The sequence below is a fragment of the Crassostrea angulata genome, chromosome 6 (genome assembly GCF_025612915.1).
Source record: "Crassostrea angulata isolate pt1a10 chromosome 6, ASM2561291v2, whole genome shotgun sequence".
NCBI classification, from domain to species: Eukaryota; Metazoa; Mollusca; class Bivalvia; order Ostreida; family Ostreidae; genus Magallana; species Magallana angulata.
The window spans coordinates 33,858,430-33,982,171 of record NC_069116.1 but is presented as its reverse complement, the minus strand read 5'-3'; the positions used below and the strand labels follow the sequence as shown (position 1 = coordinate 33,982,171).

The 123,742-nt window shown below is 32.7% G+C and overlaps 10 protein-coding genes across 20 annotated transcripts; 3 read left to right on the top strand and 7 right to left on the bottom strand.

Moving 5' to 3' along the window:
• Positions 1–1,146: 1,146 nt before the first annotated feature.
• LOC128187470 (uncharacterized) lies at positions 1,147–2,922 on the bottom strand. The gene is made up of 4 exons (XM_052857903.1): positions 2,835–2,922; positions 2,575–2,736; positions 1,349–1,387; positions 1,147–1,235 (listed from the first exon to the last, which is right to left on the bottom strand). The coding sequence occupies exons 1-4, from the start codon at positions 2,911–2,913 to the stop codon at positions 1,147–1,149; spliced, it is 369 nt and encodes a 122-aa protein (XP_052713863.1). The 5' UTR covers positions 2,914–2,922.
• An 11,172-nt stretch (positions 2,923–14,094) lies between these two features.
• LOC128187267 (uncharacterized) lies at positions 14,095–32,679 on the bottom strand. Its single transcript, XM_052857580.1, has 10 exons — positions 32,588–32,679; positions 32,320–32,490; positions 23,632–23,670; positions 22,394–22,438; positions 22,218–22,247; positions 19,317–19,433; positions 19,040–19,159; positions 18,228–18,344; positions 17,951–18,043; positions 14,095–16,402 (listed from the first exon to the last, which is right to left on the bottom strand). The coding sequence occupies exons 1-10, from the start codon at positions 32,661–32,663 to the stop codon at positions 16,074–16,076; spliced, it is 1,137 nt and encodes a 378-aa protein (XP_052713540.1). The 5' UTR covers positions 32,664–32,679; the 3' UTR covers positions 14,095–16,073.
• Positions 32,680–41,978: 9,299 nt separating this feature from the next.
• LOC128187266 (protein FAN-like) lies at positions 41,979–61,214 on the bottom strand. The gene is made up of 32 exons (XM_052857579.1): positions 61,067–61,214; positions 60,839–60,937; positions 58,784–58,862; positions 58,385–58,440; positions 58,177–58,267; positions 57,390–57,503; positions 56,810–56,862; positions 55,174–55,306; positions 54,729–54,800; positions 53,916–54,024; positions 53,533–53,626; positions 53,343–53,425; positions 52,894–52,973; positions 52,677–52,767; positions 52,471–52,534; positions 52,063–52,165; positions 51,578–51,647; positions 50,984–51,115; positions 50,747–50,789; positions 50,333–50,496; positions 49,952–50,081; positions 49,517–49,575; positions 49,276–49,343; positions 47,684–47,751; positions 47,339–47,400; positions 46,720–46,781; positions 46,539–46,595; positions 45,602–45,737; positions 45,296–45,334; positions 44,736–44,838; positions 43,096–43,211; positions 41,979–42,752 (listed from the first exon to the last, which is right to left on the bottom strand). The coding sequence occupies exons 1-32, from the start codon at positions 61,102–61,104 to the stop codon at positions 42,655–42,657; spliced, it is 2,766 nt and encodes a 921-aa protein (XP_052713539.1). The 5' UTR covers positions 61,105–61,214; the 3' UTR covers positions 41,979–42,654.
• A 151-nt stretch (positions 61,215–61,365) lies between these two features.
• Positions 61,366–65,780, top strand: LOC128187269 (dolichol-phosphate mannosyltransferase subunit 1-like). The gene is made up of 9 exons (XM_052857582.1): positions 61,366–61,505; positions 62,631–62,730; positions 63,406–63,439; positions 63,610–63,686; positions 64,150–64,175; positions 64,296–64,391; positions 64,635–64,703; positions 64,888–65,002; positions 65,616–65,780. The coding sequence occupies exons 1-9, from the start codon at positions 61,405–61,407 to the stop codon at positions 65,718–65,720; spliced, it is 723 nt and encodes a 240-aa protein (XP_052713542.1). The 5' UTR covers positions 61,366–61,404; the 3' UTR covers positions 65,721–65,780.
• Positions 65,781–71,631: 5,851 nt separating this feature from the next.
• Positions 71,632–75,485, bottom strand: LOC128187469 (uncharacterized). The gene is made up of 3 exons (XM_052857902.1): positions 74,996–75,485; positions 72,018–72,167; positions 71,632–71,846 (listed from the first exon to the last, which is right to left on the bottom strand). Exons 1-3 carry the CDS (start codon positions 75,264–75,266, stop codon positions 71,632–71,634), a joined length of 636 nt encoding a protein of 211 aa, XP_052713862.1. The 5' UTR covers positions 75,267–75,485.
• A 4,073-nt stretch (positions 75,486–79,558) lies between these two features.
• LOC128187268 (uncharacterized) lies at positions 79,559–81,909 on the bottom strand. The gene is made up of 4 exons (XM_052857581.1): positions 81,639–81,909; positions 80,734–80,883; positions 80,412–80,573; positions 79,559–80,060 (listed from the first exon to the last, which is right to left on the bottom strand). Exons 1-4 carry the CDS (start codon positions 81,907–81,909, stop codon positions 79,624–79,626), a joined length of 1,020 nt encoding a protein of 339 aa, XP_052713541.1. The 3' UTR covers positions 79,559–79,623.
• Positions 81,910–84,749: 2,840 nt separating this feature from the next.
• Positions 84,750–88,526, bottom strand: LOC128189026 (uncharacterized). 8 transcript variants are annotated; one of them, XM_052860413.1, is made up of 6 exons: positions 88,400–88,526; positions 87,997–88,053; positions 87,473–87,764; positions 87,094–87,243; positions 86,771–86,932; positions 84,750–86,361 (listed from the first exon to the last, which is right to left on the bottom strand). In XM_052860413.1, the coding sequence occupies exons 3-6, from the start codon at positions 87,741–87,743 to the stop codon at positions 85,943–85,945; spliced, it is 1,002 nt and encodes a 333-aa protein (XP_052716373.1). In that variant the 5' UTR covers positions 87,744–87,764; positions 87,997–88,053; positions 88,400–88,526; the 3' UTR covers positions 84,750–85,942. The 8 variants fall into 8 exon arrangements, with proteins under 8 accessions (XP_052716373.1, XP_052716375.1, XP_052716372.1 ...); XM_052860415.1 differs by having other exon boundaries at positions 87,473–87,831; positions 88,229–88,501; XM_052860412.1 differs by having other exon boundaries at positions 88,229–88,501.
• A 2,955-nt stretch (positions 88,527–91,481) lies between these two features.
• On the bottom strand, positions 91,482–95,171 carry LOC128189175 (uncharacterized). Of its 3 annotated transcripts, none has more exons than XM_052860671.1 (5): positions 95,060–95,171; positions 94,407–94,771; positions 93,992–94,141; positions 93,741–93,902; positions 91,482–93,357 (listed from the first exon to the last, which is right to left on the bottom strand). In XM_052860671.1, exons 2-5 carry the CDS (start codon positions 94,675–94,677, stop codon positions 92,915–92,917), a joined length of 1,026 nt encoding a protein of 341 aa, XP_052716631.1. In that variant the 5' UTR covers positions 94,678–94,771; positions 95,060–95,171; the 3' UTR covers positions 91,482–92,914. The 3 variants fall into 3 exon arrangements, with proteins under 3 accessions (XP_052716631.1, XP_052716630.1, XP_052716632.1); XM_052860670.1 differs by having other exon boundaries at positions 95,030–95,168; XM_052860672.1 differs by lacking the exon at positions 95,060–95,171 and adding an exon at positions 94,891–95,000.
• A 98-nt stretch (positions 95,172–95,269) lies between these two features.
• On the top strand, positions 95,270–99,291 carry LOC128189176 (uncharacterized). The gene is made up of 3 exons (XM_052860674.1): positions 95,270–95,553; positions 95,677–95,817; positions 97,866–99,291. Exons 1-3 carry the CDS (start codon positions 95,301–95,303, stop codon positions 98,051–98,053), a joined length of 582 nt encoding a protein of 193 aa, XP_052716634.1. The 5' UTR covers positions 95,270–95,300; the 3' UTR covers positions 98,054–99,291.
• A 2,283-nt stretch (positions 99,292–101,574) lies between these two features.
• On the top strand, positions 101,575–109,201 carry LOC128189660 (uncharacterized). Of its 2 annotated transcripts, XM_052861356.1 has the most exons (4): positions 101,617–101,687; positions 105,435–105,506; positions 107,041–107,392; positions 107,650–109,201. In XM_052861356.1, exons 3-4 carry the CDS (start codon positions 107,099–107,101, stop codon positions 109,000–109,002), a joined length of 1,647 nt encoding a protein of 548 aa, XP_052717316.1. In that variant the 5' UTR covers positions 101,617–101,687; positions 105,435–105,506; positions 107,041–107,098; the 3' UTR covers positions 109,003–109,201. The 2 variants fall into 2 exon arrangements, with proteins under 2 accessions (XP_052717317.1, XP_052717316.1); XM_052861357.1 differs by lacking the exon at positions 105,435–105,506 and having other exon boundaries at positions 101,575–101,687.
• Positions 109,202–123,742: the final 14,541 nt, after the last annotated feature.

The following is a 123,742-nucleotide window of genomic DNA, read 5'->3' as shown; positions in this document are numbered from 1 at the left end:
GACAATAGTAGAGTTCAACTTATCACATTCTATTTTCCTGTCCTTCAAGAACGAAGGAAAAATCTTTCAATTCTTTATTCTAACTAAAGAGTGACCGACCCTTTTCACGGAAAAAATAGTTAGATAACCCATTGCCTTATGGCTTAAAACTTATTCCAATGCCAGATGTCTTTTGTGAAAGTGCACAATGACACTGAGAGATGTCCTCGTCCCTTTACGGGTTGCAACTACGTATTTACGTATTTTCTCATCTGCTGTAAGGATTGCTCAAAACAATAATTATAAGTTGGAAAAAAATTACCACCATAAAGACAAAAATCCAGACTCCTACGGGGAACATTTCAACCTCAGTGGTCACGGATGAAAAATGTGATTGTAAACCTGGTGGTTACTGACCATAATCCTCACTGGACGGACACAGAGAGGAAAAGTTTTAGATGCACAGACTTGCACGCGGGCTGATCTCCGACTTTCAAGTAGTTAAAGTTATCGTGGTAACCTTCACCTGTATGCAGAATCAGCTATTTCTTCTGTGCAAAGTTCTGAATGATATTGACCATTTAGTATTTTTTTAAAAAATAACTTTTTATGGATAATTCATTTCATGATTTAGAGATGGATGTGAAAATAAGCAGCTTTCTTTGGGTGTTTCATAATGGCTATGCAGTTGATTAGCATTGATGGGGAAAAAAGATTTTTTCTGCAATGTTAGCTACATTTCGTTACACTTGCATTAATTAACACCAACAAAGCATTTAGTTGGTGTAACTTTTTTCAGTTATTCTTGTAGTTTTTCACTTTATTATTGTCCTCGGGGTTACTAGTATTCATTTTTTTTCTCTCCAGAAGTATCTCCCCTAATTTCTTGTTGAAACGATCATTAGTCTTATACTGCAAAACGTTTTTCCTCTGCCTAAATGGAAAAGGGGTGCTACTGCCGTGAGCTTAAAACTTATAAAAATATCAATGAAATCTGATTGCTTTCCATGTTTTTAAACGAGTTAAACTATATAGACGACTTCAAGGTAATGTTAGTGCTCAATAACTTGTCTCACAAGATATATATACAATATGTGATATATACAAACATTAGAATTTTAAGACGAAATGTAAACAAGTTTAGTTCGTTTTTTTATGTATTAAACGCTAAATTTTCTGTTTTAGAATAAAAGTTAAATCGATGTACTTACTGGTCTGACGTATTAGGTTTAATGTACTAAGCCCTGTTATAATCCCTACAAAGAATGAAATAGTTTACAAAACTTCGTAAAACAATTGAATCATATTTATTTGAAATATAGTATAAATTTAAATGATACTAGTATATGTACAAATTACATGTACTTACGCGAATATACGCTTCCATTTATACACTTTATTGGCTGAGCTGTAATATTGGTAATAGGAATAACGTTATTGTATAATATGTAATTTTTTGTAAGGGTTAAACTCTATAGAAAGAGTTTGAACTTTTCACAACAGAAACCACCAATTTTATTCATTAATATATTTTATCGTTTTGTTGTTGTTTTAAAACTTAAACTGATGCAATATCCATCCGACTACCAAAGTTAATTACCCAAGGAACTTTCTTTACTCTATGCTTGTATAAATATTTGTATTTAAATTTCAGTTTGATAGATTTACATACATCCACTATGAATGATTCCCTCTATATCTTACGGAAATATATTGTACAATTCATTAATAACTTTTTTCTTTCTTTTTTTTATTTTTGTTTACACATAAATCCACATACACACATATTTCATACATTACAAGATTCTACATATTGTTATATCTTATTAATATAAAGAAAATTGATTATCCGTATAGTATGAAAACATGTGTTTTTCTTGCCAAAAATAAAAATAAATAATAAATAATAGCAGTAAATGAATATAGACAAAGGGAGATAAAGAAGAAGATAAAAAAAAAATGGGGGGGGGTACATGTATCAAAGTATATGTTCACAAGTCAATATAATTTAAAAAAGAAAAAAGAATACTTTAAGCAATCAAAAATGTAATAAAACTTGTTACAAATTGTTTGCCAGTGGTTTTTATAATCTGAGTATCTACAGTTTTTCAATAACATATATTTTTCAAGCAGAATCCTGTTTTTTATTATTTGTTTTACTAATTCAAAACTTAGATATGGGTTTTTGTTATATTTGGTTGCAAAAGTATACCATTTAATAACCATAAATATTAAATCATACAGTTTATAGATGCTTGGTTTTAGAAATTTAGGAATTTTTTCAGCTATGTCGCCACCTTCATATCCTGTATTAATCACAAAAGAAAGTATTTCATTGTTTAAATTAAAGCAATATTTATAGTAAGAAGTCACCGAAAAGGCAAAATAATTTCTCATGGCGGTGTCGTAGTTACAGAAAAATTCAATATACAACAAAGACACAACTTATCTTTAGCATGTTAAAAAAATATTGAACAGTAAACTTGTGCCAAATTATATTAGACAGTAATAAGTTACAGCTGTTTTAATACTATACTATACTTATTCATAAAATGAACGGGGAATGCAATGATTTTCATAGTTATGTTAACTTACGGCTAGAGCAGGAATCGCAGATATCCGAAAAGGCGTTGATTTCAGAGCTGACACTTCTTATATAACCAAACGAGGTATTATACCAAGAGTTTCGATAGCACAAGCATAATTTATCCTTGATGCAATTTCCATAGAATTGAAATTCTTCACAGATAACAATAGCTACAAAAACAATTTTTGAAATTTTAATTAGCTAATATCAAAGGGTTTTTTTTTTTTTAGAAATAAGGGAAAATACATGTAGAAAGGCGTTATCTTACTTGGTCCAAAAAAAGCACTGATCACATCAAATTTTGTAACAGACAAAAGTATAAATAAGATTTGCAAATTGCTCCTCATTTTTGTCTTAAGTCGACAAACAGTGATTATCAAATGCTGTTAAACCCAGCTCAGATAATCTGTAAATCAATATCAACGCCATTCCGCAACCGATGAATGCATTATGCAAATGCCATAAGCATACAAGGTACATGTATGTATCGTCTGGGGGAAGAGTAAGGAACAACATGAAAATTCGTATGCGACATCCTACATGTATCTGTTTTCGCCAATCATTGTATAGTTTTAAAATTTGTTTTTAGATGCTTTTATTTTAAACTTCTCGGACAATTTTGACCAACTATAGTATAAAACATATGAAAAAGAAGAAACCATCAATATCAAAAGTCATGGCCCACAAATCAAAGAGGTCAAACACCTGGATATAAAAACGATGAATGCACTTAACTGCGAGAAAATAAACTTTTAAAACAAAGCATTTTCCTTTCAATTGCAGTAATGGTCAGCTGTAAAACTGCAACTTTACGTAATTACGTTAAATAAAAGTATGCTTCTACCAAGTACGAATCTGTTTTAAATAGCGGGGGTTATCACGATTTCTTGAATCTTCTTGAAATGAAGACGCACGCTTTTAACACTGACTTCATACATAGTCAGCGCATGTTTGTCTATTGTTCTCCGTTTAACTGTAGTTGTATATTTGCATTATCTAAGGTATGTCAAAGGGAGATTACGTGCGTCAAAACGTGCGCTCATGGTTTAAATGGGAAAAAAAATGATTCTTCTTACTTTCGCTTTCTCTATTGTGGCCAGGGGTTGATACATATTGAATATTATAATTCACCACATGATAAACTTACGAATATCGATCACGTGACGTGTAAGTTAGCACTCTATGTACTAACTAGGACAATGTTTTCGAACACGCTTATTGTCAACCACTGATTTAATGTCTTCTCTATACGTACTTATTGTTAAAATCGTAGGATGTAGTATAATTGTGCCGTATAGAATAGAAAGTGCTATGGTGAAAGAGTGATCACATATTTTTTTTATAATACACGGCATTGTTATCCACGCTAGTCTAATTTTAGTCCCATTTTGATAATGCCACCTCCTCTTCTCATGCATATTGATATCAATCTTATGTTCAATCAAGGGCAGATAAGCGAAACTTCTCTTTTATTTTTTGGTAAGTTGTAAGGAAGAAAACAGAATAAGTTTACTGCATCACAGTCTAAAATATTTCATGTTGAAAATTGACAAAACTCTTTAAAAAGTAAACAAAAGTGATATTCGGTTAAGAAATAGAACCAAGAAAGGACCCCAAACCTGACGCTAAGTGAAGTCATCCTTTTCTTAGTGTACACTTTCTCCGATTCCGACCTTTTTTTTTTTTTTTTTTTTAAAAAGCTCAGTTCTAAGCAAACTATCAATTTTTTTTGTCTGGATGATGAAGAACGATAAAAAAGGGATGATGATATAAACATGTTTTTCCTACAAATGTATGTGAGCCAATGCTCACTAGTAATACACCCGCTCTGATGTGAATATGTAAAGTAAACAGTCGACATTTAAACTGACATCCGATTAGTACAAAAATATATTCCACCATATGCCATGCCTAAACAAATAGTGTATTAAAATTTCAAGCACATGCAATAAAGATCTACTGAAAAATCTTTGACGAAAATTTGTTTGAAATTTTAGGCTAAAAATAAACAAAGTCGTCATTTAAGAGAAAGTTGACATTCGAAATTTATCCCACCATATGGCATTGCTAAACAAACAGTGTGTTTAAATTTCAAGCAACACTTGTCTACATACTGAAATGAAATTTAGTATACATAGTTCGATTTTGGGTATGTTTGAGCAATCTTTGACAAGAGTTATGTAGCTTGGACTTCCAAAAATGCCAATTAATATTTGCAGTCCCATGTCTGTTTCACAAACATCCCTTATTAAACATTGTATATATACACACTACATAACCCTTTTTGGCCTCGCCCTTGAGTCAGAACCCCTACTACGAGGGACAAAATTTAAAATCTAGTAAAAAAGAATTTAAGAATTCTTTTTATTATATACATTTAAACTATATGACTGTTGTTGCTCCGCCCTAATATAAGTACTTCTAGCTTGGGAGACATAATTGGTAGAAAGCTTCCCGTTCTTATTTTATTTTTCTTCGGACAGCATGTGCTTCGTCTTACCGCAAAAAAAATAATCAATTGAATATTCAATAAATGTTAGAAACGAGCATCACGTCCCACAACATTGATTTCGTGAAAGTCAGCTGCTGGGTGTGAAATGCGATGCAGACCCCATTCGATGTACCATTTATCTAGAGGAGATATTATGATTAATTGATGGTGTATTGCCAACGCCACATTAAAACCGACAACAAATAAGCCATACATAATTCACACTATTTGCATCACTTATGTAAACAACATAAAAGATTCGATATATATCTCCCCCTGTGGAGGATACCCAACAAAAATGTGCACTTGTTCATGCAATTTATTCCTTATCATCCATGAAGTGTGGCAGTGTAAAAATACGTATGAAATAATGGAAGGTTTTTAATTTGTCATCAAAATTTACAGAAAGAAATTTAATTTCGTAACAAACATAAATATTCATGTTCAAAGCATTCATTCACAGTTAGGCGCTATTATTTTTTAAAAATCAAACTGCACTATTGAAATGGTATGTTTTTAAAATTGATTAATGTAGTCATTTTTCATAATGTTTCTAGCAAAATTTTTTTCGGTTACTTTTTCCTTCAAAGATTTTATATTAATTTTAGGTAATTTTACCCCTTATTTACTTACAGAGCAGATACATTCGCGTACATTCAAGGATTGTACATGCATGTGCGAAAAACATTAGGATTGGCAAAGTTGGTGAAGATAACTTAAAGCAAAATGAATAATAAGATTGGGTGCGTTGGATTGCAATGTTCTCTCTCTCTCTCTCTTTCTCTCTCTTTCTCGTTTTCAAACCCAATGTTCCTTTATGGTTCTTTTTTTTTTAATGAAATACATGTGAAACAAATGTTGACTGTGTTTTCAAGCAACATTGATTACATGTATATTAGTCCTTTGAAACACATACAAAATATTTCGTCCCCCGAAAGCTAATTAAATCAATTTTGCCCTCTACCCGAATTAATATTTGTATAATATATATTTGACCAGCTTAAAGGCCAAATATTTGTCATTCTTGCATAGTAACTCTTTTGATCTGATTCCATTTTTAAGAATTAGTAGAAGTCGGTTACTGATTTTTTACCACCATCATCTCATTCATATTTCATTTAATCAATTATATGAACAAATGGAATATTAAATTGTCTTCAATCTGTAACTCGATGTAAAATTCAATGATGAACTTTACTGTATCTCCCTTGATATTTAATAAATGTGAAACTTTTCTCAGAAGCGGAAGATAAACATTGGATATCTCTGCCCCCTCCCCCCGGTGTCTCTCCTGGGGGTTTTGTGATGTGAAATGTGTTAATGATAAAGAAGATGAGTGGATAAGGCGTGTAAAATGCCCATGCACGGTCGGACAAGATACTGAAAAATTAAAATATCAAATCAATCTGATATTTTTTTAAAATATCATTTAAAATATTTTATATTTAACATATCATTGATTTTTAACCTTTAAATCTGTTCAATACGGGGAATATGTTGACTCACAGAGGCGTATACGTATCAAAACCTGCAAATAGTGTCATTTTTAGAACTTCAAGGCATTTTCTTAGATAGAGTTGGTCTGTGCTCCATATTTTTCTCATAGCCTTAATGAGGTCTAATGGAAAACAAACCGATTTCAATCAACAAAAACGTGACCCACTATACATTAAAAATATCATTTTGTGTCCCAACAATTGAACGTTTTGAAAAAATAATACAAGTCCGTAAATTCGAAGCCAAAGTGACACATAGTATTTAAACAGCCTATTTTGTTGGGTGTGTTCTCCGAACGCCTACTCCTCAATTAAAAATAATAATTGGTCAAGGCAATTATGGGGCTCCGTCTAAAGGGACACAGGTAGACTTTACCTGTATATGCTTTGGTTCACAGGTAGACGACATTGTCTTATTTATAATTTACAAAAAATAAAAAGATGTAATAAATAGTGCTAATGGCTGCATGTACCTGACATTATGTTAAAAATACCATTTTTTTAAATAGCCTAAATGTTTCAGTGAAATAAATTAAATAATCATTAGATATTATTTAAAAAAAATTAAATATCTTTCTTCATTTTTAAATTTACATCTTAACAAAATAAAACATTATATCTAAAGTTATAAATTAAAATCAGAGATTTTAAATGATGATTATCTAAATTATGAGATAAAATCATGATAAATAATCACTTTCTTCAACAAATTTGTCCAAGCTGTGAGCAAATGAACGACATAAGCTTAAATATTTTTTAATTACAAAGTCATAGAACCAAGTAATTGAACATCATTATGGTAAAAAAAATTTGCATCGAAGACGTGTGGTTCCAAGCCCTGGAAGACCGTGATGAAGCCGACCTGACGGAAGTGACAGAGACCTTTAAAGACTATGTGACAGAACAGTGGGTGAATGGTGACAGACTTATTTGGAATCACTTCGAATCACTTCGGAACCAATGGACCACGGACCAATAACAACCTAGATGCATGGCACGGGAAGATGAAGAGGATGGCCCTACACGCGCATCCAAACATCTACATTGTCATAAAGATCTTCAATGACATCCAGAACGACAAAGAAATTCTACAGGTCCAAAAACAAGCAGGAGGAACCATTCGTCAACCGAACTTCAATCGGAGACTGCAGACCCTGAAGGAGCGATCAACGACCTTATGACCTACGCAGATTCAGCATCGGAACTTCTTCATTTAGGACATTGACATATTGACAGTGAAAGTGAAAGGACATTAAGACAGACTCTGTGCCCATATTAGTATCGTCGTAAATATTGTATATATACATGTACTGGTATGAATTATATTTTTAAGACTTTATATGTCATTTTGAATTGTTATTTATGTTTTAGACAACCATGTATTTATGAGTTTGTTATAAAACAGTGCTATGTGTCAAAATAAAAAAAAATTGTATTTAAAATGTTATGCAATTTTAAAACATTATTTTATTGTTTAAATTATATGTAGTGCTAATAAATCAAATAAATATATTAAAATTGATTCAATGTTTTCTTTTTATTTATGCAACAATTTTATTTATACAGACATTCAAAATTTAACAAAAATGACAAACTGTTATATTATTTTTCATTCAAGGAAACACGGGTAAAGTCTACCTGTGCCCCTTTAGAAGGCCCCATAATTGCCCAGTATAATTGAATAATGATAATTAGGCAGAAGGCGTTCGGAGAATCAGCCCTTTGTTGTGTCTGAAATGGCTCAGTGGTTAGAACACCCGGCATAAGCTAACTATCTAGGGTTTTTATGTTATGGGTTTCATACCACAAAAATTTAAGGTAATATTTTTTTTCTAATCTTTTGTTAAATATATTAAAGACTGAATATAGTTAGAAATTGTGTTTTTGTAAAGCTTTTGTTTACATTTTCAATATTGAAGTGAAAATTCCAGTTTAAGACCTCAAATGAATGTGTTAATTATTAGGAACTGTTTCTGTGTGCTTTACATGAATAAGAAGATAAACAAATCAGCTTGAAAAAGATTTATTACTGGTATATTGAACCTATGTTAACAAAAACAGGGCACGAGCCTTGTTTACAATACGAAGAACTGTAAGCCCTGTATCTTGCTTAAAACTAAATGACCGGCACCCAAATTTCATTTCATCATTAGAAATGCATTCCTAAAGCATTGTAAATAATAAAAACAGAAAAATAAAATTTGACGAAAATCGTCACCATGCCCCTTTAAAGTCAACTGTGATTTATGAATCAATTAACCCCCTATTTAGTTCAGTTTATTTGGAAACGAGGTTCCGTTGCCTCACACATCATAACACACAAAACAAATAAAGTTTTATATGTTTGTTAAGTAAAATTCAACAATAGAAAATTAAAAGAGAAAGGTAAAACCCTGTAGTTATGAGAGTGGTGGACTTTAATCAAAACAGCAAATAAATAACGACAAACTAATTACTTCGCGAAGAGTTACTATAGAAAAATTAAGTTCGTGATCTAATGAAAGAAAAAGGACTTAGAACTACTAACCTAGAAAGATAAGAGGCGTAAACAGTTCGATAGAACTTTGCCACCAACTCACCAGATTTCCGAGTTTGTTCGGTTATTTATAGGAACTTTAACCAATCAAAATAAAGATACTAATAGGATTTAACCATTCAGAGTTAAATGATTTTATCGAAGGGCCAGTAAGCTTGTTTCAAGTTTCATATGTGTCTTGCCCTGACTTCAGTGTCTTCATGCTCTTTGGCCTTTCGGATATAAGTAAACTCAACCATATCAGTGACGTCAGTCTTCTAAAAAATCACAAGATAAGGTGCTGTAATAGAGAAATAAAATGATCCGATGAACGGGTATTTTTCTTGATTTGTGCGGATTGATATAAGCTTCATCTGCATGCAGACAGCAGCAAGCCCCATTGGTCTACACGTAATTTCTTGCGTATTGATGCATTTTTTCTATTTCTTATCCTGATATATTTTTGTTTCGTATTTACATAACGAGCAGTTTGACATGCCCAACAAAAGAAAATCGGCTAACGACAAGGTCAAGACGCAACCCAGGCACCACGATGGAAAAGCTGCTGCTAACCCTCAAGCTCAGTCAGCACCCATACCCATTGACCCTGTGGCACCAGCACAGACTACAACATCGTTTCTCTCCAACGAGCAGTTGCAATGGTTTGCTCAAGCGGTGGCGGTTATTATAGGCAAAAATCAGACCCAATCAATGCCCATCGAGCCGCTACAGCCAAGCATGGCGGCCCATGATCAGTGTGGAGTGTCTGAAATCATTTCTGACAATTGTTTTGCCCAACACAGAGTTAGAAAAGTGACTTAGGCCACGGGTGCCCGATAGATTAAAAATTAAAATCGCAAATGGGGAGTATGTCAGTTTAGGCCATTTAGTTGCGAACTTAGATGAGGGTTACAGTCAGTCCAAGCATATCTTTTACAACATACACCATAGCATAGCATAGCATTGAAATCTCATAGCATAGCATTGGAATCTCATACCATAGCATTGGAATCTCATACCATAGCATACAATCTCATAGAATCGCATTCGTCATATCATACCATAGCATACCATAGCATAGCATACAACATTATTTCAACTCGGTTTTAAATGTTTTTATTTGAAAAAAATAAATGTTTACATGATAGATTTGTTGTAAACTTTGGCTTCTTATTATTTCACTTCAAAATGTGTGGAACTCTTTTGTGTATGGAGGCGTTTTTGTTCAAATCTCATAGCATACCATAGCATAGCATAGCATACCTTATCATTAAGCCCTTCATTTCAATTTCTCATACCATAGCATACAAATCTCATAGCATACCATACAAATCTCAGAGCATGTCATTAAAATCGCATACCATAGCATAGCATTAAATTGTAAAAGATATGCATGAAATGACTGTACCCCAATGAAGACATAAAATTATTTTCCATGCAAGAGGGTAACGTAACCTCATCTTAGCCCAAGTCAAAAGCTAAGACCATTCCTCATTTACGGCTCAATATGTGCATCAGCACAACCCGAAGCACCAATACCATTGCTCAAATACATACACACAATTAGGCTGGGGGCAAGTAGAGTTAAGGCATTAGAATGGCGTGATTACGATACACAATTTAGGTTGATAAAGGAGGCTAACCCCTCCATGTCATTTTCCATTGTTGATCAAGAGATATTGCTCTTGTACATGTGCAGCAGTTTTACAGATACCCAGATATTATCACAGCAGACCTCTCTCTCTTGAAGTGCTATGATTTCAATTATAAGGGACATGTAGCAAATACCAGTACCAATACAAACATGAATGTACTTTGTGGCAAAATCTAGTTTGAATTTCAGGTGTGGTGTTGTTGGCAGACAGCATGGCGACCTCAGCTCCTGAGGAGGCCCTCAGCTCCAAGTGCAGCCACTCATATCCCTTATTCCCAGTCATTTAGACCTCAGTAACATTGCTGCTATCCCAGTCAAAGTTTTAAAATTGCTAAAATTTTTAATTGATTATCCACTCAGTTTAGTGGCCTTAGAATTATTACCGGGCTTTACGTGTGGCTTTTAGCTATGCTATGAGGGTCCACATGTAGCCACTGATTGTAAAAACCTAAAATCCATGTCTGGGTTAGAATATGAAGCCGTTCGATTAGTATCACGGTAAATTACATTGGGCAGAGTACCAGGCCCTTTTGACAACCTTTTTTTGAATGATCTAAGGATGTCCCAAGTAGGCATGGTACTGAAAAGGGAGGCTCTTAATGATTCAACATCTATCCTACCCCCTGGAGCCAGTGTAAATTATTTCATTGACAAAAAGTATTGTATGGTGAGGTATTCTTCTTTTGATTGAGCATTAAGCATGTTCTCTAAGCTAGGTCCTGAAGCGCTGGTAGAAAGTTTAGACATAAAAAACGCATTTAGATTACTGGCAGTCCACAAATCTAATTTCCAGTTACTGGAGTATAGAATTCAGAGTAAATTATTTGTGGCTAAGTGCTGATCTTTTGGATGTTCTATAAGCTGCTAAACATTTGAGAATTTTTTAACCTTTTAGAGGGGGCTCTCAAGCAGCAAGCCAAAAGCATTGATGCTGTTCACTATTTCGATGATTATTTTGTTAGCAGGTAGAAAGAGCACTAAGGAAAGTGCTAACCATATGTCAATTTTCAGTTTTATCTGTTTAGAGTTGGGGATTACATTGGCACATGAAAAAATCCTGGGGCCAACAGCCAATTTAGTCTTCTTTGCTTTAAAGCAAAATTTACGTTAATATTTGTTGATTCCATTTCACAAACATAAGTTCGTGATCTAATGAAAGAAAAAAAATTCTGCTATCCTACACATTCATCCTAGAGATTAGATGCGTTAACAGTTCGATAGAACTTTGCCAACAACTCACCAGATTTCCGAAAGTGTTTATCTATAGAAACTTAAACCAATCAAAAAATAAAGATAAGTAATGGGAATCTCTGTCGTCCTCCGGAGTCCTGGGTGCTGGAGCTGGATGAGACGATTCGAATCCTTCGCTACGGATCAGCGCATCCAATGCTCTGGTAATAAAATCCGAATTGCCGACACATTCTCTTCTTTCCCTGTAAATGTCTTTTTATGTTGAATTGTGTAAGATTTTCGTAATTTTCTCGGATCTCTGTTCTTTTATATAGATAAGAAGCCAAAAGTAGAAATTTATCTTTAAATCCTTTGCGCAAGTTCCTCGATTAAAGGTTTGTGTGTGTGTGTATGTGTTTGTGTATAAATCGACATACATTGACATGCTCTGGAATTCTGTATTTCCCGTAGAAAGTATCCATACCACTATTTTCAAAGCGTGGACCTTCAATTTTCCCTTCTTTTTTGCTTGGCTTTATTATAGACCATAATTCTGTGTCCCTCGTCTGTAATGAATAGACCATATCCCTCATTCTTAATTTATTGTTTCTGGATCCCATCATGGGTATACTTTTTTATCTGTATTTTCTTTCTAGTTTGTTGATAATTTGCCTGGGTTACAGGTTCTGTTACTTTTTTAAAGGTCTCAGTTTTCTCACAATCGGGATCACAAATGGCAAATGGCAATGAAATATGTATTTAAAGAAGTTGAAAATGATTGCTCCTGTCCTTCAATTCTGGATTATGGTCCACAGGAGGATGTTAAACTGAATAAAGTTGAGAGTGACATTTTGCCCTTTCCAATATTCATACATAAAATTGGAAACATTCTGATATAACTTCATTTTATAATCAACACTGAAACAATAAGGTGTCGGATACTTTTCCATTTCCCAAAAATAGCCGTCTCGTCATTTTGTTTTCAAACATAAAAAATGTTTTTTATTCAACGTTGATATATTACGACGTCATAAACAAATAATATGTGCCTTATTCAGTACAAATTCTCTGAATATTTTTTTTTATTGAAAATAAAACTTTTAATTAAATTTAACGCGCTCTATTTTACGATTCTATTGAAATTTAATGCTCTTTAATAAAAATGCCTTTTTAATTCAAAATTTATAATACAAACATATTAATGTGCTAATTGCTTCTGCATAAACCATAAATTTTCAAGGATTATGTTAAACAGTGCAAAATTAGTGGATTATTCTTTCATCAAAATGCTACTTCATGTATATATACTTTGTATTCTGATGTACGACATTTCCAAAGGCAAAATGAATCACTTGGTGTGAATATTTTTAACCTACAAAATCTTCAAGTGTGTGCAGTGACCTTGAACCACGTTTCTATGTCTAAAGTTACAGCAGAATTATCTGAAACATCCTTGTCGGTATAATAAATTCTCTCTTCTTGGTCCAATCTGGCTCATTCTTCATCCATAGATTGTCTTTGGTCAAAGGGTGTGCAGTGACCTTGAATAATTGAATGAGCGTTTGAAGGTCAAGGGTCAATGTCATATCAGAATACGTTAAGAAATTTCAAAGCATATTAACTCTCCCTGTCTTGCTCATACTTCACCGTGTCAACATGCAGCATAACATTTTGCTGTTTATTGACAATGAGATTAGCTGATGATTTTCTCAGCTGTTTTAAGTGAAATAAAACCAGAGAGCTGGCGATTTTCGATAATTTTATATATTTCATTAATAAGCAAATGCTGCAGAATCTGGTGGTTATGTCTCCGTTTTATGCATTTCTAAAGTATTGTAAATAATAAAAAACAGAAAAATAGAATTTGACCGAAATAGAAATGGTCAGGATTTGAAATGGTCAAAATTTATGTTTCCCTTTTAAATGTTTACAGTGCTTCAGTAAGGCATTTGTAATAGTCAACTAAAATTTGAGTGTCATTTGTCGTGTCTTAAGCGACAAACAAAGCTCATAATTCCATTGATCTGTCAGGTAAACAAAGCTTTTGTTAAAGTTTTTAATGTTGAAGTAAACAGTTTTCAACACAATGAAGTATTTATTTATGCTTAAAAAGAATTAGAAAACAGACAAATTAGCTTTAAAAACACATTTAATAGTTTGTTGAACCAATTTAAAAAAAACAACGCACGAGGCTTGTTAAACATGTAAAATAATTGTGAGCTCTGTAACTTGCTTATTACTCTCCGACAAATTCTCAAATTTTTGTTGATCATTGGAATTGCATTTCTAAAGCATTGTTAGCAACAAAAAAAACAAAATATTACCAAAATCCTAACCATGCCTCTTTATAGACATCGGTACAAAGTTGCTGCAAATCTTACTTTTCCATTAATCTGGTAATGCCGATCTGCAGTATATGAATTGTAAACTTTGAATTTCGTTTGAAACTTGATTCACATTCAATATTTGGTGAATTTTGACAAACGTCTACACTTTCCCTTAACATCCAAACATTCCCTTTAAAGAAATGATCGGCATGTGAAATCAGTTGTCAGCATAAACTGGTTTTTCCCCCAAAAGTACAACAAGCATTAGATAAGATAAATCGCGCGGTTTTGTTGCTTTCCGAAATGGCAAGGAACGAAGTATCTTTCATTAAGAAGACAAGGTGTACTTGCGAACAAAAGTATTACCCATTTAAAGAAACACAAAACATGCTTTAATCATTTTGTATACATTTTCAAATCTCAAGTCAAATACATTAGAATATTTTTCCTTAGTTATTAATGATACTATAATTAAATATTTACATTAACAAGCCGTCACATCAAAGTTAGCAAAGCATGAAAAGCATAATATGTGCGCAAATAGTGAAGTTTGCCGGATGCCTCATCCGGACAAAACTGATCAGACAAAACTGTGATCGGCAAAAGCTGATCACCAAAATAAATAACAATTTTCACATTATGAAATTTCTAGCAGTTAAAAGAAGAAGCCATATAATTGAATATTACTTTAACTCTGTATGCGTCATCCAAATATGGTCTACTTGCGACCGGTTATCGATAAATGGTTAAAAAAACACTTTGTATTCTCATTCATTTAAAAACAAAGGTATTGCGCATTTTACTGTAATGTCTGTATGCCTATTCAAATAATTTTGATTTTTTAAGCAAAGCGCACGCATTCAACATCAGGCAGGTACAAATAAAGAAGGATTGCCTATTGCAAGTAGGGAGGGATTGAAAGACAGGCCTACCCTAATAAGCAAATTACATACAAGCAAACATACAAACAAATTGATATACAAACGGTCCGGTTCCCAGTTATAACAACTCACTAGTATTTTACCGTGAAAATTAAAACAGTGTGTCAATAAATCAATATTGAACATTAAAAGTACAAGGATCAATGGATACACGTAATGGTATGAGAGTACAATCGTATATATAAATATATTAAACAATTCTGTTTGAATCTGGTTAGAGGCACCAGTTATTAAGAAAATCTATCGTGCAGTCTTTGTAAATTAATAAGCTGATGAAAAATACATTGGTAAATGGCAACGTTCAGCAATGGCAATCAATAATGTTAATTTAAGTTAAAATGGTCGAAACTAATTTTTACGATTATTGATATAATTTAGGATCACTGGTACTCAACTTTGACAGTCAAAAATAGTAGATAACCTTGACGAAATATTTTAGCAACACTGGTATATCGTAAAGAATAAAATTCAGTTAAGAGTAATTTGAATAATTCTTTCCTGTATTTTTATACATGTCTGTTTTTATAAAAGAGTTTGAAAATTGCTTTGTCCATCCAGCTCTATGAATTAAACATTGCGTTTAAAACTTGTGAAGTGAGACTCGTTTCTAATGACTATCCATAAACTACACTCGCACAGTTCGATCAATGTGTACCATTGATAGAATGAGATGGCAGGTATTTTATATCGACACCTTTATGTTCTATATCAAAGAAAACTAATACAATTTTACCAAAAGAAAATATCCAATTAGCTTATGCCTCTAAGGTTTTTGAAGTTTTTGAACGCACTAAGAGATTGGGCACTGCAAACAATTATTCATTACCATATAGAGGACATAATTATATAGAAAAATGATGGCTTTTAAACAACATTATGCTTAAGGGTTAGGCTCATCAACGTAGAAATTAAGTTATTGTGCTCGAACACACATTCGTTTGATGTCCCTGAATAAGAACCTAGCTTGCTGAATAATCACAGGAAGATCAAGCAAGACTATACCAGCCAGCACAATGGTGATGATGCCAGCCCCCAAGAACCCGGTGGCAACCGCAGACGGACGGTCATCGGCAGCGCTTATCTTCTTATTAACAAAGGAGCTTAGGTTTTTTGTTTCCATTTTCAGGATATCTTTGATTTCAGCCAGTTTCTTGCTCAGTTCTTCATACTGTTTGCGCTGGTTACTTTCCTTGGCCCAGTACTCTATCTTATCAAAATACTCACATTGACAAGGACACATAGCTGAAATAGTGAAAAATATACATTGTATAAGTATGATGATATCGGGAGTATTAAATTAGCAAATAATGAATTCCTAACACCAAAATTATCGGTAATTCTATTGTTATTGAATACATGCATATATCGATACATTTAAAAAATTGTCTTGGAAAATTCAATATATGCACAATTATCACCAACTCCTTACGTTACTGTTTGTCTTACGATATTTGAGTTTTTTGGACATGCTACAGTATATTTGATGTTTTACATTTATTATTGTTTTCAACTGTATCGTAGATGTGTAAGAAACTGTCAACTAAGTAGTGGCATAATTATCTGGAACGGTGTTTGATAATTCACATGTACGATGTGTAATTATCTTAAAGCATTTTATTGAATATTAAAATGGAATGTTTGGCGAGGCGAAAGGGCGAATATTAAACGGACGAATATACAATAAATTGTGCTTATAACAAAAACAGCGAAAAAGGAAATTATGTACATTGAAATATGTCCGTATGTGCTTTGACATCGATAAGAAATAAGTACTGAAGTGCTGACGGGAGTTGATTTTATCGATTATCATTTATTATAAAATTAACTTATCTTGCGTGGAAATTAGTTTCTAGTCTGCATTCAAATTACGTACTTTTTTTATAATATGAATTTTAATTAGACTTTTCAAACAATAATTTAGAGAAACCCCAAATTAATTATGTTGTGTTATATTTAAAGAAAGATTTCAAACTATGTTTTAGTAATCGAAACAATTCTAAAAATTGTATTGATCCAAGCACTATTGATATTGAACTCCAGTCTCGTTCAACCAGACGCTCATCTGTCTCCGTTAATCTCCGACAAGCAATAGAGCCTCTCTGTTTGTCGGAGATTTACGGAGACAGCCGAGCGTTTGGTTGCACGAAACACTATTAAACTCTGGCGTAGGAATACGTGATACTACAAACATATCTAAATTGTTCTTATTATATAAAATCAAAGTGTTTAAAAATAAGTTTTCTTGAAATTCAGTGCTTCAGCGTACATTACATAAAATTTTTCTATTAAATTCAAGAACTAAGACTTGTCAGTGGTGATGATTTGTGCTTAGGTTCAAACACTGTTTCACTTTCGGTTTGCCAGAGTAACTGTATAGAAGAGTTGATTAAAATCAAATCCCAAAAATGGCATGTTTACATTAAAAGATCTTAACCACTTAATTATAACAATTTGTCTATTGTCCCCTCCCGGATTAATGAAATACAATTTAATACAAATTCCACTATCTTTTAAAGTTAGTTAAAGCTTATTAGCCTGAAAAGAATCTACATACAACTTGTTTATAAAGATACAAACCATATTAAGTAGCATAACGCTAAATAAATAAATCTATCCATCTTTTTTCTATCTATCTATCTATCTATCTATCTATCTATCTATCTATCTATCTATCTGTCTGTCTGTCTGTCTGGTAAGAAAACAAATTGGTTTTCTCTCATCTAAACACTTACCATTATAAAAGCATATTAACAAATTCAAACCAGTTCTGAAATATTATACAATTCATACCATCTGTCGAAGATGTCTCAGAACGTGTTGTTTGCTCGTTGGTTGATGTTGTGGTGTATGCAGTTGACGTCATGTCCTCTCCCCCGGTTGTCGCTGTTGATAGTGTAGTTATTTTAATAACTAACATATTAAAACTAGAATGGTGTTTGATATTTTATATGAAAAATGTGTATATCATATACAGAATAAAAATTAAAATAAACGTCTTCAAAACGTTGTGTTGGTTATAAAAACAATATAACTATTTACATGCTTCTTAATACTATACAAATCATACCCCTTGTCACGGATGCTTCGGTACGTGTTGTTTGCTTATTGGTTGACAATGTCGTGTATGCGGTTGACGTCATGTCCTGTGCCCCAGTCGCCGTAAATATTGTAGTTGTTTGACTAACTAACAGCAAATAAGAGGAAAAAATATTAATGTGGCCATCCATTGTCGCACCCAAAAAAATCATCTTTGGTTTAATAAAATAATATTTTATTTCAATATTATTGCCGAGAATTAATAATGTGCCACAGGGGCCAAGCTCTTTTTGACATTAATATCAACGCAACCACAGACTTTTATTTATGGAAATATATATATATATATATATATATATATATATATATATATATATATATATATATATATATATATATATATATATATATATATATATATATATATATATATATATAAATTAATGTCAAAACGGGTTTGGCTCCTGTGTATTGTACGACAACACAAGAAGATATAACAGTTTGTCGATTGTCCCCTCCCGGATTAATTAGATACACTTTGAGTATAAAATTCCACTATCTTTTAAAGTTAGTAAAAGCTAGTTAGCCTTGAAAGAATCTACATACAACTTGTTTTTAAAGATACAAACTTTTTTAAGTAGCATAATGCTAAATAAATAATTAAATCTATCTATCTATCTATCTATCTATCTATCTGTCTGTCTGTCTGTCTGTCTGTCTGTCTGTCTATCTGTCTGTCTGTCTGGTAAGAAAACAAATTGGTTTTCTCTCATTTAAACACTTATCATTTTAAAAGCTTCATAAAAGATTAGAACCAGTTCTGAAATATTATACAAATCATACCGTATGACGAAGATGTCTCAGAACGTGTTGTTTGCTCGTTGGTTGATGTTGTGGTGTATGCAGTTGACGTCATGCCCTGTCCCCCGGTTGTCGCTGTTGATAGCGTAGTTGTTTGACTAACTATCAAAGTAAAACTGGTACGATATTTATAATTTTTATGAACAATGTGTATATTATATACAGAATAAAAATTAAAATAAACGTCTTCAAAACGTTTTGTTGGTTATAGAAAACAATATAACTATTTACATGCTTCTTAATATTACACAAATCATACCCCCTGTCACGGATGCTTCGGTACGTGTTGTTTGCTCATTGGTTGACAATGTCGTGTATGCGGTTGACGTCATGTCCTGTCCCCCAGTCGTCGTTGATATTGTAGTTGTTTGACTAACTAACATAGTAAACAAGAGAAAATATTGATGTGGCCATCCATTGTCGCCCCCCCCCCCAATCATCTTTTATAGTTTAATATAATAATATTTTTTTTCAATATTATTGCCGGGTATTAGTATTGTGCCACAGGGGCCAAGCTCTTTTTGACATTAATATCAATGCAACCACAAATCTTTATTATGGAAACATTGAAATTAATGTCATAACAAGTTTGGCTCCTGTGTATTGTGCGACAACACAAGAAGATAAAATGAGCACGTTTAGCTTATTAGTCCCTTACCGGTTTTCATCGGAGGGGACTATAGCTTTCCTCTGCGTCCGTCAGTCCATCCGTCCGTCTTTCCCTCCGTCTGTCTGTCCCACTTCAGTTTTCCACACTTTTTTCTTTATGCGTTTGAGGAATATTATGAAATTTGCTGACCGGTAGGGGGCGTGTATTGCTTATGCAATACAATACTCTCAGAATGCTTCTTTGAATAGGATTAATAAACACTATCCACAAAACCTCAATACCTGTATCAAGGGAGAGGGAAGAATTAAGGTGGAAGAGGGACAACATGTTGATAAGCACGAGCAAAATCCCCACCGTAATTATTTTTTGAATATTATATATATATATATATATATATATATATATATATATATATATATATATATATATATATATATATATATATATATATAAATATATATAGTTAAATCCAAAAAATATCGCAGTGTCCGGTTTTATATAAAGGAAATTTTAAAAATGTTAACACACAGACACATTTTAAAATTTAATTTTAAATTTTAAATAAATTTTAAAAATGTTAACACACAAACAAATGTTTGGAATTTTAAAAATGTGCTTATTTTACTCTGTTTTATATGTGTGTGTGGATTTTAAAGGTTTATTTTTGCATGCTCCCAAGTCTAAAATAAATGTCTTTTGTGAAAAAAAGTGTTTTGAGATGAGGAAGCCACCTGTTCGGTGCTGCGTGCCTGAAAAATTTTTTTTTGGAAAAAAAAATATCTTAAGGTAGTCCTATACTCGGCACTAAATGGGCTCAATCATTAAAAGCCTAGCTTTAAATGATAGATATGCATTCTAGCAATACATATACAAAAGAAAATATGTTTGTTTACATGCTAGTTTGTTTGCTATCACCTCTCAGACGGGTGTACCCCCTTGCAAAAATTAAAGACAATTATGAAATTTGCCAGACGTCCGTTTTTCCTAAAAATAATTACCAATTTTGGGAAAATTAGAACTGAACATACAAAATAGAGTATAAATATTTATCTTAGCCATATCTCATCAATAATTTTGCGCAAATTTTTGTAAGTTTATACGCTTTATGGACCTGATGTATCAAAATAGAATACAAAAAATGCAATGCTAGTATCGCGTTTGGTAATTTTTTTTACTATTTTATGGACTCAAACTTAAATTCATGGTGTTTATTCTATAGATTGACATCTTAGAAAAAAGATTTGGTAAAATAAATTATATGTTGACAGATTACTTTTCACGCTATAAGCTCTAAACAAAGTAGACCCTGACGAAAAAATCCGTAAAAATCACATTTTGCAACAGTTTTCTGCCTAGATCCGTCAACAATGTTAGATATCATTTGAATATTAATTAATTGACGATTGATTAAATTCGAAATAGCTTCTGTCTCTAAATTTAAACCGGTTTTAGTAAAAGAAAAATTCGGGGGGGGGGGGGGGGGTCAAAACAAAGAACATATAAGCATACCTGAGATCCCGGTTAATCAGATACTTCGTTTTTCATTTTACTTAAACAGAATCGAGTTTCTCAACATTAATCATTTCTATCTCTCATAGAATACACATATTACCGTTCTAATTGCTTATTATTGCCATTGTTTACAACAGCGATGTAGAGCAAAATCAATACCGGGTATCAAAAACGCTTTGTAAAAGTCGAACCAATATTGTAAAATCCGTATTATGACGTAGTGCGATACTCGGACTACTTTAAATCGATGGTCGCGGTCATTTTTTTTAAAGAGTATTTTAATATATCTTATTAAAAGAAATGCTCTGTATAAAAGTATAAGAAAATTATTATATAATATTGTAACACTAAAATATTGGCATTTCTCCTCTACTAAATCGTAGTTTATGGCCAAAGTTTTCATATTTCAGAGTTTAAGAAAAATCTGATTAATTTGTTGACCCTCCAGCCTTCTTTAATAGATGGAGAAGTTAATTGACTAATTAGACAATTAATTTTGTTTATTTTGTTCTAAAAAGAACTTGTTTGGTCTAAATATCTACGCCTGGCAACGAAACATTATTCCACTCTTCGGAACAAGTCACAATCTGTGAGAGACTAATTAAATTCAAAATTAAGAACCTCTATCTGATGAATTCTATTGATTAAACCAAGGTACACAACGTGTTATGAGTTAAAAGAAAATTGCTTATCGATAAATCATAACCCAAATGAATTCAAATGAAAATGAGCAGGTTTAAAAAACGTATATTTAAATGAAGATTATTCAGGCAGTAGTCACAGAAGATAACAATTTTTGAAGCAAACGTTATTTAAAGATGTCTTTATTTATAATTTACATCTTGAACTAAGAGACTGCATTACGCCAGATGAGAATTTTTCGTTGATTATATTTTGCCACATAAAAGATACAAGTTACCGTAATTAGTAATTATATTGCCCTTTGATAATGGGATTTCAAAAAGTGCTTTTTTGTTCGATCATTTTGTACGTGGCGGTTAAGATAAGATAAAAAAAAAAGAGGTTTAAAAAAAGTACCTGTCAACATCTGCGAACATTGTGTATCGGCTGAAAAAAAAAGATATTTCTCATATTATTGTGATAGGAGCTAAGATGATAGTCTTAAATTTTTTTTACAGGCTTAGAGCGTATAAACTTTTCAATGAAATAAATATGCTTAGGTACATGTATATAGGTAAATTCGTTGTACTTACTGATTTGTTGTATTACATTTAAATGTTCGACATTTGTGGTTATCACTACAAAAAATGAAAAAGTAATTAAATCCTTTCAAAACAAATTATAATACCATTTTATTTTGCATCTTTTGTTTTCATTATAAATATTCATCGTATGTTAAGGGGGCATGGTCACGATTTTGGTCATTTTTTTTATTATTATCTACAACTAGACTTTGACCCGTGCGTGCACGGGTTGACATTGCATATCGAACATTTACGAAATAGATACATCCACAGGGGCCAAGCCTGTTTTCACAATAATTTCAATGTAACCATTTATTATTAATGCCTCACATATACCCGTAATGTAACAACAAATTTCGAATCGCCCCGCAACGATTTTGGAGAAAATTAATGAAGAAGCATTGAAAATAACAGTCAAATTAATCATAATAAACCATTTTGAGACTGACTGTAAATACCTTTCATCTAAATATTTAATCCATATAATGTAAAAATTTTACACCTTTTTACAATGTACACGTTTGCTACAGAGACAATACACGGAACGCATTCTATCGTAAAACCGGGTCCGTAGGAAATAAATATATTTTTTTCATTTTAACGATAAAACAGTCTATACATTATATCTTCACTCTCCTAAGAGATACAGGAACACAAAAGTAGGCTAAGTACTAAGTAAATATGTATATTTGTTATTCTATAATTTCTCTCATAAGGAATCATAAAATTAATATATATGAACAGAATATATAGCAATTAAATTTCCAATGAAAATTTACACGTATGTATACTATCGCTTCTGAGTTTATTAATGCAAATATGATTTTATGGAAACATAAACTAAAGATCCCGTCAGTGTGAATGTATTGCGCACGCCCTAGATTGTAAAAACCAAAAACTCCAGATGATTTCCGGATTTTTTGAGGAATTTTCACTGATTATTAATTAGCCAAGCTTGATTGAGAAAAAATGAAAACAAATTGGTAATCTTCAAATACCAATGATGTTTAAAATATATAAAACAAAAGGCAATACTCTTCCGATTTATCGGTATTAAAGCTTAAATATTCGAGTCTATCATTTTAATAAGTAGTATAGATGCTTTAGAAATGCATTTCTATTGATCAAATCGAAAAAAATTATTTTTAATCAAAATCGTCACCATGCCCCTATAAATACGAATTTAATTTTCTAATGGCGTGATCAATATGAATGAATGAAAAGAATATTATGTACAGACTACTTACGCAAATAAGCGGTTTGATTTATACACTTTCCCGGTTCAACTGTAAAATTTGTATAAAAGTTAACGATAATGTATATCCTGTCAATTTATAAACTATATAGATTACACAAACACAAATGAGCTTTAAGAGCCAGTGCGCGGGATATCAAGAAATTTTTTGGCGGCATCCCATCATTCTTTTGTGTTCACGTAGTACAATGCCAAAAATGGCTGATCTTACATTCGAAAGTTGCGGTTTCGTGAGGTTTGTCGACTCGTTTTGAGTAAAGCACACGCTTTGGTGAGAACCAAAAGAACTTTTACAAAACTCGAGAAACGTAAACAAAAATTATGTGTTACGTCACAATGAGCTCAATATATTTCCCGCCACAAACGTAGAGTTGGATCAGCTGTTTCTCGCTTTTTCAGTGTAAAGTGCGATCGCTTGACTGATTAGTTTCTGTTTTAAACCTTTTATGGCTTAGATAAGGGGATGGTATACATGCTAGTTCCATGCTTGTTTTTCATATTAATGATAATCACAAAGTGGTGTGGAATAAAAAACAATATGTTTAGAATTACAGCCACGTCCTGTAATAAATAAAAAGAAAGGAAGACAAGTGAAAAGCTGTCAATGTGACAGCAAATCGGGTTTTCTTTTATGTGAACTGTCAACCCTGAATTAATAAACACTAGCTACCTATCGTATCCAGTGAAATGGAGTACCCTGTAAGCAATATTTTTCCAAAAAATGACTAATCACTTATCAGAAATCAAAATCCTAGCAATATGCACAACTCTGATATATGTACAATTGATCTGCAAAAGAACAAACTTCCTATCTTGAAAACTGTAGGAGGAGTTATCCGCACAATAGGGGTACCCTATATGCAATATTTTGCAAAAAAAATGACTAAGTTCAAAAGCTGGTATTTTTTTTTATCATTATCAGATTTCAAAATCCTAGTAATATGCACACCTCTGATATATGTACAATTGATCTGCAAAAGACCAATTTCCTATCTTGAAAACTGTAGGTGGAGTTATCCGTACAATAAGGGTACCGCCATTTTCACCATCCTAATAACCGGATTTTTCCGTTGGAAACTCTGGTTAAAAAATTAAACAGTTAAAATATCTATGTAAAAGTTGAATATCGTCAAACCTTTAGATGGCAATGGGTAATTAATTACACGCCTCAAAAGGAAAAGGGAATAAGCATACAACGTATACAAAATTAAACAAAGTAAAAAAAATATGAAACAGGTAAATAAAAATGAAAACTCCAATAACAACAAGGATATAAAGATAAATAATTCTGGAAAGCAATTCATTGTTTACAGATTTTCATTAACAAATTCTCTCCAAGTTTAAACATGTTTTTAGCTATGTGGGATGTTGATCCTGCTGCACTCGACCAACGGTGACACGGTAATACATATTACTGGTACATATTATAAATCATTATGTTTATGTAGAGTCTAATTAAGATAATAATAATTTGAAACTTTTGTTATTAGATACATTACTATTTCTACTGCAAAATCCAAATATCATCAAAATTGACCACTTTATGCGTTTTCATTACTCTATGTTTACATAATCACTGACACTTTGTTTGACTTAGATACCACATAGAATATTTTTAACACACATTTTGTAATGTGAAGCGATTTCAAATATGCAATTTGTAGCTCGTTGAGATATTTTAATAAAGTGCAATCTGAACATATAAAATGATAATATGAACTAGATACGATCTCGTTACGAGTAACGAGTAGGTCTTCCGTTCAATTTTTAAACGATGCGATTAAAATATCAATGAAATTTGAGATAACCACTCCATTTCAGATAATATATACCATCGTCAATATCCTTTAAAGTGCTTAACAAAGAGTTTTGCTTTTTCACATACAGCACATTAAAGATTTAAGATTTTAGTCCCCTAAAATCCCTAATTACGTCATCAATGGGTTTCAAAATATGTTTTACAAACTGATAATGTTACGATCAACAACTTTGTTTCTATAATGCATTACAAAATTTTGATAGTTTTTAAGGTATGTGTAATAGAGTCTACAAGTGTCTTGGTCCCTTATTCAAGAGGCCAGTCCCTATTTCTTGAGTTCATTCGAGAGGTCTCACGAATACTAACATTTTTTGTTCTAACACTTATCTAGAATTGTTATTAATGTTTTAGTTACAAATGGTTTGATATTTTAGGGGCCAGCCTTTTAGATCCCTAATGGGGACAGACATTGGTGTTTTGATTAATGGAATCGATTAGAATCATCAATGCAAACATTTTCTCTTCTACATGCTTAACAAAATAGGTCTCCTTCTCTAGATATATTGTTTGAAAGTTTAAGTACTTTGGCCCCTAAAATCCCTAATTACGTATTGAATGGGCAAAGCAATGATTTTACCTGAGAGATATTGTAACGATCAACAACTTTGTTTCTATAATGCATTACAAAATCTTTATCGTTTTTAAGTTATTTGTAATAGAGTTTACGAGTGTCTTGGCCTTTATTCAAGAGGCCAGTCCCTATTTCTTGATTTCTTTGAAAATTTCTTAAGAATACTAACATTTTTTGTTCTTACACCAATCTAAAATTATTGATCATTTTTGAGATACAAATGATTGGATATTTTAGGGGCCAGCCCTCTAGATCCTTAATGGGGACAGACATTGGTGTTTTGATTAATGGAATCGATTAGAATCATCAATGCAAACATTTTCTCTTCTACAATGCTTAACAAAATATGTCTCCTTCTCTAGATATATTGCGTCAAAGTTTCAGTACTTTGGCACCTAAAAATCCCTTACTACGTAATAAAAGGGCGGGGCACTGATTTTACTTGATATATATTGTTACGATTAACAACTTTGCGTCTATAATGCATTACAAAATCTTTATCGTTTTAAAATTATTTGTAATAGAGTTTATGAGTGTCTTGGCCCCTAATTTAAGGGCCCAACCCCTTTTTTTATTATTTTGTTGGAAAGAACTTCTGATTATCTACTACTTTTATTATATATGTCTTAATAAAATATCAAGTGATAAAAAGATACAGATCAAAAAGTGTGAAAAGTTTGATTCGAAATTCGTACCCAATTTTCGAGCCTAGGCGAGCTCAAAGAAATGGCGCTACTGGCGAAAAAAAAAATGCATTGTGCACAACTCTGATAGTCTTTATGTCTGCACAAAGTTGGTCGTAAAGACTTACAAAATCGGCCGTAAATCGGAACCGGAAGTGCCGATTTCAAAAATTCAAAAAACCTCTAGAATTATGACAACTGGCAATCATCTGTGAAAAAATGGTTGAAATCGGCCGAATAGTTTTTGAGAAATCGCGTGCACAAAATTCCTGGAAAAAAATAATAATAACTAGATACGATCTCGTTACGAGTAGGTCTTCCGTGCAAATTTTAAACGATACGATTAAGATATCAATGAAATTTCTGAATTCCACCTCAAACACTCCCTTTCAGATAATGTATACGATTGTCAATATCCTTAAAAATGCATAACAAAGTGTTTTGCTTTTTCACATTTTGCATATTAATGATTTAAGTCTCGTCCCCTAAAATCAATAATTACGTCATCAATGGGTGTGGCAATGAGTTTTACAAACTGATATTGTTATGATCAACAACATTGTTTCTGTAATGCATTACAAAATTTTGATTGTTTTTAGGTATGTGAAAAAGACTTTACGAGTGGCTTAGCCCCTAATGTAAGGGGCCACTCCCTTTTTCTTGAGTTCATTCAAAAGGGCTCACAAATACTAACAATTTTTGTTCTTACAAGTATCTAAAATTGTTGTTCATTTTTTTATACAGATGATTGAATATTTTAGGGGCCAGTCCTCTCGATCCTTAATGGGGACAGACATTGGTATTTTGATTGATGGAATCGATGAGAATCATCAATGCAAGCATTTTCTCTTCTACTATGCTTAACAAAATATGACTCCTTCTCTAGATGTATTCCGTCAAAGTTTAGGTACTTTGACCCCTAAAAATCCCTAATTACGTAATAAATGGGCGAGGCAATAATTTTTTCCTGATAGATATTGTTACGATCAACAACTTTGCTTCTATAATGCATTACGAAATCTTTATCATTTTTAAGTTATTTGTAATAGAGTTTACGAGTGTCTTGGCTCCTCATTTAAGGGGCCAGCCCCTTTTTCTTGATTTCTTTGAAAATTTCTTAAGAATACTAACAATTTTTGTTCTTATACCCATCTAAAATTGTTGATCATTTTTGAGATACAAATGATTGAATATTTTAGGGGCCAGCCCTCTAGATCCTTAATGGGGACAGACTTTATTGTTTTGATAAGTGGAATCGATTTAAATCATAAATTCAAACATTTTCTTTTCTATGATGTCTAACAAAATATGTCTACTTCTTTAGTTATATTGCGTCAACGTTTAAGTACTTTGGCCCCTAAAAATTCCTAATTACGTAATAAATGGGCGTGGCAATAATTTTTTCTAATAGATATTGGTACGATCAACAACTTTGCTTCGATAATGCATCACAAAATCTTTATTGTTTTTAAGTTATTTGTAATAGAGTTTACGAGTGTCTTGACCCCTACTCTAAGGGGCCAGCCCCTTTTTCTTGAGTTCGTTCGAATGGTCTCACAAATACTAACATTTTTTGTTCTTACACCTATCTAGAATTGTTGTTTATTTTCGAAATAAAAATGATTGAACATTTTAGGGGTCAGTCCTCTAGATCCTTAATGGGGACTGACTTTGGTGTTTTGATTAATGGAATCGATTAGAGTCATCAATGCAAACATTTTCTCTTCTACAATGCTTAACAAATATGTGCCCTTTTCTAGATATATTGCGTCAAAGTTTAAGTATTTTGGCCCCTACACAATCCCTAATTACGTTATAAATTGGTGTGGCAATGATTTTACCTGTTAAATATTGTTACGATCAACAACTTTGCTTCTATAATGCATTACAAAATATTTATCGGTTTTAAGTTATTTGTATGAGAGTTTCCGAGTGCCTTGGCCCCTAAATAAAGGGGCCAGTCCCTTTTTCTTGATTTTGTTGGAAAGAACTTTTGATTTTCTACCACTTTTGTTATATATGTCTTAACAAAATATCAACCGATAAAAAGATATAAATCAAAACGTGTGAAAATTTTGAACAAAAATTCGTACCCAATTTTCGTGCCCAGGCGAGCTCCAAGAAATGGCGCCACTGGCGTAAAACAACATAATAGTGCACAACTTCAAACTATAGACTACATATTCTGAAAATTTCATATCTCTGATAGCTTCTGAGATCAGCTCTGCACAAAATAGGTCGTAAAAATATACAAAATGGCCGAAAAATCGGTATCGGAAATGATGATAACAAAAATTTCGAAAACATATACATGTAAAACTTAGATTACATCGCATCATCTGTGAAAAAATAGTTGAAATCGGTCCAATAGTTTTCGAGAAATCGCGTGCACAAAATTTGGAAAAAAAAATAAAAATAAACAGTAAGAAAACAATAAGGTCTTCCGTTTATAATATATTCCTTAATAATATAAATTCATTAGTATGTTAACTCGATTTTTCTCTAGACGTGAGCATTAAACGAATCAAATAAATGTCATGGAGTCATCTAGTATAGAAAATCAATCAATGCATCAATTAACCTGTGTGAGAATTTTAAAAAATCTTAACGTCATTGTACTGAATTTAAATATGTTAACAATAAGTTGAATAAATCGGGGGTAAAGAAATGAGAATATAAGTAAGGACCTATTGCAAATGACAACTGAATTGATCTGTAGGGGATTTCCCAGAAAAAAAATCACTTTTGAAAATCAAATTAAAAAAAATTAATATTTTCTATAGTACATTTTTCGAATTTGCATTTTGAACCTATATAGCGTATAATTGCTCTTGCAATTTTATTATTAATCTTAAAAGTTGGAAAAAACAACTATATTTCTGCATGGTTTATGGCCTGGATATCCTTCAGGACCGGCCTGCCCCTAAAAAGGTCTAAAATATTTTGATAGGTTTTGTTCAAAGGAATAAATTGAGATAGTGTTTTGGGGGGCACGTACCCTAGCCCTGGGGTCGAATTTTGCAAACCGACAAAAATTACAGAAACTGATTTCTATAATATTAGTTTATATTTACACCAGAGAATGTAAGTTCTGGATAGCTCAGTAGGTTAAACCGCTAGCTATATTTCTCAGGATGTTTTTGTGCCCTTGTTCGATTTCAAATGTGGGCGTACTTTTTTTTTTTAAATTAACAGCATTTGTAAACATCTTTTCTTTTTCATACAAAATATTATGCATTTTGTATATTTAACTTCGATCTTCTTCTTTAAATGCATACCGATGGTAAATGTATATATATTCTGATTACTTTCTGAAAACACCAAAGACGTTTTTCTCCTACTTTTAATTCAATTGAAATTTTGTCTTTAAGGTTTCATCTCAAATCGTAACCTGACATACTCATACCCAGGTCATTCCGTATCCAGAATTCAAATTGATCATCAAAATAAAAAAAAAATAAGTTACCACCAATAACTAATTCAATAAAAACAAAAGCTAATCAAAACTTAATTTTGTAGACATCATAATCTTTGACAGACACATTGTAAAATATTTCCCCATTCTAATCCCTCCCACCCCAACCCACACCCAAAAGAAAAATGTGTAAATCATTCGAATATGCATTATAGATACTTAAAATTTATGCATAATAGGAAGTACTGATCTGCATTCACAATCATAGATATGATGCATTGGACACTAAATGTAAGACATTTGTCAGACAAACTCAGATTAAATTATATACCCTGGTATGTACAATATAAACAAAGGACATAATTTGCAACTTATGATGTGAATTAGCCAGCCTGAGGGTATCTCAATTCTCTAGTTTTAATGCACAAATCAATCACTGAATGTTTAATAATTCAGTGTTTGAATGACAAATTTTAGTGAATTTAGGGACCAAAAATAATCTTATTATTTGTCCATACAAGTGAACAATTCTCGAGATATATTGGTTTTCTTATTTAGGAAAATATGTATACATTACTCTTTATTTAATGTTTTATGCATACATTTAAAATAAGGGAGTAAAACGTTAATATACTTCATGCTGAGAAATTATCCAGAGATCTGCAATGTAGATACTACATGTAGCTGCAGCCAAGTATTATCCAATATACATGTATGTATAAATTACTTCAGACTAGACAGTAAGACATTAAAATAATATACTTGTATATTGATAGAATCAAAATAACAACAACAACAACAACAAAATGCAGCTAAATTCTATCCTAACATTTTTTGCTTAGTTATTAGTTATTCATAAATACCCCTACCTTCGCTAGCCAATGGTGTGTGATCTACAAGAGCGGCGCGGGTCAGAAACCCTTGGCTTACGAAGATGAAATATTTCAGGGTTTAAACAATATTGATTTACATACCAGAATGAAAATTTGTTAACAGGTTTTTGTATTTGAATTTCCCCTCTCTCTCTCTCTCTCTCTCTCTCTCTCTCTCTCTCTCTCTCTCTCTCTCTCTCTCTGACTTGTTCGGCTAAAAAAGCGGCTGTTAAAAATCTATGGATATTTGTATAGCAAATTATATAAAATAAGATCTGGATGATAGCATTTGAAAATTGTGTGGGGTGCTCCAAGAAACTTCCGAATGAAAAAAAGATAAACCTCCATAAGAAATCTGTTTTTCGTTCCTGTGAAAATCTCTGACTAAAACAAAGACGTTTTAATGAAGGATTTCAATTGTAATTCTTTTAGCTGTATATGTTTCTATAAAAATCGTCAAAATGTGATGGAAACAGTAGCTTGGGACAGACTATAGTCTATGGCATATTAGGGCTTGAACAATTTAACAAGCAATAAGATTAGAGTCCAAACAAAACAATATATGAAATGACAGGCCAGAGATGATGAAAGGGCATCTACTGATCTAGCCCCATTTATATTGGCTTCGCCCTCCAAACGGTTACACCGTAAAACATATTACTGAAAAGAGTTCAGCTGAATATACGATGAATGACGAAGAACGCCTAATAAAATCCTTCTACATCTTCCTGTTAGTTTTGTTAAAAAACTAAGGCGACGTGCATTATTTGTAGCAAGGAGTCAAAGGATTTGTAACCTTTTAAATCGCGTCACGCGATACTTACGATAGTTACTAATATGTCCCTGGTTATAAATAAACGCATATCAAGAACATGTATCGTATCATAAAAAGTAAACTGAAAATAAAATTTAAAGATATATATAATCAAGTTAAAAAAGCGACCATAATTCATACTCTTCGGACAACGATTGTGAAACTTTCTTTTCAATCACTATACATTATGAGAGCTAGAACCTAAGAGTGTATGGCCTTTAATCAAGATGTGGAACAAATATCGATATGTTTTTTGTAAAGACAGAAACCAATACCGGTCCTATAGGTCAATATAATTGTTACTCGCAATAGATCCTTTTATCTTACTTCTATAAAGAATAAAATAACAAATTCGACATAAATTCAACTATTTACACTAGAGTCGTTGACATGGTAACAACTCTAATTGGCCGATTTATGTATCGGTTAAGGAGCATTTCGTACATTTCCAAAAGTTTTACAACAATTAACAAGAACCCCCCCCCCCCCTTTCAGTTTTCACTTACGACTAGAACAGGCACCACAGATATCCGAAAAGGATTGGAACTCAGAAGTAAAACTTCTTAAACCAGCAAACGAGGTACGATACCATTGCAATGGGCTGCTATAGCAAAAACATAAGTCTTCCTTGTTGCAATTTCCAAAAAATTCATAACTTTCACAGTCTGATGGTATAGCTAAAAAAATAATTAAATAATTATATATAATACAATACACAAATCCTTTCTTAAAAATTAAATTTGGAAAAATATATGTATAAAAGCTTTATCTTACATTCTCCCCATGCACTAATTACATCAAATTTTATAACAGACAGCAGTATACTTATGATCCGCAAATTGCTTCCCATTGTCGTCTTGAGTCGGCTAACACTATTTCACAAATATTTTACGAAGCAATGTGAGATATTCAGCTGAGATAACTGGTATTGATTTATTCCACAACGGATGAATGAACAATGCAAATGCAATAAAGATGCTTAAACAATAGAGTAACGTAAGCCAAGTGTAAAGAACAACATGTTATATTGTCAATGTATCGCATGACACATCTATTTATTTTTGTCTGGCAAAAAGTGTTTATATTAATAAACGTTTTTTTTCTCTCATTGTTGTGCGTTTATTTCTTTAAAAAAAGCATAATGCATAATCGAATGCTTGATTAATTAATCATAAATTTTAGAATTACAAATATTTTTCATAATGTTAAAATTTTTGGATTTACTTTTTCCTCCAGAGAACATAATTCGATGACCAATTTTTATACAATGAATACTTTCCTAAAAAGAAACATGCATTACATATAACATAATATTTACATTCGGAGTATATTTCCCCTTATGTTTGAATTGGAAATCTACAACGTGAATACACAGGAACAGAATGAATAATTTATAAAATATCGATTGCTTAATTTAAATTTCCCGCCGCTTTAAGAGCTGCCATTAAACTGTAATATAATTTATTACGTTACAGATGGACACACATACGGACGCACAAGGTGATTCCTATATAACCCTTCCCTCAAAACGTATTTGCGACAAAAAGTGCTGTATCCGACCAGCGATAATAATGCCTGATGTACCAATGAGCAGTTTAACTTACAGCAAAGAAACTAATACAGTATTTGGCATGTTGCAGTGTTTAAAAAACCGTTTAAAAAGCATCCAATAAAAAGACGTGTCTATTTTAAAATGTTTATCATTTACACATCTACTCTTTCTGAGTAAAATAATCTCAAAGTTGGTATTTCTCAATATTTTTTTTAAATTACGTAGATAAATAAACTTTTCTTAACTTGTATGGTAATTTTTTTTTAATGTAAAAACATGATTGCAGAACATACAGTCATATAAAAAGAAAAAAAACAAACTTTAAATATGTGTTTTCTAAAGTTTCTTAAAATCAGTTTCATTATCTACATGCAAGTACTCGTAATTTTAAACACGTCAGAAAACTGTATGAAATTCAAAAGGAACCTGACAAGGATATACGATATGCAACGTATCATTTTTAGGACTGTCAATATTTACACATCTTTCAGAAAAAGTCGATTTTCGGGGTTTTATTTCAGTTCGTTCCTTTTAAGGACATAACCAATAAAAAACAAACAAAAATCTTCAAATAATGTACACGTATTTCAACCCCCCTCCCCCCAAAAATAGTATTCCACATTACAACCAAGAAGGGATATAAACTAATAGACAACTTGTTCTATTGTTTGGTAAAATGACAAAAATAGAGTTAATTTGAACCAAACATTTACATACAAATAAAAAAATAATTGACTGCTGCAATTATCTAAGTATGTCATTCTGCGCTCCGAAAAAAATGGAAGGCAAACGCGCTCTGGAAGTAAAACCTACACACAAAGAGCAATTCGGAGAAAAGGAAAATAAATTTAAGTGTAATGTGTAAATGAGTCCAGTCGCTTCTTTGCTTGTCAATGCAAAATTAAAAGGCATACAATTTTTCTCAATTACTAATTAGATTAATATTTAATATCAAATGTCCCTACTTTGGGTAAATCAAGAGTGTATCAAGAATAACAAATGATTGGCAATGAAGGAGGAAAACCTAACTTCTGCTAATATAATAGATAGACAAGTTCCAAGGACGGTGGACAGTGTTCCTTTCTACAATTCTAAAGGAAAGACCCCAGAGTTATCGCAAAAAAGGGAAAGATACATGTAGATATTCTAAAAAGCATATATTCTCGAACACATGGAGGCCACCTTGGAATCGACAAGACATTAGTTTATCTTACTGGATGGATATTTTAAATTAAACAGGCACGTAGCAACATTTATGAAATTGGGGGGGGGGGGGGGGGAGCAGAGTGATCAAAAAAAGTTTGACAAGCAAAAAAAAAAAAAAGGAAAAGTACAAAGACTTGTTCCGAAAATCTATAACTTACAATTTCACTGTTTATTTCCTCTTTCACATTTTTAATATAGTCCTAAAAGGGGGAGGGGGGGGGGGCTCTTAAACTATGCTGCGCCGAAACGTGGAGGAAGGGGGCAGCAATTTGGAGAAAATATGAATAGGCTGCAGTGGTATGGATGGGATGTTTCGTTTACCCTCACTTCAAGCCGTTAAAAGATATAGAAAAATTCCAGCACTTTCGATTTACAGCCGATTAGCCAGGTGTAGTTTTTTTCAAACATATTGCGCTTGATTCTCAAGTACGGATCAACCTTTTTTAAAGGGAGGGTAAACATGGATGACGTTCTTCACAGATTTCCATAGGTTATCGCTCCAGATGGAATCTCAGCCGTCAGAAAACGCTATCTGTTTATGTTTCTACAATACCATATTTCCATGAATAAACTCAGAAACAATACACATACGTGTACATTTTCATTGGAAATTTGCTTTATATACTGTTCATATACATTTATATGATTTCTTATGAGAGAAATTATAAAATAACAATTATACATATCAACTTAGTACTTACTTTTATCTTTGTGATGGCAAAAAAATATTTGATTCGATGCAAAAAAAAATCACATTGTATTTCTTAGGAGAGTGAAGATAGAATGTTATATCGTTAAAATAATAAATGTCCTACGGACCTGGTTTTACGATAGTAAGAATGCGTTCCGTGTGCATTGGTGAAAAGGTGTTGAATTCTTCCATTAAACATGTATGGATTAAAATTTTAGATGAAAGGTATTTACAGTCTCAAAAAGGTTTATTATGATTAATTTGACTTTTATTTTCATTGCAACTTCAATTTTCTGTTACATTACGGGTATATGGGATGCATTCTAACTGTGGTGAGGGCTTTTCCGAGACACAGTTAGATTATTCTAACTAAGGAAAGCGTAGTGAAATTAATAGCATCATTGTCGGTTTATAGCTTTGTTATGTAGATGTCAAAAATACGGTGTCGATGTATCTACTAAGTATTTCGTAAATGTCCGATATGCAATGTCAACCCGTGCACGCACGGGTCAAAGACTAGTATACTATAAATATCTAGACTGTATTCTCGCCCCAGCATGCAATAAACCAGCCTCCACGCAGGTTACGTCAAATTTGCAGTCCCTATCTCCAAGATGTTCACATTACACTTTTTCGCTTGTTTGAGCTAATAGACCTTTACGCAATCGGTCGTCAGCGTAAACAGGAAATTCTGGTAGATCATTTTCAGATTCAATGGTTAGCCAGTTTTAATGTCACTTGAGTCACACAGGAGACCTATTGCAATTTGTATTCATAAGTCGTCGTGCGTCGTCAGTCGTACGTTAATTATTTTACATTTCAAACTAATTGTTAACATTTTTGGTGTTAAGCATCTCAATCCTAAGCGGAATCTGGATTGTAAAATTCATGGCTTTACCATCCCCGGGCCCTCCTAGGCGGGGCCAATATGAAAAAAGGCCAAATTTTCTCTCTACTTCGACACATTTGTTGGGAGAAAAAAACTAAATGCATAGTTATGATGCCGATTAATAAATCTACCAAAACTCCGAAGTTCATTGCTCGTGGGTCAACTGTTGAAAACCAAGGGTTGGGCCAATATAGCCATATAATAAAAATCTTTTCTTCCTATATATACATGTACATGTACTAGATGATATCCCGCGCAAGCGCGGAAATTAACACTTTACACATTAAAATTAAATAATGTTTTTTTATGTAAAATCATATTTTTTTGTTCATTTCTGCATTTTATACTGTATCTAATTTTTTAAAATTATTGCTTTTTAACAAATTTTTTAAAATTGAAATAAAAAAAACCCCAGCTAGCTGCATGGCTGGGCATTTAGAGGAGCAGCAAGGATGAAAACTCTTCACTCAAAAGGATGATTTGTACATGTACGTAGCTTTGAATTAATTATTGTTGCTGCAGCTGTCTGGAAAAAATAGCAAAGTTTTTATTTTGTTTCAAGTATTATGAGCGTTTAATTTTGTTCTTTAAGTCAAGTTTCACTATAATTTTTATCACTCTTCCAAATAAGAATTTCAGACTGTTTTGAACAAAAAAAGTTCGACCCCCTATCTGAACTTTCCAATTTATGCATACATAACATTAATTAACATAGACGTAGAACACAATCTGTTCCTTTTTAACAAATTAATGTAAAAGTTTAACCACCAATCCATCGTGTTAAAAATGTATGAAACTCAAAAATGCTTGTGCATGCATAATTATTTGCATATGTTTAACAAAAATTGTCAGATATAAGGTATCTGCCCAATGGTTAACTCGCCCTACACTTTCCACCATGAAGTTAATTAGGCGAATCGCGTTCCGGGACACCCCATTCTGAAATGTTTGTCTAATTTTCAGTACGAAGACCACGTTAAACCAAAACTAATTCAGTGTAAACGTGTACTACAATACCTGTAGATCATAATTTTAATCGGATGCCTTTATTTAGAGTGGTTCAAATAGTCAAATATCCAATTTTTTATCGTATAGTAACTACTTTCCTATATATCCCTAACAAAACCTGACTATTTTAATGACGTCGTGCAAGATGAAGACTCTTAGAGCATGGTGATTGTGTTATTTGCGTTTCTTTGAATATATTTAAACTATTGAAAATGTTTGTTATTTGCAAAAGGCTATTATATTTGAGGTCATATCGTTTATTAAGTGCGCTATTAATACTTCTTTCATGTGATCATTATAAATGCACTCCTAAAGCATTATGAATAGTAAAAACAGAAAAATAGAATTTGACCAAAATCGTGACCATGCCCCTTTAAAACTCCTAGAAGATTTCGATGGTTTTTGTTTCGTTCTACGAGTCTGGAAGGAACTAGGACTTCGCGACCTGATGTGACAAAGGTTGTTTCTAAAGAAACAACACGTACAGGTCCTGCACCTTCTCCTGCGACCAGTGGGATCCTATCTCCTTTGATAAGGAAGCTCGGTTCATCGTGATCCCAACGTTATCTGAATATTGTGATAAAATCTTCTATGAGGGTATTGTTGACACCTCCCACTATGACTGGATTCTCGTAAACTACTAGTATTTCTACAAAGGTTAACACCAGCACAGCCTACTTTTCCACTATGACTGGATGCTCGTAAACTATTTCTCCAAAGGTTAACACCATAACAGCTTCACAGTCTACTTTTCTTCCATCAGCGACAACATTCATCGTGGTAACAGGTTTTAGCTGGGGTTTATCTAAGATACTTTCGTAGGTTTCTCTAGATACGAATGTTCGCTTTGCTCCTGTCACTATCTATCTTCCATTCAAAACGTGTCCCCTCAAGCATTCCTCATACCTTCGTAATATGCACTACTTTGATTATGTTGTGTCCTAAACTCTGTTGAATATGAGTGTGAGCTTTATTGCTTAACATTTTTACACCGACCTCCCTTTTAAAGTTTTCTCTTTTTCCGTCTCCTCTTTCTGTTATGGTCTTCCATACTTTTCACTGTTTTAGGCCAACTCGTGTTGACTGATTGTTGACCTTTGGCATCAGTCATATCTAGTTAAAATCTTTCTTTTCAGTCCTCTTTTCAACACACTTAATTTGGTCTCGGGAACTGGGCTTAGGTTGAAACTTTCCTCTTTAGTTATGGTACTTTGGGCTGTAAGTGCGTCCCCTTCTCCCTGGTCCGGCGTTTTGAAAGATACTCGGGGTTCTCCAGTTTGTATTGATACTGGTGTACCCGTCACCCGCGCTTGGAGGTTTGGCACTATCCGCAGATGCTCTTTTACTTCTCTTTTTCCCCATCATCAGCCTCATACACAGGTCTGTAACCTGGTTTCTTCTCTTTAGACAGTTTCTTTTCTCATATCCTTAAACACTCTTCTTGTATAGCGTTAAGATTTGTTTTATTGAAGTGTCTTGATTCTAATCCGTTTTATTGCAAGTCGGAAGTCCTCAGATTGTCCATATTTATCTAAGAAGGACTTTATAGCATTTCCCTCTATTATATCTGGGTGTCCGTGATAGGCCCTTCGGTATACATCTTCGATAGCCTGTCCAAAATCTCGCAAGGACTCACCAGGCAGTCTCCTCCAAAGTTTGGCATCTGCAAGGTATCTCTCTTTCATGGCAGAATGTCCAACCCTTTGATTTAGTTTTACCTTCATTTTCTCATGATCTTTCTGTACATCAATCGACATTCTGTATGCGTAACTCTCCGCTTGCCCTTAAAAAGTACTGAGCAACACTCTGGGGGCTCTCTCTGATTTCCCAAGTCAAGTTCTCATATGCTTCTAGATTGCCCAGAGAGTTTGGGTATCTGTTGGGGCATTAGATGCACTTCCACCATTCAAGAGTGTATCAGTAGTAATAAATGAATGTTTCCCCTTTGTTGTTTGTATTTAGCAGACTTGGTCTTCCATATTCCAGACAACTCGGAGTATGATAACAAGTAACATTGCACTTGCTATAGATACCAGAAAAGTTAGTGCATTTTCTTGGGATTTCTGCACAATCTTATTCACTTGGAAGTAGATCCAGGTCTTGATTATTAGAGAGCATCCTATCAAGGCAAAGAATACCCCAATAAGTAGGGTTTTCTTTAGACTTGGCTTTGAAATGTACACGGGTTTAACAGAAAGGCCCTGTAAGTTTTGCCCGAGCTCCTGAAAATTAAGACTTTCTGGCGTTACTTGACATGTTCTACGTCCAGTCTCGGTATTGAGCTCTATCCCAGAGTCATTTAAAGAATATGGACTGTCAAAATACTGTCCTACCTTCTCAGGTGTTATTCTCTTCATGACGGGTGTCTCTATTCTGTTTCAAACTCTGTCGTCTTGTTCTCTATAACACGAAGAATAATTTCTTGGAATCCCACCGCTGCCACCAACTGCGACGTTTTTCTTTTAAGGCTCCAAGGAGTCAATGCTAAGGGATCTCCTTGCTCCAGCATCAAAAACTTTTGTTGGTTCTGTGTTGTATTTTGAGAACCAGTATATCTTAATAAATCTGTTGAAGACGAACACAAGTTTCTTTTGAATCGAGTGTATTAAAACAACAAGTTGTAAATGTCATTAAATGGCAATCTGTTCTGCTCTCTCTCTCTCTCTCTCTCTCTCTCTCTCTCTGCTCTATTTTAACATTCTATCTCTTCCCTGATATACTTTGCCCAGAGACCTAACGATGTTAGGGCATAAGTGCAGCAGGCTCCAGTACCAAGGCCTGCTACACCGCTTCAGTATTAGGGCCTGCTACACCATTAGGGCACCTGTCAGGACAGCAGGTTCCAGTATCAGGGCCTGCTAAACTACCGGTATCAGGGCACTATAATTAGGGTACCAATATTAGGGCTCCTATTGCTAGGGCTCAAATATGAAAAAATTTCCTAAAACTAGTTATTGATAAAACAGGAAACTATAAAAACAAAAACGCAACAAAAGTATATGATAAATATAGTAAATTCAGGAAAGTCTATGCTGCCAGCATGGTCTACTAAGTTTATGATAGCGATATTACAGAAAGACAGTAATACGTTCTACAATGGCGGTAGTTGGTAATAAACAGGAAATTATCCATTCTTATAAATTCATGCGAGATTAAAAGCAAAATATATGGGGTGCTCATTTAGAATTTATTGTCATTAAGTGTTATATGAAAATGTAATATCACCTATTCAGGTTTTTTTTGGTGATATCACCTATTCAGAGAGATGATATCACTTATTTGAATACATGATAGGTGATAGTATACTTTCTCAAAAATAGAAGGTTATATTTTCTTATCGAACAATTGATATCACTTATTTGAATGGATATCATCTAATTAGGAAGTGTTATCATCCATTCAAATAAGTTATATCGTAGATTTGTTCTGAATTGATTATTTTAAATATTCAACCCTTTTATATTTCTCTCTATAATAGATGATGTTATATATTTAGCAGATATTTTCGTTAATGTTTGCATTGAAAATCTGTAAAGTTCAATTACACATGTCGTCGAACCTTAGCACGACGTATGAGTAAATGTCATCACGCGTTTTGATATATCATTGTTAAATTCAATGAAAAGTTCAAACTTACTAAACAATTTCCAAAAAAGCACTCTGTGTAAAAATATCTATTACGTTTAAAAATGCATGATTGCCATTTTCATGAATGATCAAATCTTAGCATTATAGGCTTTCCCCGATTCATTTATGCTTGTTTTTTGTACTGCCTAATACAATAATTATTGTATTTAAGGTAATTTGGTCAAATCGTTGTATAAAAGTAAATAAACAGTTTTCGATATTTTATACGAAGTGAGAATCATTGGGCTTTTCGACCATTGGCGAGTCACACCATCAGACTTTGGCATGTCACAACATCGGGTTTTGTTGTCTCACACCATCGGGTTTTCGAGCAGACCATCGAACTCTGATGTGACCACTCGAGTTACATGTTGTTCTATGCAGATGAACCAAATTATTGAGAAATTAGTAGTTACAGACACAAGTATAAAATATTACCTGGGTTTCGGAAATTTAATTCCGGCAGGTACATGTATAATTATTCAGTTTTAGAAAAATATACTTTCCGTTCAAATGCACATCTAGGCAACAAAATAGGAGAGGACGCTATACCTTTTTGTGACAAAGTATATTGGAGCGTCAAACTCACGCATGGCTTAGTGTCCGTGCCTTAAAATCTTTAACTGAGAACAGTCTAGACGTTAAATTGTAAAATTTATTCCTCACAATTGTATTTGAAAAGTGGCAAAGGCAATGCATATGTGTTAGATCGGGATTTCGTTCAGTTTAAAGAAAATTTCAAAAAATGAAAAGTTTCAAAATTTAATGCAGACACAAAGTAAAAATCTTAAAATTGAAAAGTACTCATCGCTTAACGTTATATTAAATTCATTCTGGTCTCGGGATCATGAAGCAAGTTCAGACTTAAGTCAAAATTTCAGTCAGTCATAAAATGATTCTTTATCATTGAAATTTGTAATCAATAATGTTATATCAAGACTCTTTTAATTAATAGCTGTCAATTTTGACAGTGGTTTCAATGAAGAATCAATAACTAAAGACGTGTACAATTTTTTGACTTACGTCCTAGATTGCTTCATGATCCAGGGGCCTGATCTCAGTTTAATGGTATGTAGGGCTCAAGTACACTGAATAAATTTTTAGATTGATAACATTTAGTGTACTAGAACGTCTACATCTTTTAGTCCTGTGCATGGTTTTTCAAAGGATAAAAAAAAAACAGAGAAAAATATTCTTTTCATAACAAAATGTAAATTTCATATTTATTCAAACGCCTTGCAACAAATAGTACACTGTATAACAATATACATGTAAACATACTATAGCAATAACATAGATGTAGAATCTTACAAAAGTTCTATAACAACACAAAGTCATCAAGCAACAGATTGGATTAACAAGTCAGTAAATAACAATAACATTAAAGACCTACTAATGTGTGACTTATATCAATATCTGTAACAGCTAATACATTATTTTCCCAACAAAAATATCATCATCCATCTATTGCTATGCTCTAAATAAATGATACTTTTGGTGCGGTGCCAATACATGAACAAAGTTCTTACACCAGTAATACCAGTATAACAGTCATAAATTACTTATAAATTGAACTGTTCACAAACAACTCAAACACAGTTCTGTTGAAACAATGTTTTTGGCCTATATACATACATGTACATGAATACCATTCATTAAGTTAGTAAGTCTTTTTATCAGACAAATGAAATTAAGGTCGATGTTATTTATAACAAATTAACAATGGAACAATCTTTTATTAGATTAAAAGCAATTGAAGTCCATATTATTTTTAACAAAATAACAATGGAACAATCTTTAAAAATGGAACATCTTTTTATTTTACAGTTTTGATTGCGTTTGAAATGACTTTTTCATCATGGCAATCATCAGGAGTCCTGCCACATTGGTTTCCACACACAGATTTTGCCTTCCTTGTCTCCTGTCAATACACACCTCGTTCTGACCTCTAAACTGGTCACTGGTGCTGCAAAAAAGGCGCCAAGTTACAACAAATATTGAACGATGAATATGCAGCGATCTTGGGACAAAAACATAATTTTTAAAAAAGAAGCGACCAGAGATATGTTGTCATGAGCACACACACAATGCTTGTTCCAAAAAAGAAAAATAGAAATGAAAGTATTCATTTACAAAAAAGTACATGCAACTTTGAATTACAGTATTATAAAACAGTTGTGAATTCATTGTTAATGCAAGTTACATTATTTTTTTTTTACATCATAACTAAATATCAATAATAATACAGGAAAAATAATCATTGTCTCAGCAACAAGCTTCTGTTAGTTAAAAAGCAATAAAAGTTGTACCAGAATGACCCTTCATAGCTGATACTAAAGTGGCTTTGTCGCCGTCCCATACTTCTAGTTGCCCCAAGTCTGTTCCACAGAGTATCAAACTCAAATTGTTACACCACACCACACAACTAGAAAAACAACAACAAAACAGTGCAGTAAAGGCTTTAATTATCCGATTGAATGCTTATTTTAAATCAATGAATAAAACAGATTGTGAAGAAATGATCGATTGATTGATTGATGTTAAGTTATCAATAAAAATGATGACAAAAAAACTGAATGGCAGTCCAAGTACCACTCCCTCTTTTTGTTGTTGTTATTTTTAACTGAGACTCAAAATTATTTTAAACGGTATTAAAAGGGGTTTACATTTCTACCATAGAAGGAGACAACCTACGTGTATAGTTAGTAGAAGTTTATTTTAGTCTTTATCAATGAAAAAAACTTGTGAGAAAATAAAAAAAAAAACAGTTAATGTATTGTTTCTATCATTTTTTTAGGATGCTGCTCAAAATTAAGCTTACTAGCCTTTAATTAAAATTTTAGGTGAAACATTCATTCTGCTTTCACTCTCACTAACATTACAGCTTTTCTAGACAAATGGTTTATGAGAAGATTTTGAAAGATTTCTTTATTAATTCATATGTAAAAAAAAAAAAACAACCTACCATCACATACTCCTGTGGATTATAATTTGAACAAATTTGAATCAACACTACCTGAGGATGCTTCCACAAAAGTTACAGCTTCCTGGCAAATTGGTTTGAAAAGGAGATTTTTAATAATTTCGAGCAAATTTACAACAATTCTTTACGATATCCCCTTAAGGTCAAGATCTAGTGAATGATTCCAGAGTGTCTTTTTGGTGCTAGAACCATTAAGACGTCATAATTGATTTGATTAATCTTTTCTGTATTTTACGGCTTTAAAGGAAATTATGTAGAAAATAAAACAATATTTTGACATTCTATATTTAATCACGGAAAAAGTAATCCCAGTACCAATACCGGTATATTCAATTTGACATCATTTTAAAGAGGAGGTCAAGAGCTTGTTTAATGCTGATTTTGAGAGACTAATCTAGATATATTTCATTAGTCAAAAATGGACAAAACTCACGAGATTTGTTACTTTTATCCTTCATATTTTATTGAAAATGGTTGTTTAAAACATGATTTTTCGTTGTTTTTACCAAAACTTTAAGCCCCAGTACATTCTATAAAACAAAAATATTGTTACGAAGCATCTTAAAGAATTTATATCTTGAATTCATAAACCTGTAGGCGCCTTTCATTTACTAGATCTTGACCTTAAAAGAAGATGGGGCCCATAACTTTAGCTAACTTGAATACCATTTACCTAGGGATGCTTTGGGCCAAATTTGATTGAAATCAACCCAGTGGTTATGGAGAAGTTAAAAAAGTTTACAGACAGACAGAAGGGCCCGCAGACAGATGAACAGACACTGACAGACAGATGGACGCTGGACAAATAGTGATCAGAGTAGCTGACTTGAGCTTTCAACTCAATTGAACTAATTGCTAAAGGTATCCTGACAGATCATTGGACTATGTCCGATTGTTTATCCGATACCATTGACTTCTATCAAAATTGTGTTACCAAAATGCAAAAGTTTACTATAGATCACATACTGAATCTGGTATCCTAAATTCTTGACAACCATCTCCGTTTGTGTCTCCAGATCAAAGATCTTTAATAAACAATCTGACCCGCATGAAATGAACTTTCTGCAATCTAAAAGCAAACACATATAAAACTATCAAGATCAATTAACAATAAGAAGGATCCGTTGTTAACTATAATCATATCATCTTTGTTAAGTGATTAGACTATCAATATACATTTGATGAAGTTAAAAAAAAAATCCATTCACATATGATATGAATGTTGTGTTATCTCTTTATTAATAAATCTCATATTCTACATTCAGTATAAAATTAAAAAAAAGTTGAATGATCACACCATACTAGGTATTAGATGTATGTACAGGAAAAGATTTGCCCCTTTTCTTTTCTTCCTAATTTTTACCCTCATTTGAATTGGATAACTTTAAAAAAAAATTGAAAACTGCACCTGAGTAAGTGCAAGTTCATAACTAGATACAATGTTTTAGAGTACCGGTAATAAATTGGCCAAAAACCCCATTTAACTAAAACATGTAAAACTTTGCATACAGTAAAGAAAATCTTACCAGAACTTATTCCAACTGCATTGACTGAGCCCTCATGTGCTGTAAAAAAAAATTTTTAAGTTTTGCATGTGTTTAACATATACAAAAAATATTCTGTCTGTATAAATCAAGTCTATGAATCTACTTAATTAGATAAAATGAGTAAATGAAATTATTGGATCTTAATCTGTTTAGTGATAATCAATATAATATACCCATAGTTTTGATTTTGCATGAACACATTAGTTTCGCATGATCATATGAAACTTAGAAAACAATAAGCATTCTGTTTAAATTGTTATGAGACAAAGTAAACTGAGTTTTTACCCCTCATTTCTGCTATAGGATAGAGAGAACCAACATTCCAGATGACAACTTGTCCCTCTTCAGTCCCCGTTACAAGGAGAGAACCAGTTTCGTCAACGTCCTGACAGTAGACACCCCACTCATGATCCAGTTGTCCCTGATTGACAATGGAGCGCAAAAAGTAATTCCATTTTTTGGATAAAAATTGTTCAATAACCTAATTTCTTATTTGTAAATGTGTAGTTTACTTGCAACTCATCTAGTAAATGAACTAAATGTATAAATAATCTTGATCAATTTGAAAATGATCAGGAACCAATAAAATAGTGTCTCGCAGATTGCCAATATACATGTAAATTTATATGTTAAATTTATTGACAATTCAAATAAGAAATAAATGGTAATACTGTGGAATCATTAAATTTCGTGGGGGCCAATTTTCGTGGATTGCTTAAATTTTACAGGTACGTGGGGACGTAATTTCGTGTATTCTCTTAAACCTACAAAAGAAATATGACTTTAACAGCCTAATTTATTAATTCATGGAGGATGTTAATTCGTGGATGAGATGTACCCACAAATTCCACAATTCAGCCACCACGAAATAATGATTCCAAATTTTTTGCAAATTAGGATGATAATCTAATTGTTAATTTTATAAGGCCTAAATATATATGATAGCTTTACATATTTCATGTTCTTTAAAGCCTATATCTATGTTTTATTTATTTGCATGCAATTATGGAACTAAAAACTGGATAAAAAAATTCCAAAAATGAGGGATAAATGAGTTGATTTATTATTTACTATGAACTTCAATAACCTAGCTTACAAAACACATCTCTTAATTATAAACAAATAGCCTTCCTGGAAAAAAATATTTTCATGCCAACTAAGAACATACTCATTCAATGAAAAAACAAAACAAACAAAATGAATTTGCATTTATTCTACTTACAACAAACACAGCTGAGTCGAACCTATGTAGTTCACTTGAGGGGGTGAACTGCCATATCTACAAGCAGAAACAGAAACCTATATGACACTCCCAATGATTCATTCCTAAACAAATAACATGTTTATATCTCCAGAAAATTATTTCTAATAATATAACAGTTTATTTGGTACAAGCTTCACACCTTTGAAGTTGAATCCCAGGATGCTGTGATAAGGATGTTGTTTTTCCAAATAACTGACGAGACTGCAAAGTCACATGATAGTATGTGTATCTTGAATCATATACATGTAATATTCAATAATAATATACTGTGGAATCATTAGATTTCGTGGTGGCTCAATTTTCGTGGAATTAGTGGGTACCTCGCATCCACGAAATAACATCCTCCACGAATTCATAAATTAGGTAATAAAGTTATATTTCCTTTTGTAGATATATAAGAATACACGAAATTACGTCCACACGAACACCTGTAAAATTTAAGCCATCCACGAAAATTGGCCCCAACGAAATTTAATGATTCCACAGTATGCATTAATTACTGTCAAAGCCAACCTCAGGTGGAATAATTAAAGGCAAGGTATCCAACAATATGCATTATATGGCATGCATTTTGAAATACAACAGACATTATATATATTTTGTACATACTGAATCTCATTAAACTATATTGTACAGTACTTAACATAAGAATAAATATATATCTGAACAAAATATAATGTTTATAAATTATTCTTTTAGAAGACACACTATCTAAATATACAACAAATAATTTTATGACTAATCATAAACTAATTCACCTGCGTCATCATGAGCTTTCAATGCATCCAATATGCGTCCAAACTCTATGCTATAAAAGTACCTAAATCAACAAGAAAAAATTCAGTTAGAAATATGTGATATTAAAAAATTGAGCAGTTTTAAAGCATGCAAACATAATTATGATTAAGCTGAGTGAAATTACACTCTACAGTGTTCAATTACGTTATCAGCGAAAGGATCTGTAAAATATGGTAGTTATGCTAACATGATTTTTAATTAAGCTATCAATCTCTATTTTAATGGATTATATAATAAATCCAATGAATCACAAATGTTGTCACTGGCACGTTCATTTTAAAAAATGTTTCACTGCAATATCTTACACAAAGTTATCCCAGGATCCAACAACGATAGTTTTGTTATCTGGCATCACAAGGCAGGACGACAAGGCCTGCAATATCAACAAGATCAAAAATCAGATTTTTGAAATATAATATATTTAACATGAAAGAAAAAAGTGAGCAAGCTCATATACACCATGGTCCCCTATTACTTGACAATGATGTACATAATGAATGGCAAGGTATGCATTAAATACATAAAATAGTTTGATAAAGAGCATAACATAAATCACCAGAAAAAATCTTCCAGCAAATATTCAAATCTATTCCTTTGTCAACCACAAAATTCTAAATTCCAAAGGACCAAAATTCCCCCAAAAATAAAGGAATTGGAATTTCTAGTAATATGCATATCTACACATTATGTCCTAAATACCTAAAAGTCTTAACAAATTCCAGCAGTTAAAGATGAGTTGTGCTTACTAACTGTTCATTACTACATTCAATACAGGACCAGAAGTCTTCGCTAAAAAGGACCAAAATTTCCAGAAAAATAAGGGAAACAGAATTTTCTGGTAATATGCACATCTACATTTTGTGTCTTAAATACCTATTAAATTTCAACAAATTATTTGCAGCTGCTAAAGAGGAGATACCAAACTGTTCATTACTATATTCGATATATGGCCAAATTTCTATTTTCAAAACTGACAAAATTTCTAGAAGTACTGTGAGCTAGCTTAAAAATGATACTCCCGCTAAAAAATATAATAACTAAAGTGTTTCTTTAAGGTAAGGAAATGGATACACAAAGTTTCTTAAAATGACCTTGAACTTCCAAAAATTACCAAAGCTTAAGGTCAGAATATATTTTCAGCTCTTAAGCAATCTTAATGTGAAGTAGGAAATCTAATCATTTTCAATTATAAGATATGGCCTATACAGTAATTATGCATTTTTATTGACAGTGACCTTGAACTTGTCCAAATGACCTTGGGTCAAAATCATGACACAACCTCAGGTCATAATAAAGCAATCTTTATGTGTAGTAGGAACTTATATTGTTCTCCAAGAAAAGGTATAGAGCAGATATAAAAAATACATTTTCTTTCGGTGACCTTGAACTTGTATTGTATTGTATGATCTTGAATTGTACTCATGTCACATCCTCAAGTCATAAGCAATCTTTATGTGAAGTAATAACTTTAAATGTTTCTCAAAAAAAGGGGACCAGACATAAATTATGCACTTTTCCTTCCAGTGACCTTGCACTTGCCCAAATGGCCTTGGGTCAAAATCATGACACACCCTAATGTCATAAGCAATCTTTGTGCAATGTAAAACTTTAAATATTTCTCCATGAGAAAGTTATAGACCAGACACAAATTATGCACTTTTCTTTCCAGTGACCTTGAACTTGCCCAAATGACCTTGGGTCAAAATCATGACAATCCCTTAGGTCATAAGCAATCTATGAGCGAAGTGAATTTTCAGAAATACAGTAGTACATGTAGTACACTATGCAGCAACATACCCCACATTACATAAAACTCCACAATCTTATGGCAATTTATCTTTAGAGATCTCTTGTTTACATATATATACCAACAGAACTGATTCCTTTAGTTACATACCATGTTTGACACATTGAAACTTCTTAATTGTCGCTGATCTTCTAATGAATACATTTTTAGCATTGTATCTATAACAAACAATTTTATTCATGTAATTATAAAAACACAGTATGTTATCTCTAAATTCTAAAATGTCACAATTCAAATACTACATGTGTCAATATATATTCTATTGCCTTGTGCAGATTAAGATGAACATATGGTATCTTTATGTGCCCATGCATATAAAGAAAGCAGGTACCTTGTGAAACAGAAAATATGCTGCATCCATCTTCTGTAAGTTGCAATCCTGTGACTCCACTTGATACAAAAATTGTAGTCAATAACTCAATAACTTGTACTAGCTAGTACATGTACTTGTAAGTTTTTTAATATTTAAAGTACTTAGATTGTGTACATGTAAATGTTAAATTAAACTACACACCCTTTCATCTAGAGTAAATTTTGATTCAAGAAAAAAAGTGAAAAATAAACATGTGGATAGTTATATACATTTTTACATACTGTACATGTGTTACATTTGGCTGTGTATTCTTTTTAGCATTTCTGGCAGAAAGCCGCTTCCACTTAATCACTATGTACTATTTATATGTATTAGAATGGGCATATTCAGGAATACACTAATTCTTGTTTATAATGTTTACAGTAATTTCCAGTACTATTTAAAACTAGTAACCTTTTATGTAATGTGTACTGATGCGTCACATAGAGAGCTGATATGTCTTCCAGGGAAAGACAACTCTGGACAGAACTGGCAACACTGGACTCTGCTGATTGAACTGATTGCTCCGCCTTTACTTCTATTTCTGAAAAATAAATAAGCCATATTTTGTGATGATGATAATTTTTCAAAATAAATTGTAACAAGATTTCCTCTAACGGGACATAGAACACCCCTCCTGTATGTTCTTTAAAACGGAAATAAATGGTGTTCTTTCTCTTTTTAAAAATTAATTCAATATAATATTGAAATTGCTCAAGATCAGGTTTTATGTTTTATGGCCAAGAAAATGGGTTGGGTTTTTTTCAGTCCTTATAGAGTGATCTTATTACTTACCTTCATTCTCTTGTGAACTTGACGACACTGTGGTAAAGCTATAGTGTCTCGGGCCATCTTTGGTGAACCTTGGGGGGTGAGGCTTCTTGAAAAGCCGTTTAGGCGTTTGGCCAAATTCCATGATCTGAATCTCGATCCTAGCTCTCTCATTTGGGTCCTGAATTCTATCAGTCAGCAGTTGTTGAAAAAATAATCACATTTGAGTTGTGCATATACATGAATATTTACTTATTATAATAATTAAAATAAAATTTCTTTAAAAAAATGTGTGAAACTTATTATTGTTATGAAATACAATGTAATCATGAATATCTAGTTCTGCATACTTCTGAATCATTAAATCAGTAATTATTTTTTATAACAGAGTTGTAAAACTACTGTCGGAACAATTGTTTGGTAACCATGGTAACCTACTTGTCCAAGTCCACGGCTCCTTCATATGTCATGTAGTAGAAAACTGAAACAAATGGACACACCTGATCAACATTTCATACACCATATAAATGGACTGTACTTCAATGTTTATGAAAGACACACACATCATCTCAGTGAACATACAGTGAAACCTGCCTGATAAGTAATCTTTGAGATCTGTTTTCACTGTAGCTAATAATTCTAACATTTTTCAGTGCCTGGTGTAAGACATCTTACCATTGTCGGCCTTTTCTGCCTCCTCCCCTAACTGTTTGTATCCAAATATAAGATCGATCCAGTGATGGATATTCTCTGAGGCAAAGTCACTTTCCAAAGCTGCCCTCATTTTGTCAATGAAATCATGGTGATCTTGAAATAAATAGCCAGTAGACATAATAATATTATAATTCAAATCTTTTGTAACCAAATCAAATTCCTGCTCAAATATTTAATGACAAAATCTACTTTTTCTTTTGGTGCAAGATCACAGATTCCCACTAGTTTGATTCATAGTGCAATAATTTACATAGTACATAATTAATTGGTCGAGTGACATTAACAACATTCCAAGGTTTATCGGGTATGTACTTATATAAATGAAATATATTTTTTTTAATCAATCATCCTTTAAGATTAGTACAAAGTGACAACATCAGTGAGTTTTAAAATTTATTGTTCATGCAAGAGTTTCCACTAAATCCACATGGTTTATGTGTACATTCATTTGATTTCTTCATGATACATTGTGAATTATATGTAATTCATAGAGTATGCATAAATTCAAAATAATTCAGTTTATTAATTCATGGTTTGATAATGTATAAATTATACCTTTTGCCCAGGGTGGAAGTTTCACGTCACCTATGGGTTGGCCATCTTGTCTAATACCAAAGTTACTGACCTAAAAAAAGAGCATTCAAAATAATTTATATCAAAAAAAAAAAAAAAAAATAAGAAACAGAAATGCCATCAACAAATTCAGATCCAATAAAAAAAAACAAACAGCAGATTTCTAAAACTGATTTTGAAATAAATACTCATGTACTTATAGTCTATGTTTACAAACAATATAACCCCCCCCCCCTTTCAACCATCCCATTATCATTATTGTACTGGGTGTATCATTATATCTGTCCCCAAACATAAATAATCAGACTGTCAATAGAATGCATGTACTATAGCTGAAAAATGTCGCACAGTAAACCCTACTTTGTGCAGAATACATAATTTTTTTGAACTTCGACTTGATTTGAGAATGAAAAATTAATATTTGATCATTTGCTAATTCTGCTAATTCATCTTGAAAAAAGTCTCACCCCTTTATTCAGAAGAAATTCTCCCTTTCCTTCGAAAAATTCGGGAATGAGTTCTTTAAAGTCGGCTGCTCCTTCCAGACAATTAGCCCACGTATCATCAAGACTTGAAAATTGTAAATATGAGTCTATCAGCTAATTAACAATGTGTTAGGCTTGGTGTGAATGGTATCAAAATGAGTTGGCAATATATAATTAATAATTCATTATCACATATCTTGATAATTAGGTTTTTATGATTGTGTAACAGAGACACTTTTTGCCTCTGCTGGGGTTTGAACCCAGGTCCTCTGGCACGTCAGTCCAGCACTCTACCGATCAAGCTAAAGGGTTAACCCGCTAGCCAGAGCTAGTAGGAATGCTATATACCTGACTCTACCACAATTGTACTTATCACAATTATCATATTACCTGTTAAACATTCTGTCAGGCTTGTCAAATTTTCCATTTTGTAAGCAAAGTACATACTCAGGAGCTTAAAAATAAAAAATAAATGAATTTGTTGGAAAATATAATGCAGTCTGAGTTTTTATCAAGTTTACAAATTAATGGGTAAAACATATATCGCTGCAAAAGTTCATAAGACTTCTCCATAATAAGTCATTTATTCCGTGTACCTATCCTTGCTAAGTAAAACAACACATATCCTGGAGTGGAGTAATGAGATCCATACAGGAATTTGGGATCTGGCATCTCTTGATATCTCTCCTAAAACAACAAGAAAGATCTAGGCATAGTTTATATGAACTGGTATTTCCAGTAATAATTAAACTAATTTGAAACTTCCTTACAGATGGGCATACAATTTTTTTTATGTCAGACCTATATACATACCCTCATTTTTTGGATTCTTTCCTCATTAAGTGCTCCTATAGGCTTGCTGAGGTCTCTGTAGATTTTTTCATTTGCCAGATCTACATAAGTATATATGCATGAAAAAATTTATCTTCTTTTCTCTAACAAAACAACCTGATGTTTAATTTCACAACTATTGCTTCATTCTCAAACCTTTATTTATTTATTTTTTTTTTTTTGGGGGGGGGGGGGGGGGGCATTACCAATTCTTGAAAATCAAAGTGATATTACCTTATTTCATATCAAACTGGAGTAAAAAGGGCATTTTATATTCAATTTTCAAATACTAGTATTTTTTTCCTTTTTACAATACTGGTATGTTTAATAAACGAAAACGATCTCTCTCTCTCTCTCTCTCTCTCTCTCTCTCTCTCTCTCTCTTTTCTCTCTCTCTCTCTCTCTAAAACACACATGAAAATCAAACATACCCAGAGTAGAAGAAGTAAAATCAGTAACAATCCATGGCATGACAGGATACTGGGTAAGATCACAGAAGCTTCTATCCGCTTGACTTAAAAACAAAATCAAATTGAAAGTTCAGCCATCCATAACTACTGTATTTATACAAGAGAAATGCAGTGTATTTAACAAGACTGTAAGTTATAGGTGTGTATTTACCTGTTCAGGTACATCAGGTAGTCAAAGTTGGACAAATATTTACTTTGCCATTTAATCATCATGTCGTCTTGTGAGGATTGTTCAAGCATTAGTTCTGAAAAATTTTGAGCATATGAAATTGTACTTAAAACACAGCCATGTAGATGTATGAAACCTATACTGTATAATACATGTGTTCATCCATAAAAAAGATAATTCTTTTAAAATCTCACACTTTTGAAACCTAGCTCTTCAGAATACATGTTTTGCAAGACTTGTATTAACTTTCTAATTCAATGTTTACTTTCTGCAAACATTTGCAAAAATACATGTACAGCCAGATTGTATTGTCATTAACACTATTATAATAATCAAGAGAATCCATGAATTAGGATAATATATACCTTTCTGATCAAGAATTGTTCCATACAAGTTATCTCTTTCATCAGATGTTGGCAGGCTGAGATAAATATGAGAGCATGGTGCTCCTTCTTTACAAAAGATTTCTATTCCCTGAAGTGAATAAAAACGATGTTACAATAGTCATGTAGATTGTTAGCGAAATGAATATTAGCAATTTTATTCTACTCTTTGATAGACATAGATTCTATGTGACTTAATCACAGAATACAGTTTACTGTAGAATCATCATTCTTCGTGGTGGACCAATGTTTGTGGCCTTCGTGGGTAACCCTTGCCCACAAATTTACATCCCAAAGAAAGTATATACAAGCATTTGTTTAATATTTATTAAAACTTAATATCCCAAACTTGCTAGCAATGAAATTACCTCCCCACAAACCAGGAACATTTTTTCCTACCAACGAACATTGACACCCATGAATAGAAATGATTCCACAGTATATAACTTGAATAAAGGAACATGTAAATGTACACACACAATAAGAATGTGACGATAGATCTGTGAATGTTACCCACCATGTTCAGGGTTGATCTTTTAAAAAATCTATTTGAACATCTTTAGAGAGCTAAACAAGGTGCAGACCACATATTGGTAAGAATGAGTATTAATTATTATTGAATTTTCAAACTTGTCAAATATTAATTTTGAATTCTATTAATATGTGACCGTTTCATAGTTGGGGATACAAGCCTTACTACATAGAATTATTTGCATTAAACCCAAAAATTTTATCTGTAAATTATATAATTACTTAAGTTTATAATAAAACCGAACATTTTATCTTTATACTTACAATTTGTCGTAAAAGGAATCGCCTCTTTATGACTCGAGATATGTCTTTTAATCTTATTTTTATCACAGGAACCTATATAATTCAAAACAAAAATCATATTTAATTTAGTAAAATACATATTACTAAAAGTTTATTAAGATATCAGCTCATATTGAATATTTATTGGGAAGTGACCAGACTATGATATACAATCAAACACAGTTACATGTATATTATAATGCAGCATCAGAGACAAGCTATTTTTGATGTATAGTATTCGTAAATAGTACATGCATCTGTATAAAGGTAACTCTAAATTATTGTATCTCATAAAATTTTCATCTAATTTTAAAATGTGTAGTACATATAAATCCAATTTTACTGGTAGTGTAAATTCTTAGTTATTGTGTTTTATGTCTCGTTAATCTTTTTGCTTTAATTCAGATCATTAAAGGTTTTGGATTACCTTTTCGATGTTGTTAAATGGCTGGAAATACAGTCTTTTACAGGTGAGCATGATCCTGCCCGGATTATTGACCAATGGCAGGATTCTATCTCCTTGCGTCTCAAACTGAATTTTTTCATACAGATCTTCTAGCCTTCAAATTAAGTTCAAAGGACTTGTCAAAATGATATGCTTCAAAATTAAAAAGCTTTAATATATAAGCAAAAATATTTCAATGGTGTTCATGGTATTATCAACTTATTTAAGTAAACAATGTTAAATACATCTAAAAACTATTGAACTTCTAAGTCAAATACACAAGTCTATAATATGGATTGGAGTTGAAATGTTTTAATCACTCAGCTCCAATTTGTGATCATGTACTTATAAGGTAAGACACTACATTGATTCTGAATGGAATTCTATCAGCCAGTGTATACTGTATCTAAACAGGCGAAATGTTAAAAGTCATCAATCAATTTGTTTGTAACAAAAGTCTCACGACAGTGGGATCCTAGCATACGTCAGTAAATCACTAATACGTGCATCCTTGCAAAGTAATACTGCTACAGACTTCATATACTAGTCTTGCATTGTAATTACAACTACCTAAATTATTAATTCCAAAAGGTATCAGACGACTTTTATCACACAATTACTGCTTTTACAATCATCAACCCATTAATTGACAATATCATAGGCATGAATCATTTTTAAAGAACAACTGGGAAAGCAAACACAATCATGCATTTCCAATTAACCAACCTAACAGATAATAAAGCCCAAACGTTTCATTTCAAATTCTTTCAAAAAAATTTAATTTCTTAAAATCACATCACATGTACTTAGCGGTACATGAACATCATTTAATTAACTGTTTAACATGAATTTCAAAGTACATGTGTTTTCTTTTACTTTAAATTCAAGAGTATATGACGAATTACTCCTGTCACATCTGAATTCTAAGTGAGGGACGTTTGTGTGTGTTTTTCTAGTATCAGTAAAGTAAAATACCCTATATGCAATATTCTGTAAGAAAATAACTAAGTTTGACAGCTGGTATTTTTTTCATGAATGAACAAAACTCAGAATCCAAGTTATATGAACACCTCTGATATGTGTACAATTGATCTGTTATTAAATTTTAAACAACATCTTCCTATCTTGGAAACTGTAGATAAGAAGGAGTTATCCGACTATACAATTAGGGTACCCTTTTGGCAGAGGCCGCCCGCCATTTTCACCATTTCAATAACTGGATTTTTCCTTTGGAAAACCCAGTTAAAAACAGAATAGCGGTAAGGATCTCTTCAATAGCACAAAGTGCAGAGAGATCTGACAGTGACTCATTGTGGGTCAGTACATTTTCTACAGTCTATGGAATGAAAAACCAGACACATGGCAAGTTACAATTTCCTGTTATACCATATGTGAAGCAGTACTTTTCAAAAATAAAGATGCCACTGACTTCACACCAATTATTCAAATCACTGGTTGACAAATAGTAGTTAATCATGCAAATTTTAATAGTTATTAAGTTCATCCAGACATCATGGAACATTATCTTCAGTTAGTCAATGTCAGTTAATTATCTCTCTGAACTCTGGGCCACTGTATTAAAATTTGAGATATGTATTTTAACCAGATTGACACTTACCAGCTGGTGTTAAACTTGCATCTTGATTGCCTTGACAAGACAATGGCATTAATCTACAGAATAATGAAATTTATACTGTTTATACATGGTTATTTTACACCTGCTTTAGTAATTTTAACTGATCTACCAACACTCTCAATGGGTAAATTGAAAACTGAGGAAATACAACAGTGAAATAGATTTGCCCTAGTGTACCTTGGAAAAAATCTAAGAGTTGCTTTGCCATCAGTCAAAAATGAGGCAGAGAAATTAAAATACTGGTACATAGGATACCAGTACTCCAAAAATTGATACTAATGAAAAGATAAATATTGGTGTTACTCAATTTCTTTCTTTTTTATCTGGCTGCATAAAATGTCTAAATTTTAATGATAATTAAGATAGGTAAATAAATCTATACAGATAATAATCTTATAATAAGTGATCTGGCCCCAAAGTCCCCATGCAACCTTCTTTATATCAATACACAGCCTCAATTCTAAGTTTTGACCTAAAATTCTGCACTATTTCAGTTGCTGTTGAAAATTGGTGACGATTGACTCAGATAAGCTTTGGGATATTTGTTGCCAACAATTCATACCATGGCAGTTTGTTCCCCGGGGGGTAGGGTGGAAGCTCTGTGGAGCTGGCAGATTTGTGGGAGACAGTCATCCACTGAGACATAGTCCAACTGGAATGTGTAGTCTGAGGCCTCCTTCAACACAAACAAAGCTTTGATTAAAAGTGATCTAGCTGTTGACAAAATCATTCATCGTCTTTGTAAGATCAATAGATATATAATGAAATTTTGCTTTTTCGAGAGTTTAATCAAGTCATTTAAAAGTTTCTGGAACTTTTGTCATTTAACACTTACTATTATATTGTATGCTCAAACCAAACTGACAGTGGTATACAGTTATTATAAATACAGTAAAACACACTTATAGCGAAGTGCCAGGGACAGGCGATTTTGCTTTGTTATAAGCGTAATTCGTTATATCCATTAAGTTTACAACACGAAATAAAGTCATGGGAAATGAAAGTCAATTCACTTAAAGCGTCAATTTATTGTAAGCCTGTTCGCTATAAACCGTGTTTTACTGTATATCTTTAACATTCTCATACAGTTCTTCAAGTAAAAATCCAAGATTTTTATTCAAAATCATGCACTGTATATCTAGGGGGTTTATATATTGCAGAAAATAATTAAAAAAAATCTGTTTTATACAAATATTTCTTGGCATATATCAATTTTTCATTGTAAATAAAACTTTACCTAATTTCTGATTGATTAAAAATGGATAGAGTGAAGAAAAGACCATCAAAAACCTATGTACTGTGTAAATGCATATTCAAAACCTTTAAGTTACTATGCATTCATGCAGTACCTTGAAAAATGAGTATGGACCAATAATGTTGTTTTCTTTCATCTTCACAGCTACATTGGAAGTAATCCTCATAACTTTATCCTTGTCAAGTCTGTGTTGAATAGAATAGAAATGAATTGTATTGGGGTTGTGAACATAACATAATTGTACTGGCCCAGTATATGTGATTTAAATGAAATTATTTTAAGAAATAGAAGTTTCATTTTACCTGCTAAATAAGCCCCCTGACCATTCTTCTACTGAAGTAACACTTTTCAATGGCAGCTATAAAGAGAAAAGTTTATACCTAATTGCAATAAAAAAATCAGCACATGAAAATATGAAAACATTGGATTGCAAAGGGTTTAGAAGATAGATGTACTCTGATCTCTACAATGTAGTTTAATATCCTTTCTTAGAAAAACCCCACATACTAGATATCAGTATCTATTACAAAACTATTCAGGCAGTAACAGGCATCCATGTTTCTCTGAAGGAATGACAAATTTTAAAACTTTTTAAAAAAATAAACAAAAGGCCCATAAGGCCTTCATGGTCACCTGAGTGCAACATTCTATTTGGCACATGTTGCTTTTCTGTACCTTAAAAGTCACGGCCACAAACTCACCTTTAATATTGGAAACTGTAGAACTTTAGGAACAAATACAACTGACTTTGAACAAATCTTCAGATGTCCTTTTTGAGATCTGCAAAGGAAATAAAGGACAGTTTTTCAAAGAGGGACTGTACTATTGATTGGTCCATAGGATGTGATACCTAAATACTATGCCTAGTACATGTATGTAATAAACCTTAGGGTACGTGTGGTAATTTGTCTGCTAAACTGACGACAGTTATTGACAAGACTACGTCAAAAATAAATCATTTTAGGCTTATATTTACATTCCTTTACTGATGAAATCAATTATTAAATAAATCAATACAAATTGCACATCACGGAGGGAGTAAATTAGTAACAGCTGTTTTATAAAACCAGTTTAAACTGTTCATCGCATAGACTGTTGAGTTGAGCATGAAAATATAATCCATGAAAAATAACTTTTGAAATTTTGCTTTTAATTTTAAAATCAACTTTATTGATGAATAATTTTTAATCATGGTGTTTTGACAACATGTGTGAAATATGATTTTAAACAAATAACATAGATATTAATGTTTGGGAACTACTTATGTAAAATACATGTAATTTCATATGCAGTGACTAGGTTGTTGCATTTAGAGGCATTTAAAGCTCACAGAATTTAATGGAAAAACACGTACAGTAGAATGTCAATATTCTGACACAGAGGTCGGAATGTGTCATTCAACTCCGATATCTGAGTATGACATATCAAATAATTACGTCGACTTCAACTTTGTATGCAAACAGCTGGTGCAAAATTTTCAGGGAAGTTTATAAGAGATGAAATATAGCAACATAGAGTGATTTGTTGACAATAATCATTTATCACAAGATGTTTTTTATCATTCCTATGATATTTTCTATAAGTACATAGTATAAAAATCATGACGTAACATTTTTATATCGCATCCAATATTAGCCCTGACAGCTCTCAGGCTGGTATACAACGACCTTGGGCTAAGATAAAATGCGATATAAAAAATGCCATGTATTATCTATATATAACAGTATACCAGTACTGAGTAGATGAATCTTTTTTTAAACTGTTTGCATGCAAATGCATCATAACTACTTGAATTTTTTTTGCTATATATCTGTCAACAATTTTTTATATCTTAATGAATCAGTCATGATTTTGAAAATATATCATAAGTACATGCAGAACAGCTAGATTTAAATTTCCTTTCTGGGAATTAAGGTTACAGCACAAACTGTAAAAATGAGTGTACAGTCAGGTGGGTGCAATATATTTAATACTGGTGTTTCATAAAGGTCAGATTATTTTACACCTCTCGTAGCTTTTCACAGGAATAAAACTGTTAATTACAATTAAACTGCAGGTTTTGAATTACATAATTCACAGTTTGCGTAGAATGAAAACACACTTAGCTATTGACTTTCATTTAACACATTCAAATTAGAATAACTATTTTAATTTTCAAAAATATTTTTTTAATTAAAAAATTAAAAACTTGACCAAACTATCTTTCGCATGTGTTTATTAATAATTAGATTACACATCAATTGAGACCAAGTTTTAAGCAATGAAATTTTCTCTGTTTGCAGTTAAAACAATTTTTCCCATTTCACTGGAGCATGTCCTTATACAAACCAGTATTGTTAGCAAGTACATGACTGGGTTTTTTTCCTGTGGCTACCCATAATGGAAGTCAACATTATTCATCTATAATTTAACCTAGTATCATACTGGGCATTCAGGTGAAGTTAACACTGTTTTCTTGACGAACATTTATTTGGTGAGAGTTGGTCGTATACCAGTATAGACAACTGTTACAAGTCTTGTTATATTTCTATCACGGGATTTTGTAGACTAAAACATTTAACTTCTGGATGGAGTTTCAAAAATTAATTGCATAGATTGTAAGTACGCAATTACTTTATTATGTCAAATTTGCATTAATTCACACAAAGGCAAAAATTTTCCCCAAAAGTGAAGGATTTAAGTAGTGTTAGAGGTGGTGTATTAGAGATCCTGGATCCGCCCCTGCTTCCCCAGAATCATATATCTTTTACATATACCTCTTTTCTTTGTCAGCTTTCACTGTGCCTTTAGGAAAATATGTAACACTATAATCTTCAAAGTATATTTCTCCAGGTTCTAGAAGCAGAAGGTTAAACCTGGCAAAAATTAAAACAGGTACACTTCAAATCACACATGAAAATGATAGTCACATGACATACTTGATTACAAATCGTATTTTCTGGTCAAGATATTTCTTTTGATGAATTATGTATAGTTAAACAAACCTTTCCTGGTCAGCGATATCATGTTCAATGAATGACATTTCTCATATAGATGAAGTATGGTATCAATTAAGTCATTACTTTATCACTGGTGATCGTTAGAAAAATGAAAGTACAGAATCCTACTTCCGGTGTAAAGGTTGGGGAGCAGTAGTTAGGTACACAAACTCCTTTATTAGTGTCTAGAATCAATACAAATATGAATTATTTTAAAATCATTCTAAATTTTTAAAAAAATAAATATGGATTGAATCAAGAAATTATCTACGTGGTTAAGCTTGTTTTTATTTTATGATCTATCAATCAATAACTCCTCCCTTTGTCCTTCACATTAGTGAATAATGGCCGACAGAGACAAGTACTCTGTTCTATTGCCAACATATAACGAGAGAGAAAACCTCCCGATCATCATATGGCTTTTGGTAAAGTACTTCAATGAAAGGTGAATATACATATATGCAGTCTGAAATCGATTAAATGTATTTCATCTTGTTTTTTCTGACTTATTCACTGTTTAGTCTTGAAATTACACGTTGCATCTTAATAACTGAATGTCAAACCCGACTCTATGAGAAAGAGAGAGGTGTATTTATCTTTATGGTAGTCCTATACTCGGCACTAAATGGGCTCAATCCTTGCAAAAATTATTGACAATGATGAAATTTGCCAGACGTCCGTTTTTCTTTAAAATAATTACCAATTTTGGGGAAATTAGAACTGGACATACAAAATAGAGTATAAACATTTATTTAAGCCATATCTCATCAATAACTTTGCGCAAATTGTTGTAAGTAAGTACGCTTTATGGACCTGATGTATCGAAATAGAATACAAAAAATGCTATGCATGTATCATGTTTGGTCATTTTTTACTATTTTATGGACTCAAACCTAAATTCATAGTGTGTTTTTTTATAGAATGACATCTTAGAAAAAAAAATTGGTAAAATAAATCATATGTTGACGGATTACTTTTCACACTAAGCTAAAAACCTAGTAAACCCTGGTGGAAAATTCCGTAAAAATCATATTTTGCTACAGCTTTCTGCTTAGACATGACAACAATGTCAGATATCATTTAAACATTAATTAATTGACAGTTGATTAAATTTGAAATAGGTGCTCTCTCTTTATTCGAACAAGTTTTAGTAAAAGAAAAAGAAAAATTCGGAGGGGAGGGGGCATCAAAGCAAAGAAGATATAAGCATACCTGAAATCCTGGTTAATAAGAAACTTCGTTTTTCATTTTACTTTAACAGAATTGAGTTTCTCAACATTAATCATTTCTATTTCTCATAGATTTGTATATTACTGTTCTAATTGCTTATTTTTGCCATGTTTACAACAGCCATGTAGGGCAAAATGAAAACCGGGTATCTAAAACTCTATGTAAATGTCAAACCAATATTGTAAACTCTGTATTATGACGTAGTGCGATACTCAGACTACTTTAAACTGGTGTATTTATTATTAGTTTTTTGCTTTTTGGGGATTTTATTTGGGGGGGGGGTTTTAAAATTGATTTTATCATTTATGATTAATGTATATTTTAATACATTTATTTTCAGTGGCTACGATTATGAAATAATAGTGATTGATGATGGCAGTCCCGACAAAACCTTAGATGTAGCAAAACAACTGCAGAAGATTTATGGCAGCGAAAAAATTGTATGTCACTTTCTTCTAATTTTTTAAAAGAATTTGGTAAATAGAAAAAGTGCTAGATTTAGTTGAATAGGAGATGTGTGGAATTACAGTTTACAAAGAGTTATAAAATTTCTATGCCCGAATTATTATTTGAGAGCTGTATTTTATGAAGAATAATTTCTTCAACTAAAATTTTTAGGATTAACCGGTATTGAAAGATATTTCAAATATTACTGGAATAATTTACTTATATGGTAACAGGCTCTTGTAAACTTCGTAATGTTATGGGGGGGGGGAGGGCTGTATTGCACATACTGGTACATCATCCCTTATGATTAAATGGATCGAAACTAAATATATGACCCACAAATCCTGTACTTAAAGGTTCTCTACACCTTTCGGAAAACTAAAGGTCCAGTTTATAGTATTTTTAAAAAATGATTGCATGATGTTTTATCATATGTACAATTTGAAAATGTTTGTAAACATGGTGTATAAGCATAATTTTTATAATATTTGTGCAATACAAATAAACAAAAGTCACTAGTTATTAGTTGAAAAAGTCATATTCACTAGCTCATCTATATTCCACAAAGTATGACACACAAATGATTCAATAGAAAAAAAAAATTTCCATTGCATTTACGGTAATTCATGTTGTGATGTACATGTACTGTCAGATATTTTCATTTACAGGTGCTACGCCCCAGAGAGAAAAAACTTGGACTAGGTATGTTACATTTAGTCAATATACTGTTGAATATCAATAAATCTTTAATGTGCTAATATGTATAATAAGCTTAGGGTGATTTGCATAGATTTTTGTGCTGTATTTCTATTATAATTTAGATAAGTAAATCTGTTTTATCAAATCATAAAATTTCTTCCATAATATTTTAGGTACTGCATACATTCATGGAATAAAACATGCAACAGGAAATTTCATCATAATAATGGATGCAGATCTATCTCATCATGTAAGATTTATATTGAATTAATTACCTGTAGTAACAACTGGATCATGGTATCCACAACAAGCACATATGGTCTTAGGCGTTAGGCCAGTAAGTCAAAAGTCACTGGTTCAATCCCTCATTGGGTTATTTAATATTGTGTGGTATGCTCTTGGACAAGGCACTTTATCTACATTGTCTTAGTCAACCCAGCCCAAATTGAGTATGAATATTTGCTGGGAGTTAACCTGAGAAAGACTGGTGTCTCATCCAGAGGAAGTCAATGCATTTCCCCAGCTAAGTGATATGGAAATCAGGAATAAGCACTGGCCCTCATGGCTCAGAGATTTTTAAAAACTTAAAATTTTAAATTTAAAAAAAAGGAAGAGATTTTTTTAAATCCACAACAAAACATGGTAGATAAGAAAGAATGTTATGCCTTCATCCATATCATTTGAAGCCTGATTCAGAAACTTTTTTTTTTCAGCCAAAATTCATTCCAGAATTCATTCAGTAAGTGTTACTTTGCTATTATTGATATTGAAGAGGATTGATTATATTCCAAAGTTTTTTATAAAATTCAGTTACGGTAACCAAAGTTTTTCTAAACTAAACAGGTTTTGATCTTTACAGGAAGCAGAAAGAAGGAAATTTTGATGTGGTTTCAGGGACAAGATACATAGGAGATGGGGGTGTGGCTGGGTGGGACTTTCGTAGAAAACTGGTCAGGTAATGGCATAGAAGTTTTAAAAGAATATCAGATTTTTCCTCCGTTCTGAAGCAAATGACCACACATGTGCATCTGTACCTTAGGCAATGTAGATATATAATAAATTATTATATTAATTTCCATTTTTTCCCAAATATTATAGTTTTTTCTATACATTTATGAAATTGTGAGTTTCAAGTATGATTATACCTCTATAATATTTTTTTAGAAACGCCATATTGTATGTCCATTTTGTATTGTAGTCGTGGTGCAAACTATATAACACAAATCTTGCTGAGACCAGGAGCCTCAGATCTTACAGGGAGTTTTAGGTCAGTAATAGGGGACAAAAGAAGCAGAGACTTTGATTGCCCTACTCAAACTACCCATGAAATTTAAAGGAATTGATCAAATTAGTTGTACCACAAATCATGGAAGGGCTGATCAAAAAGTGTCCTAATACTTTTGTCCAATGAAAATCAGTTATTTTAAAACGTGAATTTCTTTTTACCTTAGATTGTACAAAAAAGAGGTTTTACAGAAGTTGGTCAACTCCTGTATTTCCAGAGGCTATGTGTTCCAGATGGAGATGATAATTAGAGCCAGGCAATTTGGTTATACGATTGGAGAGGTCAGTAGATAATACATTAAAAAAGTGGTTGTTGAACTGCATTTTCTTAATGCTTTTCATGAATAGTATTTTTATGAAAATATGTACATTCAAGTCATTTGTGTGTTTTAAAATTATTGGACAGGTATAGTTATCAATCTTTATCTCGAATTTGATTTTTGCGAGTGCCAACTTTGCACCACAGTAAGACAAATAGAGTCATGTATCAGAATATCATAATATGGATACCACATCATGCCAAATAACTTTTTTTTAGATGTATCTAGTACATTGATGATTGTGTTTTAAAAAATGAGAAAACTTGGAAAAGCATACAAGGAATGTAAATGACTAGAAATGTTGGCTATTGATTGCTTGTTTAAAGTTTCCTATACTGCTATTGCAATCTTGTAATTTATTCTTTAAGCACAATTGATTAACTAAAATTACTGTAGTTGTCAGCTTGCTAGCTACATGTATATCAGTTCTCCATTGATTACAGTATGATGTAACAGGAGGCTGAGTTTGTAATGATACATTTTGATGAATTCTTTGAAAAAGGATACTTTATCCCCACTTAATCCACACAAATGCTGACAATCCATGCATTAAATAAATTCTTTCTCTTTAACAGGTTCCAATTTCCTTTGTTGACAGAGTGTATGGAGAGTCTAAGCTGGGTGGAAGTGAAATTATTCAGTTTCTTAAAGGACTCTTGTATCTCTTTGCAACAACTTAGCTGTATTTCATCTCACTCAGTCATATATATACACAGAATAAACATTGTTATCGTTATAAATACATGTAGTCTTCTTTATTTTTTGTGGAAATTCCACACCTTTATGAAAAGGAAATGATGTTGCTTGCTTGCTCTTGCAGAACAATGAATTTTGTTTTGTTTGTTGGTGTTGCCAGACCTATGTTAGATTATAAGATTGCAAATTGCAATCTTGCTATCTCAGATTCTGATTGCAAAGCTCTCATGCAGTTGGACAAATTGGCAAACAGATATTTGTTGCCTGTCTGCCAAGACTAATTGTTGCTTGTTCAGACAATGGTTTTGTTTTATATTTATATATAATATCCAAGTTTGTGTAAAACAGCATTAAGCAAAGTGTCACAAGATATGGAACATCAACTGAGTCTAGACTTCCTGCTCTGGTAGTACATGTACAGTTCTAACAAAATACGAACTGACTATCTGGCAGTAACAGCAACTAACTGACTGCCCATCATTCTAAGCTTCAAACATCAGATTCAGTTAGCCTGACCAACCAACCATCCGATCCAGTTAGCCTGACCAACCAACCATCAGATCCAGTTAGCCTGACCAACCAACCATCAGATCCAGTTAGCCTGACCAACCAACCATCAGATTCAGTTAGCCTGACCAACCAACCATCAGATTCAGTTAGCCTGACCAACCAAACATCAGATTCAGTTAGCCTGACCAACCAACCATCAGATCCAGTTAGCCTGACCAACCAACCATCAGATTCAGTTAGCCTGACCAACCAAACATCAGATTCAGTTAGCCTGACCAACCAACCATCAGATCCAGTTAGCCTGACCAACCAACAACAACACTGACATATATTAGGAGCATGAGCAACCACTATGCATCATGCAACACACGACAGTCTAGTAGAAAGAGGTAACACTGTCTTTGATATTGTTTATTTACTTTACTTTGGCTTTGGCTTTCACACAAGGATCTAAGGTTGATAGAAATAGGATTTTTAAAAGGTCAGATGTCCAACAATTTTTTTTACCTTGACGTAAAAACAAAGGTTGAAATAGTAATACATATGGTGTAACGTTTTTTAAATATGATTGCGCCCATGAGAAAAGGGTGCTTATGACATTTTTGACAAAACAGAGAAATAACGTCACAAACATGACGTTACGTCATAACGTCGTCTGAAAAGCGTAAAATATATAGGCCTAACTTGTCATTTTCAACGCGTATAGTTTTTATACCTTTTTAAATTTAATTTTCACGTAATTTTAAATAATTTCTTATTATACTTTATTTGCACGCAAATTTGATTATCTACATGTATTTCTGTTTTTCTCGATATTAGCTTAATGCTCCAAATTGGCTATGATTTGGAGAAGTTTTATAAAAAATTTGCTATTATACTCTGTCCCGAGTGTTTGCTTCCACCACTTTTTGCTTGATATTTCGATAATCATAAATACCTTAAGTTTGTGCTCGTCAACTACTTTCACCCACTAATATGAAAAATGTCCAGATTATCTGTTTTGAACCCCCCCCCCCCTACCGCTTCAAGTTTCAATACATATCCAAATATAAAAAGTCTACGGGGATTTTGCATTGTATCAGCCATTAATAAGCCCGGATGATAACGTTGAAAAATTGCGCGAGGTATCCCGAGTACTTCCGTATGGCGAAAAGATGTAAACATTGTCCATTATAAATCTCCGTAAGAAATTTGTTGGATATATTTCCCTTTTATCGATTTCAACTGTAATTCTTTCACAGGTATGTGTATTTTTATTGAAAATCATCAAAAAGTGATGGAAGCAATAACTTGGGACAGACTATAATTTTAGGTGTCTGCTTCACTTTTTTTTTTACAGCGCATTGATGTTAACATATTTACATCACAAATAAAAAAATGTTATTTTAAAGATAAGAAATCATTATTCACATAATGTTGATTCCTTATTTTCACGATAACTTAATTCCGCGATTCAGCAGTTTTCTATAAAATCGCGAGAACATAAAATCGCGAATGCTGAATTTTTATCATGATAGTTTAATGTAGGTTACATATGTCCAAAAATAAAAGCGAGATTTTAAAATTCGCGAGATGCGCTTCTCGCGATTTTACGCGGATATTAATTCCTCGCGTTTAATAGGAATCTACGCCGATATTGCGTGGATTAAGAAAATAAAAAAAATGAATATCATTCTAGTAATATAACAGTTTATTTTTCCAAGCAATAAAACACAACAAATAAACAAGACTTAGAGCAGCAAAAGATCTATATCATATCATAGCAGAGTCATATGCTTGAACTGATAAAACAAATAAGAGGCCCAAGGGCCACATCGATCACCTGAGCAACAACAGGCATGATAAAATCAGCTTGATTGGGTCATAATACAAAATATCTGAACAATGTAATATAATGCATGTAGATCGTTAATGAATAAAATCCATTTTCCCCTTGGGCATTCTTATGTTTATAATCAAGTACCTTTTTTCAACAGGATGATTTTTTAGTCATATCAAGAAGATCAAGAAGATCTTAAACAACTGTTTATATATGGGATATAAACCTCTACTTTTTCAAACCCCTTGTGAGGACCACGAATCGTCCAGGGGCCAAAGTCTAAACAATTTTGAAGAATCAGCCATTTTTCAAAATGCTTGCAAATAAGTTAAACCACATATATGTATATTCCTATGTAAAGTTTGCCCCACCCCTGATGTGACTCCATCCTAACGCCAAGGATCGTGATTTGAACAAACTTGAATCTACCCAGTCCCTACCTGAGGATACTTCCAAGTTTCAGCTTTTCTGGCCAATCCATTTTTGAGATTTTTACATTTTTTTTATATTCCTATGTTAAAATTCAACCCCCATTGCGGCCCACCCTACCCACGGGGATTATGATTTGAACAAACTTGAATCTACCCTACCTGAAGATGCTTCCACAGAAGTTTCAGATTTTCTGGCCATTCGGTTTTCGAGAAGAAGATTCTTAAAGACTGTTCCCTTTTATATTCCTATGTTAAAATTCAACCAACCCCCATCGTGGCCCCATCCCCAGGGATCATGGTTTGAACAAACTTGAATCTACTCTCCCTGAGGATGCTTCCACGCAAGTTTTAGCTCAGACCCCCTGCAAACTCAAATTAACGTCGGACCCCCTCCCCCTACCCCTTAAACAAAATTTCTGGATCCGCGCATACGATTGCACTCATGCACGTGGGACGAGTTAAGGGCATGTGCAGTATTTATGTAGATTTAGATGATCCAAGTAGTGCATGACGTCCAGTGTTCGATAACACACGTCAAACCTGATCACGGGCGTTTGAGCACGTCAAGTAAACGTTATCTCATCGGCACTCATTCTTATACATGTATCCATGACAAAGAGTGTGTATACATAATTATACATACACAAATATTTTGTGCAAATATAATAAACATCAAAATAAATAAAATTATAAGCATTGATTGCTTATTTTTTTGTACATCGTCCGTCCTATAACATACCACGATGTGAAGGCAAAGTATTGTTATTGTTCTGTGTATCATCCTCTCTCGGCCGGAATGGAAGTACTTGTACCCTTCTGACTCCCCGTTCATGTGATGGTCGAGATCGGTTTGTTGTTTGATTGTTTGAATTTGCTTGAATGGAGTCTACAACAGAAAAATAAATACCGATATATTATATATAAGTAAAATTCCATATGTTTATAATATTTATGTTATATACTTTATATATTTGTTTAAAGGTCATATGAAACGATTTTTGACACTATGATTTTCTTTCATGAATATAAAGCTTGGTATAAACAAAATGTACGATTTTTTTGCCTTTGCATTACTGAGAAATAACCGTGGAAACTGAGCACCTGAAAAAATTCTTGCCCGCTTATCGTTCTTGATTTTGTGGATTTATGACGTCACAAAGACCCACCGATGTAAACAATGCATTAAAACTAATGTAATTTTACAGTAGTTTATCGATTAAATTTTAGTAATTTTTGCATATATGAACGTGTCTTTCTTTTCAAATGAGATCATTTGATTTCGTAGTAGCCTACAGATGACTTAGTTTTAATTGGTCGTTAATGAATAAATCTAATATCAGCTTCTCACGAAAGTAAAATCATGATGAAGATCCCGTACCGGAGTGGAAATTTAACGAAAGAAATGCTCCAACATTTACAGCTGATTAATGAATTATCCTTATCCTTTTGAAATAGAAACATCATTTTCTTCCTCGGTACGTATAATGATTGAGCTACATTAAAAGGGAATTAAAGCATTTAAATTGATTTGATTTATTTTGTCACATAAAAAAGTATATAAGGCAGGCCAATGAAAATGTTTGAGGCATTGTGTACATAGTATGTATTTAAGAGCTGCTATAAAATGCCGCAAAATTATTCTTGAATTTTATTTCGAAATAATATAAATTTCTGACTTATTAATATATACATGTAGCAATATCTTTAGAAAATACTTTGTGTACACGTGTATTAACGTTTTATTAAATTAGATCGCGGAAATATGGCATTTACGGATTTAGAAATGTATCGGTAAAATAAATCGGTTGTTTGATAAAAATAGTTGTGAACGAATGTGAAGATAATCAACAGATTTTATTAAGAACAAGCATCAATAATGATAAAAAAACGAAAGAAAACATTGCGGAAGAAAGTGAGATAAAAGGGATCTGTGAGTAAACACCGCACATACACGTTTTAAAATCAAAACACCGCACATTCAAGTACACGTTTCAAAAACCAAACATTTGAAGAAATTTCTCTTAGACTAAAAATAATTAAATGGTAACATATTTGTGAATTTGAAAGTGAAACAAACAATATAATCGTGAAACGAATGAGGCACAATGATGCCTACAAGTTGTTTAGAAAAAAAATCTTAATGAATTGCATGAACGTGCAAATGGGAAAAAACGATCAGACTTATTTTTGAATTTGTCAATTTCATTAAAAAGATCAAAATAAAACATATAAATATGCTTATATTAAGATTATATTATACTTGCATGTGGATCTATGAAGAAAATCAGTTATTCTCCCTGCAGTCTCGAAACTGAATATCATTATGTACACGCTATTACATGTAAAAAAAAAACCGCACACGATTTCATTTCTTGAGAGAAAAAATACTGACGTGGTTGATTATTGTATAATTATACAAGTTTTTATATAAAATAGTATTTTTTTTCTTTTAAAATGCTGCAAAATGACATGGATATTTGTATTCACAACATAGATTTATAAGGCGATTGGGTCTTACTGACGTCATAAGCAAGGGAGGTAAGCCGCGTAAGTCAATGTTCCTTTTCCCGATTAAGTAATTTTGATCGACTGTGGCGCTCACATTTTGCTTAAAATATCCAAAAAACAATGTCAGTCTTATTAAATAGGCACTTATGAACTCATTCCCGTATATAATTCAATATGGTCAGGATATCGTTTCATATGACCTTAACACACCGTCACAAAATGGCTGACCTCTGATCGAAACGATATTTCGTATCATTAAAAGAATGTTGTTGATGACAGCATGTAACTTACTCCATAGCTGAGTGGATAAAGTCTCACTCTTGCGATCCGTACCTCCTGAGTTCGAATCCTGCAGGGGCTTTTTGGTGTTATACTTACTGAATTAATTTTTTAATCAGTTTTTATCCCCAAACTGCAAATTTTTCAATTATTTGACAAATGTATACTAGTACATGTAGTTTATTTATCATTAAATCTTTCATAATCAAAATATTTACTGTAAATTTGAGTGATTTTTTTTAGGTGTTTTATTCCACCTTAAGTAAGAACTCGCAGTGCAAATTTGCTGAGGGGGAGGGGGTCCTTGTAAAAGCCGCTATGATTTGAGGCAATATACATCGTTCTGATTTAAACTATGTCCAAGACGTGAAATCGACATGGTTTTGAAATAAATATGTTACCTGAGTCCGGTAGTGTAAACATATATATAGCTCCAGAGACCAAATGAGCAATTCCGGCCAAAATGGAAAAAGCAAAAGACCAAGAAAGATGGTAGCCCTTTAGCCAAGTTACATATCGGTACTGACCACCATAAATACTGATTCCTATTAACATACTGCCAGCTGTAATAAAAAGGAAACGGTTAATTAGCTTTTGTTTGAATAATTATGATAATGCAGTTTTGGGGGTTTTTTTGGGCGGGGGGTTGTAGAAAATTCAATTATATTGACTATATTGACTCCGCTGTTCAAGTGATAGAGACCAGGGTTTTTCTACCTGTAATGTTAGTATACCTGTGACAAAATTCATCACCGCCGCAGCAACTTGAGCGTTTGTCTTTCTGTCGGTTATATTAACGAACGTGCAGAAAATGGACGACACGACTGACGCAAGAGACATGAGGAGTCCAATACTTTGGAAGAATCTGGTAGCGTGAAGCCATCCTGTCAAAAAAGATTTCAAATATATGATACAACTATTTAGGCATTGAAGGCTTACTTTTGGATATTGTTGGTCTTATAAACTCCGAGCCGAGAAGACAAATTGAATACCACTTGATAGTGTTGTGTGATAATTTGTCTGAACAGCCTTGTGTTTTATAGGACCGACACTATCCATGGGTAATAATGGTAGACAAGAACAGCTACAAAACATGCCATTTATCGTATCTGTGGTTAAACATATAATACCAAAAACAGATAATGCCAAAATTCAAAAGGACTATAACATAGTACATGTAAATTGGTTAGATAAGTTTTAACGTTTCATTAAACAAATGTTAAATCTAACAATAATATATCTTTACGAAGCGCGTGATTAGTCAGCCCGCGGACTAAAAGTCGAAAACAAACTATACACATGCGACCATTTAGGCCAAAAAAAATTAATGATTTGTTTCTCAGGCACCGCCGCATCAGTAAAATCATGGCCGCATCAAACTTTTTTATCGTTATTTTTCCGGATTTTTCATATCTTATCATTGTCGGTTTTCTCTATTATGAAATCCATGTAAACAAACGCTCAGAACAAATGCTTGTCTCTGTCAGTGAAAAACGTTATTTTTTCTGAAACATCTACCCAGTGACCAACCTAGGGGGCTACCTGGGCTAAATACAAGTTTATGTAAATATAATTACTCGCTTTGTGGTCAGTAACTTCGCCAGAATTTCCTCAGAAAGAGAGGTTGAAGTTGCTCTGTATTCTGAGTTCACGATCGTAAAAGTTAACCCCAAATGCAATAAAATGATAATAATCTAATTTAAAGGACATTTTTATAGCCTAAGTTAACCCCTGTTGTGATTAATAACTAGCGACTGTCTTATCTTTAGAGGTTATAAACACGGTTGATGCAACCACACAACCACATATACTGTGCACTGGAAATTACAACCGATGTTTATAACTTTAGGTGTTGGTATTACAATAAGTTGGTAACTTGTAATTAATTAATAACTCAGCCTAGTTAGTGCTAAAATAATCATAAAACCGTTTGTCTACCGTTATTTATTCTGACTATATGACGGTAGTAATTGGGTCAAAGGGTTGGACTAATACCTCCAAAATATACTTAAACACATAGACTGATTTTATTTGTCATTTAGCCAACACAAATACGAAACATTTAAGCTACAAAATATATGAATACACATAATAAATTAAATTTTAGAAATTAGATAAGATTTTAAATTTTTTAGGAGTTGTTTTATTTTTAATTGACTTGCTTCTAATCAAATTCAAATTAAGGTTGAATCTGTGTATAAATGTATGATCATTAGCATTATACCATTGTCAAAGAATGGAAGTCTACATGATTTCTCAAATTTCTCCCTATTTTTCTGTGAGGGAGAACTTCAGAAGTGAAGTCTCCCTAAACTAAGTTTGCTCTTGGTTGGCAACCACTGAAATTTCTCTGCAATCTTCAGAAATTGAAGCCTCTGTGATATTGCATAGAAGCAGGAATAAAGGACAATTGTATTGTTTGAGAATTTTATGATGACTAATTTACTTTTCCTTGATTTCTGTCCTCAAGGCACTGAAGATTGATAAGAAAACACCCCAAATGAATGCTTTATTTGATAAATTTTTATATGGCAAATTCAACTGTAAAATGCCATAAGAAGTCCCCTATTTCAGTTTAGACTTCTGTTATTACTGTGAAGGGGAAAATGGGCGGCAATATGAAGCAGGGGAACAAACCATTTGTCATTTTTGTTCATCTGCAAAAACCCAACCTTTGAAAAGGAAACAGAAACAGTTTAAACTAAAAAGAACAGATTAAAACAAATGTATAAACTTTGCCAATGTATGAGCTTGATGAATATCTGCTGATGAGTACACAAATAAATCATAAAGTATGGGTTGCCATCATTGTAAATTTTGTCTCCAAAAAAAAAAAAAAATACAAAAAAACAAAAAAACCTGCCTGCCTCATCAAAATTTCAAAATTTTGGCCCGAGAAACTAATGATTAATTTTTTTGGGCCTTAGGTGTGAAAATCTGAATTATGGCTAGGTAGGCTATGGGTTTTTTTTCCTGCAATGATTGATACCCTCATAACCCGCATGAATTATCAAAGAAAGCATTTTATTGTTTATATTTACATCTTAAATTGATGGTGAAAAATAAGTAAAATTCACCAAATTACTGTTAATTTACACCAGTAGGTTAGGTAAAAGAAACCTCCAAATCGCCTCCTACGGGAATTAAGAGTCTGACATCATCATGGTTATTTCGTGCAGTCCATGTTTTTTTTAAGGTCGCTGTAGGTTTCGACTAATCAATAAACAGGGCGTGTAGATTTCAGTCCTGTCAGTTTTTATATAAGTTTCTGTTAGAAATAGAGAGAATTATACTCGGAAGATGTTAAATATTCATAAATATTTCGTGCAGTCCGTTGGTTTTTTTTAGGTTGCTAAAGGTATCGGCCAATCGATATACGAGGCGTGTACATTTCAGTCATGTCAGTTTCGGCAAGGCTATGAATTACCACTAATTTCCGTAAGAAATAGAGGATGTAAATATAGAACATTGGACGTCACAACATAAGGGGATCGAAATATTAGTATACACTGAATGTAAATATTTTAAATAAAAAGATTACATGCAATTTAAATTTGGTTGTATTAAGTATAATCAAATGCGAACAGAGTGTTGGCAAAAAAGTATAGTATATATAAATTAATTGAAATAGACACAAAATTGAGAAAAGTCAACAGCTCAACAAATACATACCGCATTTTGCACAAATATTGACCAAGCCTTTCAAACTTACCCGGTACGTCTTGATTTCTATACTCCAGAAAGTTGGTAACTGATTCACGACAAGTGATGTCGGTGTTACTGAGGGTCTTGCTACAGTGGTTCCAGAGACCTTGGTTGCTCTCTGTTGGTCCTTCCGACAGTTCCACCCAAATGTCTGTGCCATAGGACAGGAAGGTATGGAGAAACCATGCGATGGTTGTGAGTAAGAGACACGCTCGGCATTCTATAGGCGAATCACAAAACGTGTCTATAGAACTGGCGAGTTTTTCCGTCACTGTCATTCTCTTGTATTGGTTGACAAATTCATAAGCGTAATTATAGCGAAATGACTCTGGTTGAAATCCAGGCGTAACTTCATTCCATTCAAATCCAGCCGTAACTTCATTCCATTCAAATCCAGTCGTAACTTCATTCCATTCAAAGCAACAGTCCTGCAACAAATCACGGCTTCTCTCTTAAAAAGTAACTAACAATAGTACAAAATGTTATCCTCATAGGTATAGCAGTAGTATTGGAATATAGTCTAACCCATAATTTGCAAAAGTTGTTTCTCTTTGTGGGATCAACCAAAAGGTCGTAAGAGAAAACCCCAACTTTCCCCCTGTTGATGCAACCAAATATTTGGACGTCCTGTGATGAAATCTCTTTGAACTGAAAATTTATTTCTTCTAATATGTGTGGGTTGCTCCATCCTGGGGCAATTAAAATACATAACGGAAACGGATTTTAAAGATATCAGGTATGTGTGTGTTAGATACCCAAAAATTAAACTATCTGTCTGAATATGCACGGCAAGTGTATATTGAGTACTTGTCTTACCTTGTAGGCCTGCCTATATACATGTACATGTACATGTAACTATATGTTTCAAAACGGAACATCACAATAACACATACTTTAACTGCATGGGTCCCTGAAAACAACTTACTTTTCCCAAGAACCATGGGTTTTTCAACTTCCTAGTCTGCTGATTATGATTGAGAAATCAGTCAAAATCATTATAAATACAATGTAGATAACGTTCAGAAATTTCAATAAATCGAAGGAGCACGGGTGCTGCCTAAGTGGTAATACGAAACTTTGTCTCTGGTTACAAAAGAATTCCAAGCTGAACGGAAATAACTAGCGATTGATATTGAACAATGCACTTTAGAATTTTTTTGTGTAATATGACGGTTAGACAAGGAGAGAATTTACCACCATTTCTTTTTCTTTGTATATTAAAGGGGTAATTATCAATTAAATGGGGAAGATGGAATAACATAGAAATATATTATAGAATTTTTTCATTGTGTAATAAAAACACATTGGGTGACGAATACCACTATGTTATGAAATGCCATGCGTTTTCTTTAGTCCACACAAATTTATTGATTGAATGCCCAACAAATATGAACGCTAATATAAATTGAAAATCCTATGAATACCATAGATATTGATTTATTGAAAAAGCTCGATTTATTTAAATTTCTCTGCTCTTCCTAACTTGACTTAAAAAAAATTCACATGTGAAATGCACTATATGGAACAAACGAGTGCATAGGCAGGTAAATATCTACACCAGCCTGTTACTCAGACTTTTCCCTTAAACACCGTGCCGGTTAATTATGCCAGTACTAAGGTGACTTTATTGCATCCGCTAAATTAAGATGCAGTTGATACACAATGGTATAGAGAGCATATCACCACTTCTGTTTTTAGTGCGTCACGCCTGACATGCAGATGAGATATTTACCTTTAAAAATTAACATCCCTTAGGAATATTTTAAATCCATAGGAGAAATCATTTTCATACAAAAAATATTTAAAATCCTATATGATTTTATAAAAATCCCACAGGAATTATATTTCCTATATAGAAAAATATTTCTCGCATGAATATTATTTTGACAGGTGGTTTTCCTACATGTTTAGGAAATTAAGATTTCTTAAATTTTAAAATCTTTTTTAAGTTTTGTTCAAATCCTATTGGAATTTTAATTCCTATAGGAAGGTATTAAATTCCAGTAGGAAATTCCAAATGTCCTTAGGAAAATTGTTTTTCCTAAGGGGAAAATTATTTTCCTTAGTGTGTTTCCGTTGTGCACACTTTTGATAACTGAGTATAGAAAAATAGGTGGGATTTGTATTGGGATAGCGATTATAGTGTGCTTTCAATCCAAGATTTTACCTGTCTTTTTACTTGTGTTTTAACAGTGCATTAACGATTAAAGAAGGAGAATATACTGGGTAGATATTTTGTTGTGTTTTAGTATTAATAATTAATAACTGTCGGCAATTTTTTTCATTTGATGAAATAAATAAATATATATGATTTTTTTTATTATTAAATTTTCGCTCCTTGATAAGAAAAATAATGATAGTTATTTAACTTTAACAGTTTACATTTTTTTACATTGTCCATACAAAACTGAATGAATTGAGGAAAAAATTGTCGGTCCCAATCCAACTGAAAGCTGGTTCAACGGATAATTATGGGATGAAGGGGAAAACTACAGTCATTTGGGGTACTCCGAATCTCTTTTTACAAATGCACAATGTTTATGAAGTACAAAATCCACCAAGCAAAAAAAAATCCACATGCCATGCCACAAGTGACATACACGATGAATGAGATTATGTAAGGAAACGAATTATTGTCACAAAATAATTCAATTTTACAAGTAGCGACTTTGACAGTACATGTAGTTCTTATGACATCACCGCTTTAGTATATTGCCGTTGGCCTCGGGCAATAGATCATACTGAGCTGTTCCCTGCACCGAGGGAAAAAATTCTGGTCTATTGACTGTTCAAGCATTAAATAATTGTTTTAATACCTAATTCCTTTTTTAGTTTTCCTGGTTAACAATTTGCATATTGCAGATGGTTTTCGTGCCATTATGCAATATGCTAAGATTTTTTTTTCATCTTTTACATGCACCAAACCTGTTGCATGCATTACAACATCTCAATTTAATATTAGTTTACACAAAGAAGGAGGAGTCTTCAACCCATTAGATTTTAAATAGTCTTTTACCTTATATGAAGCTTTAAAACTGTTGATTATTTGATACTCCATTTTTTATAACATTGAATTTGGTTTCACCAAGTACTTAAAACAGCATCTATGTAAAGGAATATACATTCCCTGAGAGAGGATGTAACATTATTACCCGTTGCTAAGTGTGTTGCTAACGCTGAGGGTAATAGAACGGATTGTCAACTGTGTCTTAACCAATCAGATTTCTGTATTTAACATGAAAGTATAATAATATATCATACACGCGTTCTGATATACGTTGCCGGTCCAATTGATCTATTGACCGGCGGTCCGATAGATCGCTGTCTATTGACCGGCAGTTCAAAATAGACGCAAATATTTAATTTGTAATAAAACAACAAAATCCCTTTGATAAGGTTATAAACAACAATATTAAATTTTGCAAAATATAAGTATCAACGCAATTGCAAGAAGATACCTTTTATTTATTTTATTGTCAAAACCCTTCACAAGAACTGTAATTCAGACTATAGCAATTAAGCATCCTGTTTCGCGCACATTTTTTTTGAACCCACAAAGGTGATATAACAGTTTAAAGAGGGCAATATAACTAATTCATGTAAATATGACTGTTTCCGGGAGGGCAATATAACTATTTCGGTGTGATTCAGCAATTTTTGAGACATAAGAATAAAATAATCTCATTTGTGATATAACGAGAAAACTTATTCAACAAGTGGCCAACAGGCCTTAATGGTCACCTGAGTACCAGTGCTCATACACAAACCTTTTGATTCTCATATAATAGTATGCATTTAGTCATCCTGGAAATCAAACATATAGAAATGACCACCACCTTCCTACCTGAAATCTTACTATAAGGACTTTGATAGGAAATATTTGTCCCATATTTGTTAACTTTCAAGATAGCTTTTACAGTGTATGTTTATATATTTTTATAGATAAACTAAGCTAGCTGGTATACATGTACATATTTTATTAAATTCAACAACAATCCCCATTCTTACGCCGGGAACAAGACAGACAGTCTCTCACTTTGGACCTAAATACGGAAAACATAAAACACTGATAAGTTATTTTGCTATATCAATTCAAATGTTTTACCTGTTCAGTTATAAATCAACCATTCATACAATGACACCATCTTGCATTTATCAAAAAATATTGTACACCAATCTGATTAAAATCAGCCGTTCTGGTACGTTAGCGCTCTTCAGTATTTTTGGATAGCCAATTTTTACTTTACTATCAACAAGTCTACTGTTTATTAAAAAAAACTTGAATATTTGGCTTTTTTCTTGTATATTTGGCCCCGTCTAATTGGCGCCCCAGGGGTGGTAGAGTCATGGATTTCAATTTCCGTTTTCAAATTGATTCCTCTTACCATAGAGATGTTTCACACCAACAATGGTAACAAGTGGCCTTGTAGTTTGAAGAAGCAGTTGCAAAACGGACGACGCACACCGCATGACGACGGACGAAGACCAATTGCAATTATAGGTCACCTGAGTAAAACGTTGCACTAATGTATTCTATCTTGTAAAGCACATTCGAAAACCACTAATTTTTTTATATGGATTAGGGGGTGCACCTAAATTAATCTTAATCAATGATGCAACTATTCAATATGTAAGCTATCGGTATGGCTTAATTTTTTCTTGGATGAAACCTCTGCATGTTGGACACTGAGTCACGAGCAAAGAGCAAACCTCACATAGATTAAAATGATAGCACGGTCGAAGTAGGATTTCTACACGATGATCGAAGCAAACAATGCAGGTATCGTCATCGCTCTGTGTATCAGTTCCAGTGTTCTGGGTGGACGCGGGATTTTGACCACTGTTCACTGCATGTCGTCGATTGGTGCTAGCAGGTTGTGGTGAATTGATAACACCTCTGGGAGGATATCGTGGATGATTTTCTTCATTGGACGGCGGGATATAGTATAGATATGCATCAGGCGGGGCTAAAGGTACCGGTATGTTTACATGAACATCACGGTTGTTAACAATTTCACCGGGTTGTTGAGATTGGTTTGTTGTTTCATTATTTGAAATCGTTTGAATGGAGTCTAAAACAAAACAGAAAATAAATACCGGTATAACAGTCAAATTTCAAAGTAAAACGGAGAGATTTGAATTGTAGAGGGTTTTGTTAATGTTCATATATATACTAGTATATGTTCACCAGAACCGAACTTTTGGCAGATTGAGCATTTTACATCCGCACGTTATAAAGAACATAGATTCCATAAAAAATAGTTAAATGAAAAAAGTCTATAAATCAGACTATTCATTTGCACAATTACTTAAAACAAACGTTAAACACTGTTTAACTAACTTAGGATTTTTAAAATTGATTTGACATGAAATACTTTCTTTTAGATAAAAAAAAAATAATTTTAAATTACGATATATATTACCTGAATTCGGTAATGTAAACATATATATAGATCCGGATACTAGATGAGCAAATCCGGCTAAAATTGAGAAAGCAAATGACCAGGACAGATAGTAGCCCTTCAGCCACCCTGCATAACGGTATTGTCCACCGTAAATACTGCTTCCTATTAACATACTGCAGGCTGAAATAAAAAGAACATGGTTGATGAAAATGTGTTTAAATATGATATTACGATTGCTTAAAGAATAATCAATAAGCTGTATTAACGATATTGACTACGCTTTTTAAGTGAGAGAGATGTAGTCGTAATTTGTTTTGCGTGTAATGTTACATATATGTACCTGCTACAAAATTTATTACCACTGCAGCAACTTGAGAGTCTCTCTTTCTGTCTGTTATAATAAGGAACGTACAGAAAATGGACGACACGACTGACGCAAGAGACATGAGGAGACCAATACTTTGGAAGAATCTGGTAGCGTGAAGCCATGCTAAAAATAATAAATAAATAAAAATATTTATAAAGATATTGAAATTTGATTGTATTAGGTTTGGTCAGATGCGAAAAGAATCCTTCACTTAAAGGGACTTGGACACGATTTGACTTAAAATTTTCAAATTTCAGTTTTCCATTTTTCAATGTTTATAATGATAAATATAGAAGTTTATAATGCTATATCAAAATTTAAAAGTCAAATATCAAGTTATAAGCAAGTTACAGGGTTCATAATTCTTTGTTTTGTAAACAAAGCTCGAATATTGTCATTTTTATATATGTGCTGTATTGGTGTAAGTTTCAATCAAATGTATCTTTCTTTTGTTGCAATTGATATTAGTATTTATGAAGATACTGAATTAGTTTAAATTGTTTTTACATGTCATTTTGTCTAAGAAATGGTAAGTCTCTACATTACATTTTTTGTAAACAACTATAAGACTCGAGCTTTGTTTACATAACAACCAATTCTTACCTCTGTATCTCTCTCGTAACTTGACTTTAACATTCAATATTTTGGTCAAGCATTTAAAATGCACCAGTAAACCATTTTATACATAAAAAATAAAAATAATTTTTTTGATCTCAAATCGTGTCCAAGTCCCTTTAATTGACTCAGAGATATTGAAAAAAAGAATTATTTAAATCGAAAGTGTCATTAAATTGAAAAAAAAAACCCAAATAGAACAGATGGAAACAAACCATTATATCACTTTTGTTACAATAATTGACCAAGCCTTTCAAGCTTACCCGGTACATCTTGATTTCTGTACATCAGGAAGTAACTGACTGATTGACGGCAAGTGATGTCTGTGTTACTGAGCGACTTGCTACAGTGGTTCCAGAGCCCTTGGTTGCTCTCTGTTGGTCCCTCTGACAGTTCCACCCAACTGTCTGTGCCATAGGACAGGAAGGTATGGAGAAACCATGCGATGGTTGTGAGTAAGAGACACGCTCGGCAGTCTTTAGGGGAATCACAAAAAGTGTCTATAGAACTGGCTAGTTTTTCCGTCACCGTCATTCTCTTGTATTGGTTGACAAATTCATTAGTGTAATAGCGAAGTTACTCTGTTTGAAATCCAGGCGTAACTTCACTCCATTCATATCCAATCGTAACTTCATTCCATTCAAAGCAATAGTCCTGCAACAAATCACGCCTTTTCTCTTAAAAAATAATTAACAATAGCAATCCTCATAGGTATAGCAGTAGTATTGGAATATAGTTCAATCCATACTCTGCAAAAGTTGTTTCTCTTTGCGGGGTCAACCAAAAGGTCATAAGGGAAAACCCCAACTTTCCCGCTGTTAATGCAACTAAATATTTGGACGTCCTGTGATAAAACCCCTCGAAATGAAAATTTATTTCTTTTAATATGCGTGGGTTGCTCCATCCTGGGGCAATTAAAATACACAGACAGTGGAAACGGATTTTAAAGATATCGGGTATGGGTGTTAGATACCCATAAATTAAACTCCCTGTGTGCACAAAAAGCAGTAATATGCACGATAAGTGTATATTAAATACTCGTCTTACCTGTGCAAAAACGCAGCATCTTAATAACATATACGTCACTGCATGGGTCCCTGAAAATAACTTACTTTTCCCAAGAACTATGGGTTTTTCAACTTCCTAGTCTGCTGATTATGCTTGAGGAATCAGTCAAACTCATCATAAATTATAAATAGGTGACGTTCAGAAATTTGAATTAATCCAAAGAGCACGGGTGCTGGCTATGTGGTAAAACGAAACTTTGTCTCTGGTTACAAAGAATTTCAAGCTGAAAGGAAAAAAACTAGCGATTGATATTGAACAATGCACTTTAGAATTTTTATGTGTAATATGACGGTTAGACAAGGAGAGAATTTACCACCATTTCTTTTTCTTTGTATATTAAAGGGGCAATTATCAATTAAATGTGGAAGATGGAATAGCATAGAAATATGTTATAGAATTTTTCATATCACAATGTTATGAAATGTCATGCATTTTCTTTAGCCCACAACAAATTAATTGATTGAATACTCAACAAATATTAACGCGAATATAGATTTGAAAATCTTATGAATACCATAGATATTGATTTATTGAAAAAGTTGTCCATATTTACAAAGCTCGATTAATTCAAATTTCTCTGCTCTTCCTAACTTGACTTTGAAACATTCACATGTGAAATGCACTATATGGAATAAATAAGTGCATAGGCCGGTAAATATTTTCACCAGTCTGTTACTCAGACTCTTCCCTTAAACATAATATAATTAATCCATAGAAGAAATAATTTTCCTACAGAAAATATTGAAAATCGTATAGGATTTTATTAAACAAAATCCCATAGGAATTATATTTCCTATAGGAGAAAAATAGTTCTCGCAAGAATATTATTTAGACAGGTGGTTTTTTTACTTTTTTTATCAGTGCATTAATGATTAAACAAGAATATACTGGGTAGATAATTTGTAGTGATTTAGGATTAATAACTAATAAATATCGGCAATATTTTTCATCTGATAAAATAAAATTAATGATATTTTTATTATTAAATTTTCGCTCCTTGATAAGAAAAATAAAGATATATAGTTTAACTTTACTACCATTTTTGTCCATTTACGTTAAATACAAAACTGAATGAATTGAGGAAAAATTGCCGGTTCCAGTCCAATTGAAAGCTGATTCAATGGATAATTATGAGATGAAGGGGAAAACTACAGTCATTTGGGGTACTCCGAATCTCTTTTTACAACTTAGTTGCAATATATGTAAGACACACAATGTAATGAACAAAATCCAACAACCAAAAAAATCTACATACTATGCCACGAGTGACATACGATGTTCTTATTGCTTATTGGTCAACAGAAAGGAGATTATGTAAGGAAATGGATCATTGTCACAAAATAGTTCATCTTTAAAGTAGCGACTTTGACAGTACATGTAGTTCTTATGACATCACCACTTTAGTATATTGCCTGTCACTTTCTGGTATTTCAAATCAGTAGCTAAACTGGAACAAAACATTCCGACAAAATTGACTGTATCTCATTGAAGATTACATCTCATCCAAGCTTGATTTATTATCTTGTATAGAGTGTCCATACAAATATAAATTACCAATTTTTTTTTATTTTTTGCAGTAAGTATTAAGGTGACTATATTTAGTAGTATAAACAACATTCACTCAGTATACAACAATGTTAAATTCTGCAAAATTCTGCAAAATATAAGTATCAACGCAATTGCAAGAAGATACGTTTTATTTATCTTATTGTCAAAACCCTTCACTGAAACTGTAATTCAGACTATAGCAATTAAGCAGTTATCTCACCCAGTCAAATTCTTGTTACGCGCACATTTTTTCGTACCCACAAACGTGATATAAAAGTTTAAGGAGGGCAATATAACTATTTCCTGTGAAATATGACTGTTTCCGGGAGGGCAATATAACTATTCCGGTTATTCAACAAGTGCCCATACACAGACCTTTTGATTCTAAAAATATGCATTTAGTTAAGCTTCAGTCTGGAAATCAAATATATGGTAATCACCACCACCTTCCTACCTGAAATCTTACTATAAGAACTTTGATAGGAAATAATTGTCCCATATTTGTTAACTTTCAAGATAGCGTTTATGCGGTTCTGAAAGCATTGTTACGAATACTGTTTTCCTCGTTATAAAAGTGTCTTTTACTAATCAACAATTTTTAATTGTCAATGAGTCCATGACTTATTATTAGTCATGGACTCATTGACAATTAAAAATTGTTAATTAGTAAAAGACAAAAGAAATGGGCGTGTCTTATGTAACAAATGACGTTCGATACAAACTTTTGAACATTCCATTCAAACGAAAACTTTTACCACTTCAATGCGCTTTATTGTATGTTTACAAATGTATAAATTTTTATAGATAAACTAAGATGTCTGGTATACATGTACATGTTTTATTAAAATCAACAACAATCCCCATTCCCAACGCCAGGGACCAGGCAGACAATCTCTCACTTTGGACATATATACAGAAAACATATTAAAACACCGATAAGTTATTTTGCTTTTTCAATTCAAATGTTTTACCTGTTCAGTTATCAATCATTCATGCAATGACACCATCTGGCATTCATTAAAAATTATTGTACACCAATCTGATTAAAATCAGACGTTCTGATACGCTACCACTCTCCTCAGTATTTTTGGATAGGCAATTTATACTTATCTATTTAAAACAGGTCTACTGTTTATTCAAAAACTTTTTTAAAAAAACTGTTCCGATTGTTTTTTTAACAAATAAAAAAACTTGTTTAACTCCTTTAATATTTTAACTTCTTAATTACATTATTTTAAAATGATTGATAATTAAATATGAACAAGGGAAGATAATTCCATTAATTGTAACACCCCCTACCCAAACTCTTGCCAAATGCTTTCATGATATTTTTAATTTTGATAGACAACTCCATTCATTCTCTTTTCCAAAGTCATAACTATGTATTTAGTTTTTCTCAAATGTGTATGGAGGTAGAGAAAAAGATTTTCTAAGATTTGGTACACTTTTAATATATGACTATTTTAGCCCCACCCTGGGGCCGAACTCCTGACCCAAGAGCCATGAATTTTACAGTATTGGTAGAGGGCGTCATAGACATCATTACAATGCATTCAGTTTTTCCCCACACGAGCTAAAGTGGAGAAGAAGATTTTTGAAAATTTAGCTTTTTTGTATATTTGGTCCCGTCTCATTGGCGCCCCAGGGGTGGTAGAGTCATGGATTTCAATTTCAGTTTTCAAATTGATTCCTCTTACCATAGAAATGTTTCACACCAAAAATGGTAACAATTGGCTTTGTATTTTTAAGAAGCAGTCACAAAACGGACGACGCACATCGCATGACGACGGACGAAGACCAATTGCAATTATAGGTCACCTGAGTAAAACGTTGCACTATTATGTTCAACTATCTTGTTAGGCACATTCGAAAACCACTTATTTTTTTTATATAGATTAGGGGGTGCACATAAATTAATCTTTATCAACGACGCAACTAGTCAACATGTAAGCTATCGGTATGGCTTAATTTTTTCTTGGATGATACCTCTGCATGTTGGACACTGAGTCACGAGCAAAGAGCATCCCTCACATAGATTAAAATGATAGCACGGTCGAAGTAGGATTTCTACACGATGATCGAAGCAAACAATGCAGGTATCGTCATCGCTCTGTGTATCAGTTTCAGTGTTCTGGGTGGAGGCGGGATTTTGTCGTCGATTGGTGCTAGCAGGTTGTGGTGTATTGATAGAACCTCTGGGAGGATATCGTGGATGATATTCTTCATTGGACGGCGGGATATAGTATAAATACGCATCAGGCGGGGCTGAAGGTACCGGAATATTTACATGAACATCACGGTTGTTAACAATTTCACCGGGTGGTTGAGATTGGTTTGTTGTTTGATTATTTGAAATCGTTTGAATGGAGTCTAAAACAAAACAGAAAATAAATATCGATATAATAGTCAAATTTCAAAATAAAACAGAGAGATTTGAATTGTAGAGAGTTTTGTTATTGTTAGTATAACTAGTACATGTTCACTAGAACCGGACTTTTGGCAAATTGAGGCATAACAGTGTTCAAGGTTTTTCAAATCTTTGAATATATAAACTTTAAGCATTTTATATCCGCACGTTATAAAGAACAAAGATTCCATAAGAAAAATAATTAAATGAAAAAAGTATATAAATCAGACAATTTATTTGCACAATTACTTAAAACAAACGTTAAACACTGTTTAACTAACTCGGGATTTTTAAAATTGATTTGACATCAAATACCTTCTTTTAGATAAAAAAAAATTAAATTATTTTTTTTAAAATTACGTTATATATTACCTGAATTCGGTAATGTAAACATATATATAGATCCGGATACTATATGAGCAAGTCCGGCTATAATTGAGAAAGCAAAAGACCAGGACAGATAGTAGCCCTTCAGCCACCCTGCATAGCGGTATTGACCACCGTAAATACTGCTTCCTATTAACATACTGCAGGCTGAAATAAAAAAGAATATGGCTGATGAATATTTGTTTAAATATGATATTACGATTGCTTAAAGAATAATCAATAAACTGTATTAACGATATTGACTACGCTTTTTAAGTGAGAGAGATGTAGTCGTAATTTGTTTTGCGTGTAATGTTACATAAATGTACCTGCTACAAAATTTATTACCACTGCAGCAACTTGAGTGTCTCTCTTTCTGTCTGTTATAATAACGAACGTGCAGAAAATGGACGACACGACTGACGCAAGAGACATGAGGAGACCAATACTTTGAAAGAATCTGGTAGCGTGAAGCCATGCTAAAAAAATAAATAAATAAAAATATTTATGAAGATATTAAAACTTGATTGTATTAGGTTTGGTCAGATGCCAAAAGAATCCTTCACGTATTGCCTTGGAGATATTGAGAAAAGAATATTTAAATCGAAACTGTCAGGAAATTGAAGAAAAAACCCCCTAAAAACACAGATGGAAACAAAACATTATATCACTTTTGTTACAATTATTGACCAAGCCTTTCAAGCTTACCCGGTACGTCTTGATTTCTGTACATCAGGAAGTAACTGACTGATTCACGACAAGTGATGTCTGTGTTACTGAGGGACTTGCTACAGTGGTTCCAGAGTCCTTGGTTGCTCTCTGTTGGTCCCTCTGACAGTTCCACCCAGTTGTCTGTGCCATAGGACAGGAAGGTATGGAGAAACCATGCGATGGCTGTGAGTAAGAGGCATGCTCGGCATTCTTTAGGGGAATCACAAAACGTGTCTATAGAATCGGCTAGTTTTTCCGTCACTGTCATTCTCTGTTATAGTTAATTAACCTATTAGAAAAAAATGTGAAATTCTGTTTGAAATTCCAGTCTTAACGTTGGTCTATTCAAAGAAGTCCTGCAACAAAATATGGTTTTCCTCCAAATAATTAGAAACAATACAAACACCAGTTATGACATTCAAATATGTAGTGAATGGTTAAACGTCACATTGTAGTTTTGATATGTGGTGTGTGCAATCTTTGCACATAAATCAGCAAAGAATTGTAAATCCTCGTCTTACCTTTTAGCCTCTTCAAACATATTTCAAAACGGAATATCAACGATATGATGCCTTTATCTATAAAAAAAAAAAAGACAACTTAATATATTCCTTTTCTGATAACAATTGGTTTTTCCAACTTCCTAGTCTGTTGATAATGGTGTTTGAATTGATTTTCATATTTAGGAGTCCACAGTTTAAATTCAATTTCTGGCAAGATATTGCACTTAAATTAGTTATATTTAAAACAAACTTGATCCAAAGCGTGCAGGGTACTCAAAAACGGGTATTCCGTGCGATAAGGCGAAACAAAAACACTACTGTCGGATCCAGCCGAGGTAGTCCGTCTCTACTCAAAGATGACAGTCAAGGGTTAGGTCAAAGAATTACTTTTGGCCTGGGGGGACATTCGATGGGGCCTCACCTGGTCGTTACTGTCCCCTACCGTGCTTATTCGGTTCTTCTTGGTTTGGTATTGTTCCGATCACTGACTGGAAATGTTTATCGTTGTGTTTGAGCATGAATGAGGAAGTCAATCGTTTTTTAGCTTATGTTACAAGTCTTTTAGGGCCACATGCTGTGAATATATCAATGATCTAATATAACGTAGATCGTAAATTTTACAACAATGACAAGTTGTCGTATTGTAAATTTTGTAGTTACGCCCACTCATGAAACTATTATCATATGACACTCTAAGCATATGAACTAGAATCATAAAATTAATACGCGGCAATATACTTGCTATGTAAATTGAAACGATGATGAACGGCACAGGACCCTATCTGGTCATGAGTCTACTTTAACAAGTCGGTTCCGCTTTATATTTGGGAAATATTCATCGTTGAAACGTTTCGCAGATGTACATGTATTGACTGAAAAATTGTACATTGATTAATATCTATACTCGGATAGTTTTGTCCCTTGTTTGATAATTAAATTTAGTTTATGTCATTTTTCTTCTGACACATTGTATTCAATCCACTTACACAAATATAATCAGGTATTATTTATTTATCTTTTGCATTAGAATATCATGTTTAATCAAATACAAGCAAGCTTCTCTGATTATTTGTTCGTTGTTTGTCATTATCTTTGTTGTCGCTGTAAACATTTCGCATATCTATCTTTCCGGAACTAACTGGTGAATTTCAACTAGACTTGTCATATATCAGTCTTAGGTAGGGTATAGTAAATATTTGTGAAGGTGGAATGCTACTCCAAAATTATTTTTTTATGATCGTTAAAATATCATTTCTGAAACATGATTGCATTATTTAAAGAAGGGTGCATGCTCTTAACTATTTTTTACGGTTTTCTTATGTATTATTATGAGAAAGTAAATAGTCTGTTTTGGTTCGAGTAACACACTGTAAAGTTTAAAGAAGATGGGTGAATAAGGCGTGTAAAATGCCCATATGAGGAGTGATTAGATACTGCAAAATTAAAATATCATTATATCTGATGATTTTTTTTTACTAATAATTAAAAACAATGTATATTTAACATAATATTGGTTTGTAACCCTTAAATATTTTAAATACCTGTAATAGTTTGATTTAAACTGGGGTATGCGTGTCAAAACCTCCAATTAGTGTCATTTTTATAACTTCAATGCTCCATATTTTATAGTACAAGTCCAAAAATTCATGGCCAGTGCCTCATATAGGATTTAAACAACGCATTTAGTTGTAAAATGAAATGGCTCAGTGGGTAGAGCACCAGAGATTAGGTAACTCTATAGCACTTGGGTTTTAATATTTTAATGTTTTTTAATGATTAGTCGTAAAATACAATTTCAAATTTAACATTTTTTCAATTAAATATATTTTAAATGTTATAATACAAGTTTACAAAAGGGTAATTTCTAACTATATTCAGTTTGAAACATTTCAAAAAACAATTAGACAAAAATAATAAATCCTGACGTTTTGGTGGTATCGAACCAACAACCTAAAAACCCAAAATCAAATTAAAATATTAAAACCCAAGTGCTATAGAGTTACCTAATCTCTGGTGCTCTAACCACTGAGCCATTTCAATCACAACAAAGTGTATTGTTTAAATTCTATAGAAGACGTTGGCCACGAATTAACGGACTTGTATTATTTTTCTAAAACGTTCAATTGTTGGGCTACAAAATGACATTTTTAAAGTATAATGGGTCATCTCTCAACATTTTTGCTGATTAAAATCGGTTTGAATTCCATTAAACCGCATTTAGACTATGATAAAATTATGGAGCTCAGACCCACTCAATGAAAAAAAGGCATTGAAGTTATAAAAATGACACTATCTGGAGGTTTTGATAGGCATACTCCAGTTTAAATCAACCTATTGCACGTATTTGAAATATTTAAGGGCTACAAACCGATATTACGTTAAATATACGTTGTTTTTAATTATTATTTATAAAAGATATCAGATGTAATGATATTTTAATTTTGCTGTATCTAATCATTCCTCATATGTGCATTTTACACGCCTTATTCACCCATCTTCTTAGTCGCCGCGAACCAGTTCATCTCGGATAAATCGCGAAATAAAGTTGTCGCGAAAAATAATTGGTTTACAGTATACGGTATGAGGTTTTCCTCGAATGATAACTCTCAGTTAGATGTGTCTGTTTTATTTTGTAACTGTACAATATATACGCTTGCAATTGAGATAATAAAAGTCAATAATACTTTTATTATCTCAATTGCAAGCGTATATATTGTAAGTATAATGTTCATCTCTCCCTTTGGGCTTGGTAAATAATTCAAATCTCGGGTGACCAAAAACAGCTATAAATGTATTTATTTTTTTGTCAAACAGATAGTTAAACTAATTCTTAATACATTAAAACATTTGCATGGTTATAAGAAATACAACAAAAAAGTATTTTAAAAAACGTCAATGAACAATGTAAAAATTATTTATTATTCAAACTTGCATATGATAAGCTTAACATTGCATATGAATGCAGATTTTAAAAAGATGCGCAAAACATATATATATATATATATATATATATATATATATATATATATATATATATATATATATATATATATATATATATATATATATATATATATTTATAATGCCACTTCTTATTCTACTCGATAGAGTAGAGTTCTTGTTTGTCGGTGCCCCTATGAATAACTGTCATGCGTTTGAGAAAAAGATGTACAGAACCCATTTGCTGTAATTTTCCCGGGTAAATTCCCACATAGCCTCGAACGATGTGCCATAAACCAGCTCTCAGAGAGTTTGGTTACAGAGTACAAGAACACTTGGAATAAGCTGATCTATGTTCACCACAGACAAAATATGAAACACTTCAAATATTTATCACAAAACTATGTATTACATGCTGTTGGATAAAAACAGTATAATTTTTCCCCATTTGACACATAAGTTATAAAGCGTCATACTGAGTAATGTTTATGAATCATAACTTAATCAAGAAGAATTTTTTCTTCTATTTTTTCCCCTTTTTTTGGTCATCCCTTTTAAAAAAAAACCAAAACATGCAAATCGTCATTATATGTTTAATTTATGGCTCTGTCCTTATCTACTTTTCAATAAATCAAGATTCGGTTTTCCACTTTTTTCGTCATCGAACTTTGATATCCAAAATGCCTGTTGTTTATTGAATTTTTCTCTTAATCACTTAGTAAAACCTTGTTCAAACTTTCTTTCAGCCGCTTTCATCACACTAGCTGTCATCATTTGTGGAGGATACCCACGAGCAAGCAAGTAGTCCACTAATCTTTACAGCTTCTACTAGTGATGCACTCTCTGTGTCGTCAGCATCCCATTCACGTGCTTTATTTTTCACATGGACAAATGACCCGTAATGAGTCATTCCACTCAAGTGAAACTAGAATGACTTTACCTCTGCGTTCAACTTAAGAGTAAATATAAAAGTTCTGGTATGACTATATTTTTGTTCGTTGAATGTCCGTGATACCAGGAGTATTATATACATGTATATACAAAAACTTATACGTGGAAAATGCTCCAGTATTATACGATCTTGTTAGTCATATTCCAAAACCTCGAAAAGTTGTTATTAGAAAAGATATCATTCCAATGAAATGTCATTCTTATTTAAAATGTGCATTCAAATGCGATAATTTTTACATTCGAGAACATACCACTCATATTCTAAAACATGACATTCATATATTCTATTCCAATTTGATCAGGAGCGTATATAGCTGTCTGAACGCCAACACGATATGACGTTTTTGGTTCGGTAAAGAAATCGAAAAAGGAAATTAACAAAAGAAATAAAATAAAAATTATGCAATGATAATTTAAACTCTTTGTCAGTTAAGGATTAATCCAATAAAAATGCACAAGACGAATAAGTAAGGTATAACACCATATGATCGCTTACATTTTTTCTCAATCTTATAAGTTAACATGTCTTTCCAAGCGGACCATTTTTGTTGAAAGCATTGTAACTATCATTCAACGTCAGTTGCCAATCTAACGCCTTTAAAAAATTATGAAGTTCTACTGAATCGAAATGCTATTATAATTCAAAATTCAAAATGAAGTTATTGATTTTTTTTTTTTTGCTACGTAAAAGTAAAAATTTAACCATAGAAAATGTGAAGTAGTAGCTATGAGGTTTTTTTTAACTGTTCCGGACGGTAGCTTTATTTGTAAACCAACCTCATGCGCAGAGAAGGGGTTATGAAGGGGGAATTTTCTGAATATTTCTTTAAAAACATGAACTCGCGTTGTAAAGTTACCGAAATTGGGTTAACCCATAGGAACCAAAATCCTCCTTAGGAACCAAACACTTCTTTTTCTGGAAAAAAAATCGAAATCCATACCGAACACTCAAACGTTTACAAATACATGTACGTGTAAAACTTCACAGGTAATACTAGTAAATGACGCAATGAGCGGTGACTTACGTAAACAATATATATGTATGCTACCGGAATGGTTTTATTTTATCTTGGATAGCACCCCGGCATGTTGGGCATTGATTCAGGGACCTGGAACATACTTCACATAAATTGAAATGATTGCATGGTCGAAGTAAAATTGCCGAACGACGGTCCAAACAAACAACGCAGGTATCGTTGTCGTTTTGGGTATCATTTCCAGCATTCTGGGTGGACGAGGGATTTTGACCACTGTTCAGTGGATGTCGTTGACTGGTGCTTGCAGGATATTGTGGACTGGTGTTGCTGGGAGGATATGGTGGATTGGTGGAGCTGCTGGGCGGATATTGTGGATGATATCCACCACCAGGCGGTGGAATATAGTAAGCCGGATCAGGAGGAGGGGCTGAAGGTTCTGCTCTACACGCATTATGGTTGTTCACATTTGCACCGGGTGGATGAGGTTGGTTTGATGTTGGTTGAATGGAGGCTGGAACGTCCCAGAAAAAAAATAAAATATATATATTTGAATTTCAAATATTATTTCCTGGTTTGAGAAGAAAACTTTAGATTAATAAGGAATATTTTTGTAAGGCAAGAATGATCATGCGAATTGAATAAATACGCCAAAACAAACATACATATGCACCATGCAGTGTTATTAAAACCTCCCAAACATTGAATCAATATAAAGAAGCATTAAAAATCAGTTTGTTTTAAGCATTTCAGATCTACATCATAATCAATGCAAAACATTCAACAAATAAAACAATTAAGTTGCACAATCATCTTCAACAAACGTTGAACACTGTTTAAGAATTGACGTAACAGATTAAAAATTTCTATGTGAATTTAATTTACTAAATTTAATACCTAAATCCGCAGGGGCAAACATATATATAGATCCAGCGACCAAATGAGCAACTCCGGCTAAAATTGAGAAAGCAAAAGACCAGGACAGATAGAAGCCCTTCAGCCAAGTTACATATCGGTATTGGCCACCGTAAATACTGCTTCCTATTAACATACTGCCAGCTGAAATGAAAAGAAACGGTCAACTGTTTAAATAGAATAATGCATTTTTTGAAATCAGTTGAGATATGAGTTTTTACGAATAATTTTACCTGCAACAAAATTCATCACCGCCGCAGCAACTTGCGCGTCCCTCTTTTTGAAGGTTTTCCTAACGAACGTACAGAAAATTGACGACACAACAGAAGTCAGAGACATTAGGAGACCAGCACTTTGAAAAAATCGTGTGGCATGAAGCCATGCTGAAAAACAAAGTTGAATATAAAAAGAAAGAAAGAAAGGTAAAACTTGTTTACACGGAATATTGATTATGTGATTAACCAATAACCATGCACCTTATTCTCCTTGCATTAGTAAAGTTGAAAAATAATGCTTTCATCGAAATTGACAAAAAAAATATAAAAATAGAATAAAAAGCCAACAGATCAAATGAAGATGAACACAAAACATCATCGTAAAATCTTCTTTCAAGCCCAATTATTGATTTTAAAAGTCTTTCAAGCTTACCTGGTACGCCTTGATTACTATACTCCAGAAAATTGGTGACTGATTGGCTGCAAGTAATGTCTGTGTTACTGATGGTCTTGCTACAGTGGTTCCAGAGTCCTTGGTTGCTCTCTGTTGGTCCCTCTGACAGTTCCACCCAGTTGTCTGTGCCATAGGACAGGAAGGTATGGAGAAAGCATGCGAGGATTGTGATAAAGAAGCAAGCTCGATTTCCTTTGGGCGAATCACAGAACGTGTCTATAGAAGCGGCTAGTTCCCCCGTCACGGTCATTCTCTTGCCTTGGTTGTTTGATTCATTGGTGTAAATGTGGCGCTATATTCTGCATGAAATTCCAACCGTAACGTCTACTCTGTTTAGATAATTCCTGCAATAATACATAACTTTTTTTCTAAATAGTTAGAAACAATAGCAATCACTAGGTATAGTTGTAGCATTGAAATATATAACGCATGATTGGCAGTCACAAGGTAAGATATCGGGTACCTGTGTGTGTTAAATACCCATAAATTCAACCCCATTGTAGGCACAAAGATAAGCCATGAAACACACGATAAGTATGTATTGCCCTCAACTCTTCGCCTCTTCATATACGGTTCAAAACGGCACATAAACAGAAGCATACCTTTACTGCAAGGTCCATGAAAACACATACCTCTCTCTCTCTTCCGAGAACCGTTCCTAATCCATACTTCCTGGTCTATCGATTATGCTGAACGAATCGATAAAATTTATCGTCATAATTAGAAGACTGCCAGTTGTCTAGCGTTCCGGAGATTTAAATTGATTCACAGAGTGTGTGGCATGCACTATAAACGGGTGTTTCTTGTGATAAACCGAAACAAAAACTAAGGATGTAAATCCGCCTACATACAAATCTCCGAGGATACTCAAAGATGACAGTCAAGGACAAGGTTAAAGTATCAATTCTGGCCTGGGGGTGCGCCCCTTGCGGCCTTACCTGGTCCTTTGGGTTACAAATGGTGATTATTGGATTCTTCTTGGCCGGGTTTTGCTCCGATCACTGGCTAGAGTCGTCTATCGTCGTGTCTGGGTATGAGTCCAGGAGCCAAGGGTTGTGGCGATTCTGTTATAAGTCTCTTGGAGCCACTTGCTGTGGATACATCAACGATCTCATGTACATAGAGCGTAAGTTGTCCCCCATCAATGTTTACAGGGATCATGAATACGCAACAATACGTGCTATGTAATTTTAAACGATAAGTATTTTTTTTTAATTTGAACGTTGATGCATGTGTATTTTGCTTCCAGCTTTTGTGAACGCCACTAGAGCCTTTCTGGTCATGAGCTTACTTCCGCAAGGCGGTTGCATTTTGGCTGTACTTATTGGAATTTTCAAGAAAAGTTATTCTGTTTCAAAACGTTTAGCAGGTGTGCTGAGTGGAATATCAGGTACATCGATCAATACCAATATCTATCGATTAATTCAGAGTTTTATGGCATGTTTATGTTTATGTTTGTTATTCGTGTATCTTTTTCCTAAAACACACTACATTCGATCTTCAACCGAAAAATGAGGGTTTTATACATAACTTGTACATAAGGATATCAAGCTTAGTCAAATGATTAGGTTACCAATGATTCAAATGACTTTTCTGATCAATGTTTTAACGTTGTCTTTCGTTGTTGTCATAAATATTTCACATACTTAGTACTCATCTTCTTCAGAAGCAATTGGTCAGTTTGAACTTGGCACAAAGCATTTGGAGGCTGTTAAAATGTAATGGCGCTCCCTCTTTCATGGGGATATAGTTTAGAATTATTAAAAATGCTGTGAATTTAATTAACAATCTTCAAAAACAACTAGTATTTGGTCAGAAAGTTAAAACTTGCTTGGATGCATCCTCAAAAGTGTAGATTCCAGTTTGTTCAAATGATGTTCCACTGGAATATGTAAGCCACGATAAGATAAAAGAGGTATTATAAAAGCGCCTTTTCCCAATATTTCCCCTACACTTGTGTCTGGATGGAAAGTACCTGTTACTAAATATAGTTTCATGTACCTGTTGCAAATATGATTTTCGAAACATAGATACTGCTTTTATAATGGTGTCTGTAACAACTGGTTTGTCATAAATTTGGGAAATCTGCATCAAGAAATGAATACTAGTATATAGACCTCTATGTAAAATATCAGTTGGTATTCTGAACCGTGATTTCTTCCAGCAAAATGCAATGAATCTAAGTGTAGAGTTATATATATATATATAGAATACTTGTATAGTGTTACTAAAGAGATCTGTTCATATTGGTTGTGCTCATACTCAGGCTAAATTAAACAAGATAATTTAAATAAAAAATCCTGCCGATTAGATACATGTAATCTAAACTACTCTTATCATGCATCAATTATTAATAAGTGAAAAAATAGTCACTACCTGGAATCGATCCAGCGACCACAAAATCAATAAGACCTCCGCTTTCCACTAGGCCACGCATCTAAGAACTTCAACGACTGTCTTTTCAATATACAGGCATGTATATGGCTATATACATATATACATAATATATACATAATATATATATGTGTGTGTGTGTATATATATATATATATATATATATATATATATATATATATATATATATATATATATATATATATATATATATATATTAGAAAAAACACAAATTGAAATATTTCGCCAATTTTCAGTTCGAAGACCACGTTAACCCAAAATTATTTCAATGTAAGCGTGTTCTTAAATACCTGAAGAACATAATTTTCAAATAGTCAAATATACCATTTCTTATCGCATACTAAATATTTTCCTTTATATCCCTGACAAAACTGACTACTCAGTATTTTAATGATGGTGTGTAAGATAATAAAGACTCATTGAGCATAGTAATTATGATATTTGCATTTATTTGAGTATATTTTAACTGAATATTGTATAATATTGAAAATGTTTTGTGTTTCTAAATTGCTATATTTAAGGCGAAATCATATATTCAAAAATGTTCCATAATGAACTGCTATGCTGTATATAACTTATGATAGTGAAAAAAGTATCGTAGTGAAAAAAATTCCTGCCAACCAAAAATGAAGGTTATTCATGTCAGGATACATTGTAATTAAGGCAACGGCAGGGGTTATGAGAATATTTCCGAGTAATTTCCCACACAGAATGCAGCCTGAAGTCGGAGGCTTAAGCCTATCTGAGTATAAGAAGTACAAGAGCACCTCATTCTCTGTACACCACTAATGAAGCCTGAAAAATTATGAAATTATATCAGAATTGTAGGACAGAAAACTATGAAAATCATCGTTTGTTATTCTCAATATTGACATACAACTATACAACAAAAATTATGAATAATGGTACATAATTAATAAAAGTACATCGATGTAACCAAAGTGCTATTTACATATGATAACGTTTTTCCTTTAATCATCAATAATTATTAACATTTGTGAATATTATCCACCTTTCTTTCAGCTTTTTGCATCATACTTGCTGGAATCATCTATGGCGGAGCCTCCCAAGACGAGGACTCCACCAGCCTATACAGCCTCTCCTGGTCCTACGCTCTCTGTTTCGTCAGTGGCTTCCTCTACATCCCGTTCACGTGTTTTATTTGCTGCACGGACGACTCGCCTGATGAAAGTTCATCTTCTACCACGTGACTTAAAACGTGACTCAATATGGACCAATGAACATATCCGCGGTCAAGTTTAAAATCCAAGTTCAAGAATTACTAGCATCAGTTATATCCGTCCATTGATTGTCTGTGATATTTGAATGTATAATTACATGAATAGAGTCTCGATAAATGTTGCGTAAATGTACCTTGTTTATGTAATTTTTGCTGCTTTTTAATTTGATACTAGATATTTAATTGAAAGATATATGTACATTAGCGTTAACTCGAGAAGAGAACATTAGTCAAGTTTTTAAAATTGAACTACCGTAGCTTTAATTCGGATAATCCACAGTTGACTTAACGCAAGGATCGTTGTTTTTCTATTTTCCTAAATCTGACATATGAGTTGATGATAGTACATATATTCGGTTTGGATCGTTCCACAATTACAAATGGGTTTGTATTAGATATACAATACCGAATATTTGCCGAACACAGTTTTATATGAAAAAAAATACAGAGTTTGTGAACCTCACCATCGCGGGATTCTTACTCTTTGATATTTTCTTATGAACTTTATATCATACTTATTAAAAAAAATTTCATTGATTTTATTAGTTAATTTGTTGACTCAGATATTCCAATTTTAAAGGATATAAGTACTGCAACAGTCTTATTTTAAGTGTAATAGCACAGAGTATAATCAGGGACGTAAATACGCGTAAATACGTCCCTGGTATAATTCTGTATTCTCGTATGAATACCAAACTATCAAAAGTAAGTTTTAAAAAATCAAGAATAAAAGAATCACAGCAATGCTTAAGAATAAGAATTAATTGAACGGTTTCTCTCCAGTTTATTAAAGCCGCTTGGTCCGATTTTCTATCAAATTTTGTGAACGCTTTTAAACGATGGTTATAATATGCTAAGTATGTGCATAATAAAATATATTGCAGTAGCTTCTCCTGTCAATTAAGCCATATTTTAATGGGGAAAAAATGTTGAACATTTAATTTTGTTAACAAAATAAACGACAAACAGAGGTACCGCATTATTTCGCAGCCTCATATCAAAATTCGCTCCCGATGTTGAGGCGAGAGTGATTGTATTTAGACTTAGACATCGATATATATAAATGTTATAATGATTTGGCAAATCTGTGTACATTTTTTTCAATAAAATTTCCAAACGGTTCCATTTCTAAACTTTCACATGATTCAGTTTGGTTTGTTTAACTGTATGCCAATAAAGAATATCTAAACTTGAATATTTCTAGCTTTGAAAGGAGACTGATTTTGCTGGTGTTAATAGGCGAAAGTATACAACTTTCTAAGCTAATTGATTTGTATGGAAAATTATTTGATCATGCAATACCGTAAGAGTGAAAAAATCGGAGCATGCAGCTTTCATTTTCAAAAGTAAATGCAAGTATATTATGTTTATTAAATATGTTAAGGAAAATACGCCGTAAATGTTTGCTTAGTGAATAATACAATAAAAATACGATCAAACCTAACTTCAGGAGTCTTTAAACCCTAAGTTTATAGCATTCCCTAAATACCCTAACCCCCTTTCTTGAGGCAAATTATGATCACATGTAGGAACCATTTTAGTAATCTATTTATTGCTTGTTTTCTAATGAAATATCCCAAATCCTACCATCAAACCATATCTTTATTCATTTATTTTTTTTTTGTTCGTTTTGTAAAAATCTACTGAATGATACTATTTGTTGTACTAGTTATCTTATAAAAACTATGTTAATCCCCCCCCCCAAAAAAAACCCTCCAACAAAACGACGCGAAAGTCAATTGACCGGTCCAATAAAGATGTTGATTGGTCCGTCTGTCTGGCGTAACATTTGCATGGTGGGTCGCTACGTTACATCGTCCGATATGATATCTGCGGGGCGGAAATAAAACACTTTGACATATAAATGGCGTGTTGAGCTATAAATTGTACTTGCATGGTGCATGACCCTGCTCTCCATATATGTCCCAAATCTCTGAAACTTTACAAATCCACATCTTTTTATATCTTCTTGCTCCTCAATCTGATTAAAATACATATATATATATCTACATGATTAGCGCACAAACATTTGAGAATCAGATACCCAAGCCTATTGTCCTTTCCGATATATTTCATTTTAGTCATGTTGTATATTTTATTTGATAAAATGAAATATATCGGAAAGGACACTATCCTCAAACCAAGCATTTTAATTATTCATGTGTCAAGAGTCCAACTTCCATAGTACATGTAGATCGGTGACACCTTGGAGGTTGGGCCTTATATCCCTCTCAGACTATTTAAACCTGTATATGAACAAAAATATTTGGACAATCATATCCCAATAAAAATATATATAAATTTCATTTAAAATAAAATTAATTCCCCGCCTTGTTTACACGGCATCAGTTGACAATGTTTTCATTAAAATTGGAATCTCCGGTGAGCACATTGGCCCATGGGAATAAATGAATTTTAATATTGTGATGACATATTTTCTATAATAGACAAACTGTCTGAAATTGCACGTTTGTTGTTTCTGAAAAAGGCATCCAGAAAAATCAACTTGAATAGCTCATTTTATTTGAATATTATTACCGACACTACATAGACACTAGCTGCAGGTCTGTATCTCCCGGTCTGAAAAAATTCGGATGGACGACCTGGGAGCTACAGCGCCTCACATAGTAAAAATCTGTAATTTACGGCGCCAGAAAATGGCGCTAGATTTTTACACGTGAAAATGGCGACTCTCGATCTCGACGTAAATTAATTTACTTCGTTTTCTGTGGTCGGTTAGCATGTTTAAGAGAAAGTCTGAGGCAAGTAAAGGGATGATATCAGTAGAAAATATTTCCTGAAAAATGTAATGGTACTTACTGTTTTCACAGAATTAGTGAGCAAATAAGGTTAATCAGTCCAAATCTAGCGCAATTTTTTGTGCGCCGTAAATTGCAGATTTCTACTATGGGAGGTACTGTATATAGCTCCCAGGTTGTCCATACGAATTTTTTCAGACCATACAGGAGCTACAGACCTGCAGCTACGTAGACACATAACGAAGGGAATACACATGTATCTATGATACAGCAATCATTGTAATAAAAAATATTTAGAAGATATCGATGAGCTCCACTTTATACTGATGTGTCTCTTTTACGCTGATCGAATCACGAAAGAAATATATATACAAAAAAAAAAAATCAAGTGTTTTAAAGTTAGTTAAACTTTTAAGTGTTAACAATTTAAAGGAACTGAATAATTTAGGTAAACATTTGTCTAGCGCCCTCAAAATGAGAGCTCAGCATTGAAATGATACTTCAGTTGTAAGCTACTACAGCTGGTACATGTATATACATAATATAAGCATACTATTCGATACATGTATATTAAATATGTTGTGTGCATTATTTTTTCTTATGTCCACTCACCTACTGCACATTGCAAATTTTTATATTTATGTACAATACTTTGTATTCTAATGAGTTATACAGCCCAATGACAATAAATTGAAAATCGAAGAGAAAATGTCTCTACGACACATTTCATGTACGAGCTAACAATATTTCATTTTGTAGGGGTATTCCCCACGTCTGAATTTCCGAAGAAAAAACCATGAATACGATGTTGTTTTCATTTTCGGTAACAGAAAACTTTCAAATAAGGTATGTGTATTTTCTAGACATAATTATACACACTTAACATTACTAAACGATTAAAACTGAAAATTTCTGGGATATTAATGACTAATAAACGAGCATTAACCATGTTAACTTGGAGTTGTGTAAAACGTGTATCCTTTCGAGAGCCTCCTTTCTTCTTCAGCTGACGATAGCTTTGATGAAATATTTGAATAATATTTCATTAATGTTACATGCTTATTATTTTTATCGTTATATATTTATATATGAATAAATCTTGCAGGTAGCGACATTTAGCTGTCTGCAACATGCATGCAATGTATACCTCTTTGGAAATTTTAAATATCGGGGTTCTATGAAGGGAACAGAAGATCAAAATGTAAACATACAGGTTTAACACAAGTACAGGAAGTTTGTATTCACTTCTTAGCAAACGAGATAATTTGTGCATTTTATAAACAAAGACATAAAGCAAGATAATACAAATCTTAGAATTTGCCCAAAATGACAGCTTTCTGGGGTTTAAATGGAAAATCCATAATTTAGATTAAGAAAACTTCCTTCATGAATTTGATAAAATGTCAACCTTATAATCTATCAATCATGGTTTGTAAGGTAAAAGAAAGACTTTCAATAGGGCTTTCACAAGAGTTTCTATTGAAAGTGAGCCATCGTTTGTTTATTCTCATTACCATTGAGTTGGCAAGATGTTTGTACAGTAAGTATAAATTCCTATCTGATTAATCACCCAAATCATTGTGAACACAACACAATATATACATAGGTGGATCAAGATATTGCTCTGAGCTCAAAAAACAAATGAATTCATGATGCATACACACATGCACCCATTAAATATTAGGTGAAACCGGATTTAATATTTTAAAGGATTTTTTAAATTTTCTTGTACCATGAATATACAAATGACATTGAAATATTGCACAGTAAATAAATGATGCAAGGTAGTAAGGTGATTTGAAAAAAAACCAATTTGTTTGTATGCCCTTCTTTAGTAAGTGTGTAACCTTTGGGTCTGTAGGTGGAGATAATTTATCGGGAGTCAGACATCTTTGCAAACCAAGGGTAAATATTATGCTTTTCTTCTCTTCAAGAGAAGTTGAAGAGAACAGAAACAGTCAATGTAAAGTTTACGATTTACTGTTAGTCACAGAGAAAGCCAAGAAATAATTTCTAAAGATGGTCCAAACTACGGTGTATAGGAAATTAAAAACATGCATTAATCATTTTATATTTTGCAATCTTGTTCCAATTGATACTTAATTGCTGCACGGTGGTGATATAGCAAAACTTTATCATAATTTTCATGTGATTGTTGCAAATTTCTTTCAGTAATCCATTATTTTGATATACAAAAGTACAATGCTAAGTCTAAATAAGATGTAAAATGTCTGTTGAAATTCATTTGTTTGGCAATATACTTTCAGATAGGAGAATTAAATCTTTGTAAAACTTAATTTGTAAACTTTTAAAGGTTGTTACACAATAATTGAATAAGCATCCATATTTTGTGCAAATCTGAAAGAGTGCTACAAGGGGGCATTGGTGTTGAAAAAAAACCCAGTTAGTTACAAATAACAAAAAACTATTTCATATGGAAAGAGCATTTTATGCAAATACAAATGTAAATGTAATAAATTAGTAAATTAAATTTATAATGTACTTACATCTTTATCTCCTAAGCTGTGGAGCAATAAAATGACCAAGATAAAATTATATTTTTACATGCATCCCCACTTAATATAAGCAGACCCTTAATTTATTTTAAAAAATATTTTGATGTGAAAGTAATCATGTAGATTAGCTTTTGCCTTTGAAAAATTATAATCTTTACTTGCATGGTATCTGTTCAGTTCAGTTTATTTCACTCAACACCATATAATGGTACAAGAGGTACATAAGAAGACCAAACATATTTACATATATACAATATAGTTGTAAAGTTCAAGAAAGTAAGTGGGGTGAATGAACAGTATGATTAATTTTTGAAATAAAGAAACACAATTTTCTTAATGTGATGTAATCGACTGAAGACATGATTTCATAGAACTTTTTAGTGTTAGGAGAAGAACAGTAATTTGTATCTAAAAACTGACTTCGTAATTTACTTAATGCCTTGCATTCTAATATAACATGAAATTCATCACCAATTTTGTTACAATTACACAAATTACAATAATGTTTACTTCTTTCAACAATACCCCACCTACCTATTTCAACAGGAAGATGATGATTTGTAGACAGAAGGAAAGGTCAATTATCAGCTTGAAGGAATACATTAATATATTTAGTTTATTGGAATGTATTATGATGGGCTATAATTGCACTAGCCATGTATGAGAATATTGAAATGACATAGATATTTTTCCCTCTTAATAATGAACTTGTTTTTACATCTATTCACATTGACAATTTGTGTGCTTAGGTCTTTTCCTTCCAGACTTTCATTAGGCTTTCTATGTTATGGTAAAACTTATTACAATTTCTGCTAATCTTTATTCCCATTCCTTTTCATTTATCTAGACTTTATAGATGTAACGAATGTTAAAAAAAAACTAAGCTTAGAATACTTTCAAGTACTGGATGGTTTCATTTACATGTGCTACAGACTAATACGGTAGTTTATCTTTTTATTTGTATATCTTTTTGCATTTGTTATTCATTTAACCACTGAGTGTTATTTTTCTCTATTTTTGAAAAATTAATCTCTTCAGAAAAAAAAAAAGTTAAAAAAAAAAATCTTTCATTTGTTAGATCAAAGCTGATTTTAATATTTCTCAGAGAAACAGACTTTATGTTTATTAAAAATTTCAAGTTCAATTCAGGGACTGGTCAATAGGAAGTCATAAAATGTTACTATAGCACTCCCTTCCTTGGAGTCATCACCTGAGCTTTCTTGCTCAGAAGTAAGAAAAACTGTGTACTACACTTGCTGAAAACAACCCTGCATTATTGTCTATTCATCCCAATTACTTGATTCAATTTCATTGCTGCAGTCTTTATCACAGAATTCTGTTTAGTCCACGATTCAAGGCAGATATGAGTATTTTGTCATATATAATGAGTTGTGCTGCCTTCTATTTTTTTTACCAACCAGGTTAACCAATTTTTAACCAACTGCCAGTTATTATATAATAAATATAAAGGATAGATGTACATTTACGTTCAGTAAAAGCAACATTTATCTCATTTTTTAATGCCAGATGGTGTGTGATTCTCATGAATGAAACTAGAAGGTGTTATTTGTGAATTAGGGTTTCCAAAGTTTTAGATATTAAGAGTTTCATTCAGAGTGAATTTCCTTATACAGTTTAAGATTGGTTTTATTCTGAAAGTGATAGCTACCGGTACATAAATATCACACACGGGTTATTGCTGGGACATTGCCACCTTACCACCAAAAAGTTTTAAAAATTTTAAAATAACACATATAAGGGTAAAAACTAACAGTAACATTAACTGCAAATGTATTTTTGTAATTTGGGTTTGATAAGGCTTATAAAAAATTGTGTGTTTAGGGTAACACTGATGAAAAAATTAGGTTAGGTAGGTAGGGATTTTTTTAATTTTATCATATTTTTTTTTTCATGAATCCTAAGAATGTTTGTTTGTGTGATATTTAAAAACAGATTTTCTAATAGAAATGATATCAAATTCACAACCGGATGAAAACAGACATCTAAAAATGGTAGGATCGGGGCATTTTTGTAGGTTAGGTCGGGTTACCCTAAACACACAACTTTTTTTTTTTAGGCCTAATGATCTTAACAGGCGTAAAAGTCTTATCAGGAAACAACATTGATGACATTTTGAGACCTTGGCTTGGTATGTTGATTTACTGAATAAGTTAAAAATCAAAGTAAAATCTTTAATATTTGAAGATACAGAAATAAATGCTTTTCCTCCTTTCATGTACATCAAACTATATTATTCAGCTGAGGACTGTATTATTGCAGAGGTTATAACAATTTAAAACTGCAAAGAACTATGCTCAAAAATAAATATTATAGAATGCAGCGATTATTATAGTTACATTACAGGAAAATCCTTCATAATTGTTCCTGTTTCATTTTTATAACTTTGACTAACTATTCAACAATGAGCTGTGGATATATTTTGTTCCAGATATATGTAGATATGTTTAAAACATGTAAATTACATTTCAATTATATCTAAATTGGATAGTAGCAATATGTACGGGTGTATATAGATAATGGTGATAAAAAAAATTAAGTAAATTGATATAAGTATGATTATCGCTGAGAGAGAGAGAGAGAGAGAGAGAGAGCGGTTTTTTAAACAATGGACAAAAACGTGACTTTATTTAATTCTGTATTGAATAGTAACGAATTTTAATGAAATGCAAGTGCTGCTATCAGTGGATATCAAATTTTGATCATTGTTTATCTTAGATATAAATCCCAACCAGGCACACATTTTGACACATGCTAGTCCCCTTTATGTAAAACTGTCCAATTACATGTTTATTTTTTTATTGTATGTGTACGTACAATGAACAAGGAAGAGTTGTTTGCTTTTGATCTGGGTCACTATACCAATATCAGATTTCTTGAAAGATAAACATCCTGGTTTGAAATCTTGTGGTAACCCCATTATGCGAGAGGGCTTTTTAGTTACTCAACTGCTATTTATGAATACACATAAGTAGCAATCGTGGTAAAATTAATGTAATTACGAAATATACCCATTTCGGACTAAATTTATGATCGGGTAACTTAAATTAATCGTTTAAATTCAAATTTTGAAAAATTCCACGTCAGTTATAAACAATTTTGACTATTTTACTCCCTTTTCTTATAAAAATGATAGATGTGTCATAAATGTACAACGTAAATTTAAAAAAAAGAAGACACGATAACTTGTACGTTTTCGAAGAATGGCCGTCCATTTTTTAGTTTCGTTTCACGTGTGTGTCTTTACCTGGTACGGCGAAAGGGAGTAGTGTTTATTTTCTGGAAATGTGGTACTTTACAGAGGATTACGCACTCCGCTAGAATAATAATAACCATGTCAATTGTATACCATTCACTAATCGCTAAATGTGTCACAACGGCATACACATCGATAGAAAAGAGAGCACGAGTAGAGAGAAAAAAAATTAAATCGTTTTTAATGAACTCGTTTTCGTTCCTGATTTAGAAAAAAAAATTACAAGTAAGCAACAAATTCTCTCTTAATATATCCTTCTGTCAGAGCGGGATACATCGAAAATTGAAAACGGAAAACAGGAAAACAAAAACTTAAGGACATGTCTCCCAAAATTAACCTAGGTCAATGTGCTTTTTTTTTTAAATTTTGTAAAAATAATTCTCAATTTATTTTTTTTACTCTTTTTCAGACATTCATATCTGATTTCAAGGGGGATGGAGTAACGAGGAAAAGTTTAAAAACAAGAGATGGAGAAACGATATCAAGCTCAGCATATCTACATTAATTATAGGAAAGAAGAGGATGCGCCCCGGCCCACCCGATCCATACTACAGTCTTTGTTTTCTATCTTGGTGGAGTTTCTAAGCCTGTGTAAACCAGAGGAAAAATTTTCCTTTCACGAGTTTCATAAGATTTTGAATTTTAGTTCCAACGAAAGTGATTTTGATTTAACTAAAGCTTCGGAAGCATTTGAAACCTTAGAATTTTTTTTAATTACGATATGGAAAAATTCATGGAAACCAGAATTCAAAAGAATACGAGTAAGTACATATCTGAATGAAACGTTGTCTGAAAATTTTGGTAGACAACACATATGAATTTAGCTGCATGTAATTATGCCAAAAGGATGTACATTTTTACAGTATTATTAATGGTTAGCCTATCATGAAATGTGCAAACAGTAATTTGATTCCGGTGCATAATTTTGTGGAATAATTTATATTGATAACATAGGACTAGTTTTCATCCGCTTAAAGGCTGATCTATTTTTAACATTTTATGACATTTTTTTTTCCAGAAATATTGTGGATTTTATCAAACGAAAATCGAATCGCATTTAAAGAAATCAGAGGAGGTTTTTAAATTAATCGGCTATGTGGAAAACGGGGATACATTAGTGTTAAATAGGAGGCTTAATCAAGATGTTGTATTATCCGTAGGATTTGAATGCATCTTAGCTTCCGTCGAGTGCATTCTAGTGTCCAGAATACGGAATAGAATCGAAACGCCTAAACGACCGTATGACATCTTTACCTTGAGACAAAAATATTGCGGGAGTGAAGACGAGTTCGTCTCTCTATTGGCCGGATCAAGAAAGGACGCGCACGCTAAAACTCATTCAAAACTAGACGATACAGAGGTGGATCACAATTCTGTGACGTTTTCTCCGTCGGAGGAGCGGCCTGGTCACCACGATATTCCTTTCATTGACGATGACGCCGATGGACACAAGGAATACGATCAAATCAGTCCCAATTTCGAGGAGGGGACGTTGGATGACCATCTGATGGCGAGTTTAAAGTTAGTGAGCAAAGAGAAGAAGAAAGTGGAAGAGCCGGCACCTTCCCCGAAAAAAGGCTCCGAGGAATGGTCGTTTGTCACGGATAGTTTGAGAAAACGGTACGGCGAGGAATATAATTGGGGACAGCGAGGGGATATATTACAAGCCGAGCAATCGACGAACCATATGATGCAGCAGGATGTTCGAAAGGAAAAGGGTGAAGCGATGAAGCGGCTAATGAAGAAGGAGAGCTCGTCTTATCGAGACTCTGGTTATGTTGGTGGTAGTAGTTTTCAAAACGTTAGCCACAGATCTGACATGTTATCTCGGGCTGGTTGTCCTGAGACTAAAATGCCATCCTCTTATAGCAAGCCGATTCACCAGGCGACAACTTACGCTCATGCGCAATTACCACCTTCCTGTTCCGGCGGAAACCTAGTTGTGTCTCCAGAGGAGCGGGATATAGGCGGCGGCGAGAAGCTACAAATAAATGACCGTGTAGATGTGAGGTTCGATAGGTTAGCTATAAATCAACCTGTAATAAGCAGCCATTCTGCCCCTATAGCGCGGAAACTTTCCAAAGGGGCCGAAGTGGTTCCTGCTGCCAGTAGTAGCAGGTTTGGGAGTCGTAGCTTGACAGAATGCGGTTGGGTGTGTCCGTATTGCACGATACGAAATCCCATCGCTAATCCAATTTGTTCCGTATGTAGTAAAACTAATGATATGAGGGACACGAAAGTGGCGTCTAAATCTATGGACGTCAGGTGGACATCCAGGCAGTGTGCCCAATGTACGTACGTTAATCATTCGGATCGCACGGATTGTGAAATGTGTGGTAACACATTAAACGATACCTACCCCGCATCATGAACAGGTTACACTATATAGACAGTTTTAAAAAATTATGTTTGATAAATTGTATTATCGCAAAGAAATTTGGCTAGTGTTTCAAGAATCGCCTGCAATGTTAAACACAAAAAACTCCACGCTTATAAGCAAATCAACACTCTACATTTTGTTAATATTAGTATTGTGATTTCGTTATACAAATAAATTAACGATAAAACTATCTTTAGATTTTCTATTAGGTAATATCTAAATTTAGTATAAAATATACAGGTAAGCACAAATGTAATACTTGTAAATTTAAATGCCTAGCAATTTCGAAGTGCTGCGAAACGTCACAAGAACGATGTTTAAATGCACAATCATGCGTCTGACGTTATAAATTTCTGTCATAAAAACACCCTATACCTAATATTTATTAGGAATAGGGTATTTGTTTTTATTATCACAAAAATTTATAACGTCAGTTGTCTGTGATGATAAGGTTTAAGTTTTGCCTTAGTAAATTTATATGGAAATTGAAAAGTCTTGAAAGTAAGTCCTTCATAAAAGTCGCACTAATATTAGGAGCTACCTGTATATGTACAGAAAAAACTAAATTGCTGATAGAAAATTATGACCGAAATTGATATCTATATCTAAATGTTCATGGCCGTTTGGGGGAAAGCATCACTTCTGTATATTCAATAATTCCTTATTTTTATATCAAATCCAGATATATTGTACATGCATATTGATTTTTAACAACGATATTTTTAATAATTTGAACATGGCATATTACCTAAGTAAATTTTTCATATAAGTCAACTTAAATGCACGTACATTATCAGTATCCAAAATGTTGGGGAATATATTGATTATCAACATCAGGATGTCATCAGTATATCCAAAACAGTGGAGAGTATGTTGATAATGGACATTCACCAAGAATACTGTTGGTACATGTACATATTGTTTATATGTTGAGTGTAATACACGCGCACATTAAAAAAGGATCAACAGTTTATTCCACCCAACTATACTTTTACTCCGTTCTCAACAACACTTTTATATTAATGATATGTGTTAGATTTGGGTTTTTTAACACGATCGAGTCTGTTTTCAAGTACTTTTTTTTGTACCAACCGTCGTTCCTTCTTTTTTGGACAAATCAAAGTTGACATGATGATTGTTACCAAATGTTACAAGTTGTAGAAGTTCTTAACATACACTGTATAAGCAGAAATGGTCAACAACTGTACATTATGTGCATGGGACTATCTCTAAATCAAACTAATACTGATTTCACAAAAACACAGCGTGTTGCAAAGGGTATATTTGATCCGTCAGACAATCGGTCCTTTCTTTTGTCAGCGCAACGCCTCAAACCAATGGACAGAATTTAGCAAAACTTTGTGTACCATAAGAGAATAATGTCTCAAGATATGAGATAGTAGAAATTTTGGAGTTGCATGTATTTTATGCCCTGTATACTTTATGATATTCAACATTCAATTTTTTGACAGAAATAGAAGGAGAACCTTTTCTTTTTCTATTTGGCAGTTGTAATAAGATAATGTATATAAAGTTTCAACAAATAAGCGGCAGTTGTTCTGCGCATTGCTGTATATCGATTTCGGGTTCCGTTTTGATTGATTTCGTTTCCTTGGATTTTGTCTCGTTTTACATTTTAACAGAAAATTAGCATTTGTCTGTTGTCGGTGGTGCTGCTGTCGTTGTCAACTTTTCTCTTATATAATCATCGTATGTTTCTATAGTATCTAGGTAATCGCACAGTATAGATAAAAAAAAAAGTGGAACAAATTCATCCGTATATATTTACATCCATCTATTGTTTCATCACCGATTCATACTTTTTATTCATCAAATTTTTGCATATAACAACCTGCACATGATGCGATGCATCTATGGAAACGGCATACCGGTTATTTCATAAAAACACTTTCTACATGCATTTATGCGTACATTGTTGTTCATAAGAAATGTTGTTTCTAATTCAGGTGCATAACGGAGACTTCACACAGTAAGTAATGTTGGAAAAAGTTAAGCAGGCATGCAAAATATTACATTTCCAAGCGTATAAATAACTTTATTAAATGTAATATATAATATAAATAATAAGTAATTATATAAATTACCTTTTCATGCGATTAAAAGAAATATGTTTTAAAAAAACCCAACTGTTCGAGGATTCGAACCCAATCCAAAAAAGTCGGATAGGGTTAAAATCTACTAATATTAAATCTAGATTTCACTTTTTACAGGAAAATTTTACAAAGCGTTCCTATATTACAAAGGTATTAAGTTAATTTTTTTTAAAATATACCTCTTTGAAACGAAATCAGGAAACAGCAGTTTCTAGATCTAGATTTTACTTTTTACAGGAAAATTTTACAAAGTGTTCTTACAATAAAAATGTATTAAGTTAATTTTTTTAATTAAAATATACCTCTTTGAAACCGAATCAGGAAAAGGCAGTTTTCAAGATATTGTCTGACTCTAAACGGTAAGATTAAATTTTATTTTATTTCAACGAGGCAATGTTTCTCAGCAATGAGGATTTTCCTTTTATAAAGCATGACATCTGCCATAATTGTCTGTGTAATCATTTTCAAATTTATTTCATGGTCTTATAATAGTAGTACAAAACTTTCCAGATTAAATTCCACACTACTTTATGTACAAAGTTGCATGCAAAAAAAAAAAAAAAAAAAATTACATCGAATTCTTTAGCTTTGATGTTTCCATTTTATCTGCAACACCTTTAGGATAAAATAACATAGGAACTGCAACACCTTCTTTGCATTCCATATGATTCAAATAACAAATATTCATTTTACTACACTCGAGTTATCGATCAGCGGCGCATCAATCCGTATCAAAATAAGAAGCAGCACTGAGGATATTTTTTTTCGGAGCGCAGTTTTAGTCGGCATCTATCCCCCAATTTCGAACAAGAAAATCTAACCTCCAAAAATGAACGTCACTTTGACCAACATGTGTAGTAAAGGGGAAAGTAAATTGACACAGTATTATGGCATTTTTTAAGAAGGGCAATAAATACATGTACGCGTTTGCAATTGCATCTTATGGTAACCGTAAATTACAAATTTTGTTCCATTATTAGACAAATATACCATGTGTAAAATTGATTGAGAAATACATTGTAATTTCACTGAAACTTTTAATCTAAAAAATCTAGTAAAAAAGTCCACGTTCACCGTATTTTCAGTCATGGATGCCTCATTAACAGTACAAATATTTTACTTGTCTCGAGATCCATACAGGCGCACAAAACATAAGTTCTATGAAGTAACAATGGAAAAATAAAAATATGTTGCAAAACAAGCACTGAAATGATGTACTACTTGTTTTAAACAGTCCACAAGAATCTCAGAAAGTAAATTGGTAATCCTTATCTAGAATTCTGACTGTCACTCTACCTTTGAAATCATTCGTACTTGGTGTCCCAAAATAACCAGTAAAAACCAGCCTGTAACCAGGGTTGTTCTTATCTATTGTCTACCATGCATGTATATTTAACAAAGCATTAGGATTACAATTATAATTTGTGTTTCAGGAAAAGATGATGAAAAGATGGAAGAAAGCCGGTATCACAGCAACATCAAATCTTTGAAAGATCGATAATGGTGATATGTTGATGGTTAGATCTTGTGTGGAAGTTAATGGATATTATAAATAGTATTGTTATTCGTTTAAACACACAGTGCAATCAATTTTACAATTTCGTTGGGTAAATAGCATAATAATTTGTTAGTATCTTTAAAATTTTAGTTCCCCGTGGGTACCTCTTATCCGATTCCAATTCGTTAAGTTCCTTACAGTACAATTAGCAAAACTAAAAAAAAATTCTTATCGTACACATATGTATTAAACAAAATGTGAATTCCATGATAGAAAAATGACCTGTCGATCTATGGAAAGTTTTGGAAGACTCAGCCAGACTGTAAAAGTTATGGGATTCTAAGTGAATTGACCAATCATTGTTTCTTGTACATTAGTCGATTGGTTGTATATGTCGATTATAAAATGTATAGATAAAGTGCGTGTAAATAAATAAAATCAATTAAATGAATACTACTTACTAGTGAAATGAATCTAATTATATTGTAAAATTAATTAGGTCTAAAAAATAAAACCAATTTCCTTATTTTTATTACAAATTATAAATGCATATAATTTCATTTTGTGATACATTTGAAATAAATTCGTTATCCAGATTTAAATTAGGATGTTTGAGTGTTAGCCCCGGTATATGTTTCATACACCAAGAGCTATCAAATCCTTGAAATCCTTGAAATGGCAGCGGCCATGTCTGCTATACGTGTATATTTCATCACTATATGATTCTAAACTTTCTCTTTCTCAAACGTGTGGGAGAATATTAGTGTGGTTGTAATGTAGTTCTTTTCTGAATTCTCATTTTAATGGGCTTTTGTTTATTGGATTATTTTCCAAGGAAAAATATCTATTGAATGATAAAGCTTTCAAATCCTGCGGGAACCCCTTCCTATTATAGATTCTTTTAAATAATTATATTTGCATCTTTAAATGTATCGTTCTTCTCTTTTTTTGTTCCCCAGTTCTGCTTTAGCACCAACATAAATAAAAGTTTTTGTTCCAGGTCTGCTTTAGCACCAACATAAGTAAAAGGTTTTTTTTTCCAGTTCTGCTTTAGCACCATCATAAATAAAAGTTTTTGTTCCAGTTCTGCTTTAACACCAACATAAATAAAAGTTTTGCGATGAGGGAGCACAGATGCGAGAGGGCGTAAAATATCCCACACCTGAAGCAATGAGGCTAGATTTTCAAAAGTTGAAAAATGTTCTGTCTTTACCAGTAGCCATTGTTTTTAACCTTAATTTTTTTTGACGTAAATTATTTGTAGTGAATATCCGTACTATTGAAATATTTAGCAACACACGTTTATATAAGCGTCAATATTAATCATTTACGTTAAGTTGGTTAATTAGACTTTACTCGATATGTGTTAATTAAGTCCCTTTATGGAGACGAACAGAGTAAGCCCAGGAAAGATAACTCCTCTTGTTAGGGCCCTTGTATTATCCCGTGTAAACTCCTTTTGTCCATAAAAAGATATTCCTGTTAGAACGTTTCTTTAAGACGACCTCAACATGTGTCTTACTCTTTATGTAGTTGTCATTTGTTTTTTGCTGCTGTCTTTTTTTCGTATTTCGGATGTTGATCATGTCTCACCGCCCCACAATCTGTATGGCGTCATGGCTTTGATGGTTTTTGGTGATCTGCCTAATTATTATAGGATTAGGAATTATATTTTAATTGATAAGAGATTATATCATAAATATACAAACAAACAAAATTGTAAGATACTTAGAAAACAAACATTTTCAAGCGATCATGACATTAAATCTAATCAAACGCAGAGACGATTTAGAATAGTGACGTCACAATCTTTAATACGTCATAATACCTTATAAGCTGTGCAACTGAAAGGCGTTGTTTGCTTCTAAAGAGAAATTGTGTGGAGATATTCGTTGTCTGTCTAAATATTTCAACACAGAAATATTGTATTAATAGTTCAACAAGTTCAGTATTTTGCAGAAAAAGTTCACAATTCATGTGAGTAGTTTTTAAATAAATACAAGTAAATTAACATTTCCTTTTCTGTTGATATTCACGTTAAATTTCCTCTATTCGCTCTTTGTTTTTGCCCATGCTCATGCATTTCTTCGATAGGGTGTTTGATATTCTTCTTTTCATTCAAGTAAACTGATGAAATTTGGGTTTCATATTTTATTAACTAAAGTACGTACAAATCCACTTTTATAGATATAAAGATGATTGGATTAACAATATTTGTGATGGTTGTATTCGAGACCTATAAATGGTGGAGAAATGATGGTAAATATACTAGTTAGGAATATGAATATTCATTATGCTTTTAAAATTGTTATATTGTCGGTGTTTTGCAATTTTGCATCATGATAACGATTGATGAAATATTGAAACGTCATGCATATGAAACGAATCATGATATATTTGCTTTTTCATATCATTTTTTCAGATGAATTAGATATTGAAAATGAGATATCTCAGGAAATTGATGTGATGCTAGAGAACATCCAAAAATCTTTGTAGATTCTGAAATGAAGATAAAATGAAATATATTATCATATCTATGAGAATTTTTGTTGTACTCATTTAATCAAAGGACTTTATGCAACTTAACAGAAGGTATACCAGCGCAAAGACCATTATGCACCATACAATCCGGTGTTGTATAGCAGTTTTTCCCCCATAGTAGCTTTTCCCCCCGGAAAACCTACAATATAGTAGCCTTTCCCCCCGGGGGGTAAAGCTACTATATAGTACCTTTTCCCCCATAGTAGGGTTTCTCCCTCACGTTTTTGGTTCAGATTTTATAAAAAATATTTATGGAAATCCAGTAAGGATTAAAATCAATGTTTCTACACTCCCAGGTTGCATACATGTACATATCTGCATTCATCTGTACAGGTTAAGTTTCCTTTTGCCTGGCCCAACCCTTCCCCCGGGAACCATGATTTGAACAAACTAGAATCTTCACTACCTGAGGATGCTTCCATTTTAAAGATTTATTATTTTTATAGACAATGCTGAAAGTTGAACATGTGTGTAATGGAATTACACATAGAACTAAATTTAGGTAATTCATTGAAAAAAATGTTTTACAAGTTATACACTTATATGCATAATTCTGTGTTCTGAAATTGTTATTAAACGAGAATGTTTTAAGAATTTCTTGATAAATCTATCAGACTGTTTGTGAGAATTTCATCCAGGCTAAACCTCTGTTTTAGAGAAATTTTGTTTCCGATGTTTCAGAGCCCTATTTTTAAAATCCTATTATAATAATTATAGTGCATATTCTTTAGGGTCCAATGTCTCATAAACTAGTGATGACCATATCACCATTTTTTTTATAGTGGCAGTGGTTTACCACTTGAAGATGACTCTGAAAATTTCAGCCCTCAGGGTAGAGGCCCTTGATGTTTCAGGGCCCTATGTTTAAAACCCCATTATTATGATTGAATAGTGTTCTATAAGTGGGGACCCGAATCTCAAATTCTAGAGATGACCAATTAACCATATTTTCACAGTGGTAGTGGTATACCACTAGTAGATGACACCAAAAATTTAAGCCCCCATGCAGGGTAGGAGCCTTTGTTGTTTTCGAGCCCGATGTGATGTTTGAAATCCAGTTATAAAGAATATGTATTTTTTAGGGCCCCATATCTCAAAAACTCTAGATAACCACATGCACATATTTTTACGGTCATTTAAAAGTAAAAACATCATTTAAAAATACACAATCACTCATAAAATGTTTACGTCATAATATCTCGCGTTTCGTAGAAATGTGCTTAAAAATATGAATATGCGTAACTTTAAAACGAAATGGTAAACACTAACTTTACACATGCTTTTCATACATAATTAAAATACCCCTTACCCTTGATTTAGAACCCCATCAATCAAAGTAAAACTAAAACATTTCAGTTTCTCTTAAAAGATCGTCAATTCTAACGGTATTAATTTAAATTTGATAGCCTTTTGGACGAAGGGAGTAATACATTTCCACTTTTTATTCCCTTCCTCTACAAAATTAAGTCAAGATTGGTCAGTTAGTTCCCTGGGAGAAGCTTGAACATTGATCATAATACATTGGAAAAATCAAATTTCCAGACCGGCGTATTTTCACTCAAATGTGTTCTTACGTGTTCATAACGTCGAAGTCAAAACTCTAGATAAGCATCGATTAGATGAAAAAGATTCGAGGTATTCCGAAATCCGTGTAAAAGTTGTTCCAAAGAGGGGTGAGAACAGGTGAAATAAACGATGATGACACATGCATGTTATGAAGGCGCATCCCTTAGTTCATATTTGGAGTTGAAAAAAATAAATGCCATGGTTATCCTTTTTTGTGAGAAATTAATATCATATCAGTTATTGCAAATTATTGTCACGAATGGTCCGCGATAAACATGGCCGGAAAGTAAAAATGGGGGAAAATCCACTATATAGTCGATTTTCCGTGGAGGTAATCTGGCTATAAGAAGGGGGAAAGCCCACTATATAGTCAGCTTTCTGTGGGAGAAAAACTGCTATATAGCCATTTTTCCGGGGGAAAGAACTGCTATATAGCCATTTTTCCGGGGGGAAAGATGGCTAGGGGGAAAAGGCACTATATAACACCGGAACTAATTCGTTCGTTACAAAAATGTTCAGGAAAAAAAAATGATTCATTTTATAAAAGTAAATTTCCAGATATGAGAACTCGGTGAGAGTAAGGAGAAAAAAAGTTGCTAAAATTTCTTCCAAAAAAATACAAATATATATATAATACTAGACACGATCTCGTTGCGAGCAACGAGGAGGTCTTCCGTCCGATTTTCGAATTTGAGATATATACGTTTGATCTTGATTTTGCTATTTAACAGCTAAACATGATTTAGAATAGAAAAACAGGGTCTACATTCTAAGGGCCAGATACTATTTTGTTTCAGGGATAAGAGCTTTGTTCAACAAATGTTTTGAAATTCGTCACCGTTCAACAGATATCTGACAAAAAAACGTTTTAGGGGCCAATCCCTTATCTCCTTATTGGAGCCGCTGAACCAAATATTGAAGGTTGCATTTTGTAAAGTACATCATTTTGAGCATCTTTTCTTCTATATACTGCTTTAAAAAAATTTTACTTTTTGAGATATAGCTGGTTATAGTTTATGGACTCTTGACCCTAAAATATCATTATTACATAACATATGAATAAATCATTACATTCCTTTGATACAGAACTGTAAAATAAACATATTTGCTTTTATAGTCTTTCATTGAATTTCCCTCAGTAAAGCGCTACATATGAAAGATTTTAGAGCCCTTATATTCCCTAATTTGAGGGGCCAGCCCCCTTTTTGATATCAAATAAAAAGTCATTTAAATCTGAACACATTTTGTTCAACAACTGTTTAGAAATTCGTTACCTTTTTTGAGATAAATGGGAAAGAACATTTTAGGGGCTGATCCCTTTACTTCTTCTACGGACCGTTTAACGAAATTTTGAAAATTGTATATGATTTAATACATCATTTTGAGCATCTTTTCTTCTATACTGCATTTTAAAAATATTTTTCCTTTCTGAGATATATGTGATCAAAATTCTGGACTTTTGGCCCCTAAAAACCCCTAATTACGTAACACATGATAAAATCATTACATTGCTTGGATACATAACTGTGAGATAAACATATTTGTTTCTATAACCGTTCACAAAATATCCCTCAGTAAAGGGCTACAAATAAAAGACTTTAGAGCCCTTTGGACCCCTAATTTTAGGGGCCAGCCCCTTTTTCTTGACATCAAATAAAAGGTCATTTAAATCTGAACACATTTTGTTCAACAACTGTTTAGAAATTCGTTACCGTTCTTGAGATATATGGGAAAGAACATTTTAGGGGCCGATCCCTAAGCTCCTTATAGGGGCCGTTTAACGAAATTTTGAAAATTGCATATGATTTTATACTTCATTTTGAGCATCTTTTCTTCTATACTGCATTTCAAAATATTTTTCCCTTCTGAGATATATGTAATCAAAATTCTGGACTTTTGGCCCCTAAAAATCCCTAATTACGTAACACATAATAAAATCATTACATTGCTTGGATACATAACTGTAAAATAAACATATTTGCTTCTATAACTGTTCACAAAATATCCCTCAGCAAAGGGCTACAGATGAAAGACTTTAGAGCCCTTTGGACCCCTAATTTTAGGGGTCAGCCCCTTTTTCTCGATATCAAATGAAAGGTCTTGTAAATATAAACTTTTTTTGCATTACATGTGTTAACAAAATATTTTTCAGAAAAGAGATAAACCAAGAAAACCATGAAAAATTACAAAGTTTTTTTAGTCTCAATTTTCGGGACCAGGCGAGCTTTAACGCCTTTTGAGCATGACAAATTTGAATGCCAAATTGCACATCTACAATCTCTTGTCTACAATCCCTGAAAGTTTGAACTCAATATCTTTTACCGTTTAGGAGGAGATCCCTGGACAAGCCGACCCTCTGAAAATCACTAAAACGCCATTTTCTCAAGAACGGAAATGACGTCATCAAAATAAAAAAATGTATATTAAGTTCGGACTAATATCAATTAGATCTGAAAGTTTCATGAAAATCGGTTCAGCCATTTCCGAGAAATCGCCTGCACAAATTTTGTAAGAAAAAAAAAATAAATAATAATAGGGAAAAAGAAACCGAACGAAAACAATAAGGTCTTCCGTTGGAAAACGGAAGACCTTAATTATTTAGATTTGTACAAAAATTATAGTTAAAGTCACTGTGGTTTAATACAATTTTCCGTTAGAAATGTGAAGTGGGATATCGGTATAAAATGTCCAGCGAGTCACCTTACCAGTTTAATAGGCCATCTTTAGAAAAACACGATTTGAAATGAATTACAATTTTCCATTCAATGTGTTCATTCTTGACTTTGTTGTCATATACTAAAATAGAGTGAGGGCACTTTTCTTTTCAAGAAATATATTTAACCACTATATGTTGCAATTTCATACAAAACCTTTGTATTCATTTATATTTGTACATTTTATAAGCCACAAAAGATAGAACATTATTCAAAATAAAAGTATTTTTTTTCCCAATATGCTGGGAAACCAATGATAACTTGCCATGTCTCATTTGGATACTTCCTTCCAGGTGGGCTTTGAAAGACAACAGTAATAAATAAGTTGATAAACATTTATTGCAAGATTACTTTTTATGTTTATTGGCGATAGCTATCACAACCAGACGAGATCTAGACAAAATCTTTCTGCTTCACCATTTTACCATTACTGCCATCCACACAACTTTTGGTCCAGATGGCTTTCCATCTTGATGCTAATTACTGTATTGATCTATAGATTTAGAAATTGATTTTGTAATGCGAAATGAACAATTTATGTAGTTATCAAATATCATCAAATACCATTTATGTAGTTATCAAATCTGGACTGCGGACCGTGGTTGCATTCCAATACAGAAATGCGCAGTTTGAACTAGAAAGTGATCACGTTTATAACTTCTTCGAATTTCAAACACGGACTGTCTAATTAATTTCCAGAATTCCAATCTACGAAGTGATTTTGAAGTTTCACCCTAACTTAATTAGTCAGCTTGCAGGCTGACTAAACAGTGAACATGCGAGATATTAATTTCAACATGCAAGATAATTTACTATAAAATAATGATATAATTATTACAGGCCTCGCGAGAACGCGGTCTGTTTTTAGGGTTTTCAGTTTGTACATGCGTTTTTGCGGGATTAGTGTAACCAGTCTAATCGGGACTCCAAAACGGTGTTGACTCCAAAAAAACGAAGTCTATGGCTCCATCATGCATAAAAGAAAATGGCGTTTCTAATGTAAACAAAGTGTGAGTTATGTCCCTTGGTTAAAAAAATATAAAATTGGCAAAAACCCGACAAAATTTAATTTTAAAATGTAAAAACATTTTTTGGAACGTTTACGTGTCATATTTAAGGCAAGCTGTCTACTTGTATTACGTAAGATAAATTTTCAAAATGAAAAATCACCAATAACTTCGATTGTGCACAGCTGTAACAGTACTGTTTAGAGTAAATCAAACGCTTGGATATATTTATTTATCATTGTTAAAGTATAGTCTCATTTTTATCATTTTCAGGTTTAATTATTCAATTATCATGAATAATTATATATTTAACATGCTTTCCCAACACCGGAAACACCGCGAGCGATTATAATTGTTTTGATGATAATTATCAATAAACAATTTAATAAGTGATTGTATTTAGAGTGACAATTTGTTAACTTTTTTATGCCTTTAAACATTAATTTATCCTATTTATTCAATTCAAATAAGTTTTCAATCGTCACTAGCGCAGCCAGTTTTTGTCAGTTATCGAGGCTCTTTTCGTTAACATGCTTATCAATTTGTGTTACTGGTGATTTTAAATTGTAATACAATACGATAAAAGTAAATTGCAATTTAACTTTAAATAACAATAAAATACCATGAAAAACACAAATATATCACTTTTTAAGTATTCGTCGTAAAATTGCAATATTTTGTTCAAGTGCGCATGCTTTGACTCCGAAAACGGAGTCCAAAATGCTTGCAGAAATTCACTTCTGTTGACTCTGTTTTGGAAGTCTGACTTGACTAGACTGATGTTTACAGAGGCCAAGCCAGCCTACAGCTGATTTTAAAATGTCATTGGCTTCAGGATATAAATGTCAAACACCTCAACCCATGGACAATTGCACGTATCTGAGAACACGGTCAAAGATTTTAAACAGAATGACACAGGTATATGTAAAGTCCGCGCAAAATTTTTATTTAAACATAATATTTACATATCGTATAATTCTCATTTGCAACTTATATAAATAGAATTGTAACTTCAACAAAATAAACATAGACAAATTAACCAAAAATGATTCTCAAAATATAAAGAATATTCCTCGTCAGTGTTCAAAGAGTCCTTCAAAAACTGTTTAAAGTCCTGCGGCCTGATATCCTTGACGCTTGCGTCAAGATTTTATTCTTGTATTATATATGATGACATGTTATTTTGAATAAGGCGCAAGTTAACAAAAACACATTCCCTCAAAAGAATGGTACAGTTATCTTGCCAACAGACTTGTTATCTAAAACGATAACATATTTTTCTTTGCATGCTGACATCATTTATCTTGCATGTAGAGGGAGGGGCAGAAATATGCAACCATATTGATGTTATCTTCTTGAAAGGGGACTAGGTGACAAAATAAGCATGTGGCTGCACTAAAAATTCTAAAGTTAACTTAAATGGCATTTACACAAATAATGACCATCCTCCGGATGAGCACTCGAAGAGGTAGAGGATTATACATGATTAAGTAATGATTACATGAAATAAACATTCTATGAGGCAGGAAACAGCTGGTGGTGATTGGTAAGAAGCTTAGCAAGGTGATGTGGTATCCTGATTATAATTATCACATTGTTCGATTATAAATTTATTTATTTTCGCACATCAAAGGTATGAAAACGAAAGGGACCACATAGTACCATTTCTTGACAAATACAAGTATAATAATGCCCTGGTACCAAAGGAAACATATCATAAACAAATATTCCTAGTGACATCATTTCAAACCAACTGCCATACCATATGTCACCGTTATAAAAAAAAATTACGACGCAGATTTAATTTTCTAAAGCCAGTTTCTGATAAAACCAGAGTGAAAGGAGAACTGGAAACTGGATCGAAGTCAAGGTTTTACATTTTGTAAAGATCAGGAAAAACTCTTTGTTAATGCTTATTAATTTCTCAAGGGAATGCATCTATGTAAGTGTCGTTAAAGAATCCTTAAATCTAAGAATGAAAATCAACGAAGTGCCACAGGATAGCGCGAGCCTTATAAAGATTAATTGAAATGCACAATACCATCTGTATTGTCCACATGATGAATGAACGTGTATTTAGCAGAATTTGTTACCAAATATGAGACAACATTAACAATACCTAAAACTTCAAAAGGTATGCCAAGGTACACATCAGGAAAAACAAGAGAAAAAAAATTGCAACGTTCAAAAATGGCCTGTCTCCAGCGTTATATTCCAGATATATTGAAGGGTGAAGAAGGGTATCATTAAAGTTTGTTGTTTTTGTTCCTCCAATTTCGCAATGAACCACAGATTTTAACTCCATATATAGAAGCTTTTCGTCACAACAAGCAATTGATAAATCAACATAAACAGTTATTGCTGTAAGTTTAATAATGTTGTTAAGCACTTGTTGAGTTTGGACCATAATCAGTTGGAAGATGTTATTTGTGTTTCTGCGCCGTCAAATAAACAGCTGAATAATCTGGTTTTAGAAGAGGGGTTATGTAAAAAAAAAAAGATGTTTTCTCTTTTGATATAGTAAATGAAGAGAAAGAAATCAATGAAACTAAGAGTGGTTTTGATATAGAATTGTTTTTAAAAAATTGCCCATTTATCTAAGACCGAAGAAGATTACTAAAAAAGATATCGTTGCTGCCACCACCTCAAAAACAAGTGTTTGATTATGTGCAAATGCTGTCACATTGCACAGACCAATTAAACTTATACCTTATATGAATAAGACACCTTAAAATGTGGTGCAGAAACTAGTTCTTAAGTGAATATTTTCTTCGTCAGAATTCACACGAGTACCCAAAAACGTTATTAGCATCACCTATAATTGGTGTAGCTGCCTTCAATACTAATGGGCACACATTACATGCCTCATTTCAACTTCCTACTCAAGACAAATTCAATTCAATTCTTTATTCGCTCAAGACCAGTTCACTGGTATTTGAGGTTCAAAATCAGTATATACAAATGTACACGAATACAGTCAAGGATCACTTGTACATTAGAAGTAATAATGACAAAGTTAAAATCACAATACAATAGGTTGTTAAAGTTGGTTTCTGGAAGAACAGACTTTGAAAATTTTCTTAATAAATATTGACAAGTTTTTTAGTTTTTCTACATTAAAAGTATTCATGAGCTCGTTAAATTTTATAATATTTGGGTTTTCATAATATCTCTTGGGTAAAAACATTTTTCTGTCGTTTACAAAATATGTACATTCTAAAATATAATGAAATTCATCCCCAATACTATTAGAATCACACATTGTACATTTTCTTAAATGTTTTTCAATAT

Coding starts and splice junctions, on each gene's coding strand:
- LOC128187470 (XM_052857903.1), bottom strand. CDS start 2,913: ATGAGGAGCAATTTGCAAATCTTATTTATACTTTTGTCTGTTACAAAA. Junction 1,388..2,574: donor CTGCGATTCCTGCTCTAGCC/GTAAGTTAACAT, acceptor CCAATATTACAG/CTCAGCCAATAAAGTGTATA. Junction 1,236..1,348: donor AAATGGAAGCGTATATTCGC/GTAAGTACATGT, acceptor CATTCTTTGTAG/GGATTATAACAGGGCTTAGT.
- LOC128187267 (XM_052857580.1), bottom strand. CDS start 32,663: ATGGGAAGCAATTTGCGGATCATAAGTATACTGCTGTCTGTTATAAAA. Junction 22,439..23,631: donor AAATCAAACCGCTTATTTGC/GTAAGTAGTCTG, acceptor CATTTTTTGTAG/TGATAACCACAAATGTCGAA. Junction 19,160..19,316: donor CGAAGCATCCGTGACAGGGG/GTATGATTTGTG, acceptor TTACTTTGATAG/TTAGTCAAACAACTACGCTA.
- LOC128187266 (XM_052857579.1), bottom strand. CDS start 61,104: ATGTCATTCATTGAACATGATATCGCTGACCAGGAAAG. Junction 53,627..53,915: donor AACAATTCTTGATCAGAAAG/GTATATATTATC, acceptor AAAATTTTTCAG/AACTAATGCTTGAACAATCC. Junction 50,497..50,746: donor GGAGCCGTGGACTTGGACAA/GTAGGTTACCAT, acceptor GCTGACTGATAG/AATTCAGGACCCAAATGAGA.
- LOC128187269 (XM_052857582.1), top strand. CDS start 61,405: ATGGCCGACAGAGACAAGTACTCTGTTCTATTGCCAACATATAACGAG. Junction 63,440..63,609: donor AGAGAAAAAACTTGGACTAG/GTATGTTACATT, acceptor ATAATATTTTAG/GTACTGCATACATTCATGGA. Junction 65,003..65,615: donor TTGGTTATACGATTGGAGAG/GTCAGTAGATAA, acceptor TCTCTTTAACAG/GTTCCAATTTCCTTTGTTGA.
- LOC128187469 (XM_052857902.1), bottom strand. CDS start 75,266: ATGACAGTGACGGAAAAACTCGCCAGTTCTATAGACACGTTTTGTGAT. Junction 72,168..74,995: donor TAGAAATCAAGACGTACCGG/GTAAGTTTGAAA, acceptor CTTTTTTGACAG/GATGGCTTCACGCTACCAGA. Junction 71,847..72,017: donor GGTGATGAATTTTGTCACAG/GTATACTAACAT, acceptor TTTTTATTACAG/CTGGCAGTATGTTAATAGGA.
- LOC128187268 (XM_052857581.1), bottom strand. CDS start 81,909: ATGACGGTGACGGAAAAACTAGCCAGTTCTATAGACACTTTTTGTGAT. Junction 80,884..81,638: donor CAGAAATCAAGATGTACCGG/GTAAGCTTGAAA, acceptor TATTATTTTTAG/CATGGCTTCACGCTACCAGA. Junction 80,574..80,733: donor GGTAATAAATTTTGTAGCAG/GTACATATATGT, acceptor TTTTTATTTCAG/CCTGCAGTATGTTAATAGGA.
- LOC128189026 (XM_052860413.1), bottom strand. CDS start 87,743: ATGACAGTGACGGAAAAACTAGCCGATTCTATAGACACGTTTTGTGAT. Junction 87,244..87,472: donor CAGAAATCAAGACGTACCGG/GTAAGCTTGAAA, acceptor TTATTTTTTTAG/CATGGCTTCACGCTACCAGA. Junction 86,362..86,770: donor GTTTACATTACCGAATTCAG/GTAATATATAAC, acceptor GTTTTGTTTTAG/ACTCCATTCAAACGATTTCA.
- LOC128189175 (XM_052860671.1), bottom strand. CDS start 94,677: ATGACCGTGACGGGGGAACTAGCCGCTTCTATAGACACGTTCTGTGAT. Junction 94,142..94,406: donor TAGTAATCAAGGCGTACCAG/GTAAGCTTGAAA, acceptor TTTGTTTTTCAG/CATGGCTTCATGCCACACGA. Junction 93,358..93,740: donor GTTTGCCCCTGCGGATTTAG/GTATTAAATTTA, acceptor GGGACGTTCCAG/CCTCCATTCAACCAACATCA.
- LOC128189176 (XM_052860674.1), top strand. CDS start 95,301: ATGACAGTCAAGGACAAGGTTAAAGTATCAATTCTGGCCTGGGGGTGC. Junction 95,554..95,676: donor CGATCTCATGTACATAGAGC/GTAAGTTGTCCC, acceptor TTTTGCTTCCAG/CTTTTGTGAACGCCACTAGA. Junction 95,818..97,865: donor TGTGCTGAGTGGAATATCAG/GTACATCGATCA, acceptor CCTTTCTTTCAG/CTTTTTGCATCATACTTGCT.
- LOC128189660 (XM_052861357.1), top strand. CDS start 107,099: ATGGAGAAACGATATCAAGCTCAGCATATCTACATTAATTATAGGAAA. Junction 107,393..107,649: donor CAGAATTCAAAAGAATACGA/GTAAGTACATAT, acceptor TTTTTTTTCCAG/AAATATTGTGGATTTTATCA.